Below are 121896 nucleotides of genomic sequence, written 5' to 3'. Positions count from 1 at the left end.
CATCATACGCACAAGAGTTACAAAGTAGGTTCTACCTCACACACAACCCAACAAACATGTAAATAACATAAGTCTTCATATAAGCTCTAGTTGGTTATGCTTAGAGTGTTCCATTTATGTACTTTGGTTAGGACCTTTGCCCAATGCTTCATCATTGTACGTATGCTCATTGCCTCATTAAGACTTGTTTGATCATTCTGTTTTCTTAGGTATTTTCCTGTTTAACATGTATTGAACTTGAATTTATAGATTAGATAATTTGAGGGACACTAATGGGTTGTTATCATCAAAACTTACTAGAATGGGAAACTTTACCCACTAAGACTAACACCTAGCACACCTCACATGCATATCATTGGTTCCAAATGGGTATTTAAGTCAAAACTCAAACTCAATGACACCTTAGATCGAGTGACCATAAGACCAAGAAAACACATTGGCATATTCTCTCAGCAAATTAATAATCTTTTCCTTTTCTTCTTCAGTTAGTAGTGTTCCAATTCTCACTTCTTTTCTCTCATTTTTTTTGTACTCAAATTAATAGTTTTGGTTGATTCTTTGTTTGGATCTATCTTCTTTTCCTCTTTTCCAACATCCTTCTGATTTCTAAAATAAATTATGATTCTTTATCATCATCTAATCCCTCATTTGTCTCACATATTAAACTCCCTATATTAGATCTTGGGTCATCTTCCTAGGCATGTGCAAAGTCATTACCCCTAAACCTGCATAGAAGATCATAGTAATAAAACACAAGCAAGATGATATTAATGTGGTATATGATGCAATGGATATGAAAGTTAATTGAAATGCCTTTTATTTCATTGAATGAAAAGTTCAAATGACAATATTTTTGGAGGGGAAAAGCCCCACTTTACAAGAGTATCACTCAATTAGAACAACCATCCTAAACTTTGCAAGCTATCTTAGCTCACTTTTCAAAGGACCATTGTTCTGATCTCACTCAAGCCTCATTGTTTTACACTCACTTGGTACCAAGCCAAGGTTCACTGAAACAATACTCACGCCAACCCACCCCCCCCCCCCCCCCCTTCCACAAAAAAAAAGGGGAATATACCCCAAACACAATAGAGTAAAGTTACAAACACCCAAGATTCTTTTCTAGCTAACATTTTTCCAAATCAACGAAGCTAGAGAGACTCAAATGTGTCTCAACCTATTTAAAAAGATTGTACAATATAAGCTCTTAAATAAAAAATACAACAAAAATTTTGGACAATTAAATGTCAAATATATCATCATATCATCTTCTTACAAGTACAAATGTATGTATTTGATTAATTCTTCAAGCTAGACAATGCCATGTATAGAGTTCATTATAGGTTCATTCATCCAATAGAGAGCAATAGCACCCAATGGCGCCTCTAATAACCATCAAATGAACAATGGCAATTTTTACATTTGAAGTATGTACCATCCAAACAACCTAATAGGAAAAGCTAAGACTTCCAAAGAAGGATTAATTGATTTCCAAGAAAATTCAAATTCTTGGATTAAACATTTGATGTGACATTTTGATCATTTAAAAAATAATAATTATCACAATTTAAGCTTGATAGTTTGTTAACGATTTAAACAAGGTTAATTACTAGAAATCATTTAAAATGATATTCACATATAATATCCTCATATATCTAAATATCTATAAATGCATCTGTGAATGCATTTAAAGTGTTTTTATACTTACTTCTGTATATGCATATATCATAGCATTTATATATGCATTTGTAATTTCATCTATATGCATCCATCAATGTATGTCTAGTCTTATATTGTAACCAAAATCAATTAACTTTACACTTACTCATATTCATATATCCAACCATATAACTCATAAAAATCCAATCCCAACATATTGGATACCAGAGTGAGAATTTGAATGTTTTCCTTTAAACAAAGATTTTAAGGCCAAAGCGCTCAAATTGACCTGATCATTTTTTTTTTTTTGGACTTTATAAGAAAATTTGAATGAATGATAAAACATAGGAGGGCTTTGGAAACCTTTTTTAACTAAAATAAAATTGACAAATACAATGAAAGAATGAATAAAAATTGAGCTTAAGAAAAAAGGGAAACAAGTTGGAAATGGCCACAGGGCCTTATGTATTGTGATTGATAATATTTTTATTGAATCATTGATAGACAATGTCATCACTCATGCCCACATTAATTGACATAAAAGTTGCAATGAATTGTAATGCATGGTAATAAATCAAGAATTAAATCTTTTGTTCCTTACATATATATATATATATATATATATATATATATATATATATTTACATAGTATTGAGTTGTAATGGTTTAGCAAGGCAATGGAGATTCACGTGTAAATAATATAATTTGTGAGACCCATAGGAAGTGTTCTAATAATTGCTAATGGTTGACATGTAAAATAAAGCATGAGATGTAGGTTAGAAAAGCATATGATTTATAAATTAAGTTGACGATAAAAGTGTCTCCATACAATTTTTCTCATGTTTCACGCAAACAGTTCATATTTTAACATACACAAAGAAAACTCATTAAAACAAGATGGATTACCATGCAATATTTTATAAACTCATGCTCTTAGTTTATGGGTTATAATGCCTCAGATGGTTAGATGCATATATAGACATGAGCATCCATTAGGTCTCAAAAGGGACCGAGGAAAAGGAGAGCCGTAGCTTTAGAATTGCTTAAAAAATGGAATCAATCCTAAAGCAATTTTGTCTCCTTTCATGTGTGTCTTGTACAATAAACTTTCCCCGGTGTGGTAAAAAAAAAACTGTCCAAATGACTTTACTTTTGTCCATAACTCTAGAGTAAATTTTAGCCGACTAAGTGTAGTTTTAATCTATAAATGCACTATTTTAATCTATTGCATAATGCTAACCCACCGAAAAAAAAACAATACAACCAGTATGAAACAAAATAATATTGAAAACAAATTCAAAATGATAAATTAAATTTGGAAGAAAAAAAAAAAATGGAAAGAACCATTCGGAAGCAATGTTCATGGCAAGAAGAACAATTACCCCCCTTCTGTAAATGTTAAAGCCCGCATATTTACCCTCACAATCCAATCCAATACCTCAAGATTTCTAAAAACCCACAAAGAATAAGGTCAAAGTCGAGTGCATATTGTTGACATATACTCCCATGGGCTGGACCTTTTGAAATCAAGGTGAAGCATATGTATAAGGAAAATCCGAGGTTAGTAAATAGAGAAAATAGTTGAAGAGTTTAAAAGAGTGAAAACGAATTAAAGAAATAAAAAGTTAATTGTACATCGGAGAGCTCAAAGCCAAAGTGTTTCATTCTAATAAATTTCAAAAGATTGTACTTGCGAATATATTATTGTCATTAGGAGACTTGTGACAAAAGAACTAGAACTGCCTTGAACATTGGCTTTTAGGAGTGGTATAATTTGAAGGGCCAAAAATAGTTATCTTCCTTCAGATTATGTCAAAGGATACAAATTTCCTAGAAATTTTAAAAACTTTATGACCCTTCGCATTTGATTTTTGGGCCCTTCTAGCCCCTCAATTTACCATCAACTAACCAAATAATTTTTTTAAAAGAAATTGACTATTTTGCCCTCCCCCTTTCTCATATAATTTCATCCCAATAATGCAGAATGCACTTATTTTGGAGGGGGGATTAGTTGGATATTTCAACAATATTTATGTCATTCAGGTGTGTCAACAACAAAAATGAAAAAGTAATCAACTTTAAAAATTTTATTTTGCTATTTGACAACAAATTAAGAGAAAAAATATAAGCGCCAAAAAAAAAACCAATAAATGAACGAATCATACAACCCGTTCATTTTGTGGAATGTTCTGCCAGTCTGTTTTGCGATCTGCCGTCGCATATTTGGTCTCTCAAATGAACCCACTTCATTGGGTTACATAATGTCAACCCAAACAAGCATTAACAATGCCAACCCCGACAGGCATTCTAGCTATAAAATAATTTAGCAATTTTTATCCTACTCCTTTCTGACCCTCCGAAACTTGAGAATAGGCAGCAGCGACATGCTGATCAGAGTATACAAAAAGTACAAAGAAATATCAGCCTTCCTTGCAAACAAATTCATCAGTAGAGAACGAATTATTCAAATAACACCTGCTGCTGTATTAGCTTTCCACCTATGAATAATTGGCCAGGAGTTTATATGAAGCCAATCCATTATAAAATACAAGCGCGTAAATTTAGCTATTAAAACTGGGAGAACCCCAGCATGTGTTAAAACTCATTACAACCACAAGAAGCTCTCGAGCCTCACCTGTCCGATGGAAACAGCCCATTCCACCAGGCACCACCACCACCCCCAAAACCATATCCCACACCTCTTCCCCCCCTCCCAAAAAAAATAATTAATAACAATAGTGAAATTATGGCTTGGAGCGGAGCAGTCCAAGTAACATTTAAACCCCCTCTTTAACATTCCAAAAAAGCTGGTGATGAAAATGCGGCAGTGTTCACATACAAACTATAAAGGTGGTTGTGGTTTGGGGTCCAACTGATTTCATTGATGCTTTGGCAAACAAATTAGTGATCTTCTCGATATTCTGGGTTCTCTTTCAAAATAACGAAACCTTCAAGAATGGGAGAAAGGGGAATATACCTGCACAAACCATTAACTAGTCGTAAAAATCAAGTAAACGGTGCTAATAATAATGATGATGATGATGATACTAATGCTAACAGCAAATGTGAACAAAAAGTTTCCAGTACTTCTCCGTAGCAAGTTCTGCTCTATCACCAGCAGCCAGAAGAACTGGGGTTGAGTGAGTCTGGAAACCAGTGATGGTCTTCGGTCGCCCAGCCTGGCCAACAACATCAACTGCTTGTCCCACCCGAACAGGTACAGAGATAGGTCTTAAGTTCTCATCCACAGTCATCAACATTCTTGGCTGCAACATCAGGAAAATAATTAAAAACAATGATGAGTCAACAATAGCATACACCCACACATCCCACCAAACATAAATGGCAAAGGAAATCACAAACTGAACAAACCTGCATTGCCAAAACAAGGAAGTAAAGAACATAATGATATTTTCCCAATATGATTGTCTTCAAATCCAAGCACGCATGCAGCAGGGTTATTATTCCAGCAAGTGCCATCCTGAAGGGTAAAGAGAGGAGAGATTTGAAATGAGCACGCTACAATGGAAACAAACAAAAAATTACAGCATGCATCATCCTCTCAAACAGGTCTCAAATGAAACACATGAAGGTCCAGGTCAAAATACGCTCCCGCTAAATTTGGGAGCATAGAGGTTCCCTTGCATTTGACATTGTGTGGAACTCAACAAAACTCAATACCCTCCATGCTTCCTGAAAGGAATCTCATGAAAGAATTGAATGAGGAACTGTGTTAGGTGAAAATTTCATGTATTGTTCCTGTAGAGCGGCATTAAGGGTGACTTCCACTATGACCACCATAAACATCCCATGTGTTTTTGAAAATTGTATCAATTTGAACAACATTCAATGAAATTTTGTGCAGAGATCCATTCAATTCCAGATAATTTCAAATCCAAGGCTCCAGATCCATACCCGAAACAAACACATCAGAGACCCAATTTTATGACCCCCTAACATGCACGTCAAATTTTCTACAGTTAATCAGCAGATGAGATGCAAATGTTGTGCAGAAGCCATATTTTTATGCATCCAGCTATGGATAATCCAAGTTATCCAACACCAATGAGTCAAAATATCAAGTATTTGGCCCTATTCTCAGGCTAATACAAAGGGCGAAATCCAAAAGATTTGCGCTAGACTACAAAACATACAAGTGAATGACTTACTTTTTCAAACTAGGCCAAATTTTTAGGGCAAAGATCATAAATGTTTACAATAGAATTAAGTTCAGAGTTTGTGTTGGAGGGCATTTGAACGCCCATTTGATATAACATCAGTTTGCACTGTTTTCCGTAACAGTTCAAGCCCATTGCAAATTTGCAAATATAATGCCAAATAAGCCAACAAATTACAAAAAACAAAACAGAATTCCAATCTAGAGATCCTGAAAAACTTCTTGAAAACCCCACATTCTACACTCCAGAATTTAAGAGAAGTTTCAAACTTCTTTGACAAGTTTCAATCAAGGGATCCAAATGATGCAAAATAAGTCCATCATGAAAAAGAAGTCTAAAATTAGTATCTACATATTGTATAAGAATTTTTTCAGCATACATCAACACATATGAAAACTTCATCCTTTGCAAGCCCTTTTACCAAAAGCCACTCATCTACGACTTGTCTTGCATATATACTCTTAATGCCCTAGGACAAAACAGTAACCCATAGAGGTCCAAATTTTCTTCACATTTTGCATTTGTAAATGTTTTGAAGGGTGTTTTTGAAGCATTAGAAAACCTAAATACATCTTCAAATGGGATCTCCACCCCCCCCCCCCCCGCCCCCCCAACACAAACACACACACACACACACACTCCCCTGATTATTTCAAGTTTTATCACTGGACAGTTTTTCAGATTCAATCTCAATTTCTGAGCTCCTCCTTTTCTTTTTGTGATCCTTCTCTTCCACAAACAACCAAGGAACTACATCTGTTTCTCTTTATTTCATTTGTAATTTCCAATTTTTTTCTTTTTTCAAACCAATACATACAATTTATTTTTATAAATTCTAACTAAAAATTCTGATTCCAAAAATGCTCATGCTTCACCTGTTTTGGAGTAAAGTGCCTGGACTTTAAAAATGGTAATTTTTTGAGGAAAGACTTACGGTGACAATAAAAATCGATCTAAATGATAAGGAGAAAGTGTTAATAAGCCCTTGCCCAAATGTACAAGACCTTGAGCAATTCGCACCTGTACAACAATCAAAATGAAATAAGTACATTGCTACAAAAGCCTGCAAAAAAGCAAGAAGCTGAAAAAACATTCATAAGAAGCCATACACAAAACAGAAGGCTGGCTTCTTTGTAGTAATAGCTCGAAAGATTGCGAAGCATCCCAGCTATTCTAGCATTGTTAGTGCCTGCACCAATCAAACCCAAGGAGATGACAGCAGCCTGCAGAATTCAAACGAACATCTCAGCCCTTTCAGCCTTCAAACGATAACTGATTTAGAAAAACAGCTAAAGATGACTCTAATCCCACATTACCATTGCTACTTCTGTATCGGTATCATGGCTCAGTCTGCTTAATGTGTCCATGACGTTAACCTGGTCAACACACCCAAATAAAAAATAGCTTATTCTATTTTTATTTATTTATTTTTGCACTTCTTTCAATTAATATCTGATCAACAAATTAGCAAGGTATAGTATACAAAGAGGAACAGATAGCTAGTCATGGCAAATGTCAATTGGACATGTAACTCTAGTGCAAATGTTTGGGAGTGACTCAGAAAAATCACAAATATCAGCATGGACAATAAAATTGCAGGGAGCAATGTGGATGAGAACAAAAGAATTAAAATAACTAATTTTAGAAACAAAAGTATTCAACACATTACGTTGTTGTTCCATTGATCAATCTCATCAAGTATCCAGATAAACTGCATCTAAAACTCATTCAAATAACAGCAGTATTGCTCCAGCCAGAACAGACAGCTTGTCAAGCACTTTAATGCTAAACTATCTTTAGTAAGAAAAAGGAATGCACCCTTGAGCATCATATCACAATCAAATTCACCAAAATGGGTGTTAGCTGCACTAATATCACAAGGCTGATTACCTTTGGGTTTGAAATGCAGAGGAGACCAAGAGCTAAAGGAACAGCCCTACGGATATTCTGCTCTCCATACTGCAAAAGATGCTCTAATGAACGAATTGCCATCTCAAGGCCCAGTTCTTCAGCCATTGCCACCATAGCAATTCCAAGTACAGCTGGACCTTGGTGGGTTTCCCCCTTTTCAAGATGTTGCGCACAGTGACCCAGAAGGGTTTGGACCTGCATCAAAAAACAGAATTAGCAAGATCAAGTACACAAGAAGAATCTCCACTAGCAATTGAGAAACACTAGCAAAAAACCTTGAGCACGTTCCCAGTCCCAGCATAAGCACAAGAAAGCAGGGTCATATCACAATATTTTCTGATTTTCTCGTTAAATGTTTTTGAGACTTCTGCTGTGGCCTCCACACTATCCTGTTAGACAAACAAAAATAACTTGAAGATGCAGAACAGTAAAAACCCAAGCTTTCATACCATATAGTTTCAATGAGCACACTTATATTACTGAAACGATGAAAACCCATATAAGATTTGCACAAAATTACAGACCCTAAGTGAAATCAATTACCTGTTTCCCAAGATACAAAAGACCAAGGCCTAGAATCAGAAGTCGAATGAGAGGCTCCCCCAGTTCCGTCTCACTTCGGTCCATTAGTGCAAAGACAATTGCCTGAGCAACATCTTCATTGCAAGAACCCACATATACCAATCCCAATGAGATTGCAGTGAAAGCAATTACATCAAGCGGTGCTTTTGAATCTCCAAGTATAGGAAGCAATTTGCAACGTATCTGACAACAAAGTTACTAAATCAATTTCAAGTGAAAGAAAATATGTGAATACAGAAAATATTATCAGCTTCTTTCATCACTTTTAGACAAACTAACTTCTCATGGGCACGACATACTGACGAGTGTGGGAAAAAGGTTTATGGTAGATAAACAATTTCATAGACGTGATTCCAGGGTGAAGCACAATAAGAGATGGAAGGAGAAAAGATCTTTGTTTTGGTTGCAGGGGACAAATGGAGTGATTCATGTCCAGCATATGTATATATTTGCAATGGCTAGCCAAATCCATTAACACACAAGAAGTAGGGATACTCACCATCTCATTTTGAGAACCTGCATATGCAAGGCCCAAGCCCATTATTGCACCTATTCGGATATATGGATCCTCCCTACTTATGTACTCACTTGAAAGAGCGAGAGCCTGAAAATAAATAAAGAAATAAAGAGGAATGAAAAAAGACTCATGAGAATTCAATACGTAGTTCAGCAGTCACATAGACATTTCACTGCATATAAAGTATGATAACAATTTAGAAACTCACAGGATCACAATCATTCTTAATACCACAGCTGACAATCCCAATTCCTATTAATGCACCAGCAATGACATGGTTGTCATTGCTGTGCAAGTACTTGTCAATTTGCGCAAGTCCAGAATCCACATCCCACAGTAGGATCATACCCTATAATAAGTAAAAACTATGAGAAGCATACATAAAACTAAAGTGAAAACACTTAAACATGGGAAAGGAGTAAAAAAAATACCAGACTTGCTGCAGCACTAGCTTTCCCATGTTCTTTATTCTTGAAAAGCCAGTTTCCTGAGGAACCACCACTCGAAGGTTCTAATGGAACAGTCATCAACTTATCCTGCAACAAAATAAGATGTTAATTTCATGAAAAGCCACATATGTGCATATTGTCTTGGGCATGACATTTGTAGATATTACCTGCCCAAAACCAGCATTCACGAATGCATTGACAAATGTAGCTGCCAAATTCTGTCTAGCTGAATCAACACTTGCACCAGCACTAGCACGGCCATCCAGCAAGTGCGCCTAACAAATCCAACCAAGAAATGATGAGTCCCAGAAGAAAATCAAACAGGAAGGCATAAAACTTTTTCTCATCATAACATGCACTCAGAATGTGAATGAAAGATTCAAGTTTAAGAACACTTTTCAATCAGAATATCCTTAATAGTAAAAGAAACCAACAGGCAATATTAATTAACTTCCTGGGATCCTGTAATCGCTAAGGTGGCCAAGCGTTTGAATGGGTGCATGGGGGTTTTAATCTCTTTAGGTAGTCATGTCACTCTCATTCAGGCTTGTCTTTATACTATTCCTTAGTATTATTTCTTGCCGTTTAGAATTCCTTGTAGGGTGGTTAATAAGATAAAGGATGACGAGGGATTTTCATTGATCAGGGATAGGAGAGAAGAGGGATTATTTGGTTAGGACAGAAGTCATGTGTAGGTTGGGTTCGTGTCTAGGCAATTTGTTTTCCAAAAAAACTGCTATTTTGGCAAATAATTACGATGGTTTTCCTTAGAGGTGGTATATGGCTGGGATGCTAATAAATGCCTTAGATGTTAATCTGAGAGTAATTGAAGATTCATTTCACAAGTTTACCATTTATTTACTTGGTTGACAAGGTTTAAATTGGACGATGACTTTCTTATTCGCTTCTGAGAGGATGTTTGGGTGGGGATTCAGCACTATTGATTACTTTTCCTTCATTTATTTATTGGATAGCTTTGGCCCATAATGCTGTTATTTCTTTTCAATTTCTAGATGGTGATACATTTTTCTTGGAATCTCCATATTAGAAGGGTTTTAATTATATACGGAGCTGGGGGAGCTTTTTTCTTTGCTTTTTTTATTCTTTGGTTGTTGAGGAGGTTGCTATATTTCTAATAGGTGGGGATGTTAGGATCTAGGGCTTGGATTCTTAGAGTGATTACTCTTGTAAATCCTTTTTTCTCACCTTATCAAGTCTACTGTATCTTCTCCACTTCATCACTGCATATTTGGAAGGAGTACCATCTTTCTGGGAGTAAAGAGTTTGTTTGGTTGATGGCCCTTAAAAGAGTTCTTTTACAAGTAAAGGGGGAGCTCATTAATAGGCACCAAAGGGCGGCCACCCATATACAAGTACAGAAAAGAGAAATAAACTTAGTGTTGAACCAACTGGGTCATCAAGACGTCAAGAATTTTGTATATATGTCCAGCATGTAAAGCCCATTAAACCAACGTGTAGGGGTTGCAAACCATCTATCCTTGAAGATCGTGAGGTAAGTAGTTGTTTCTTCAAAAGCTCTCTTGCGTCATAGGGTATCCAAGAAGTCAAGAATTGTGCATATATATCCAGTATGTACAGCCCACCAAACCAATGTGAAAGAGTTGCAAGCCTCTCTCTCTCCACACTTTCCAAAAAAATAACGCATGGGATCAAGGACAAGGGTTTTTTCGCTCCCTCTTCGTAGGTGCATCTTCCATGCCCAGATTTCTTTCCCACATTTTCAGCAGTGACCCAGCGATGTCTCATTAGAGCACCAGACAGATTCCAAAAAGTACTGGTTGAGGTACAGTTGAGCAGTATCGATAGTTTCATCTTCTTCTTTGCATAGAAAGCATCTATTGATCAAAGTGAAATGCCTTTTTTGAGCAATAGTTAACACCATAAAATATGCTGCAGAGTAGCAATGTAACGCCCCAACTTGGGTCTGTCAGGGAGCACTGCATCTTTCCTTCTCCACCTAGACCAGACAACAAGGGGGGCGAGCCTTATCGGACTAATAACTGGCCCCACAGATCAACACGTGTCATTTTCAGTGTATTTTGTCCTCAATCACACACCTCCTGAGAAAACTTCCCAAGAGGTCACCCATCCCAATATTGCTCCAAGGCAAGCACGCTTAACCGTGGAATTCTTATGGGAAAACTCTCGAAAAGAAAGGTGCACCTTATTGATATGGGTAGTAACATCTAATCTTTTTAAGTCTTTTCATCCATGGGGTATCACATTCTCCCCCACTTATAGAACGCAACGTCCTCATTGTGAACCCACATTTCCAAACCCAGGCGATGTGAATCTCATCACACTTCCGGCTGGGTGTTGTCTCTGATACCATTTGTAACGTCCCAACCTGGGTCTGCCAGGGAGCACTTAGATGTTACTATCCATATCAACAAGGTGCACCTTTCTTTTCGGGAGTTTTCCCATAAAAACTCCACAATTAAGCGTGCTTGCCTTGGAGCAATATTGGGATGGGTGACCTCCTGGGAAGTTTTCTCAGAAGGTGTGTGAGTAAGGACAAAACACACTGAAAAGGACACGTGTTGATCTGTGGGGCCAATCATTAGTCCGATAAGGCCTGCCCCCCCTGTTGTCTGGTCTAGGTGGAGGAGGAAAGATGCAGTGCTCCCTGATAGACCCAGGTTGGGGCGTTACAAGCAAACTTTCAAAGGCATTGTCCCCGGATGTGTGTTCTTGGTTTAGTAACAGTTTAGAGACTGCTTCTGATTTATTTCAGCACTGTTCATTTACTATGGGAAATGCGGAATAGACTATTTGACTTAATTGGTGTGGATTGGGAATGTACGAAAACAGTGGAAGAACTATTGGGCATTTCTTTTAGATTCAAAAGCAAGGATTGTTTGTAGTAGGATTATGGTTTGTGGGGGCTTAAATGTAATACTGTTGTGTATTTTACAAGTGTGTCATTTCATATATCTCTAGGGATATATGTGTAATTTCTTGTATTATAGGTTTTCTTATAAATTTTATGTGCAAGCTATGTAGAAGGTTGGTTATTGTTAAATTTAACTAGTGATCTCCCCCCCCCCCCTCCCTCCCAAAGAAAAAATTAAAAAAAAAAAAAAAAAAGTGGATCTCTTTCTTCCACCTCTCTTCTTCTTCTTCACCTTCCTTCCTTTCTTCAATTTCTTATATTTCTATCTTGACAACAGATCCTTGATGTTGTTCAGCATCGCCAACTTTTCGAGATCCAAACTACTATTCAACTAGGACTGGACCTACACAATCTCTCAATTAACCAACTGATCCGCTTCTCACCTACCCCAGAAGGAAATCTCTCATAATTTTAAAAGTTTATTAGTTAACCACACAGGAATTTTAAAGAAATAATAAAGAGGTATGCTAGCAAGGCAAGCCTAAGGGAGAGTAATATGGCCCCCTAGAGAAATTAACACACCTTTCCACCCATCCAAATTCTCAGACACTCTTTTAACACTAGATCCCAAAAATACCCACCAACCTAGTACTACAACCCAAAGGACCCCTTTAAAAGACAAGGGCCAATCCAGAATGCCACAACCCATTAATGATGCAAACTCCCTATATCTATTGGAGCTTAGATTTATAGCAGGAATTTCACTCTCCCAGATTAATTTTTAGCCCCAAAACCCACTCAAATATTTGGAGTAAGAACATTCAGAAGAGAATTTCTATAATCATCTAAGAAAAACATAGTGTCATGAGCAAATTGAAGGTGACAAAACTATGCCCTCTCTACCCACTTCAGGCCCTTCCACAAGACCCTAATCAACTACCCTGTCAACCATTCTCCTCAAAACATCAAGGGCTAGCTTAAATAAGAAAGAGATAGATGGTCCCCTTGCCTAACACCCCTCAGTGCTGTAAGCCATGACTTAGGTTCACCATTTACAATAATAGAAAATAATGCATCAATCAGGCATGCTCAATCATAGGTCTACAAGCATTTTGTCATGAACCGAGCTTGTTAAGGCATTATGCTTGCCTGCAACCGCTTGTCTTGTGTACATGGGATGGGTAGCCATCATGAAAATATTAGTATACATTTTATTCATTGAGTGTGATAATGCCTTGGTGTAAAAATGGGAATTTTATGTTTCCTAGTGCCAAAGTTAGGATCGCATAGAAAGCTTTTCAAAGAAGGTGAGCATCAGTCATTGTAAAACTCACTAGCTTTAGTAAGCGTGTTTAGCCTACTTGCCTTTAAGCAAGAGTGCTAAGATTTGAGAAAAAATCCATAATCAAACCAGGGTCAAAATTAACCTCCCTTACCCCCAAAAAATATTCCAAATCCCTAATTGAGCTTTAGCCATCTTCTTATTAGCCAGACTATGGAAATAATTTGAATTACAATCTCCATCTTTCATGCATCTAAACTTCGTCTTCTACCTCGAACTCCTTACTTCCTTAAAAAGTATCTCCTCCTACTTGTTCTTCAACAAAACCCACCTAGCCTCCACTCTCCAAAAGAGTTCCTGCTTCCCCTCTTCTATTATGATAATCCAACTCACCAAAGTTCTAATATCCCCTAAAACCTCAATATTTCACTTCTTCAAAGTCTTTTTCAAGGCACTTGAGCTTACTCATGATCTTAAACGCTTTCCAACCCTTCTCCACATCCCCACTCCAAAAATCCTCAACCAGAGAAGAAAAAGAATAATGATCAAGTCAAATATTTTCAAACAGAAAATAAGATGAACCCCACTTAACCTTGCTAGACTCTAAAAAACAATAAAATGGGTTTGGAAAAAAAAATCTTGACAATAATTAAAAACACGTCCTCCAATCACTGGAAAACAAAAAACCTGTCTAAACTAGCAACAGTCGTCTCACCACCAACCAAGAGAATTTAGCATTACCCAAATGAAGACCCCTAAAACCACAATCACTAATAACCCTACCAAAATTCTGCTCAATCCCCCCTTTTTCTTCTCAGGAAACCATACTACACTAAGATCACAACCTACAAGCCACCTGGGGAAACAAAAGCAATAAACAGCATATAACTCATCCCAGAAAAAAGACTGAAAAGCGGGTCTATAAGAACCCTAAAAATAAGTGAACCCATCATTCACTCCTACCTTTAACATATCTACCAAGAAAAAAAAAATGCAAAATATATAAAAGAACCCAACATGGCTGCCAATTTTAGAAATCGACCGAGTATTGCAAACAATAAGAATATCCCTAGCTGCCCTCTGTGAAGGGAAAAATTCCCACTCCTTACACCCACATTCCCACATACTCCTTGCTACCTCCGCCCCCAATCTACACTCTCTAGCTTAGTTTCATGAAGCAAAAAAATTTCCTCGAGAATGTCTAACCAAAACTTCCCTAATCATCCCCCTCCCATAGCATCCCCTTAACCCCTTAAATCCAACTAATAATCTTCATGTCTTAACTTCCCCTTTTCTCTTTTTACCTCTACCCTCCCCCTCCCCCCTACTTCATTAAGTTCTTTCCTTCTGGGCCTTCATTTTTCTCATATCATGGGTTTTAGAACTAACCCCCACATTCACCTCTTGCCCTAGAGGACTTGCTAACTTAAAGCACATTAACTTTTATTTTCTCCTTTTTTTTTTTAGAATTTCTTGTTTTCTTTATTGTATATTATCTTCTTCTAATTATGTTCTTCTTCTGTCCTAAGAAAATTAACTGTACAAGAGAAGCATCCAAGAAACAACCTCTCTAGATACTGTTTATCTTAAAGTCCTATATAGTTCTCAAATATCTCAAACATGTTTGACACATAAGGTATAGTGAGCATTAACCACAATCCACAATCCTAAACTCAGAGGCCACAAAAATTGAATAAATAAACAAGAGGAACTCCTGTTGCTGCAACTACCAGACATCCCAGCATCCCAAGTGGGAGAAAATAGCCCATTCTGTAGAGGTCCCAATATATTCTGCAAAGAGAATACATTTTAAAACCAGTAGAGTCCATCATCTATTTTATTAAAAAAAAAAACAAAGAAAAATAGAGAAGACATTTTCTTTTCACAATTATTTTCTAGCAGGGGTTCTATTCCCTGTAAAGGCCGCTTCCAGATAGTTGAATTGTCTATCAAAACCATCCAAAACATTAGCTGAGAGGTACCATTTCTGCTGGAAATCCAACCACACATAACACATGATTTCATATTTACAACAATGTTTGTCAATAATTAATATATAAAATTCAAAATGGCAATGCAGTTCCATTTCATTTTCTCTTTCAAAAGAAAAAAAAAATTAAAAAAAGCACAAATAGAGAAACTATAATAAGTGGTGTAAATGAAATTTCATCATGCCATTTTGGTTATTCTCACAAAGTCTGGAAGTAGATGCACACAACAACCAAGTCTGACATCCCAGTTGGACCAGCTATATGAATCCTCTTCCGCAATTCCACATGATCTAAGGCGAAGTCCACTAACAAATGGAGAACTGTCAAAATACTTGCAAACTTGATCCAAGTTATTCTACGTCTACCCCTCCCCCTCCCATTGCCACTGACATTAATAAGCTCACTCCTTCACCAGAGCATTATTTGGCTACATTTGCAATTGTCAAACCATGTAAACAGCCTTTCCTTTGTCTTCCACAGAACCTACACTAACTTACTACGAATGTGCTCACTCCATAAATTATCTTTTAGAGTTATATCACTCATCCACCTAACCGGTCTTGCCATGGAAACAATTACTTTTTGAATATGATGTTTCTTAGTTGCCCAACATTGATCCACATCGCATGCATGATCTTATAGCTGTCCTACACAACTTGTTTTTAATTTAATGGGTATTCCATGATCACACAACATGCCCAAACCACTTCTCCATTTCACCCAACCTACTTTTTAACTCTTTGTAACTACATCCTCAATTTACATTCAGGTCGCGTAATAAATCCAAGGTATTTTTTGAAATATATTAGTTCTAATAATTTATAGACACCAAGTTTAACCTTTTTCTTAGAATATTCCTCCTAAAATGACTAAAATTTCATTTCACATATTCTATTGTATTTCTACTTATCTTAAATTCTCTAATTTCTACAGCTTCTCTCCAATTCAAACTTAGATAATACACATCCAGTCAATCAAAATGTTATCATCTGCAAACAGCAGACACCATGGACCTCATTTTGAGTATTCCTAATACGTTCATCCATCAATAACACAAAAAGATAGGAATTCAAAGCAAAACCCTCATATGCACCCAATATGACTGGAAATTCCTAGACCCCATCGGTAGTCCTAACACAAGTCATTGCCCTATCACACGCATCTTTTAATGAAAATAGAGGTATCAATAGGGAAAAAAAAAATGAAGGGTAAGTTTTAAACCTATGAATGAAGGCCACATGACGGGGGGCAAAAATTGCATAATGATGTTGCTTAATTAAATGTTAGCATGAGGAGATTAATCCAATTGACACATGGCAATGATCAACTGAGTACAAAAATTCTAATAGTATAGAACCAGAAAAACATGTGGAATTAAGATTTTAGAAATCAAAACGGCTTCCGAATTCGACACATTTCAGCATTATAGAGGAACAAAGTCCAAACCTTGTAGATATCCTCCGGAGACTTGGGCTCCATGACCTCTATATCACGAGCAAGGGTGAGATAGCCTTCACTTAATTTACTGTTGTATATGATCTCTGTTGATGCCTCCCTATCTCCATCATCTGCTATCATGTCATCATCAAGCTCAAAAGCACTACCCTGCACAAAGAAATGACAAAGTAGCAAATAAACACCAATCATTCATCAAAAATAAAAAGTATGATTGATATCTTGAAGACAATTTTAACATCATAATGTAAGACATTAAACTAGAAACCAGCACCACATCCATCAGCTTTGTGGTTCATAAACTAATGCTCTTTTTGATAAATTTCTATGCTTTTTCATTGCAATCACTACCATAAAATAGACACTTGTAAAGCCACCCACACAAAAAATTAAACAAACAAATAAAAAGCAAGAAATCAGACAAACACCAAGTGAGGGCAAGTCTTCACACAAAAATAAACAGTTGATATACGCCAAAACCACCATCAATGTGAAACACAATCAAAGAAGAAAAACATTCCCATCACTGATCATGTCTCAGGTGCTGGATAAAACTGGCTGATCTACCTAAAACTAGTAAGAGGGACTGAAACCATCACTGAAGCTAATGCTCAGATGTGCTTATATATAGCTTAGGGTCTTGTTAGGTATCGTTTCTGCTTTCTGTTTTCATTTTTGGTACAGTAAAGAAACAAATTATGAAAATGCATTCGCTTACATTGTCAGTTTTCTGTTTGTCGGTTTTTAACTGTTTACAAAAAAGAAAAACTGAACACCAGATTTTATGGTTTTCAATTGTTCTAGAAACATGTTGCCAGAATACTTCAAAATCCAATATTAACTTTTGTAGATTAAATCATTCACTTTATAAATAATTTTTAATTAAAGTTTAAAAAAATGATCATATGATTTGAAAATATAATTAAAAATATGCATAAATTTTAAAAATTAAAAAAATAATGTCATCTAAAAAATATCTTTACATTTTTAACTGTCATGTACAATCATATTGCTCTTGTAAAGTGAGTTCTGAAATATATTAATTAAATAAAATAATTATAATATTTTTATTTTTATTATAATATTTTAATTTGTATTATTTTGCACCTTTATTATTTTAACCATATTTTTTAATTGTTATTTGGTTCAAATGAGCATTTGTTCAACCAAATTTTTAATTGTTTTAGTTTTAAAAATATTAGCCTCTTTCAGTTTTAGTTATGTTTCTGATTTTTAGTTTTTGTTTCCGGTTCTCATTTTTATAATTTTTGACAGCGGTACCAAACAGCCCATTAGCAATTGTGCATCAACACTGGGAAAAATGGTGTATAAAGAAATACTAACTGCAGCACAATTTTTCATTTTCAAATGAGAGGAACAAAACAACTCAAAAATAAAAGCGCAAAAATTGTAAAAACTCACATGCCGAGCAAGTATGTAACAAAATTGCTTCTTCTGCAGCAGATCATCACAAGATGTAAATACCTGCTTCACATACTGCCATGAAATAAATGAATTTATTAGGACTAATGCATAAGAAAAGTTAAAAGAGAAATCACCGCTCCTGTTTCTTTTCCAAATGAAAGTGCTTATGCATTAACCATACAGAAGCAATTAAATTTCAGAAAATACTTCACTGATACATTGACAAAACATAAGCAACAGATATTTCTGAACAAACCTAGTGTTTATGTATTACAATTGTAGCAAAGATGATAGGGGAAAAGGGATGAGCAAAAATCATAACAGAGTGCATACCCCTAGGTTATCAAGAAATAATGCAATCTGAAGTGCACTGGGGAATTCTTCAAATTTGAGATAGATCACATAAGCAATATCCAGAACTAACATGTCATCTGGTCCAGGAAGATATCTGCAAGATGTTCAAACATAAACAGTCTAAATAAACAGGAGAGGCAAGGGAAAGAGAGAATTCACCATCAATATAGTTGGCAACCAACATACTATCTGAGCAATATTAAGCAATAAAAGAAGATTGGGATCAGAGCAAGAAATACAGCAGTACATGAATAAATGACAAGCCACAATGCCATGTAGTTGGCGACATTCCAAGAAGAACCATGTCAAGGCATCAAAAGATAAGCTACATAGAATGGAAAAATTAATCCCTGTTGTTCTGTTCACACCATATACAGCTTCTCCCTGCTATCCCTAAAGACTCAGACAAGCATGGGTACGTATTACATATCTACACAATATGTAAAAGTACAAATAGTGTAAAGCATTTTTCAGACAAAAATATCCTCTATATTTTAACAATAAAACAAATTCCTCTCCGAAAAGAACTATGCCAAATCAAAATTGTATAAACTTACATTTTGACTTATTTACTGTAAATTCTAGTACATGACTTCAATTTGCTTCCTATACCAGTGGAGAAGTATTTTTGCTTCTATTGCAAAGAATTAAATAATTTTTTCAGAATGAAATATCAGTAATTTATTATAAATCTTTGAAGTTCAGAAAACATCTAAAATTTCATCATGTATATATTCGAATTACGTAAAGCATCTCGTGAACATAAACATCACTATCTTTTCAAAATAAGACAACATTTTTAAAAAGAATTAAGTTAAATCACAACTATATAAAATTGCATTTAAAGTATTTGTTATAAATAAGTTAAGATTCAAACCTGCAAAATTTTTTGCATAGCTTTGATTTCGTTCCTTTACAAGCTGAGAGTTTGTTTATGATGCAGATCAATAAATGATTTTTCCACATTAAATTTTGAACAATTTATTTAATCTTTGAATTCAAAAAATATCTAATTGTAATAATATCTTATCACTAGTAACCAAAAGGTCAATTAGACAAACAAAAAATGACCATTTGTTGAAAAAATAAAAAAAAAAGGAAACAATCCATGATTGTTAAATAGATAAGATACACTCTAAAAGACGTAGAGTACACTACTTCAGGCAACTACTAAAACTTTTGCAAAATGTGTAATGTCACTCAAATAAAAAATAAACCAAGCTTCTGAAACATAAATTTTAGAATAGAATTGACCTAAAAAAAGCACCTTTCAGAAAACAAATCTCAAACTGCTCACTCACAAGTCACAACCACTCATGCAATGCACATGCAAATAGAACATGCAAAGATACACACATAACATATATGTATATGCATACAAATAGCAGCATAAATTCATTAGTAGGGCATCAAGCAGATGCCAACCCAAGAACAAAATCACATACAGAATTACATTTTTCAAAAAATCTAAAATAGGATGTACATCAATTTTACAGTTACTCTTACACAAAAACATTAGAGTTCTCATCCTCTGCCTTTAAATGATATAGAGAGATTTCCTTTCCTTCAAGGGCTCCTCTACTACTGCCACTCCATGCAATTCAAAAAAAAAAAAGAAAAAAAGAGAGAAATAAATGTCTAGTTTTTTTTCTTTTTGGTACAAGCTCTAACCCCCAATCAAACCTACAACTGGGCAACAAAGGCAGCTCTAACCCAAGAAAACTCACAACCATGTGCTGTTTCCCAAAGCTCCTTAGCCCATGGGCAGTGAAGAGGGAGGTGATGAACAGATTATCCATTATATTAAAATAAAATGCAAATACGAACCAGAACCTCTCCTCTTTGTTCGTAAATTTATAATAGTGAGGATCATCTCCCATGATGTCTGATCATACCTCCCAGCACCAAGTAAAGAATGTCACTTTTGCTTGTCCCCAACTTTGTGAACTGTTTTCCAAGGATAATTGATCTTGGGTGAAACTATATCCCTTCCTGTTTCCAATTTTGCCTTGTCCTCCCCATCATTGTCAATCTTTTTCTCATACAAATGATTAAAGAAGTCACAAATTGCTCTATTTCCAAGCCTAATGGCTGTTTGAAAGTTAATATCCCAAGCTACTATGTCATGCACCCAAACAACACAATGTACTATCAGAGCATTCTTTCCTTTGCCAACAAAGGCAGAGGAAAATGAGCTTTAAGAAGTTGATCATCACACTAATTGTCATGCAAAAAGAGAACTGAATGTCCCTTTCCAACTTTAAAGCTACAGGTTGCCAGAAACACTCCTCAACCCCTCCTAGTTCATCTCCAAACTCCTACAACATATGCCTCCCTAAAGAGAAATTATTACGTACACCAAGCACACCACCAAGCATGCTGATTGATACACTAACGGACCAATAAGATTTCACCATGTGTATGGTTTGTTACCCAAAGAATAATTAGAACTGCCTGATTCAGTGAAAATTCAGAAACATAGGAAAATCACATTGATCCTAGTGTACCAAAAAGCATGTTAGGCGATACTTATACCTAATATTTTCTTCTTCCTAATATCCTCGTGGTCCATAAATTCCCCCAAAAGACCATACGTGGAAGTAACAGTCTTCCTCCAAACCCCCTTTTAAACCATGAAGCACCAAATCTACTTTCGAGGGCTGCTTTACCAAAGTTAGCAAGAGATTTAATCCCAAACCACCTAAATTTTTTTATGAAAAAAATATATTAAAAACTGAAACAAAATAGAAGAGAGGAGAACAAGAAGTCCTCAACAACAGTAACTATAAAACAATCAGTAAAAGATTACAATAGAAGTGCATTCCAATCCCTTTGAAGGGCAGGCAGTGATAAACCTCAGGGAAAAAAACAACCCAAAAGAGTGTACCCAAAACAAAAAGAAAGCCAAAAACACCACTCTATTCAATAAGAAGTTGGTGCAATTTATGCGGCTCTTAAAAATTTTCGCGTTCCTCTCATTCCAAAGACTCCACGAGATAACAATACAGATCCCCTCCAAAGAACACTGCCATTTCAACTAGGGCCTAAACCACCATACTTCACCGGCAAAAGATTGCCCACATCCCATGGCGCCACCCAATCTTCACCAAAATAAGAGACTATTCCATCGACTATTGCCACCTTACAATACACAAGCAGGTGAGCATTCGTTTCGTTAAACTCGAAGCACAGGACACACATATCTGAGAGACTTATTGGGTCTTCTTTCAGGAAGCAACTCATGAATGTGAATCCTATTTAGAATCACAGTCAACAAAGGTATGAATCTTCCAAGGACCCTTGGACTTACAAATGATGAGGCTCCAAGGGAAAAGAATGGGAATAGGAGATTTTGAAACATGGGAGAAGAAGGATTTTGAAGTGAACATCACCCTCCCACACTCTCTCATCCCTCCCTATAATGAACAAAGTGGTCCAAAATAGAAAATAAGATGGTAAATTAATCAACCTCTCTTTTTTTGAGATTTCTTAAAAAATGGAAATCCCATGAACAAGAGCCCCCTCAAAAAGAGATGAATGTGCTGATAAGTGCATTGTGGAAGGAAGCGATATTGAACAACAGAGGCACCTTCAACTCCAAAGAAGTATCTCCACCCAAACATCCTCGAACCCTATTTAAATTTCCCAATAAGAAGCAAGTAACCCCCCCCCCCCCTTTTTGAATTTAAATGATGTGTACTTAATCACTTCCCACTTAACAAAGTGATAATTAAACTCTTCTCCAATGTTATCCCACAAGAATATCTTTTGAATGAGTTCAAGACTCTTCACTCCACTGTTAACAATAGGAAAGAAGGTAAGCCAAGATACCTCCAATGAGCGCCACCACCCCCCCCCCCCCCCAAAAAAAAAAAAAAAAAAAGAATCCCGGATTAAGAGGTTCATCTTCCACCCAACAACTTTTACAGGTTCCCACATTCTTTTTTATTCAAACGTTGTCCTAAGAGACAACCCGAGATACACCATAAAAAATGATCCATGTTTTCCTCCCCATGTATCAGCCAGCAACCTACCCTTAACCTCTTCTCCCGAAGGATTTAGCTAACGTTTGCTCAAACTGACCATTAGGCTTGAAGTTGCTTTGAGGCATAACAATATACACCTTAAACATGAATAATCCCGTGGGATAGCAATTGATGATTAAACACACTTTGTAATCCATTTGCACACAAAACCCACTGTCCATTACATAAATGAGAGGTCCAGCACAGATACAAGTAGTCTATCAATTATGGACAGCTAAGGGTTCTTTCAAAAGTTTGACCAGGTACAGAATCCTCCTGAGGTCGGTCAAAAACAATATTTAGGTTTGAAAACTCCCAGAATGCTATCATGCAAGCAGATTCTGAGCTCCACCCATTCCTTGCCCATGGAAGACCATATTAAAGTTTCCTTCCAACAGTTAAAGGTTATCCCAACTCTGCCTTACATTGGACAGTCCATTCCACAAATATGCCCTTTCCTCACCTTTCCCCACCCCACATAACCAGAAAACGACCAAATAAAATCACCACCCTCCAAAATTCAATAAAACCATTCAAAGAAATCTCACTTGACCAACTTCCAATCACATTCAAAAGATCTGTGACTTTCAAATTAAATCCACTGCTTCCTCAGATGCTCCAAGCCCGCTGATCAGAAAGCAACCATTTATCTTACATCTTTCAGTCCATTTAATATTATTGCAAACGAGAATCTTCAGTGGATTCATAGACAAACAATTGTTGCCTTTCTGTGTTGACTTCCCTTCATCTGACCCATTACACCAAACTCAAATCATAGTTGACCATAAAATCCAAATTTTAATCACCCCCTTTACCTCCCTGTTTCTGTTCCTACTGCTTGCACCCTTTTTCACACTTGTTATCCAACTGTTTGTTCGCTTTATTTTTATTTCTTCAAAAGGGCTAGAATCTGTTCTTCAAAGCCTTCAAAGGGGACCCGCATCAATTTTCTGACAGCTTTGACTTTGCAGAGAAACTGCATAGAACCCCCCTCACCACCTATATATATATATATATATATATATTATAGAGAGAGAGAGATAGGAGGGAGAGAGAGAGAGAGAGAGAGAGAGAGAGAGAGAGAGAGAGAGAGAGAGAGAGAGAGAGTCATGCTGTTCTAATTGCCAAATTTTCCTTACATGGAGACACTTAGTTTCAAAAAGAGTACATGAATGAAATAAAGCTCGACAAACCGACAATCACCATGCTTAGCACGATGATGCACATCTGAAGGCATGTAATACCAAGTAAGGACAAACACCTAACTGCCCCCTGTAATTTTGAGCACATTGTTTTTGGTGCAAGTTAGTTTGCCATAAACTCTCACAAGGAAGCAGCCTGAATCTAAGATTTAAGCTGCAGTCCATGATGGCCACGTCGCGGTTGCGTAACAGGCATACCTACATGGTTTTAAATAGCAGTAGCGAGTAGCGCGTGACAGAAACAAGGGTAGCAGGAAGAGAGAGCATCAGTTGTTAAATAACCAGGAAGCAGGTGTAACGGCCATGAATATTTTTCAAATACACACAATCTTTTGCATATTTGCATGTTTTAAGCTCTTAACTCTTCTTAAAAAGAACTTGTGTACTTTGGATCCTTCAGTTCAACTTACTAATATTTTTTTAATAAAGGCAACAAATTTTACATTTGTTTAAACATCTACTGACAGTTGTATATCTACCTTTTCATTTTTCCATTAATCATATGGTTGTTAAATTAATGAATAAAACAAAATCCATTATGCACTATTGCACTCCACTAATCTACAAGGCACATAAGGTATACAAATAATAAAATAAATTAAACAAGTTTTATTATTTTATTTGTTCAAGTAATTAAAATCTAACAAATTTAGACTAACACATAATCAAAAAAGTTATCATTAAATAAATAAAGTACTAATATATAATCAAAAATGTTATCATTAAATAAATAAAGTACTAACAACTTGAACAAGGAAAAAATTAGAAAAGGAAAGGAAGGCTGAAGCCAAAAAAATAGAGAGAAGAAAAATCAAATTATTAATATTATCAAAATTGATATTTTTTAACAACATAGTTGTGATATCAAATTATTCATTAATGCATCTATTGTGAACATTAAAACAGATAAAGTTTGTATCACTATCATTCTCATTATAATCTTTCCTTCTCTCCTAACATAGCTAATCGAATATAATTTATAAAGAGGAAAAAAAGGAAACAAGAAGAAAATTTAAAATATATTTATATATACATAAACAAGAAGAAACTTTTAAATATATATATATACACACACACACACATATATTTCCCATAATGGTCATGTCACGATTATGTAACGGCCATAGCGGTCCATTACTACTACTATAGCTGTGATTTTTCTTCGCAGCGATTTAGCAATGTGTAACAGTATCAAGGACCCAAAAAGCCGCTACACAACCATCGCAGCCTCTATTTAAAACGATAAAAAAATCAACAGATAAAAAATTGAGGGTTTGACCTTTTCAAGTTCCACTTTTCATCAAAACCACACATTTCCTCATCAGCTCATCTTGTTTCAACCACCATGTAGGCCTTTTTTGTATCTCTTCATTTCTTGACTGATTTCAATGAACATATGTTTATTATTTTGGGTCTGAGGATTTTTTCCCACTCAATTGCTGGAAGATGATACTATTTTGTTTGAATTTGAGGACATGAGGTGATCTGAGGTGTTTTGCTAATGTGCTCAGTCCGAACTTCTTGAAGATTAATCTATGAGTGGGTTGGTTGGTATTGATGTAGGTGAGGGGATTGTGACAGTTCGCCAATATGGAAATTGTGTTAATACTTGTCCCATCTCCTACTTAGGTAATCCTCTAGGAGACAAATGTATGGCCTTGTCTTTTCAGAATCATATTACAAAGAAAATGGCTAGGAGACTAGATGTTAGAAGAGGGGCTCTTTCACCTTTAAGAGATTGCATTATGTTGACTCAAGCTTGTTTATCCCTTTTCCTTCATTATTTTTACCTCTCTTTTAAGTCCTTGCAGGTGTTGCTATTAAGTTGAAGAAATTGATTATAGACTTATTGAGGTCTAGGATGGATGAGCCAGTGGGGATCATGTGTTCGGAGGAATAATATAGGAAGACCTAAGGATAACGTAAGGAAATCTAATGTGACAGGAGGGAACAGTTTTAGGTTTTGGAAGCTTATCGTGCAGGAACATTGCCTTAGCAGGCAGATCGTTGTCAATCTTATTTACAGCTCAAAATGCTTTGGCACAAGGAGTTTTAAGTCTAAGAGAATGGCTCGAATGCTAAGGCAGCTGTTAATGCCACTCATGTGAGCCCTGGAAATCTATTTACCAGATTTTTCCTATTTTCCTTCCCATAATGCAATTCCAAACTCATACCAACAGGAGATTCCATTTGCGCAAGGAGCAATGGATTGTAGATGCTCCATTTTGCATTGCTTTTCCTCAACTCTGTGCCTAATCCAGTTATGACGAACAACTTTGAATGAGAAGCAACCTGATCATGTTCAGTTGCTAGGGGCACTTGATTTTTTTGTCCCTCTTCAAGAAAAATATGAAGGTCAACACTTCGTATAATTCAAGGGAATTCTTTTCTAAACATTTTAAAATCATATTACCCTTGATTCAAATAGCGGCCCTCAGTATCCTTTGCATTCTTTCATTTGGAATGCAAAATAGAACTATAGATCTTTTTTTATCATCTTACTCATGATTCAAGTGGTGATGTTCAGTCTCCTTCACATTTTCTCATTTAGAATGAGAAAATCCCTTTCAAATTAGGGCTTTTACACACATCTCATACCGGATTAATACCACAGAATACTTCAGGCCAGAAGATCCCATAAGCTTTATCCCCGCACGTGCGTCCTTTGTTTCAAGAGTGATGCGTTGATCAAATGCATAATTGCATCTACATCATTCCTTTTTCCTAGTGAATTTGGGGCAGACTCAAGTGTTCTTTGGGAGCATTGGGTACGCCCTTCATCTTCAGAGGTTTAGGGGCTTTAGTGGTGGGAAGGAGAAAAAATACTATTAGTTAGGTGTATTTTGTTGGAACGGAATTCTAGAAGTTTCAAAGGGTGGATGTTGTCTGCTGATGTAGCATGCGTAGAGTAGGACTCCTTTTTTGTCCGCTCTACCTTTGTTTCATTTAAGGGAGTATGTCTGGTTGCTATGCAAAGAGATTGGAGAGCATTGCCATTTTAGTATTTTCTTTTTGCATTTATTCTTGGTTAGGACACTTGCCCTCCATTACATATTATCTTCCTTCTTCGTTAGTAACATTTATTCTTGTATCTTAAAAGGGGAAAAACAAACCACATCAGACCCCTCTTTTTCTTCTCCCACTCTTACAATGACCAATATTCTTTCCTGCATCCTTCTCTGTTCCTCCTTAGTTCTTAACCCATCAAACCTAAAAAAGAAGGAAAGAAATGATACAAACAGGGGAAAAAAAAAAATCAAGAGAAATGGAAAACGCAATCCAATAATTCCCCGCAAATCCTCTCATGCTCCACTTTTCAGCTTGTTTATCCAGTTGCCCTTAATTTGTATATGTAATCTGTCTTTTCATCCTCTCGCATATGTTGCTACAATGAATCTCATTCTGTCAGATATGCTGTTATAACAAAACCTTTATTTTGATTAAAAAAAATACGAGAAGCTATATTAGATAGAAATAAGGGAAGATACAACATGCAGGGACAAGGAGTCCGCCAAATAAAACAAGAAAACCCCCTAAGAAAAATTAAAAAGGAAAAAACAAAAATAAAAAACGCTAGTCAACCCCTTAACAAATTTTACACATTGTACATAATGTTAACCAAGGAAACCCCCTGTTCAACCCCTTTCCATCATAATTTACGAAGCTCTTCAATTCCGCTAATTCCATTTGTCCCTTCAACTTTCAACTTTTTCCATGGCACTTCATTTCCTCCAAAATCAGTCAACTTTAAGTCCATTTTATCCAAAAGATTTTGTGCTTCTAAATCCTTCTTAGGAACCTCCTCCATGGGTGCAGGCAAAATTCCATCCCTTCACTGTAAATTGCTAACCAGACCATTATCAAAGATAGAAACTTCCTCAAGTCCTTCGAACGAGGGTGGACGGACATATGATAAATCCCTAATCTCCTCGTAAGAATCCAAAACACACCCATATTGTTCTCGAATATCATCCAACAACAGAAACCACCACAATCAAACTCACTAATATCATCATTTTCTGAATCGGAGAAGTCCCCCCATTTCTTTCCCTCTTTTCTTTGCTTACCCCATAACTACATCTAGCCTCCTCCACTATTCTAAGCTCTCCTTTAGAATCTCTCGTTAATAACTTTGCCACTGACTCACCAGATCTTCAAACACCATCCTCATTTCAGCACCCATACAAGCCACCCTCCAACAAGAATAAACCTTGTTTCCCTCAAATTTGTTATAATTAAGAAAAAAACCATCAGACTTCCTACCCCCACCCCAAGGGGAAAAAAAGCAACTTATAGTATTTTACTCTTTTCCACATCACTTTCCAATCCCTCTTCACAACTTGTTCCATTTTTATCACAGCAATCTTGTTTCAAATCTTCTCTGCTACTAATCTGTGTTTGTTCCAAAACGCAGATCAACTTAACTCATATCTTGGGAATCTGTAAACGGGGAATGTATAGTACTATCAAAAGGTACAGTGTCCTCCTTCCATCACTATTATCCAAAACATAAGCTTGACTACCACCTTGGCCCATCTGCATGAAGCCCAAAGGATCAGAACCTCCCTTTGAACCCATTTCAGACTTCCAAAAAATGGGCCTGATCAAATAATTGGCCCAGTTTATTAGAAAAAATATTTACCTTCTCTTTATATTATTTGGGCCAGCTCCAAAATGGCCCAACCGATTCCTCTTTGCAGTCTACTCCCTGAATGCAGCCCTAACTGCAACTGAGAAGATCGCTGCTCCTGCAGAAACCCTAGCTTCCTTGCCATAACTGCATCAGTTATAACAAATCTCATTCCATGGGATATGCTTTTATAAAGACTCTCATTCCATGGGGATCGCTCATAACCCCGTTAATTCAAAAAATAAAAATAAAACGTGAGATAATGCATTGTCTTAAGGGTGAATATGCATGCACAGGTGAGAAAAAGAGTTTCTAAAACACAATCAGAAACTAAGAAGATGAGGGCAGTTTTAACTGAACTGAGGACCAATTTGTCCAAAACCATGTTCAATTTTTAAGTAGAACTACAACGCTTTGTTTTTCTTTCCCTAAATACCTTTAATAAACTAACAAAAATAGTAAAACCAGTAAAACAATTGACCCTTATCGCAAGCTCTAAGGATGAAAATTATCATGAAATGTTTTACTAGTGAAACTTCAATGGTGTGCTCCCACAACAATCTGAAAAAACCTATAGAATCAGACAAATAAATTAATACTTTCATCAGCGCATCTCAACGATCACAGATTGTAGTAGGATTCAAGTTTTTGAAAGAAAACTCCCCACAAGGAATTATCATGCAACATATATGCAATTATGCAAGTGACAATATGACAAAACTGACACAAACATTTTAGATAGTAAAGATATCATTTACCTCGCTGAACTAGTAAGGTATAGGCACGTCCTTTTGTAATTTGTACTATCAACATGCTCTACTAAGAGATCAAGATCTTCAACCTGAAGTTTATAATCCAAAGACTTTATACATGTTCTGAAGTTTAAATAAGTTTTAGTAGAAATGATATACTAATAATAACAGCCCAATACCTCCATCAAAAGATCTACAGCTTCAGGTTCAGCATTGTGCTGCAATGGAAAAAAGAAATATTAGGGAAAAAATTAACAACAATTCCCTAGACAAAAATAGACAATAGAGTCATCACCTTGCAAGACACCAAAAGTCATCCTTTTGTAATTGTTCTATTGATGAGTGGTAGTAAACACACACACACACACACACACACACACACATGCATGCACTGCATGCACACACATAAGCTAAGTCATGAACAATTTATAACTGATAGATACCTTCATGTGAAAAGCAACGATCTGTTGAACAAGCTCCATTAAATCATCAATCGGGACCTCTTCACTCTGTAATAGTTAAATACAAACAAAGCACAAAACAAATACAACTACATGAGTTTCAAACAATCAAGAAAACAAATGCCAAAGACATATACTCTTGCTAATTACCTAAATAAACAGTAACGATACATATAGAATATTGCTCCAGTTCATAAACATCAAATTTGTGCAAATCACAATAATAATAACCAAGCCTTTAAAAGTTTCACTAGGTCAATATCCTCAATTCTCTTCTACCATTCCACACAATCAAGGTCAATAAATACTGTCAAATCTTTATGATCTAGGTCCACCTTTTCCCTTCCTATTGCCTCTCAGAACTTAGTCAGTGTTATTCGGCTTATGTCGCAAGTACCCAAAATACTAACCGCCCTTCCCATTTCTTGAACAGGTTCTCTGCCTAGCTTGACACAGGTGTTTCCACTTAAATGTATCTTTTAGGTTTATACCATGCATCCACCTTAGCATGCTCATTTCTGCAAGATTGCAACTTTTATTGATACTTCTTAGCTGCCCAACATTCTAATCGATATAGAATAGCTGATTTTATAGTCATCCTATACAACTTTCCTTGTAATTTTAAGGACATTTTACAATCACACAACAGATCTGAAGCAATTCTCTATTTTACCTTTAACCCTATGTAATACATCTTCAATTCCTCCTGCAGCTTGCATAATAGATCTGGCGAAGAATTTCTTAACCAACAAGTTCAATATTTTATCCAATATTCACCCTGAAATGACAAATTAAATTTCATATGCCGTCTTTCTTCTAATTATCTTAAAATCTCTTATGTATATAATTTATTTCCATAATTCCAACTTAGACTCTACCCCACCCCTAGCTTCATCAATCAATCCAAAATCACACGCAAACAACAAACACCATGGAACCACCTCATTTTTTAACATGACGATTGCAGCTTCACATAGAAGATTAAACAATCATTTTTCCAATATTCAACACAATCTCTTAAAGCTCAAGACTACAGTCACCACGCATTCACATGAAGAGGCATAAACCCTATGAAGCACGGATGCTTGAATATGCATTGCATGCATATTGGATATGGATACGTCAGGATACAGATCAGATACAAATCCATAATTATCAACTCATTTTTTCATTCCCGATGCAACATAAATGCACCAAATATAGATGAGGATAGGTGGAGGAATCACCATACATTTTAAACAAAACACACAAATCCCCAAACCCCGTTGACTTTCACAATCAGCAGAGCAGGAGCAACTCGCTCTTTATCTATCTCTCTCTCTAAGCAGTTGACCCAAACAACATTGAAGACTGAACCTAGTCAAAATTTCGGAAATAGGTACATAATAGCACTGAGTTCATGAATTGCAGCTTCCTTTTCCACCTATCAGCCATAAGAATTTGCAGAATAAATTCTTGGGTTCTCGCATGCTTATATTTTATAGGCCCCTGTAGGTATAAAGTGCTGGATTTTTTACAAAGAAGCTCAAATTTTGCAGCCAATCTCAGCGGGCAATTCAATGGATTTCTTTTTGTTTTGTAATAATATTTTTATTACAATGGAATTCCTAAACTGATTCCATAATTTTTTTTAACTTTGTTCAATGATGTGCACCAGATATTTATGATATTGTGAATTCAAGGGCAATTCTAGTTTTAAAATATCGTGTTCTGAAGGATAATGCCTTCAGCTTCACAATCAGCAACTTAAACTACTATAAAAAGTTTGGTTTCCACTGAAACCCAAAATGATCATCTCATCCAAATTACTAGTATGGCTACCAATATCGTGAACAAAATCATTAAGTTCTGGATCTAAGCAGCAGTATCAGGGCCCTCTCCTCTTTGGGGATATTTGTCTAATTAGAAAGATTAGCAGAGAGGTGGAAACCATATTTCCCACTGTAATTCAGCCAAGATATTTCCAAGAGATCATAATTTAGGATGATCAATAAAAAATTAAGTGGTCGAGGGAATACAGTATGCTCCATGGTCACACTTGTGCATTTAGCATAAATGAAAACCATTGACAGAAGAAGCTGGGAAAAGGTTCAACCAAAGTCATGTTTCACTATACACTTCTTCCAGCCAACGTAGCTCAAACCCTATGATTCCTGCAATTAACATTATTGAGCAAAACGAAAACAAAACCCTTTCAAGCTTCTGAACTGAAAAGATCCAAATTTTGAGCTAAGGAACACGTAAGGCAGAAGTTGCTAGAATGTTTTATACCAATGGTCTGCCTCTGCTTTTTGCTAGAAACCCTTATTGTGATATTTGTTATCCCTATGCTGCAAATAATAATATCCAGGCTTTGCTGTTCCTCGATGCAATGCTTTGGGAACTACCCTATTGCAAAAGGAGAGAGAAAATATTAAAAGATTGCTCAAAAACAATCAAAGGGATATGGGATGAAAAGGGAGTAAGCACAGAATCCGATTGATTGGTGCACAAAGGAGGCCTTTGATCAATTTGATTGCTGCATCTAAAGGGAGCTCTATTTTCTTGAAAGGGCTGGAGTAGTGGGACATGGGAGTACCAGGACAAGCATTATATAGCCAATTTTATAAGTGGTAACATCTTTGAAGTTGGAACCATGGTTGATAAAAATGCGCAAGTCATAATTTCATTCATTTGATCCACTTCAATTCAGAACCACAGCCATTCAAATTGAATGCATGAACCAGATATATAATGAACCATGTGATTCATCTACAATACATTATGATTCGATTTAATTCATTTAGTTGTACAATTCAGCTCACTTGTCTTTTTGGTGAAGTTAAGGGGCATGCAGTGCACTTGAACCTGTAGAGGCCATCTAGTGAACAAACTACTGCTTTTTAGGCAATGAGGAAGTAGCACACATTGAGAACAAATGACACCAGACAAGCCTTTAGCTAGAAGAAACCCAGGTTCCATCATTGAGGCAGCTACTTGGTTCAAAGTCAAGAGACGAGATACAATTGCGTGAGAAATTGAAACCATAGTGATGGCGGATAGCATCAAGGTTCTGCAGCCATGAGAAATAGAAAGGAGGAGGGGGGAAGAAGGAAGAAGGAAGAGAGGAGATATAAGGGCAAAATCACATGTTCACTTTCAAATTCAACAACTTTCTACACGTGATATGAACCCACAAGCTCCGATTGCACACGATGATCTGCACGTGCCAAGCGGACCCATCACAAGAGCTAGAGCCAAGAAGGTCAAGGAGGCTATGCAAGGACTAATTGAGAAGTTGTTTGAGCAAGAGTCAATGAGGGCCATGGACACCAAAGAAAAAGAGTTTCTTGAAGAGCCTAAGATGCTAAATTGTCTAAAGGCGTGTGAAGCTGGAACCTTAAGTCAATAAAGGCTGTTTGGGGAATTTTTATGGATTAAATAGTGGGCCAATTGTGTCGATTAAGCAGGACATGTGACTCGCACATGTTTCATTAAATGACATGACACATGCCATGTGACTTGCACATGTTTCATTAAATGACACATGGCATGTGACTTGCACATGTTTCATTAAATGACATGGCATGCTTAAGGTTATGTGGGATTATTTTATTGGCCAGATTGATGTCATAGCTTATTTTTATTGGCCGAACTGATGTCATGGGTTTCTTTTATTTTCTATAAGTAGTCAACTCTCTATTGTATTAAAGGATGATTATTTTTGCTGAATACAATTACAAGTGAGGTTTATTTCTCTTCAAGTTCTTCATTGAACTTTCACCGAACTTATCAAAGGTGCCACCTTTGTGGCGTTCATCCCATTAATTTGATATTCTTGGTTTGTGCTTCACGTCAAGCAATAGGTCAAGGATCCACTGCCATGTTGAATCTTATTTTGGGTTTGGGGTTTCGATAAATCTGATTTGGGGTCTCTAGACGTTCATTCTTGGGGTTCCGTATCATTTGGTATCAGAGCTTTGGTTCAAATCAGGTTCTATCTATCTTATTTTTGGCTTTCGAAAATTCTTTTATTTTATAATCATTTATCCTTATTTCATATTCTTCTATCCTCCGATCTACCTATCTTGTTTTCTTGTTTTCGAAATTTTCCATCTCTTCTTTAATATCGTCCATCATCAAGATTGAATATTTTGTGGCTGGAAATTGCAAGAAATACAACAAGGCCGATTAGAGCACATTAAAAAAAAAAAAAAAACCATTTTGTGCATTCAAATAAAAAAAAGAAAGAGAAAAGGCAGTATTTTGCATTCATAAAAAAAAAAAAAGAAAAAAAAAGAGGAGGCAGCAACTTATTATTCTAATTTGTGTTTGAATATATCCTTGGTCGAGTTGGTTATTTTGTTCCATTGAATTTCTTTTTATTTCGTTCGCGTCATTATTGTTTTTCTTGACTTCTTTTTGTCTTTTCTTCGTTGTTTCGTGTCTTGATTTAGTTGTTTTCATTGATTTAGTTGCGTTTGATTTGTTTGGGATTAATTCATTAAAGAACTAAAAGAGAAATCCTTAGTGGTAAGAGGCACAAGTGTGTGAGCGTATCAGAGGGAAAAAGTCAAAAAAAAAAAAAAAAATTGTGTCAAAAACACGAGCGTTGAGTGTCATTGTTTGGAGGGTAAACACATAAGGGAGTGAGTGAGAAAATTTTTTTTTTTTCTCTCTAATATCCTTTTTGCAGATTTAAAATTATGAGTAGAAAGGTGGGTGGAGCTGAAACTTCCAGCAAAGGTAGCGAGAATGAGAACCCTCCACAAGACTCATTCTTCACCTTGCAAGCCATTCAACGGCAGTTTGAAAGACTCAATACGGTTTTTGGGGAGTTCAGAGATAGATTGGATAGATAAAACGCTGCAATTGATGGACTGAGAAGAGGGCAATCCAATGAAAGGCGGCAAAGGCCACATACTCCTCCGATTGCTGAATTTAAACAAGATGTAGGTAGCAATGAAGCAAGTGATGATGAACATGGTATGGGCAGATTTGCTTATCGAGGTGCTAGGCAAGAACAACAACCTCGATGGGAGCCAAGGGGTCGAGATAACATCGATAGAAACATCGGAAGCATCAAAATGAAGATTCCTCCTTTTCAAGGGAAAAATAACCCGGATGCATACCTTGAATGGGAGAGGAAGGTTGAGCTCATTTTTGAGTGTCATAACTATTCCGAAGAAAAGAAGGTGAAATTGGCAGCTGTGGAGTTCATTGACTACGCACTGGTATGGTGGGATCAAATTCTTCTTAGTAGGCGTAGAAACATGGAAAGACCTATCCAGATGTGGGCTAAAATGAAGGCGGTAATGAGGAAGCAATTTGTACCAAACCAATACTATCGAGACTTACACCAACATCTTCAAAGCCTTACCCAAGGTATCAAAAGTGTGCAGGACTACCACAAGGAGATGGAGATAGCTATGATTCGGGCAAATATTGAGGAAGATAGAGAAGCTACAATGGCACGATTCATATGTGGGTTGAACCGGGAAATTGCTAACATAGTGGAGCTGCAGCACTATGTGGAGTTAGAGGACATGGTGCATATGGCAATGAAAGTAGAGAGGCAACTCAAACACAAGGGTGGAAACAAGCATGCTACAACAACTTCGGCTTCCCATTGCACATGGAAACCGAATTGGGGGAAATCAAAAGAAGAAATGGTTGTTTCCAAATCCAAGGAAGAGAAGGAGAAAGACAGAGACAAAGTGGGCAGCCATACAAAAGGTATAACTTCTTCTCAATCTAGTAGGTACAGAAATACCAAGTATTTTAGGTGTTTGGAGACTGGCCATATTGCATCACAATGCCCCAATAAAAGAGCAATGATTATGAGAGATGATGGCACTATTGAGACCGATGATGAAGAGAGTGATCATGAGTCCATGCCTTCACTAGAAGATTCTAGTGATGTTGAGTATGTTGTCCATGGCGAGGCATTAGTAACTAGGAGAGCTTTAAACATGCATGTGGTGAAAGATGAAAATGAGGAGCAGCGTGAGAATATATTTCATACTCAATGTTACATCAATGATAAAGTGTGTAGCATGATCATCGATGGAGGGAGCTGCACTAACGTAGCTAGTACGACATTAGTAGAGAAGTTGGGGTTGCAATGCATAAAACATCCTAGGCCTTACAAACTTCAATGGTTGAATGAGTGTGGGGAGGTTAGGGTGAATAAGCAAGTGTTGATTGTATTTTCAATTGGAAAATATTCTGATGAGATTCTATGTGATGTAGTCCCTATGCATGCTAGTCACATCTTATTGGGCAAGCCATGGCAATATGATCGACGTGTCACTCATGATGGGTTCAAGAATAGGTATTCCTTTTTAAAAGATGGGAGGAGTGTGACCCTTGTACCATTGACTCCTAAGCAAGTGTATGAAGATCAAGTGAGATTGAAAAGAGCAAATGATGAGAAAAACAAAAAAAATGCTGAGAATAAAACAAAAGGAGAGGCAGAGAGCATTGAAATTAGAAAAAAAAAAAAAAGAGTGGTAAAAATGAGAGAAAAACAACAAGAGAGGAAAAAGTAAGTTTGTATGCAAAAGAAAAAGAGTGTATGAAAGCTTTTTATGCACAAAGACCTCTAGTTGTACTCATGTACAAGGAGGCATATTTGAGCACTAACGAACTCACCTCTTCCTCGCCTAGTGCTGTTGTTTCTTTGCTGCAGGAATACAAAGATGTCTTTCCTGTGGACGTGCCCAATGGTTTGCCACCAATTAGAGGAATTGAGCATTAGATTGACTTCATCCCCGGGGCTACGATTCCCAACCGTCCAGCCTATAAGAGCAGCCCCGAAGAAACTAAGAAACTTCAAAAACAAGTTGAGGAGCTGCTTGCCAAGGGGCATGTGAGGGAGAGCATGAGTTCGTGTGCGGTACCCGTGCTACTGGTACCGAAGAAAGATGGATCATGGAGGATGTGCATCGACTGTAGAGCCATCAATAAAATCACTGTAAAGTATCGCCATCCTATCCCTATAGACTAGATGACATGTTAGATGAACTGCATGGCTCTTGCATCTTTTCTAAAATTAATTTAAAAAGTGGCTACCATCAAATAAGAATGAAATCGGGTGATGAATGGAAAACTACATTTAAGACAAAGTACGGTTTGTATGAATGGATGGTTATGCCCTTTGGTCTGACCAATGCACCTAGTACTTTCATGCGCTTGATGAATTATGTGTTGCGTGCATTTATAGGCAGATTTGTTGTTGTCTACTTTAACGACATCCTAGTGTATAGCAAGAATCTTGATGATCACTTGGATCATTTGAAAAGTGTACTAGATGTTCTTAAAAAAGAAAAATTGTTTGCTAACCTAAAGAAATGTGATTTCTTCATGGAAAAGGTTATTTTCTTGGGTTATATGGTGAGTGCTAAAGGCGTAGAAGTGGATGAGGGAAAAGTGAAAGCAATAAAAGATTGGCCAACACCTAAATCTGTGACTGATGTACATAGTTTTCATGGGTTGGCTAGTTTTTATAGGCGGTTTGTGAGAGATTTTAGCACCATTGCTGCACCTTTAACTGAAGTAATAAAAAAGAACGTGGGGTTTAAATGGGGTACTGCACAAGAACATTCCTTTAAAATGCTTAAAGATAGGTTATGTTCTGCTCCATTGTTGCTTTTACCTGATTTCACTAAAACTTTTGAGATTAAATGTGATGCCTCCGAGCTTAGTATTGGAGCTGTTTTGATGCAGGATAAGCGTCCCATTGCATATTTTAGTGAAAAGCTCAATGGGGCAGCATTGAACTACTCCACGTATGATAAAGAATTGTATGCCTTGGTGAGGGCATAGGAGACGTGGCAGCACTACTTGTGGCCTAAAGAATTTGTGATCCACTCTGATCATGAATCATTAAAGCATTTGAAGGGGCAAGGTAAGCTAAATCGCCGCCACGCCAAATGGTAGTTCATCGAAACCTTCCCATATGTCATTCAGTACAAGCAGGGGAAAGAAAATGTCGTGGCTGATGCGCTTTCTCGAAGGTATGCCTTAATTACTACACTTAGCACTAAACTATTGGGTTTTGAGTACATAAAGGATTTATATGCTAAAGATTCTGATTTTGCTAATGTGTATGAGGCACGTGATAAAGTTGCGTTTCATAAATTCTATAGGAATGATGGATATTTGTTTAGGGAGAATAGACTTTGTGTGCCTAACTGCTCCCTAAGAGAATTGCTTGTGCGAGAGTCACATAGCAGGGGTTTGATGGGACATTTTGGGGTACAAAAGACTTTAGATATTCTGCATAAACACTTCTTTTGGCCACATATGTGTAGGATGTAGAGAGAGTGTGTTCTAGATGCATTTCATGTAAACAAGCTAAGTTTAAGGTCTTACCTCATTGCCTTTATACTCCTTTGCCTGTACCTAGTGAACCTTGGGTAGACATTTCAATGGATTTCATATTAGGTTTGCCTAGGTCCAAAGGGGGTAGGGACTCTATATTTGTGGTGGTTGATAGATTTTCTAAAATGGCACATTTTATTCCTTGCCATAAAACTGATGATGCCACAAATATAGCCAATTTATTTTTTAGGGACATTGTGCGATTGCATGGCATTCCTAGGACAATTGTGAGTGATAGGGATGTTAAATTCCTTAGCTACTTTTGGAAGGTTTTATGGGGAAAATTAGGAACTGAGCTATTGTTTTCTACTACTTGTCATCCTCAAACCGACGGTCAAACCGAAGTAGTTAATCGAACTTTAGCAACCTTATTGCATGCGGTCATTCAAGGGAATTTAAAATCATGGGAAGAATGCATACCACTTGTTGAGTTTGCTTATAATAGAACTGTGCATGCTTCTACTAATTTTTCTCCATTTGAAATTGTTTATGGTTTTAATCCTTTGACTCCATTGGATTTGATGCCGCTACCTGTGAATGAGATAGCTAGCTTAGACGGACGACACAAGGCTGACTTGGTGAAGAGGATCCATGAACAAGCATGGCAGCACATTGAAAAGAAGAACCGACAATATTCATCTCAAGCTAATAAGGGGCGCAAGTTCGTTACTTTTGAACCGGGAAATTGGGTATGGGTGCATATGAGAAAAGAGAGGTTTCCTACTAAAAGGAAAACAAAGCTACACCCAAGGGGTGATGGACCTTTTCAAGTGGTAGAAAAGATCAACAATAACGCATACAAGTTGGATCTACCAGGTGAGTATAAGGTCAATGCAACTTTCAATGTTTCTGATTTATCCTTTTTTGATGTAGGTGATGATTCGAGGACGAATCTTTTTGAAGAGAGGGGGGAATGATATGAACCCACAAGCTCCGATTGCACACGATGATCTGCACGTGCCAAGCGGACCCATCACAAGAGCTAGAGCCAAGAAGGTCAAGGAGGCTATGCAAGGACTAATCGAGAAGCTGTTTGAACAAGAGTCAATGAGGGCCATGGACACCAAAGAAAAAGAGTTTCTTGAAGAGCCTAAGATGCTAAATTGTCTAAAGGCGTGTGAAGCTGGAACCTTAAGTCAATAAAGGCTGTTTGGGGAATTTTTATGGATTAAATAGTGGGGCCAATTGTGTCGATTAAGCATGACATGTGACTCGCACATGTTTCATTAAATGACATGACACATGCCATGTGACTTGCACATGTTTCATTAAATGACACATGGCATGTAACTTGCACATGTTTCATTAAATGACATGGCATGCTTAAGGTTATGTGGGATTATTTTATTGGCCAGATTGATGTCATAGCTTATTTTTATTGGCCAAACTGATGTCATGGGTTTCTTTTATTTTCTATAAGTAGTCAACTCTCTATTGTATTAAAGGATGATTATTTTTGCTGAATACAATTATAAGTGAGGTTTATTTCTCTTCAAGTTCTTCATTGAACTTTCACCGAACTTATCAAAGGTGCTACCTTTGTGGCGTTCATCCCATTAATTTGATATTCTTGGTTTGTGCTTCACGTCAAGCAATAGGTCAAGGATCCACTGCCATGTTGAATCTTATTTTGGGTTTGGGTTTCGATAAATCTGATTTGGGGTCTCTAAACGTTCATTCTTGGGATTCCGTATCAACACGGCTTTCATACATTATTAGTAAGAAAGCCTCTAACAGATGAAAGTACAGATATACCCCTAGAACTATATTAATAGAAATAGTAGGAGTGAACTAGTTATTGTTAATGGAAGTAGAAGGGATAAGAATAGACCTAAAATTTCATGGAATGAAATAGTGAGAAAGGATTTAATAAATCTTAAGCTAGCCGAGGAGAATGCCCTCAATCATACAAATTAGTGGAAAAAAATTCATGTAGCCAACCCCACCTAGTGGGACTTGGGGCTTGCTGCTGCCTGCTTCTGTAGTTTTTGTAGCCCAAAAACTGCATTAAATCACAACTTCACCCCTAAAAAACAAATATTACAAAAAAGCCCCTAAATAGACATAATCATATAATAGTTAAACTAAACATGCAATAAATTATTACATGAACCCAAAAATCCTTGACCCAATTTTTCTGAATGAGTCTCCAACAAGGTTCTACCCATGGTCTTGCTTCTTGTCCCACATCACATAGTTGTCAACTCAAGATTTGTGCCATGAATCTAAATTCCAATTTTGGGAATCAAGAATCAAGAATTGAATTGAATCGTAAGATTCGGTACAAGTTTCCAAAATCAATTATAAATGACATGCATATATTAAAATATAAGACAAGCAAAAAAATAAAATACAATTAAATTTTGACAAATAAAAAATAAATAAAATTTCATGTGCATGATTTCCTTAACAAAATAAAGAGAATGAATAAGAAATATTAATTAAAAAAATGAACTATCTGCTGTTTAAGGGAATCAAGAAAAAATTAATAAAAAACTAAACCTTTGGTGTTTATCAACAATTTTAATATATATATATATATATTATTTCATGCATATTTAAAGAAAAAATAATTAACCAAAAAAAATGATAATAATGAACAAACTACTAAAAAGACCAATTTGAGAATCTTAACAAAACAACAAAACATGAGTACCAACTTAGTTAACGAGTGTTCTGCCCCTTCTCCTCAATGGTAGAACACTATACCCCTCCAAGAGTGAAGAATGGTTTTATGAAAGCAACATAAGACCTAAATTTCTATTGTTTCCTCTTTTTTAGCATAAAACTACCGAAGACAAGGAATGGAAGATAATCATGTAAAAATAAAAGCAATTATAAGAAGTTGTTTTGGGGGTTTTCAACTAGTCAGGTCTATCAGGATACAATAGGTTCAAAATCGTGTGAATCGCTGGATTCAGATTGATTCCTTGGATTCACAAGGTGAATCAATAAATTTGGCAATACTTCAGCTATTTTTAGATTCACTAGCAAGATTTGAATCAATCCAATATGGAATTGATACAAATCGTATGAAAAGAAATCGCAAATCGTAAGATTCTATCAACTATGATTGTCACTCATCTATTATTGGACCAAGAAACATAAATGCTACATGATTGGCAGATAAAACAACAGATGATGAAGAGATTGAAGTAATTAAAAATGAATGGGAACATCAAATGGAAAATGAAGAGATGAACATTGTAGACGATGAAGGTGACAATGATGGCAAATTGGCATTGAGCAAGAGGATTCTCTTGATCAAGATTTAGACTTATTGAGGCTTTCTGAATCTATTTAGCCCAGACCATATCACTGAACACTTTCATTATCTTTATTTCTTCATTGTAGAAATAGATTACTCATTTTATTATGGTATTTAATTTTTAAAATCTATTCTTGAATTTTGATAATGAATCTTACAATTCATGATTTGACTCCATTCACAATTCGTCAGTTGTGATTGGACTCAAAAATGCAGTCCAAGCAGCTACTGATAATTCTACTGTTTATAAGTCAGCAGGTTCCATTGTTGAAGCCGATCATCCCTATATCTTCTAGACTCCATGTGAGGTGCATACCTTAAATCTTCCTTTGAAGAACATATGTGCAGCCAAGTATGTAAAAAAGAGATGTAGTAGTACAGGTTGAATGTCATTACAGTGGTTACAGAGCATGCTTCTTTCGTAAGAAATTTCTTCTAGAGCACCCTATATGACTGTCAATTTTAAATAAGTTCGTGCTTTCAAAAGCTATTGCAGATACGCTAAAAAATTGAAACTCAAAACAGTCTCAAACCATATTAGTGACCGATGATCATCTTCTAGGGAGTATGAGTAGAAAAAGCTAAAGGTCCAAAACAGATTAAAGTAATTGATGTGCCATGGGACAAGTTTGACTGTATTCTATCATTAGCCAAAATCGGTATATGTGATGCTTTGTCTGGCTGATGCTGATAAACTAACTATTCATTTAGTAAACAAAACGTATAGAAGTGAAGAAAAAATTACACAGGCATGAAGGAAGCAATAGAGTTAGAGATCATCCTATTATGAGGTGAAATATTCTATTTTCATAGGTGAGTAGACTAAGAGCCGCCTATCACTCCATTCCATGGCTCATTCATTGAATCACAGGTAAATCTAACACTATGAACTTTCATATTTCTCCATTTAATTAGTGTAGCATAAAAACTCAAATTGCCTTTCCCATAAGCATGGTAAAAGGAATGACTTACAGAATCTCCAAATCACTTGGTCCACAGAGGGATGTGGAAATTTCTGAGGGAAGAAATAAGTATTAGAGAATATACCTTCTGAAATTCTCAGGGATAAAAAGATGGTTAATTTGCAGCTTGCCAGGCTCTCCAAATCTATGGATGTGTTTGAGGTTTCAACTCGTCCTATGATTTGCAGACTTTGATAAAAGAGGCTTGGTGGTTGGTGCATGGAGCTTCAGCCACTTCAAAGCATAGCCCTGAAAGCTCTGACGCGACCATGTTCCACTTCATGCTATGAGAGGAATTGGAGACAACCACTTTTACCCACTCAATGAACAGGAACAAGATAAACATTAGAGTAGAAAGTTCAGTATATACACACTAATACTCATCTCTTATTAAGGAGAAAAAAAGTAAAATTGACAAGGTTGGAAAGACCAGGATGCAAGGATATCTGCAGAGATGATTGGGATTCATTTGAGGGTGGTGAAGTACATGAAATTGCAATGTATCACTTGATGAACCAGAGTTAGAAGCTGTTCTTTTTCATGACGATGAAGGCAATCGAGATAGTTTGAATCAACTTGATGATGGCTAGCTGCAGATACTTTTTTTTGTCACTAATTTAAGTAGGATCATTTTTAAATTTATGGGGATAATATAAAGCATAGACAGATGAATGTAAATCATCAATTATAGATGACAACCTGTGGAAACAGCTATTCTATACAATGTAAGTGAATGGTATTTCAATTATTTGAAGATGAATGTAAAGCATATCCAACTAGTTTATTTTGGACTTGTTCGAGTTGGAACATACATGAGATATGTCTTGTTTGTGATAGATTGTTCATTCTGCTTTTGTTTTCATATAAAATCAGTATCTCCTATAAATACTCATTAAAATATTTTTTTGTATATATTTTAATTAATGTATTACTATCATACCATATCCTGATTTTTGAAGAGTTGCCATATCAACATATCAATATATCATATCATATATGTAATTAGGTATCAGTTCTTCCTAACATAAACCTATTCAATGTTCAGCCAAGAAGATCAACAGAAAATGAACTCCAAGAACCTAAATCAATCATCTTAATGCAAAATATAATCACAATTGTTGGGAAAGGGCGGTCTGTCTAACCTGCCGCTTTGCATACTCTTGCGAAATTTCTCCAGCCAAGTTTCTGATTACAAGCAAATCAATCATTAGCAAGGACAAGACAATACACATATTACTGCAAAGAAAACCTACACCTAGGAAAACGAATTCACACAGAACAGCACAAGGGTGGTGCAACATGCAAGATAATTCAATGACAATATAGTGATAAGTGCTGCCAGTAAATTTACAAAACAGGGCAGAGCATAACATGCAGCACAACAGTCAAAACTGCAAGTAATGCATGTAGACAGCCAGACAACCAATAAAAGTAACAAAGACGTAAATTTTTAATACAGTTGAAATTACAAATAAGGGCTTCCTCGAGACAAAGAAATAGGACAGTATCAACATGTGACATAGTGTTACTGCAGTTCTGAATTTTGAGGACAATTCATTTTCACTCACTCCTCAATTAAAATAAAATACAAAATGCACCAGACAGTTGTACCAAATAAAGAAACAAAGTTTACTGCTGGGTACAGTCCATCAGTATAGAATATAATAATTAGCAAGTGTCCCACAAAGGAGGCATGTGAAGAAGCAGAAAAAAACAATCATAGTTCTCTGTGGGAATTGTTGAAAATAAGATTAGATAGACCTGCTCCCTGCATAATTATCCTCCCAAACCCCAATCATATTTATCACCCCTTCAAGAAAATCCTATAACTCTATCAAATAAACTCATCAGGCATGAAATTTCTTCCAATCACAAAAAACTTATGTGACACCCTCAATAGCAGGCGAGTTTCCATGTCTTACATGAACTCTGAGCAGAAATTTTAAGATGCCAAGACTTGAGAGTGACTAATCACAAGTCTCAAGGTATGCCTCTGAATTCAAAAAACCCTAAATAGAATATTGTCCTATTCCCTATTCAACTGTTCTAATGAGAGAAAATCCCAAAATCTTAAATTGGCCAAGGAAAACAAATATAAATTTAATTAGAAATTTAAAAAAGAAAAATTATGCTAAAAAAAGATAATAATATGGCTGTAAAACATTTTCTGTACAAATTGTCATTGTTTATATGCAATATATGCAAAGTACAAGTAAATCACCACAGGTCCATTCAAATAGTGCAGAAACTATTAAGCCAGCTGACCCCACGTCAATTTCGCACCCTTTTTCTTAGACTTCTCTTGTTGGAAGAACCTATAGTTTTGAGTCATTTGGATAACAGCATCTGCAGCTTGCCGGCATCCAAAAGAAGCTGGCTTAATTTTTACTGCTTTTAGAATCAGAGAACTCCCCTTAAAAACAAAAGGGGCCACTATGGCTAATGAATTTTTCATTAACTCCCCTAAAAAACAACAGGAGCTTCTAAGTTTGATGCATTTTTCATTCTGCCCGCTTGTTACCATTTTTGCCTTTCATATTAAAAATGTCTCAGTAGATTCATAATTTCCATTTTTGAAACACTCATCATGTGTTTTTTTCTTTTTTAACAGATACTACCTCTTGGGGCCAAAACAGTATTCATAGCCACTTGAGACACCTGCTTTTCGCCAGCGTCCTTTCATCACTCTTTATCAAACAGAAGACTGGCAAATGGTCACAGCATCCATCATTTAGCCTTTCAATTTTGATTGTAAAAAAGTGAGACCTCACCTGCTATAAGCATTCCAAGACAAAGTAGAAGGCCTAAGCTGTGAAAAAGGCTACTGTTTTTGTTAAGATTTGATTAAAATGAATGACCTAACTTGAAGATAGGACTCTCCCTCTATTTATGATACAAATTAAATACATTCTAATGACAATACCCTTACTAACTCTCACTAATTAACATACTAACGCACTCAATAATAATAATAATACTAAAAAAACATATATAACCTCTAACACTCCCCCTCAAGCTGGAGCATAAATGTCATAAGCTCCTAGCTTGTTACAAATGAATTTAACACAAGCACTCCCCAACGCTTTGGTAAACAAATCAGCAAGCTACATGTCCAACTTCACATAAGTGGTTGTAATGAGCTTCTCCACAAGTTTCTCCTGAACAAAGTGGCAATCAACTTCAATGTGCTTCGTCTGCTCATGAAAGACCGGGTTGGAGGCAATATCAAGAGCAACTTGATTATCACACATCAACTTCATAGGCTGAGAATGCAAAAAACCCAATTCTTCCAAACATGTTCTTCAACCTGACAAGTTCACGAGTAGTGTGAGCCATAGCTCTATATTCTTATTCAGCACTTTTTGTTTCTTACTTTTCCAAGAAACCAAATTACCACCATCCAAGATACAGTACCCAATGGTAAATTTCCGATCGGAAGGCGATCCAGCTCAATCTACATTTGTATATCCATGGATATAAGTGTGACCCAAATCACGATATAAAAGACCTCTCCTAAGTGCACCTTTTGAGATATTTTAGGATGCAAATTAATGCGTCCCAATGACTTGTCATCGGAGAATCTAGAAATTGACTCTTAACACTTGCTGCAAAAGATATATCTAGTCAAGTAACTGTGAGATAATTCAACTTTCCAACAAATCTCCAATATTGTCCAGGATTAGGTAGCAAATCACCCATATCCTGCATTAACTTGCTGTTAGGATCCATGGGTGTATCAAATGATATCCCAACAAGCTAGTTTCATCCAACAGATCAAAAACATGCAGTTTAGATCCCAACAAGCTAGCTTCATCCAATTGATCAAGAGCATACTTCCTCTAAAAACAACAATTACGATACGAGATCTAGATACTTCCATACCCAAGAAGTATTTCAACGGTCCCAAATCTTTGGTCTGAAACTTAGTCTTTAGAAAAAGTTTGAGACTCTAAATACCTCTATCATCATCACTTGTAATAACAATATCCTTCACATAAAAAACAAGAAGGATCCTACCCAATGAAGTATGACGATAAAACACGGAATGATACACAACATAGCGTATAAAGGCCAAACTCAAGTACTACAGCACTGAAGAGGCCAAATCATGCTTTGGGAGACTATTTTAAACCATATAAAGGCTTCTTGAGCTGACACACTAAGCTTGACTCCCCTTGAGCAGCAAACCCAAGTGGTTGCTCCATATAAACCTCCTCCTCAAGGTCACCATGCAAGAAGGCAGTTTTCACATCTAATTGATGCAGAGGCCAATGACAAGTAGTAGCCAAGGAGATGAGTCGACGTACTGATGTAAGTTTGACAACCGGAGAAAAAGTATTAAAATAATCCAGACCATACAACTGAGTGTATCCCTTAACAACAAGACAAGCCTATAGATGAGCCACAGAATCATCAAGGTTGACTTTCACAGTAGAAACCCAGCGACAACCAACCACATACTTGTCAGGAGGAAGGGGAACAAAGTACCAAGTACCATTGTCATGTAAAGCATTTATCTCTTCAACCATAGCATCCCCCCACCCTAAATGGGCTAAGGCTTCCGAAACAGATTTAGGAAGGGTAGTGGATGATAGAGCAGTGACAAAACAATAATAGGCAGGTGATAAGGAGTCATAAAAGACATAGTTGGAAATGGGGTGTTGAGTACATGTGTGTCTACCTTTCTAAACAGCAATAAGAGGATCAACATCATGGGAAGTATGACCATCAGATAAGGACACCAAAGGCATGGTAGTATAAGCTAGATGGGACTCTCTTCCTTGGAATCACCGTCGTGAATACGCCTACAAATTAGGATGATCAAAGCGATAAGAACAACTCGAACTACATGGAGACTCAGATGGTTGGTTGGGCAAGGGCAGCAACATAGAATCTAGAAGAATAGGCAAAGGAAGAGACTCATTGAGCTCAAAAGCACTGAGTGATTGGTTGTGGTAAGGTGTAGACTCAAAGAAGGTAACATCAGCAGAAACAAAGAAGTGATACAACACAAGACTACAACAACGATATCCCTTTTAAGTATACGAGTAGCCCAGAAAGGCACATTTTATATCACGAGGATCCAACTTATCCACCCCAGGAGTTAGTTGATGAACAAAGGATACACACACAAATATACAAGAAGGAAGAGAAAATAAAGGTGAATTAGAAAAGAAAATGAAGTGAGGAATTTTACCACTACGAACAGAGGATGGCATTCTATTGACCAGATAATGAGCAGTAAGTATGGCATCACTCCAAAACACTTTAGATACATGCATTTGATAAAGTATAAGTGATTTCAAGGATATCCAATTTTTCGCTCAGCAACCCCATTTCTTTGAGGAGCGTGGGCACGGGATGATTGATGAACAATACCGCACTGAGTCATATAAGTAGTGAATTGTGCATTGAAAAACTCTTTAGCATTATCACTTTTAAGTATTCGAACTAGCAAATCAAATTGAGTCTTTATTTCATAACAAAAGGCACAAAATACATGAAATAATTCAGAATTATCTTTTATTAAATATAACCAAGTCATCCTTGAATAATCATCCACAAAGGTTACAGAGTATTGGAAACCCAACTTGGACACGACCCTACTAGGACACCAGACATTTGAATGAACTAACATAAAAGGACTTACAGTCCGTTTATTGACCTGGAAAGTGAAAGAAGCACAATGGTGCTTTCCCAACAAACAAGACTCACAATCAAGACTAGACACAAAATTCAAACTAGGAACAAGACATTTTAACTTTTCCAATAAAGGATAACCCAGGCGACAATGAATTTGGAAAGGTGTTGCAGCAGTAGTGTAGGCAGCACAAGGAGATAGCGGCTCAAAGTGATAGAGTCCACCAACTTTACGCCCTCAGCCAATTATCTTCCTTGTATTCAAATCCTAAATAACCATATAATAAAGGAAGAATGTCATTGAACAATTCGTGGATTTAGTAATTTTACTAACGAACATAAGACTGTCACCCAATTACCTTGACTGCAACAGTGGATCCATCAGCAGGAGTAACACACGGTAAATTTGCAGGATATTGAAGAAATGGAGAAAAAGCTAGGAATACCTATGATACGATCAGTGGCAGCGGAGTCTATGACCCAAGGACTAAGATGAGAAGTACTGGATGATAGGCATACTGTGTTATTACCTATTTGGGCAAGAGATGCAATGGAAAGAGAGGCTTGTTGTGACCTTAATACTGCTGGAACTTGGAATACTCTTCCTCTTACATAGAGACAATATGTTGCCCCACACTCGACCCCAAAGGTGAGGGGTCAGCGGTGGCTGCATTGGCTGCCCCCAAAGGTGTGAAGTCAGTGGTGGCTGCATTGGTAACACGTGAAGATTTGCCACAAAGATCCCAACACTGCTCAATAGTATGATTATTCCGTCCACAATGAGTGCACTTGCAAGGAGTACCTTTGCTCCGTCCATCTCTACCACTATGACTACTAAAACCACCGTGATAACTTTTGCAGTTGTTTGGTAGGAATCACTCTATCCAGCAAAGGTTGTCGTCCTCTCAAAGCCAAATGCAAGAGCATGAGAATGCGTTCTAAAGGAAGTACGAAGGACACGGGAATAAACATCAGCAAGTGATGACAACTCGACACTACTAAGTATCTGGGACTAAACTATCTCAAGCTCAGGTTTCAAGCTTGCCAGAATACAAAGAACTGTCATCCGCTCCCTCTGTTTCTGCATCTCACGAACCTCGGCAATTATAGGTTGCACAACGTTAAGCTCTTCATGAATACACTTCATTTCTCCAAAGTAATTTGCAATGCTCTTATCTCCTTGTTGTAACTGAAAGTACTCCTAGGATAAATCATACATACATGTAATGTTACTGGAGTATAGAAGTTTTCCATAATCCCAAATCTCCTTACACGTATTTAGAAGCATAAACATCCATGCAATCTATGCCTCCATAGAATTCCATAAAAGAGAAACGATCAAGGCATCTTCAGGAACCCACACGTCTTTTCTCTTCTCATCAAAAGAATCAGATTGGAGCAAGTGGTCAGATTTCTCCAATCCTCCTAAATAAATCCAAACTTTAGACCATTGAGCATAGTTTTTTCATCCCACTTTTGAGTCATTATTTGTGGCAGCGATGTAGGAAACAAATTTTTGGGATTCATAGATTCCATCCCAACACTCATAAATCAGCGATCACACCAAAAACAAGAACAATAGTCAAAACTAATTGAGGCAATCACAAACTACGTGAAGCACCGACACACCAACAGACAAAGTGAACAACTCACCAACTGATATAGAGCTGCCACAGCACTCACAAATCAACAAACACCCCAAAAACAAGAATAAAAATCAATAATCAGAACAATTACAAACCATGTGAAACACCGACGCATTCACGGCCGAGGTGAACAACTCACCGACGGATATAGCACTGCCACAGCGTCACAACTGAACATATGAACACTCCCATGACTCCAAAAAGAAAGGAAAAAAAAATTCTGAGCATAAATTTACGGAATATCGTGAGTGCATGGATCAAAAAAAAGTTGATTTTTTTAGCAAAAACTGGCCTAACAAATTGATAATATAGTCTAAAGAAGGAATCAGAGCATGGCAGAAGAAATGAAAAAAAGAAAAAAGTGGCCGAAACTTCACTCATGCACCAGCGCGTGGGGTCGGCCCTACCGGCATTTGGCTAGCACATGGGGGCATGTAGAGTGCCCTCCGGAGATGGGATTTTGTGGGTTGGGACGTTAGAGGGGGGGGGGGGGGGAGGGGCGATTATGAGTGTATGGTTGGTTTTGTGGTTTAGTATGGGATGGAGGTGGATCTGGGAAGAACAGCCGCGGGAATGGTGTTTTCTGGCAACAGCTGAGAGAAATAGGGTTTAGATGGGATCTTGCTCTAATACCATGTTAAGATTTGATTAAATGAATGACCTAACTTGAAGATAGGTCTCTCCCTCTATTTATAATACAAATTAAATACATTCTAATGACAAAAATACCCTTACTAACTCTTTACTAATTAACATACTAACACACTCAAATACTCAATAATAATACTAAAAGACATATATTAACAGTTTTCACTAAGCAGCAACTTGTTTAATTTTTCTTGTCCTTGATACTTTCCGTGCACAATCAATCCTTCTCTCCTTAATAGAATTTGATTACTTGACAAAAATTTAGGACTTAGAAATGTCCATTTAGCAGACTTAAAGTACAACACTGGCTCATTTAGAAGTTATCACCTACAACATAGGTTTATCCTATATCCTTTCACTTTTTGCAAACTCAGGGAGTGCAGGAGCAGGCAGTAGGTTTCATAACTTTTGTGGGGTATTTGGTTGGAGGGATGATCGTATCTTTTTTATGGCGGAAGGATGCCTTCGTCTTTGCTTCCAGATATAGGATTCAGTATTTGGCTTCGCTTCGGACTTTTGCAAATGGGTGCTTTAAGGGGGTGTGTTTTTCAGATTTACAGCATGATTGAAGTTTTTTTTTTATTTTTTTTTCTTAGGAGCATTACTTAAACTCCTTTGTACATTATTTCTTCTTTAATAATATTTCTTCTTTTTCTACCAGTATGTATATACATTGGAACTATAACAATATATTTCCTATTGCTTCTACATTATATTCCACTCCATTCGTTCTCTAGTAAATTAACATTAGCAACACCTCAACCATATACAACCACAAGTAACAACTGAAAACATGAGTGGTAGGACCTCTCAACAAGCATGTCTATAAATAAATTAAAAAACTAAATCTTCACCAACGAAGTATGAATCATGCAAAATGTTGTCTTATATATTTATAAATATGCATGTATTATGCGTGACAATACAATAGTTGCACACATGACAGCATCAGGGTGCATATGCATGTATGCAGTTAGTACTGGCATGTGTACAGATGAATGTCACAATGCTTATGCACGCACACCGTAACAAGGCCCCTGTCCAGCAAGTCACCGTCTAGGCCAGTTTTAGTGGCTTGAAAAGAACTTTGCAATGACATTAGGATCTGATGTACGTAATTAATCTATATTAAACAGCACATACTAAAACAAGTCCAGATGAACCTCCCAATATGCATGTATGCAGTTAGTACAAACACATGTACACATGAATGGGAGCGTGTTTATGCAGCAACACCAAGCCAAGGCCCCTGGCCAAGTCACCATCTAGGCCAGTTTTAGAGCTTGAAATTAACTTTGCAATGTCATTAGATCCGATCAGATTTAATTAATTTACAGTTGACAGTACATAATAAAACATGTCAAGATGAGCCTCTCAATCTCCGAAAGCCAATGCTATATTCTCAAACAAGTTTATTTTATGTTACTTTTTGTGAATATTTCACGTCTTTCAAGAAACCTTTTTTAAAAAACATCCATTAAAAGAATATGTTTTACAGACTACTAAGTGAACGGAGAATCCAAACAATTTGCAATCAACATATAGAAAAAACAAGGAAAAAAATAATGACTTCTGAATAAATATGATGCATTACACACATGAATTAATAAATTTGCCCGTCTGGCATATTTTGTCAATCCTAAACAAATTCATACTGCTTGTAGTCAGGGCATTCCACAGTTATTTCTAGAAAACCGTTACACTTTGCACTAACTCACCTAACATACTCATGGCCCCAAGAACCAATATCACCTTCTGAACCCAGTAATCTGTACTTCAGGCTTTCCTGACATAGTTAAGAAATGGCAGAGGTTAAGCAACTATAATTTCTTATGAAAATAAATATCACAAGAATAATCCTTCTCTCTTAGAGAAACATGTCACAAGCCTGTAACAATGTTTTTTTTCTTAAATATTTTTATCCAAAAGCTCATAATAGTGCTATGCATAAGGATGCAGACACTAGATGCATACCACAAATACATTGATCAAGAAGACAAAAGATACAGAAATCAGAAAAGAGATGCATGACGTAAACCAAGTACAAAATAATGACAACAATGATACTGCTAATAGTGTAATACTAACATTGAACCAAAATCCTAATTTGACTAACCATACCCGTTCTCCTTCTGCAGACATTGTCAAGGCCAAAACAGAGAGTATATCTGCTAGGAATTTCTGCATTTATTATAAAACATAATGAGATAATGGCACCAGTAAATGATAATATAGTAATGTACAACATTCAAACATGCATTTATACCTTTAGATCTGAATCTCCCATTGTCTCATAATATGCTTTTAAAGTTCCATAATGCGGACGCAAAAATTTTAATGGCTTTGGAACTGAAGTCATAGAGCTTGTTGAGGTACGAATTTCCTGCCTACAAGAAAATTTTTCACAACGGTCAATCCAACAGTAAGAGAGATGTTCCATGCCTGAATTTTGCTGCTGGCAATTCATATTTAACAAGGACTATAAGATGTTTCATTATGCACCGATGCCATGGAAGCATAACAGCAATTTAATATACAAAAGACTATAATTTAATATACACAATAATATAACGGCAATTTTCATTATGCATTGTTGCAGTTCTCACTTGTTCAATTGGAGTAAGTAAAAAAGACTGCAACAGCCCATCTTGACATGGCAATAGCAGCCAAAGGCACCCAAGTTATAAATCAAAACTGCTAAGCATGTGTATTCATGCATATGTTTACATGTATAAACAAACTTGGTTGTTTTGAAACTTCAACATGTTTTCTTATATTAATCAACAGTTGTATGAAATTTCTGGATAGATCTAAACTGGTCACATTCTACCATATCTAGATAGTAGATATATGGAAAGAGGACATGGCCAACCAGACCAGCCCGATAGAGTGCTCTCTGGAATCACATATGCAGATTTTTCTACTCAATATCACTGCAAATGTTTACATGCATAAGCAATAGCATGATCATTGCACTATCAGGTGGACAAAGACTTTCTTCCTTGTGCATGTGAAAGCTTAACCGTTGTTAAATATGACCATCATTAAATACGCATCTTCTCTGACATCAAGATCATTTGTTTCATGACAAAGGACACAGACAGCCAGATAATCGTATGCTACTGCCTACTGCACATTTCTACAGGAGAATGGAGAACCATTGGGAACATGAGTATCCCACACCTGGACAAGCCCACTCCAATATAGCATATTTTATTGCAACCACATTATCAATTTTCACTTAGATATCTTAATCATGTAGCTTGCTTCAAAATATTCATAACACAAATGTTAATGAGAAACCAAACCACATCCGTTTTTTGGTACCTTTGACTTCACACTGATATAATAACTTCATTATGAGATCAAGGGATAACTAAAAAGCTGACAGTGATCTAATCATATTTACCCTTGCTACCAAATATTTATGATCGACCACATTCCTTTATTGATCATTTTTATGCACTTAAGGTCACATTTGTTTCACATAGTGTTTATTCCTAGGGATAGAGGGAAATGAGATGAGAATGTCATAAACATTGTAAAGGGATAAATAATTTAGGGGGGAAAAGTCACTTGTGCAAAAGCTTGTGTTAATTCATCCAACATGAACTAAGACAAGAATAAACATCTGTTGAAATTTGGGAATAGTCACCTTCGTCTATTCCATATTATGGATTCATAAAAATTTTGCACTGTCATTTGCTTTATGATGACAACACTTCTTTTTTCAGCTATCAAATTCTTATATTATGACTGTTTCTATTCCTAAGAGTAGACATTTAGTTGATTAAATGTAACCCAAATGCATAATTTAAGATGACTGGCACTACGAATCCCACTGTCCATCAATACAACCCCAACTTTTGTCAAGGAATTAATCACCCAATACTAGAACCCACAATAATATAAGACAACACCGATATCCTAAATTCCCAGATATTCCCATTACAGCCTCTGCATTTTCTGCAATGTTTCTAGCTCATAAGTAAGACAACTACAGGAAATGGCTTGCAGAGTCTATGAATAGAGTCCAGAATAATGACCCCAATTCCTTGTCACAAGAAAGGCAGGCCATGAGCACTAGAAGCATTACACAACTTGCTTCAACTAAACTCATATTGAATGCTTCTAAACAAACTCAATATTGACTGTCAAATGTCTTAACTGTACAAACTATTCAATTATTTGGGACGCCAGATATATAAAGCTCCTTAACAGAGGTCCCAGAACAATTTCTAATTATTTAGCGCAGTTGAACTGAGTATTCAAAATTTTAGAATTCATTTCATTTTCTTCTCTTTCCCAGATTTATCTTCAGCCAACAGTCATTAAGAGAAAATAAATGAACAAGCAGATAGTACTGACAAAAAGACTTCCAAAACAATGTCATACCTCATACTCTCTAGCGCTAGTTTCTGCAAACCTGGATCCGAATCCTGAACCCTTTCAACATACAACTCCAACTGCTGCTTCAGCGCCAAGTCCTCGTCCGACTACAATTAACAAACAACAAACATTTCATATCAAAACCCACTAAGACCTTTCCTTGAGGAAAACAAAAATAACGAGAATAAAAACTAAAAATCTGCACGGTCGAAGAACTTACGAGATCTTCATCCTTTTTCTCATCCTTCTTCTTCGGGTCCTTTGCGGGAACTTTCACCGACGCCTCCTCTCGGGTGGCGCTGCCGCCCGCACCGCCCCCACCGGCACCATCAAGATCGCGCGCCATCTTGAATACAGAAAGTACCACAAAAGGAAGACCAGACTGACGTGTAATCGGTAGAGAAGCGAGGAAAATCCCTAGGGCTACTCAACGTAGGAGAACTCTCAGAGAAATGGAGGAAGGGGGAGAGAACACTGAGTTAGGGCTATAACCCAATATGAGGTTTCCCAAGCTCCAAGCAAGCTTTCTTCAGCCGTGATTTTGATCGTGAATTTTTGCCTAGCTTTTTCTTGTTTTTTTCTTTTAAAGTGTCATGAGTAGTATTATGAAAACCATAAAGAGATTAATGCCTCTCTTCATTTTCCACTATAATAAATTTTTTATTTGAAGACACATATGAAAGATGATATTTCGTACGAGGACGATTCAAAATATTTTTATTATTCCTCTTAAAACAATAAAATTTTTTATCTCATTCGTTAGAATATGTATAGTCGAATAACGGAAATTTCTATCTCATCTATATTTATATTTTTGCATATTTTATAACACATTATTCAGTACGAAATTCTAACTATCTGATATATTTCTTTAAATCATATTTAATTTATTTCTTATAACCTTTATTCCATAAGAGTATAATATTCTCTAAAAGATAATATGTCTTTTAAAGTTTAAAAAATATCAATTTCTAGAAGATATGGTAAGATAGTCCTCCTGAAAAGAGTATATTTTCAACCTATCAATGAGATGTTAAATTCGACCTCCTAAAGATGTGAAATGTTTATCATCCACATGAGGTAGTATATTTAACCTTTGGAAAAGGTGGTAAATTATTGTCCATTTAATATTATAAATTGGAATCATACATCTAAAGAGTTCAAATTGAGAAAAATAATATTATGTTCCTAAATAAATATATTAAAGTATCTCGGAAGGGTGGAAATAATATTATATTATATTATATTATTGTGAATTTTAGTGTGTATCCCAAGAGGGGGGATGAATTTGGTATTTTAAAAATTAAATCTTTCAAGTTCTAATTTTGAAAACAATCAATTACAAACTTACAATCTACTTACAACTAACTCAATGTTTTTCAATTAATCAACCTAATAAGTTATTTTACTAATCAACCTAATTTACCCAATTACTTTGCAAACCTAATATCTATTTAAAATATTCATAATATTCACACAAATAAGATTACGCGGAAATTAAATAGAGGTAAGGATAAGAGAGATGCAAACTCGATTTTTACGAGGTTCGGCCTACCCTAACTTACATCTTCACCTTGAGCAACCCACTCAAGGATTTCAATAATGATCTGCTCCTTTAATTGGGATGGAACTTCCCTTATAATCAGCTGCTTACAAGTGGCATAATTTCCTCTTCAACCACGATTCACGGCCCAAACCGTGGATACAAAATAATGAATACAATTTCTGCAAAACTTAAAATGTTTCTAACCAAACTAGTGAATACAAGATAAATTCTAGCACATAATCATATGACAAAACATGAAGTTCAATATGTATATAACAATATAATCTTTATATGAAAAATGAGATGTTTCACAAATCTACCATTTAATCAATATCTCTCAAAAATTAATTTTTATAAATAAATATTTTGGAGAACTTAGGGTTTGATTTTAGAGTACTTTATTGCAAAAATATAAAGTAGGACGCCTTGAAAAAAATAGTCTTGTATAACACGTAGATCTAAGTTTTTACTATCAAATAATTTATAAAATTAAATCTTTGAATAAAAATAAGACTTTGAAGATTGCAAAGATTTAAACAATATTTTTTAAGTACCTTTTGCCCAATAATGTAAATCCTTTTGAATAAAAATATAACTTTAAGTATCACAAGGATTCAAGCTTTGGAATACTATTCCCAAAAGATTTTTCAAACAAATAACTTAGGGAAAATAGGTTTCTTGCTCCCAATAAGATTTTTAGATACACAAGTAATGGAGAAAACAATCATTTAATAAAAGATTGAAAACTTCAATAAATTTTTTTTCCAAACCTCAAGATCAAACCAGATTTAGCAAAAGTTGTGCGTGTATTCGCTTGGATCTTAAAGATGCGAATGCCTAGACAAATATGAATTCTTTAGAGTGCAGACAAAAGTTCTTAGCCAAGATTCAAAGCTCTCAAAAGTATGCCAAAGATTGATACAATATGTTCAAATCTCTCAAGAGATAGGCAAAAAGTGTGCTTCTAGGGTTTAGGGTTAGTGTATATAAGCAATCTTGTCATCAAAACAATTTATGGTCGTTAGATCATTTAAAATATCATATTTACGTCCGTGTCCGGGTTGGAATGTCATTCTGCATCGCGACCTTCGTCGGTGAATGGGTACGATCGTCGACAAGTGTACAACACTCGTTCGTCGACAAGGCAATGAATTTGTTGATAAGAGCACTCTCTAAACTTTTTGGGCTCTCAATATATTTTCGTCGACGAGACAAAACTGTTCATTGTTGAGTGGCCTTCATGCGTTCGTCGACGAGGCCATGGGGTTTGTCGACGAGACCTTTAAAATTTGCCTCTAAAAATTAATTCAACCTAGAACTAATTGTTGATTAAGGTGTAATCCCAAGAGGAGGGTGAATTGGATATTAAAAAAATAATCCACTTAATTTCCTTTTAAACACTTCTTATAAGTTTACCAACTACTTCTAGTTGCTCAATTATGTGTGAGTGTGGCAATCCTGTCTATGCATGCAATATACTCAATTTAAATATAACGTGGAAAATAAAGAGTCAAAGGAAGAAAGAGACAAATGCGATTTTATGAGGTTCAGCCGACTTGGCCTACGTCCTCGCCTTAAGCAACCACTCAAGGATTCACTAAAAACCCTACTCTTTAAAGTGGGATGGAGCTTCCCTTACAAACCGCTGCTTACAAGAGGTACAGCTCCCTCCTTATCCGCTGCTCACAAAAGGTACAGCTTCCTCCTTACACCCAATTCACAACCCGAACCGTGTTTACAATGGAATCTGAAAATAACATTCAAAACAATGCTTCTAACAAAAGCTTGTGAGTACAATTCAATTTTCTAGTACATTAACATATGATATAACTTGAAACTCAAGAATGTATGAAAAACGATACAATCGTTTGATGTATGATATATGTCAACACACAAATTCGTATTTAATCAAAACTCCCAAGTGAAAATATATTTGGAATGCTTTGGAGTCCACTAGGGTTCTTGATTCACTTTGTAAAGATGCACAAGTATATTTGAAGTGAGCTATTTAACAAAAATTTGACTTGAATACAACTCAATCAAAAATCAAAAAGTTTTCCTTCAAGTTCTAATATTTTAATCAAAGTAGGTTTTTCAATAAGAAGCCCAATGAACAATATATATGAATATGTGTTTATGTACTTCTTGAATCTCAAATCAATCAACCAAGCTAACAAGTTTTTCTCAAAACATGATCTTTTCGAAAATCAGTTTTTATGTGTGAATACACACTCAAGATCAAAACTTCTTTCTAATGATAAACACGCAAAGAGATGAGAGGCTCTTGAAAAGTAATAACTTGACAGATCAAACCTTAATACTGGATTAAAGTTTAGTTTGATGAATGAATGCCCTTTTGATTTCAGTAGAGATTTTCCCAACGAAGATGAAAGAAGATTGAAGTGCAGAAAATCAGCTCTAGGGTTCAAGTCTTGCAATGAGATGTATATCTTTCTTGTTGTGTCTCTTAGCTTGTGTTCTAGGGTTTAGATATTCATAATATATATTATATTACCCTTAGAATTAATCTCAGCCGTTGGATCAATAAGATACTTCGCGTGTCTTTTTAATAAAGAACTGATTTTTAGGCTTTCCTGCGAATTCAGGCAACCGAACTCGACTTTAGGCTCTTGAAGTGTCAACTTCAGGCGCCTGAGGTTCCAAGGTCAGGCGACCAAAGAGTCTCGGCCAAGTTCTGTCTTCTCCATTTAATTCTTCAAGCGACTGAACTTAACCTTTAGGCAACCGAAGAAATTCTTCAGGCTACTAAGGTTTGAGTTCAGGCGACCGAAGTCCCCATTTTCTCAAATTTTCATTTCTAACTAAAAAATCTGCTTGACTTCTTTTCTTGGGTCTTTCATAAAATATATTTTTCATGATTTTGAAAACATTTCAAGGTCCATGAGAGTTTCCTAATGATGTACATAAAATGCATGAATCCTAAAACCATTCTAAGTTATAATGAGCCTCAAATTAAATCATATGAAAATGTTAATACATGAGTTCTAAATACTGTTTCCCAAGATATTCTTGAACTTTGCCGCTTGCATCTTGATTCTCGTACTCTTTGAGTTCCATGGATCTTGCCAAGATTTGTTAACTTTCCATGCATACTTAGTCTAAGTCCTGTTCACAAACTCAATGCACAGATCAAATATAAAGTGATTTGTCATTATCAAAACAAGATTGGACTCGTAGAGTCAACACTAATGAAAATGAATATTTCATTAAACGCATGAGTCCTAAGGTCAGTCTAGTGAATGTTTGAGCTTCAAATTATATCATATGGCATATGTAAATGCATTCAATTTTGAATACCCATTCCTATTTAAGATCTTGAACTTGAAGCTTACTTCTTCATCCTTTTATTCCTCTAGTTCCATGGATTGAGTCAAGTGATATGTACTTTAGGTTCCTCGTGGCTTCCATATCAAGCTTACTGTTCATGCATTCTAAATCATGATCCTGTTCACAAACTCAATTGCATAGGTCAAATACTAAGTGATTTGTCATTATCAAAATAGGATTGGACTCATGGAGTCAACAATCTCCCCCTTTTGATGATGACAAACACACGAGCAAAAATGGGTTACGCCTAATAAGCCCCCCCTAAGATAATGCATAATTTAGAATTCAGCAATATAGCAATATAGTTTATGCACAATGAAGTTCATATACATTGTAGAATATGCAATATTTTTGCTAGTACAACTTCTCCATATATTTCTCCCCCTTTATTCCGTTCTCCAACTTTATTTCAAAAGATAAAAAAAATATTTCTCTGTACTAACTTCTCCCCCTTTTGACATCAACAAAAAGGTTAAAAAAATGTTATGACATAAATATATCATATCTTCGCAATCAAAATACATTTCAACCTTTATGTTTCAAAATTGTACTACGGAATATATCTCAAATTACTTCTTCCCCTTTCTAAGGTTTATCTATGTTGTTGAATCAAATTTCAATGTGAACATACATAGTATTTCAATTTACATAGACATGGAAAAACAAATCAGTCCATTAATGTCTAAAAGTTTATATGAGCATCAACATGTGTCATGTATCCATAAAAAATTAACATACAATAACCATTCTTTAAGTTTAATACCAAATGTGAAAAAAAGTTGCCAAATGTGAAAATTTATACCAAATGTCAAATGTGAATTCTAATTTACATTGCTCTCCCTAAATTATGTAGTATAATAAAACTCTAGGCAACTTCTCGACAATGCATCAGTCTTAATTCACGTCTAATTTGGATAAACCTATCATCCGGAAGTGGTTTCATGAATATGTCTACCCATTGTTTGTCACGTCCCGAAGCCGCAGGTGGGTCCCAGGTGTGAATTTAAGTAACCTAACCTATCTCTGTATCAATTTAAACATACATGATACAATACAAATAAGAGGGTCCGATCCCTTGGGGTACACGGTTGCCCTATATACATACACATACCAATCCATACTCATCCAAAATACGCAGCGGAAAATAGTCTTTTATACATAAACAGTATCATACCAGAGTCTATACAAACTAGGATATACATTCCCATAATTACAACACATACTCCAGGTGTCCACAACACTATCCCGACAACATGGATACCAAAACTCGTACCTAGTAGGTACTAGCAGTAGCTATGACACCCTTACTCCCAGATGCTAGGATTCTACTTACGGCTACTTGAGGGACTTGAAAAACATTGTACGTACATTTGGGGTGAGACACCTTTCAGTAAGGAAGAAAATAGGTTATATCAGTGTGTGGCATACCAGTTTTATTTTACATACTTCATAACAATATAAAAGATACGATACAATTCAAAACATTTCCATACAGATACATATACATACAGTTCCATACAGTTCCAGTATTTTCACAAAAAACCATTCTAGTACATACGATACCCAAAACATACGGTCAGTGTCGTCACACTAGTTCGCAACTACACAAGGTCGCCTCGTCTCACAGCGATTACATTGCTACATACGCAACTACACTGTGACGACCGAGGCCCAATAGTGATTACATTACTCCATACGTAACTACACAAGGTCACCTAGTCTCACATCGATTACATTTCTACATACGCAACTACAGTGCGACGACTCAGGCCCACAGTGATTACATTGCTACATACAACTACTCAAGGTCACCTAGTCTCACAGCGATTACATTGCTACACACGCAACTACGAAGCGAAACCTCAGGCCCACAGTGATTACATTGCCACATACGCAACTACACAAGGTCACCCAGTCTCACCACGATTACATTGCCACATGCACAACTACGCTGCGACGACTTCAGCCCACAGTGATTACATTGCTACATACGGTGGAGAACACACCCTTTGGTGACCAGCCGGAACATACTGGTGATATTTCACACCCCGGATATAGAGCCGGCCACTCTCGCCCACGGTAGTTAACCGATACATGGCTGTTTTACAAATCCCTGGAATCATTTTGGAACTCACGTTCCTATACATTTCAGCGTACGATAATTAGCCACCACATAATTGTTTTACAAATACCTGGAACAAATATATACATCCATACATACCACACTTATTTGGTTTACGGCAAATCATATCAATTACAATTTCAAGTATACAGTTTATGCAAATATGGATTACGGTCACCTCAATAGTACAATTTTAACATAACCAACAGTTTCCAAAACAAAGTAGAGATGATACCCGAAATCCTCAATTTTTCCCAAAAACTGTAACCCAAAAATCCCGTATTTTTATTCGATAGATTTCCCCAAATAAGTAGCTAAAACATACATACGATTGTAGCCTACAAGCTTACCGATCCTGATTTCGAAAATAAACTAATATAAATAGAATCCCCTTACCTTAACCCGAAATCCAACTACGAACTCTATGGTCCCCAAAACTATGAACTGAGACTCCAAAACCTACAACCTACAATATAGTACATGCTTACAATCCGTACTACTACACATATACCGAATCAGAAATAAAAATTGAGCCTTACCTCGATTTTAGCCCGAAACCCGAAATCCCTCGAAACGAGATTCCGATTTGCTAGAAACGTAGAGAATCCTTCACTGATCCTCACAGTATCGTTGGATTTACAAATCGGCCAACGATCAATAAACAAAACTAGAGAGAGAGAGTGTCAAGAGAGTTCTAGAGAGAGAGAGAGAGTTTGGGGAAACTTAGCCCCAAAGCAACCCAAAATATCCTTTATAGCACCTTTGACCCGAGTGGATTCGTCGACGAATTGGTATCCTCGTCGACAAATTCTTCACTAGCCTCGTCGACGAATCGGTAGCCTCGTTGACGAGCCAGATATTTCAAATTTTCCTGGGCCTCTCGGCATTTACTCGTCGATGAGCTTTTGAATTTCGTCGACGAGAAGCCTTCAGCCTTCGTCAACGAATTATGGCCTCGTCAACGAAGTTTGTGAAATTCCATTCTTTTTCCTCTTTTACATAATTAACCCCTATATCATGGTTCGGGCTCTTACAACCTCTTCTCCTTACAAAAATTTCGTCCTCGAAATTTGCAATCTCTCGTTACAAACACATTCATACTACTACATACATACATACTCTGAGGTGAAACAGCGGCCATTCATACACAGCCCCTCTACGATACATACATGCTCTATAGAAAACGGCGGCCATTTATACGCAGCCCCATTACGATACATACATACATACTCTAGAGAATATGGCGGCCATTTATACGCAGCCCCATTACGATACATACATACATGCCCTCACTTATGGCGGAGGAATACCGTGGTCACATACATACACAGTCTCGGGAGCTTATAATACAACAGGACTCTCCCAGAGACTAACCACCAAATACAATACGATAACAGAGGATTACATACATACATACATACTCATACCACCCTACTATCCAACTACTACTCAGAATAACTGCGGATACTTTCGGCGTATTTCCGTTTCCAGTTCTCAAGAAGCTTCCTCAACCTTGTGCTTTCGCTACAATACCTTCACGAACGGTATTTCTTTGGTATGAAGCTTCTGAACTTTACGGTCCAGAACCTGAATAGTTATTTCCTCATACACTAAAGTATCCTCAATTTCCAACTCATCATAATTGATAACGTGAGATGGATCCAATACGTACCTTCTCAGCATGGATACGTGAAATACATCGTGGACCCTCGAGAGTGCTGGGGGTAGTGCAACTATGTAGGCTACTGGACCCCCTCGCTCAATAACCTCGAATGGTCCGATATACCTCGGGCTCAACTTTCCCTTCCTTTCGAATCTCATCACTCCCTTTATTGAAGCGATTCTAAGGAATACTTTGCCCCCTACCTCGAACTCCAACTCATAGCGGCGAACATTCGCGTAACTCTTCTTCCGACTCTGAGCCGATCTAATCCTCTCCCGGATCAAACCTACCTTCTCAAATGCCTGTTGCCCGAGTTCAGGTCCTAAAACCTAACGTTCACCGACCCCATCCCAATACAAAGGAGATTGACACCTTTGACCATACAAAGCCTCAAACGATGCCATCCCTATACTAGCCTAGAAGCTATTATTATAGGCAAACTCCACCAGTGGCAGAAATTGAATCCAACTACCACCAAAGTCCAATACACAGGCCCGTAACATATCCTCCAAGATCTGTATTGTCCTCTCCGCCTGTCCATCAGTCTGGGGGTGGAACGCTGTACTAAAAGTAAGCTTCGTGCCCAACGCTTCCTGCAAGCTTTTCCAAAATCGAGAAGTAAACCTTGGATCACGATCTGAAACAATGGACACCGGAACTCCGTGCATTCTCACTATCTCATGCACATATAGGTCCGCTAGTCTACTCAAAGGGTAGCTAAACTTTGTCAGTACAAAGTAAGCAGATTTTGTCAATCTGTCCACAATCACCCAAATAGTATTCTGCCCGTGAAGTGCTGTCGATAATCCAGTAACAAAGTTCATGGAAATATCTTCCCACTTTCACACCGGAATAGGCAAGGGTTGCAACGACCTTGCCAGACTCTGATGTTCAGTTTTCACTTACTGACACGTCAGACATTGCTCTACAAACCAGGCAATATCCCTCTTCATACCACACCACCAGAAGGACTCGCGCAAATCCCGATACATCTTCGTACTACCCGGATGTACCATATACAAAGAACGACGCGCTTCCTCTAGAATCGTCCTTCTGATCTCATCGTCATTTGGAACACACAGTCTAGTCCCAAACCTCAACATACTTCTGTCAGATATATTAAAATCCGTAGCCAAACCCTGCTGCACTTTCTTCACAATCTTAGCTAACTTTGTATCATTAGCCTGCGCGACTTTAATACACTCATACAAGGTCGGTTGGATCACCAAGATAGACATGAAAGCCTGATGATCACCAGACACCAACTCTACGCCGAGGCTTTTCAGATCACATCTGATATGATGTTGAGCTACAATTGTAGTTACTGCTGCATGTTCTGACTTCCGACTCAACTCATCTGCTACCACATTAGCCTTTCCCAGGTGATAACTGATCGTGCAATCGTAGTTCTTAATCAACTCTAGCCACCGCCTCTGCCTCATATTCAACTCCTTCTACGTGAAAAAGTACCTGAGGCTTTTGTGGTCAGTAAAAATCTCACACTAAACATTGTACAGGTAGTGTCGCCAGATCTTTAGGGCATATACAATAGAAGCTAACTCTAGGTCATGCGTAGGGTAATTCTTTTCATACTCCTTAAGTTGCCGAGAAGCATAAGCTACCACCTTACCCCGTGGCATAAAGCACACATCCCAAACCCTTCAGGGACGCGACGCTATAAATCACAAAACTCCCACTCCCCGAAGGAATGTTAATACTGGAGCAGTAACCAGCCGGTGCTTCAACTCGAGAAAACACTGCTTGCAATCACTAGTCCAATCAAACTTCACTCCCTTCTTAGTTAATCGTGTCAGAGGTCCAGACAATTTAGAGAATCCCTCGATGAACCGACGATAGTAAGCTGCCAGTCCCAAAAAACTCCAAACCTCCTGCACACTCTTCGGTCAAACTCAGTCAACCACAGCTTCGATCTTGCTAGGATCAACAGAGATACCACCCTCAGACACCACATGGCCTAAGAATGCGACCTGATTCAACCAGAACTCACACTTCTTCAGCTTAGCATACAACTTCTTCTCCCGCAAGATCTGTAGCACCAACCTCAAATGGTTTCCATGCTCTTCCAGACTCTTTGAGTATACTAGAATGTCATCAATGAATACCACTATGAACTGATCCAAGTACTCATGAAACACCCTATTCATCAGATCCATAAACACTGACGGGGTATTGGTCAACCCAAACGGCATAACCAAGAATTCATAGTGGCTGTATCTAGTTCGGAAAGCAGTCTTCGCTACATCCTTAGATCTAACCTTCACCTAATGATACCCTGACCATAGATCAATCTTTGAAAAGACAAGTGTTCCCTCCAACTGGTCAAAGAGATCATCTATACGAGGCAAAGAATAGAAATTCTTCACAGTTACCTTGTTAATCTCACGGTAATCTATGTACATCCGCATCAACCCATCTTTCTTTTTCACAAATAATACTAGAGCTCCCTAGGGCGAAACACTAGGTCGAATGAATCCCCTGTCCAATAATTCCTGCAGCTGCTCCTTCAACTCCCGAAGTTCTGCTAGAGCCATCCGATATGGAGCTTTAGAGATCGGTGCCTTGCCAGGCAGCAACTCAATTGCAAACTCCACCTCCCGATCTGGAGGTAAACCGGGTAGTTCTTCAGGAAACACATTCGAAAACTCGTTGACCACCCGAATGTCCTTGAGTCTTAACTCATCCCGCGGCGGTTCGTTCACGCAAGCTAGGTACCCCGAACAACCATCCAAGAGTAACCTCCTCGCATGTAATGCTAATAGAATCTGTGGCGTCGAATGCACACACGATCCCACGAACTCATACTCCTACTTCCCAGGAGGTCTGAACACTACTACCTTTGTCCGATAGTCAATCACCGCATAACTGAAAAACAACCAATCCCTTCCCAGTATAACGTCGAAACCCAACATGTCGTATACTACAAGATTTGCCGGCAGCAGTCTCTCTTGAATCACAACTGGGAAGTTTCCTAGTATCATATTACACATCGTTTCACTCCCAGTCGGTGTAGCCACAACCAAACATTCACCCAAAAGTTGGGTTTCAACCCCACACAATTTCGCAAATCTAGTAGATATGAACGAATGGGTTGCCCCCGAATCAAATAAAACAACAACTCTATTCGAAAGCAAGAACATGGTACCTGTCACCATGTTCCCAGCGTGTTCCGCATCTGCTGAAGTAAGTGAATATACTCTCACCGGAGCCATGGTTGCCTAGTGGTTCCTTTGAGGCATCTGATTACGATTCTGGCTTTGTGCAGGCATAATCCTCCTCTATTCCTGATAGCTCTTCGCCATGTGGCCCGACTTGCCACAGTTGTAGCAAACACCCCAAAATGGCTGACACTCGCCATCGTGCCATTTACGACACTTGGCGCACAGTGCGAAGGATGGATCCCCCTGAGCACTCGGCCACTCAGTGTTTCACCGATAACCAGAGTTGTAGTTCTTCTTCTTCTTGCACTGACTCTATCGAAGACCACTCTGAGGACCAGAGAATACTAGACTTTTCCCTTGATCCTGTACTACTTCATCTCCCCGAAGGTCGATCTCAACTATGGTGGCTTTATCCACCAGGACAGAGAACTCACGGATCAGCAGCATCCCCACAAGACAGCGAATGTCTTTCCTGAGACCCCTCTCGAACCTCTGAGCCTTCTTGTGCTCATTCGTAACCAAGTACGGTGCAAATCGAGACAACTCGATAAATCTGGCAGCATACTTCTGCACCATCAAAGTTCCCTGCGTCACGCCCGAAAACTTGTCGGCCTTCGCATCCCGAGTGGAGATCGGAAAGTATCTCTCGAAAAATACCTCTTTGAAGTGGCCCCACGTCATACCAGATGGACTAGCTCTCTGCCTCTCAAGCAGATTCACTGCCGTCCACCATCGCTCTGCCTCCCTAGTCAATTGGAAGGTAGCGTACAAGACCTTCTGCTTCTCAGTGCAGTGGAGGACTTCCAAAATCCTCTTGGTCCTCTTGACCCAGTCCTCCGCCACTATCGGATCAGGTCCTCCCGTAAATGTCAAAGGGTGCATGCGTGTGAACCTTTAGATGGTACACCCCGCATCAGTAGGAGAGCTCTCACGTCTCCTAACACTCCGTCCTATCTCTCGGATCACCTGTCTCGCCAAACCACAAGACACAGAAAGAGACTCATCACTTGCCGTCTCCTCGAAGCTACTCTCCAAGTTATTATACTTGGGCTCCATTCGGAAAACAGAATAGGAATCGGTTAGAATTCCTATATCGTACATAGTTAACATAATCATAGACCTAATCATGTCAACTACGACTCTCACAGGTCTAAGCCTGTCCTGACACGAAAGTCGTCAATGGTCTGCCCTGCCTTTACTGGAATCGTCATCCCAGGAAAAACACGGAATACTGCCGACAAATCCTGGTCTAGCAAAAGAACAATCCTCAACCAACACTACCCATTTCCTACATCCTATACTCTGGTATGCACACATCAATACTCCTAACCAAGTCTACAAGACCTAACAACCTAGTTAGCTCTGATACCAAGCTGTCACCCCCCGAACCCGCAGATGGGTCCCAGGTGTGAATTTAAGTAACCTAACTTGTCTCTGTATCAATTTAAACATACATGATACAATACAAATAAGAGGGTCCGACCCCTTGGGGTACACGGTTGCCCTATATACATACACATACCAATCCATACTCATCCAAAATACGCAGCAAGAAATGGTCTTTTATATATAAACAGTATCATACCAAAGTCTATACAAACTAGGATATACATTCCCATAATTACAACACATACTCCAGGTGTCCACAACACTATCCCGACAACCTGGATACCAAAACTCATACCTAGTAGGTACTAGCAGTAGCTACGACACCCTTGCTCTCAGATGCTAGGATGCTACTTACGGCTACTTGAGGGACCTAAAAAACATTGTACGTACATTCGGGGTGAGACACCTCTCAGTAAGGAAGAAAACAAGATATATCAGTGTGTGGTATACCAGTGTTATTTTACATACTTTATAACACTATAAAAGATACGATAAAGTTCGAAACATTTCCATACATTTCCATACATATACATACAGTTCCATAAAGTTCCATACAGTTCCAGTATTTTCACAAAAAACCATTCTAGTACATACGATACCCAAAACATACGATTAGTGTCGTCAAACTAGTTCGCAACTACACAAGGTCACCTCATCTTACAGCGATTACATTGCTACATACGCAACTACGTTGTGACGACCGAGGCCCAATAGTGATTACATTGCTCCATACGTAACTACACAAGGTCACCTAGTCTCACATTGATTACATTGCTACATACGCAACTACAATGCGACAACTTAGGCCCACAGTGATTACATTGCTACATACGCAACTACACAATGTCACTTAGTCTTACAGCGATTACATTGCTACACACGCAACTACGAAGCGAGACCTCAAGCCCACAGTGATTACATTGCCATATACACAACTACACAAGGTCACCCAGTCTCACCACGATTACATTGCCACATGCATAACTATGCTGCAACGACCTATGCCCACAATGATTACATTGCTACATACGATGTAGAACATACCCTTCGGTGACCAGCCGGAACATACTGGTGATATTTCACACCCCGGATATAGAGCCGGCCACTCTCGCCCACGGTAGTTAACCGATACATGACTGTTTTACAAATCCCTGGAATCATTTTGGAACTCACGTTCCTATACATTTCAGCGTACGATAATTAGCCGCCACATATCAATTACAATTTCAAGTATACCGTTTATGCAAATATGGATTATGGTCACCTCAATAGTACAATTTTAACATAACCAACAGTTTCCAAAACAAAGTAGAGATGATACCCAAAATCCTCAATTTTTCCTAAAAATTGTAACCTGAAAATTATGTATTTTTACCCAATAGATTTCCCCAAATAAGTAGCAAAAACATACATACGATCGTAGCCTACAAGCTTACCGATCCTGATTTTGAAAATAAACTGATATAAATAGAATCCCCTTACCTTAACTCGAAATCCAACTACGAACTCTATGGTCCCCAAAACTACGAACCGAGACTCCAAAACCTACAACCCATAGTCCAGTACATGCTTACAATCCGTACTACTACACATATACCGAATTAGAAATGAAAATCGAGCCTTACCTTGATTTTAGCCCAAAACCCAAAACCCTCCGAAACGAGATTCCAATTCGCTAGAAACGTAGAGAATCTTTCACTGATCCTCGCAGTATCGTTGGATTTATGAACTAGCCAACGATCGGAAAATAAAACTAAAGAGAGAGTGTGGGGAGAGTTCTAGAGAGAGAGAGAGAGTGTCTGGGGAAACTTAACCCCAAAGCAACCCAAAATATCCTTTATAGCACCTTTGACCCGAGTGGATTCGTCGACGAATTCTTCACTAGCCTCGTCAACGAATCGGCAGCGTTGTCGACAAGCCAGATATTTCAAATTTTCCTGGGCCTCTTGGCATTTACATGTTGACGAGCTTCTGAATTTCGTTGACAAGAAGCCTTCAGCCTTGGTCGACAAATTATGGCCTCGTCGACGAAGTCTGTGAAATTTCATTTTTTTCCTCTTTTACATAATTAACCCCTATATCATGGTTCGGGTTCTTACATTGTTCATGTGTCCATACAAACTCAAGTGTCACTTCTCCTTTTTGCACATGATCACAAAGAAAATGATGTCTAATTTCTATGTTTTTAGTTCGTGAATGTGATATAGGATTCTTAGAGATGTTTATTGCACTTTTATTGTTGCATTTTATAGGAACCGTGTCGTAGTGTAATCCAGAATCCATAAGTTGTTGTTTCATGTAAAGCATTTGAGCATAACATCTTCCAACCGCTATATATTCTGCCTCGGTTGTGGAAAGAGCAACTGAATTTTGCTTCTTTGAAAATCAAGATACTAAAGAATGTTCTAAGAAATGACATGTGCCGCTCGTACCTTTTTCTATCCACTTTACTACCAGCAAAATCAGCATTTGAATAGCTAGTAATCTCAAAAGAGGTATACTTAGGATACCATAATCCAAGTTCACTATTTTCAATCAAGTATCTAAGTATTCTTTTTACAGCTAATAAATGGGACTCTTTAGGTATAGCCTAAAATCTTGCACATAAACATACGCTAAACATTATGTCAGGCTTGCTGGCAGTTATATATAATAAGCTGTCAATCATCCCACGATAGAGCTTAACATCTACTGGTATACCTTATTCGTCTTTGTCTAATTTTAAAGAGGAGCTCATAGGTGTTCCTAGAGTTTTACCATCTTCCATATTAAACCTTTTGAGCAAGTCTCTAACATACTTCGATTGATTTATAAAGATTCCATGTTTTGTTTGTTTGATCTGAAGTCCTAGGAAGAAGTTAAGCTCTCCCATCATGCTCATCTCAAATTCATTTTGCATACACTTTGCAAACTCATTGCACAACGCTTCATTTGTTGCTCCAAATATGATATCATCTACGTATATTTGTACTAAGAGCAAATTTTCGTCTTTAACTTTTATGAAGAGAATCGTGTCAATCTTTCCTTTAGTAAATCCATTTTTTAGTAGAAAACCGCTTAATCTTTCATACTAAGCCCTAGGAGCTTGCTTTAAACCATACAAGGCTTTAGTTAGTCTATAAATGTAATTTGGATGCTTATGGTTTTCAAAACTTGGGGATTGTTCTGCATATACTTCTTCACTTATGTAGCTATTTAAAAATGTGTTTTTGACATCCATTTGATACAATTTGAAATTCTTAAAAACAGCGTAAGCTAACAACATTTAAATGGCTACCATTCTAGCTGTAGGTGCGAAGGTTTCCTCAAAATCTATTCCTTCCTCCTAGTTATATCCCTGAACTACTAGTCTTGCCTTCTTTCGAACAACTATTCCATTTTCATCTTTCTTGTTCTTATATATCCATTTGGTTCCAATAACTGTTTTATCCTTAGGTTTAGGAACTAATGTCTAGACTTTATTTCTCTTAAACTGGTTTAATTCTTTTTGCATAGATATTACCCATGATTCATCCTCGATTGCTTCGCTCAAATTCTTAGGTTCTTTTTATGATAAGAAAGCAAAATGACTAATCATATTTCTAAGTAAGGATCATGTAGTCACTCCACTTGATGGTTCTACTATAATTTGATCTATCAAATGATTATTTATGTACTTCCATTCTCTAGGTATTTCATTAGCCTCTTTTTCTACTTGATTATCTTCAGAAAATGTGTCTTTAACTTCATTTCTCTTGTATGAATTATCTTTAATAGATAATTTTTCAAATTCCTTATTAATCTCAATTTTATCCCCATTAGTCTTTTGAGTAAATGGATTGGATTCATCGAATACAATGTGAATAGATTCTACAACAGTTAATGTTTGTTTATTATATACCATTTAGCTTTTACTATCTAAGGCATATCCTAAAAAAATTCCTTCATCAGATTTCACATCAAACTTTCCTAAATGTTCATTGTCTCTAAGTACAAAGCATTTGCAGCCAAAAATATGGAAATATAAGATGTATGGTTTATGGTTATTCCATAATTCATATGGAATCTTAATTAGAGATGGTCTAATCAGGACTCTATTTAGAACATAACAGGTGGTGTTTACTGCCTCAGCCCAGAAGTACTTAGGTAGTTTATGTTCGATAAACATAGTTCTGGTCATTTCTTGTATAGACCTATTCTTTCTTTTAATTAAACCGTTCTGTTGTGGTGTTCTAGGAGCTGAAAAGTTATGATATATTCCTAATGAATCACAGTATTCTTCCATGCCATGATTTTTAAATTCTCTACCCCTATCACTTCAGATTTTAATGATAGTATATCCCTTTTCATTTTGAATTTTATTGCACAGTTTAATAAATTGTTCGCACGCTTCATCTTTGTGACCTAAAAATACTACCTATGTAAATCTAGAATAATTATCAACGATAACAAATGCATATGATTTTCTTCCTAAACTCTGAATTGGGTTTGGACCAAATAAATTTAAGCATAGCATTTGAAGTGGTCTAATAGTAGAGATTACTTTCTTCTTCTTAAAACTAGATCTTGCTTGTTTTCTTAATTGACGTGCATCACATATTTTGTCTTTCATGAATTTCGTCTTAGGTAATCCCTTAACTAGTTTAGATATTAAGTCCATGTTTGCGTATTCTAGTATCCTATGCCAAATCCATCTAATTTCATTTATAGTAAAGAAACATGTCACACGTTGAGAAGTTAAGTTATCAAAGTTGGTGGTATATACATTTTCATGACGCTCAGCAGTGAATAGAGTTTTGTTGTCAGTTTTATATTCAACAATGCACTTGTCATGTTCAAAACATACTTTATAACCTCTATCACGCAGTTGACTTATACTTAATAAGTTATGTTTTAAACCCTCAACCAGTAAAACATCATCTATAATAAGTGATGGATCGTTATCAACTTTACCTACACCTATGATCCTTCCTATTGCATTATCCCCAAATGTGACAAATCCTTCGTCCTTTAGTGTGATGGATGCAAATTTAGCTTTATCCCCAATCATATGACGTGAACATCCGCTGTCCATATACCATCTATCTTTTGAGGAGGATGATCTCAAGCACACCTGCAATAGACATTTAAGTAATTGTTTTTGGTACCCATTTTTTCTTGGTTCTATGGGGGTTAGTGCTTGAATCTCCTTTAACTCTGCATACCTTTTTCATTTTAACGTCTTTGTTCTTAAAAGGACAATCAAATTTTATATGACCCATCCTCTTACATTTAAAGCATGTAGTATATTTATAAGAGTCTTTTGATGGAGCATAAGCTTTTGATTCTCTTACAAAATAACCCATGTAAAGATGTTTTTGTTTCAAATTTTCCTTTCCATTAAAACCAAGTCCTTCTTGATCTAGGGAATTTCTTTGTGCCCCAAGAAGTCTTTCAAAGTCACTCTGGCCCTCTATGAATTTATGAATAATTTTAGAATTGTCTTTCAAATTTCTTTCCAATTCCTCAATTTCTAAATCCTTTTCTTTTGTCTCAAATTCTTGAGACTCATTCTATTTTTCAATAAACTATGAGAGTTCTTTAACTTTACATTTCAAATCAGAAATTTTCTTAGTTTTCTTCTCAAGCATTTTAAACGTGTTCAAGTATTCTTGTTGCAATTCATTATAAGAAAGCATGTTATTTTCATTATTAGAATCAATAGAATAATAAGAAGATGCTGAGAAAGACGATTGTACCTCAAGGTTATCATATGCCATTAGACACAGATTGGCTACCAGATCATCATTGGACTCAATGTCTGAACTACTTGTGTTGTGCGTGTCCCAACCGACTTTTAGAGCTTTTTTCTTTTTCTTGGAGGCTTTCATTAGTTTAGGACATTCAGGCTTGGTATGTCCAACCTCTCTGCAATTGTAGCAAGTTGGCGGATCTTCCTTCTGCCTCCTCTTGCTAGACTCTCCTCTTTCTGGTTTCGAGTTTCAAAATTTTTTGTTAAACTTCTTATCCTTCTTTAGGAACTTTCTGAACTTCTTTGTTAGTAAGGTCATGTCATCTTCTTATTCCGGGTCACTTCCTTCACTAGATGATGCCTTAAATGTTGTAATTCTCTTTGCTTTATTCTGCTCATTTTTCCTCTCATTTATTACTAGCTCATAAGTGATGAGTGATCCGATCAGTTCATCAACTGACATCTCTTTCAAATTCCTTCCTTAATTTATAGCAGTAGCTCCCAAATTGGCGGTAGTCCCCTTAAAATTTTCTTGATCAACTCACAAGTAGGGTAAGATTTACCAAGAGCATTTAATGAATTCGTGATGTGTGTGAATCTAGTGTACATGGATTGAATAGACTCATCATCAGTCATTTTAAATGCTTCATATTCACTAGTGAGTATATCTATCCTACTATCTTTTACTCCCTTAGTGCCTTCATATGTTACTTCTAATTTTTCCTATATCTCTTTTGCAGTTTCACAAGCTATTACCTTATTAAACTCATTAACGTCTAGTGCACAGTATAGAAGGTTTATAACAGTAGCATTTATTTGTACATATTTCTAATCATCATTAGTATGCTCATCTTTAGTCTTAGGTACATTTACTTTATCAACTACTTTCATAGTGTTGACTCTATGAGTCCAATCCTGTTTTGATAATGACAAATCACTTGGTATTTGATCTGTGCATTAAGATTGTGAATATGAACAATATTTAGCATGCACGGAAGGCTAGCAAGTCATGGAAGTCATGAAGATTAAAGAATATACATCTTAGAAAAATCCATGAAACTAAAACAGTAGAAGAATGAAGATGTAAGCGGCAAGTTCAAGACTGTCATGGGAATGGGTATTTAGAACTGAATGTATTTAAATATTTCATATGATTTAATTAGAGGTTCAAAATAGACTGACCTTAGGACTCATGCATCTCATGAACATTTTTAGGGGATATTTATGGACTTAGAGATTGTTTTTGAAACCCCGAAAAATATTTTATAAAAGAGCAAAGAAAGAGAGTAGAACAAATTTTTGAAACTAAAAAGAAAAATTCAGAAAATGCACTGTTCAGAAGACCGAACTCCTTGTTCAGTTGTCTGAAGTGTCAACTTCAAAAGACCGAAGTTAAGCTCAGTCGTCTGAAGAATTTCTTCAGAAGACCGAAGATTAAGTTCAATCATCTGAAAAATTATTGGAGAAACACAGAAATAGGTAGAAGCATACCAGAAGACTGAACCCTGACTTCAGTCGTCTGAACTCGCAACTTCAGAAGACTGAACCCCAACTTCAGTCGTCTGATCCTATGTCTAGGTTTTATTTTTCGAAGCTCTAAGGAACTTCAGTAGTATGAACTTATGGGAAGATTAAAAATCTGATTTTTTAATGTAAGAACACGCGAGTTATTTCTTCATCAAGCTGATCCAACGGTTAGAAATCATCCTAAGGGTAAGGTTACCTATATAATCAACATCTAAACCCTTGTGCCCCCAACAAGTGAAAAGAAAAACAACCTTTGGCATACGATTGAGCATATTGTAAGATTAGCACAACTTTGGGAAACACACTGCTGAAACTTTTGCTTGGGATTTCAAAGTTTATACGTCGAATCTGAGCTAAGGCTATCTTGATCTTCAAAAGGCACTCTAGCAATCATTGTGCTTTCATTTTGGTATTAAGGTTTGGTAAATTGATCTGCTTGTTAATATTTATTCTCATAGAGTTCTTTCATCTAAACTGATTTTCTTGTTGATATTTATTTTTCAAAGAGTTTTTCATCTCAAAATCCATCATTGAATATTAGTTGAGAGATTGATCTTGAGTGTGCTTATATTAAATTGTTTTTGACAAGATCACTATTTGAGAAAGGTTTTCTCCATTGGTTAAACGTCTTTGATTCAAGTGTGTATTCATTTAAAGATTCGATATTTTTGATAGTACAAAACCACTTGATTAAATATCCACAGAATTCATAACTATATATATATATTATCGTGGGATATTTTCTGAAGAATATTATATTGGGTTTTGATCTTTGGAACACATATCATATATATATATATATACATATTCATATATAAAGATCATATTGTGTTTTTAATATTTGGAATAAAGCTTATTGATCTTGATCTTGATCTTTATATTACTTAAGACAAATTTTTTAATAAAATCATATTTGGTATTCGTGCATCTAGTAAGTTGAACTAGAACCCTAATTTCTCCAAAGCATTTACTTATATCATTATTTTGGGAGATTTGATAAAAGGGAAAGCATATCATTCATATAACGATTGTATCGTTACATACATATTGAGCTTCAAGTTTCATTATATGGGTATGTGTTAGGTTTCAAGTGTACTCACTAGCTTTGTTAAAAGCGAATCTTGAGTTGTTTTGCAGATTGAAATTATATATTGTAATCACGGTTCGGGTTGTGAACTAGGTGAGGAGGAAGCTGTGCCTCTTGTAAGCAGTGGATGTAAGGGAAGCTCTATCCCGGTTAAAGGAGTAGGGATACAGTGGAATCCTTGAGTGGGTTGCTCAAGGCGAGGATGTAGGCTGGGTTGGCTAAACCTTATAAAACTGTGTTTGTCTTCTCTCTTCCTTAACTCCTTTTATATTCTACAATGCATTTCAATTTCCATTTTGCATGTGTATGTTGAAGAACCCCACACGCACTTGACAACTAGTTGGGTGAAAAGAATTCGTTGGTATAATAGTGTAAATAAGTCTTAAACCCCTGCAATCAATTTATTAAGTTTAGAAATAGGGATTAAGTGGTAAATAATCTGAAAGATTTTGAAAATACCCAATTCACCCCCCTCTTGGGATTACACCTAAATTAACACATAGGAACAAGGTTTCCTTTAAAAACTGTTCTCCACACTTTCCAATAAGCATTTAAAAGATATATACTCATCCTTCGTTTTCGGTAAGTGTAATTTACATCGCAAAAAATTAGTGGTCTAGTGGACGAGTGTCCCTCTCCGAATGGGGTTACACCGATTTGTGTCATTGTGATCTTTTACAAAAATAACGGTTAAGTCTATGTAAACCCTTTCTCATACCAAATGTAAATTCCAGTGTTATCCCAAGAGGGGGGGGGGTAAATTGGGTATTTTATAAATTAAGTCTTTCAAGTTCTAATTTTGAAAACAATCAATTACAAACTTGCAAGCTACTTACAACTACCTTAATGTTTTTCAATTAATCAACCTAATAAGTGATTTTATTAATCAACCTAATTTACCCAATTACTTTGCAAACCTACTATCTATTTAAAATATTCACAATATTCACACGAACAAGATTACACAGAAATTAAATAGAGGTATGGGTAAGAGAGATGCAAACTCGATTTTTACGAGATTTGACCTATCCTAGCCTACGTCCTCGTCTTAAACAACCCACTTAAGGATTCCACTAATAATCTGCTTCTTTAACTAGGACGGAGCTTCCCTTACAATCAGCTACTTACAAGAGGCGTAGCTTCCTCCTCAACCCCGGTTCACAGCCCGAACCGTGAATACAAAATAATGAATACAATTTATGCAAAACTCAAAATACTTCTAACCAAGCTAGTGAGTACAAGATAAATTCTAGCACATAATCATATGATAAAATATGAAGTTCAATATGTACGTAACAATATGATCTTTATATGGAAAATGAGATGCTTCACAAATCTACCCTTTAATCAAAATCTCCCAAAAAATAATTTTTATAAATAAATACTTTGGAAAACTTAGAGTTTGATTTTAGAGTACTTTATTGCAAGAATATAAAATAGGATCCCTTGAAAAAAATAGTTTTGTATAATACGTAGATCTAAGTTCTTACTATCAAATAATTTATAAAATTAAATCTTTGAATAAAAATGAATATTGCAAAGATTTAAACAATATTTTACAAGTACCTTTTTGCCCAATAATGTAACTCCTTTTGAATAAAAATATAACTTTTAAGTATCACAAGGATTCAAGCTTTAGAATACTATTCCCAAAAGATTTTTCAAACAAATAACTTAGGAAAAATAGGTTTCTTGCTTCCAATAAGATTTTTAGATACACAAGTAATGGAGAAAACAACCCTTTAATGAAAGATTGAAAACTTCAATAAATTTTTTTTCCAAACCTCAAGATCGAACCAGATTTAGCAGAAGTTATGCGTTTATTTGCTTGGATCATGAAGATGCGAATGCCCAGACAAATATGAATTCTTTGGAGTGTAGGCAAAAGTTCTTTACCAAGGTTCAAAGCTCTCAAAAGTATGTCAAAGATTGATGCAGTATGTTCAAAGCTCTCAAGAAATGGGCAAAAAGTGTGCTTCTAAGGTTTAGGGTTAGTGTATATAAGCAATCTCACCATCTAAACAATTTCTGGTCGTTAGATCATTTAAAATATCATATTTACATCCATGTTCGTGCTGGAACGTTGTTCTGTGCCACGACCTTCGTCGACGAGGCAATGAGTTCGTTGACGAGAGCACTATTTGAACTTTTTGGGCTCTCGATATATTTTCATCAACGAGACTAAACTGTTCATCGCCGAGTGGCCTTCATGTGTTCATCGACGAGGCCATGGGGTTTGTCAACGAGGCCTCTAAAATTTGCCTTTAAAAATTAATTCAACTTAGAACTAATGCAAATGAATATTTCATGAAATGCATGAGTCCTAAGGTCAGTCTAGTGAATGTTTTAGCTTCGAATTATATCATATGACATATGTAAATACATTCAATTCTAAATACCCATTCCCATTGAAGATCTTGAACTTGAAGCTTTCTTCTTCATCCTTTTATTCCTTTAGTTCCATGGATTGAGCCAAGTGATATGTACTTTAGGTTCCTTGTGGCTTCCATATCAAGCTTACTATTCGTGCATTCTAAATCATGATCCTGTTCACAAACTCAATTGCACAGGTCAAATACTAAGTGATTTGTCATTATCAAAACAGGATTGGACTCATAGAGTCAACAATTATTAACTTAGTTTTATTCCAGTTTTTATATTTTGTTTTCTAAATTTCCATATTACTATTAATTTATTTTGATGTCAACCTAAGTAAAGTTGAATTTGTTCCTCTTAACATCAAAGACAACAATTATTTATCATGGATTCTTGATGTTGATATCCATCTAAATGCAATGAACTTGGGAAACATTATTTTAGATGAAAATAATGCATCCTTGTAGGATCTCACAAAAGCATTTAGATGAAGAATTAAAGACTAAATATCTTATTGTTAAAGACCCACTTATCCTATTGAAAAATTTAAAGGATAGATTTGACCACCAAAAAACTGTGATTTTACCGAAAGCTCAATATGAAAGGTTGCACCTAAGATTGAAAAAATTTAAAACAATAGGTGAATATAACTCAACTTTGCATAACATTACCTCGAAACTAAAATTATGTGGCAAAAATATTGCTTGAAAAGACATTTACTACTTTCCATCCCACTAATGTTCTCCTGTAGCAGCAATATAGGGTGAGGAAATTTACTAAAATTTCTGAATTTATATCATGTCTTCTTGTTGTTGAGCAAAATAATAAGTTTTTGATGAAAATTCACAAAAACTTGTCCAACTGGTTTGACCCTATTCTTTGAAAAGGGGAGAGCGTGAACTTCATACTCTTTGTTTGCAAACTCATTGCAACTTGAAGAAGAGTGTTTGAATGCCATTCTTGTGGGCTTTTCATTATATTATTCTAAAAACTAATGCTCTCTCATTCGTTTGATTTTAAATATCTTTTTGAGAGTTAACTTTAAGTTCTTCCCATTATATTTTGTTGATAAATATTTGATTGGGAAAACTCTTCTTAGCTTGTGAGTCTTTGTGCATTTTCATTGCAAGACTCAAAGGCTCTTTTTGTGTTTATCGCTAAAAGCATTTTTGTGAGCTATATCCATCATCTCTGATACTTCATTTTGAAAATATTTTTGGAGACATTGTTGTTTAAGCTTTAGATCTTTGAAGAGCTCTTAACATAAATTTCTTTTAAATCAAATATCATTATCTCTCACTTTATTTGATAAATACTCTCTTGAGAGATATTTCACATAAACTTTATTTAGTATTAATTCTTATCACAAGAGTGCATTGTGCTTCATTGTTGTACACATATGCTTGTATTAGAAGCATTCTCTTTGTATGTAAATTTTTATTATTATTGTATTTTTGGCGTGTGATCTTTAGAAGAGGATTGCACTGGTCTGTAACATGCACCAGATTGGTTCAGACCCGGTTAGGAGAACTAGGAATACTGTCCTGTAAGGTGTAGTTATAGTTTGGGCTTAGCCCTATGAATGTGAGCTGGGGTATTCCTCGCCCAGTAAGGAGAGGAGGTTGTAACCGGTGTCGCTCCACCCCTAAGTGAGCATTAGTGGAGTCCTCTAAGCTAGTTTGGTTTGAGGCGGGGACGTAGACACTGTTCGCCAAACCTCGATAACATATCTTGTGTCATTTTCTCCCTATCTTTTTGACATTCTGCACTTGCATGTTTACATTTATCTTTTGATATTATTGCTTTAGTGCTTGGATATTATATTGTAGTTTATTGGGTATCGACGATACTTGTATAATTTATTTAAATGTCCATACATCTGTTAGATTAATATTTGTTTAGTTTGACCCTAGGTTGTGATATAGTCCACTTGACCTAGAATTTTTTTTTAAATATCCAATTTACCCCTTCCCCCTCTTGGGATCACACAAAAATCATAACATTGAATGATGTAATTGCAAAAACACCGGGCACAACATGGTAAATTGCCCTCTAAATCAAAACGAAGGGAATTTTCTAAATGGGGATCATAATGCCATGAATGTTGCTACTTGGGATGAAATTAATGGATTATCCACCAAATATGAAATAGAGAAAGAAACACATTCTTGCTTCATGGCAGACGAACAAAAAGAGGAAGTAAGTTCTAATGAGGATGATTATGCACCCACTTATGATGAATTAAGGATCTCATGCACTAAAATATATGGTGAATTAGTTGTGATAAAAAAAAAAGGAACAAAAATCTAAAGGAACAATTATCAAAATACAAACTAAAGGAACCTTGTCTTTGTTCCCCCCCTAAAAGAAGAAAATATCTCCTTGAAAATGAAATTTGAGGAGCTCACCTCAAATGCTAAAAAAGAACATGAAATTTTTCAAGAAGAAATAGGAAATTTGAAAAATCAAATTGAAAATGTTCTAAAAGAAAATATTCTTTTGAAAAGGAAAGATGAAGATCATGCTAAAACTATTAACAAATTCACAAAAGGAAAAGAAAAATCTAATAAATTCTTAGGAGTAAAAAGAAATCATCTTTACAAAAAGAATTTAAGTTATGGTTCCTTTTATAAATCACATGGTTATGCCTTATCAAGTAAAAATAGGGTTAATGAGACAAAACTTTCACATGCAAGTAAAACTTGCTTGTATTGTGAAAGAAAGGGGCACAATCGTAATTCTTATCCTTTTAGAGGCGCCAGAGGCAAAGTAAGGAAGGTAGAATGGGTAGTTAAGAAAACCAACCCCTTAGGACCCAAGGAAGAATTGGTACCTAAACAAATTACCTAATCTTGTTAAACTATTGCTTCCTTAGAACCTAGGATTAGAAAATAAGATTTAGGTAGAGTTAACCATACCTAGGTAAAAAAGGATTGTGATGAGTAAGTTTGTATAGTGCAAAATTGGAAACATTTGTCACAATAGCGCTCAAAGTATAAAATCCCAGTTTACGCATAATAACTGTTTGATTACTATGCTAGGGACTTTAGAAAACTAAGCTAATATAATGAGCTCAAACAATAAAATCCAATATGATATTTTAACTGTGTTTATCATTGCTGATTGGTTAATTTCTGTTTAAAGTATTGGTTATAACTTATGGGATAAAGTATAATGCATACCCTCATAAGCTTTACTTAGGCTTGTTCTTTTGGACTAGTAAGGAATGTAACAATATTTGCTTTCGTGAGACATTAGTCTTCATAAGATATCATTCTTCCAAAATATACCAGGTAAAAGGACTCAATTACCCTATTTTTGGATGAAAATAGAAACCTCGTATTTCTAATATGAATAACTTAGGTTTTGAATAAAGGATTCAAAAGCATGCTTTAGTAAATAAATACATCTCTTATGGACAAGAGATGTCTTCCTTTGTTATATAATTTTTTATGATATATGCTTAAATTTGGACACATTGTAAGTATATCTAAACTATAGCATATTTTATCCCTTAACATATGAATTGAGTTTTAGGGGAATTATTCATGACAACAGAAGTAGTATGTACCATCTAACCGTAAACTCATCTTGGAACATTATCATTGAATACTTGATTAAAATTCAAAGGCATTCAAAAATGAAAAATCAGTCATCACAAATAATGTGGTAAAAACCTACTAATGAAAACTTTCTAGCAATAATCTACTACTTACCAAAAGATATCCCATCATGATCAATTAGAGGCATCTACTAGGAATTCTTAGTTTCATCTATAGTGACTCAAGATAGAGTATTCCCTTTATGCTTGACCTACAAGAAAATTCCTTAAACATTGTTAATACAAGAAGTAGTCTCTTCTATAAGCTAAGATTTACCAAAACAAGATCAATTTGGTAAAGAAATTAGTAATGTCAAATTCTTTCTCATCTTGTAAAGCATTTTCTTAGGTACTTTCCCATTAGTGGCTAATTGAGAGAATATATCTCCTATCACCAAGAGCATTGTTCAAAAAGGCCTCGTATACTTCTAAATGCTTATTACCAAATAGTAAGGACATATTTATCATGCTTAATGCACAAGCATGAAAATATTATACTTATTTTGAAAATGTCCACTTGTAATTACTTTGGAATCAAGTATTGGATTGAAAAACAGCTCTCGAGCTATACTTAACCCAATGAGCATCCCCTGCCAAGGAATTAATGACTCATCATTTGGATGCTAATCAGGAAAGCAATACCAAAGTAATTAAAGAAGAGGTTATATTCACTAATTTGCCTCTTATCTAAGCATCTAGTGCTCAGCAAAATGTTTAATGTACAATCAATTCAGTTGTGCTTTCTTAGACACGTCCTAGAACCGTTATCTTGCCACATAAATAGACGTCCTTTTCCTTTAGAGTAAAATTGGTCCTCTATAGTGTCAATGATGGAAGGCTTTGATTGCCAAGTGATGAATTGGTTGGATCTTATCCTTCACTCACTTGAATCAGGTTAAGTGTCACTTTAAGAATTATAAATTGAATGTCATGAGTCGAACTGACAAAAGATTGAGAAAATTTTCTAAGGAATGGTCTATATGATTTGTATCAAAGGAAGCCTACACACAATTCAAAAAGGACATATCCAAGAGGAATGTTATAAGTAGCAAAATCATACCAATAAAATTCCTTGAGGATAACTTTCTAGTGTTCATAGACAAATTTAGGGCTATAGACTAGGAGTTCCTAATGACTAATGATAATCCTGCTTATCCTAAATTAGTCAAAGGAATTCTATGCAAACTTCATACCTACTACTCCTCAAGAACCTGCATATTCCATGATTAGGAGTAAGGTTATATATCTAGATGCCAACACATTAAATGCAGTTATGATATGTACAATATAACAAGACTACCTAGCAAGGTTTGGCCCGTACATAGGGATTGGGCTAATCCCCATGAAGCGCTCCAACTAATAAAGAGAAACCCAAAAGATAGGGATCTCAATGTAAAATTCAGGGTTTTGCACCACATAATTACCTATAATTTCTCATCGAAACATGGTAGACGTGATATGGTAACGCACAGAGACATTTTCGCTATATACTGCATATGACATAAGGCATAGGGCCTAGCAGACGAAGTCAAGGAAACTTTGGAAGAAGAAGACCTAGGAACAGGACATTTTGGTAATGTAGATGAGGAAATGGTAGAACCTAATGCTGGTGGTCCGCCTAATGGCTATGTTAGGCAACATATTGATGGGATAGATGAACACATCAGCTCACTAGAACATGAAATTACCACATCTCTAGAAAACTTAGAACATGAGATTACCACACAACTAGACAACTTAGAACAAAGGGTTAATGCTCGTTCGATAGCAAGGAGAATAGTCTTAATAGGATTTTAGAGTATTTTAAGATAAATGAATAGTACCTCTCTTTTTGATGATGATCAAAGGGGGAGAAGTTATGAGGTGTTATGTATATGGGAGAGAAATTAATTTAATATAGATTGGTGTATTAGGTACAAATATGATGAAAGTTCAATTTGCTTACTATTTTATCTTAAGAGAACTTTCTGAAAGTACATTGAATGTTATAGCTCCAATGAATTTGAAATATCGAATTAAATGATTCAATTGTGCCTTATATGCATATAGTAAGGGGGAGTAATATTTTCATCTTATTCAACATTATGCATAAATTAAAGGGGAGCTTAAAATTATATCTCGTAAGAATACCAATGGTTTGCTATCACCAAAAAGAAGGAGATTGTTAGCCTTGATGGCTACATGTTCCTAATTGTCATATTTTGATGATAACAACCCATCAATGGCTCTAGGTAAACTAATCTTTGCATATCAAGCTATAACAGGTACAAGTTCAAATGCAAAGATCAAATAAATTTTTAACAGGTTAGATATCATCAAAAAGGGGAGATTGTTAGCCTTAGTGGCTATATAATTATATGTAATGTATTTTGATGATATTAACCTATTTCTAGTTCCAAATCTAACCTATCTTTAGAGATCAAGTTAGTACAGGTACAAGTGACAAATATATGAAGTTACTGGATCAAATGCAAAGATTAGATCGAGTGGACGTTCGAGCAGGAAAGATCAAGATGGACACTCACTCAAAAGAACTTAAGCACATTCAACAAAGTCATAGAGTAATAGGGAGTGTTTGAGGTAGGAACTATTGTAACTCTTGTAGTTTTGCTTCATGCATGATTACTGAGCAAGAGTTGATCAAATTGCATGCGCATACTAGGACATAAGAGTATATAAGATATCACCAAATCATAAGTTTCATACTTATGAGTAGTTAAAGACAAAATAAAAAGTTTTACATAAAATATCCTATACTCAATTTTGTTTCAAATGGGACAAGTATTAAATGATCTAAATGTTGTATATCATTATTTGGGCCAAATATTAATTTTCTAATGCCCTCGGTCGATCGAAAATCTCGTGCTTTAATCAATTCAGTCGACCGAAGCATTGTGCCCAAAGTCAAACTTTTGACCGGCTTGGTTGACTGGCCGAGTTTGAAATGAGTTTCCTTGGTCGACCGTCGCATAAAGTTTTTGACTTTCCAATACTCTCAGTCAACCGACCACTATTGTGTTATAACCCAACGGTTGATCGAACCACTGTTCGCCCCAGAGTCAAAATGTAGACCATGTCTTGGTAGACCGAAATGTTTTTGAACTAATCTTCCTCAGTCGACCGACCTATACAAATACACTTTTTCCATCTACTTGGCCGACCAAACTTATAGTTCAAAAAGAGCTTGGTTGACTGAATCTATATGAACGGTCAACTGACCTTTGTTTTGGTCGACCGAACCCACGAAGGGTTTAGAATCGTCCTTAGACAGTCAACCATATCCTTAGTTCAAATTTGCCCTGGTCGACCGAACTTACAAAAGTGGTCAATCGAACCTTGACCTGGGTTGACCGAACCTCTCGGGTTGGAAATTTTTTTAGGGCTAAGACGTCATTAATTTTTTAATTAAACTTTTCCAAAATACCGAGCATGTCCCCCAATGGTCAAATTTCTTAAAAATCTATAAATACCCCTTCCATAACTCAGATTAGCAACTTTGACTAGCCCAAATTTTCTCTCTAATCCATTGTTAATCAAAGTTCCCCCAAAACATTTTTTATTGTTAAAATCATTCTTTTGGGGCAAAATTTTTTATACAGATCTCTCCAACTCTCTTTCATGCTTTTATTTCAAAATCATTTTTTAGGAGAGTATTTTATTTAGGGAATTTTGTTTGCATATATACTCTTACTTAGCACTTAATCTTTGAAAAACATTTTTGAGAGTATTGCTTAGGTTTTCTCCCAGTTATTTCTTTAATAAATATTTTTGGGAGAAAATTATTTATAACACAAATATTTTCTTGAGCTTAAATTCCTAGATTTTCCAAACATTCTTTATTTGCAAAAATATTTATAGTAGAACACAATACTCATTTTTCATATATATTTTATTTGTACAAAAAGTATTTGAAAAGCAAACCCTAGGTTCTCCTATATTGAAGTATATTTTTGGGAGAAAATTTTATTAGGTTTAAATCTTTGAGTATTTCATCATACACATCATTTCTCAAAGATTGAAAATATTGTTTTGAGAAAACATCCTTTCTCTACTAAGCATAACTTATATAATAAGAGAGTGCATATATTTGAACTTTAATGTGTACATCTTTGCTTGTATTTTTAGAAGCATTTTATTTGTACGAAAAATATTTTCATGTATCGGTTGGGTTCAGCCCGTAAATTGAACTATAGAGTCTCAGCCCGCTAAGTGAGACTGGTTTGGTTCAGCCTGATAAATTGAATTGAGGAGTCTCCGCCCCATAAGGGATACAAATTGGGCTCAGCCTTGTAATTGAGTTAGGGTTTACCTCGCCCCATAAGGAGAGGTTGTAATGGCTTCCGCTCTGCCTGTTTAAGTGAGTAGAGATAGTGTAATCCTTAGGGGGTATGCCCAAGGCGGGGACGTTGGCTGGTTTGGCCGAACCTCGATAACAAATATCGTGTGTGTGTGTGTGTGTGTGTCTCCCTTATCTTATTTATTTTGTGCACTTTAATTTCCATATGTGTATGTCTGTTCATTTATAGTTATAACTATTTGCATGCTCACATTAAATTAAATAAGATTTACTGCACACGTGTATGCCTATACTCATAGTTTAGTTATTTTACATACACATTTGTATTATGAATGAAATATGATTTGTGATGAATCAACGAATTGGTTAAAGTAGCCAAAAAGTTTTTAAACCCAATTCACCCCCCTCTTGGGATCACACCAATTCCAACAAAGCTTTTCTTCCCTTCTCTTTTATTTATGTCTTGTGCATGATTTATATTCTACATATTGTGATATAATCATTTATATCTTGCAAATATTTTACATTTTGCAGAGAAGTAAAAATACGCAAAAAAGTGCATTCACCCCCTCTAGATTTGACTCTAGGGCAAAAAAAAAAATGCTTTAACAATTATAACCACAATTTAAGCACATGATCTAAATGAGCAAATGCGATCAATATTCACAACAAGTATGAACAAATATAAATATGCTTAATTTAAAAAGATTAGGTAAGAGAGAATAAAACTCGTATTTTTACAAGGTTCGGCAATCCTTGCCTACGTCCTTACCTCAAGCAACTCACTTGAGGTTTCCACTATGCACTCCTTCAATAAGCGGAGAAACCTCTCTCTTTTAGTAGGCGGAGATGCCTTTTACAATCTCTCCTTCACTAGGCAGAGATGCCTTTCTTCTTTACATAGGTGAAGTTACCTCTCTCCTTTGCTTGGACGGAGCACCCCACTCCTTCATTAGGCCGAGTCACCTCTCTCATTTCAATAAGTAGAGTTACCTCTCTCCTTCAATTGGTGGAGACGCCTTTACAAGTGAAATCAACGAAAATAGATGTACAAAGAATGCTCCTCAAATGTGCGAATAAGTACAATGAGAAAACCACACTAATACACTCTCAAAAGATTATGAATGAAGCTCAAGGAGAATCTAGAAGGTGAGCACTTGAAAGATGACTAAAGAAACAAAAGATCAGAAACTTGGATTTGTATGATGGATGTATATATATCTCTTTTTCTATACACCCTAAAACAAGTTAGAAACTTTGTATTTATAGGCAAGATTGTCTACTAGACGTTTTATGGCCGTTGGGCTTTTAAAAATAATTTGTCTTTTGAAATCTAGCCGTTTTATGGCTGTTGCGGCAATCCACTGCATTTTTTGGTCTACCAAATTGAGAATTCGGTCACCCAAATTCTTGGAGATTTTAGTTACGAACACCTTTAGGTATTTAGAGCATAACTTTTACTAGAGAACCCCAAATAGGGCGATCTTGGTATCAAACGAAAGTTAAGAAAAAATCCCACAACCTTCATGTTGAACAGTTTTGAAGATGAAAAGTTATTGATTAAGAAAATTGCTCATCAATGTAGCGGCAGAAAAAAGAAGGGGATTTGGAGAATTTTGTTTTGAGGTTTTTCATTCCAAAAATGATTTTAACCTTTTGAAATAACTTTTGCACAAGTAAAAATATTTTCCAAGAATTGAAAAGGTATCTAGGGTCCCATTAAGTAACCTAAGAACTTCTTCACATAGCCAATGATAGTGTACTTATATAGGTCTTATACATGAAATAAATTCTTTTAATTTCTTCAAGCTTGGATTTCATATGCTTCATAATCATAGCCATAGTCTTCAAGCTTGGTCTTTATAAGCTCCATCTTCATAGCCAAATATCATCATCTTGTATGCTTTCATGGCTTTCCAATTTGCATATGTTATTGTGCTTAATACCTTAATCCATGTAAACATACTCAGTAGCACAATTAGATGCCTTGGTTTGTCATTATCAAAATGGGATGAAACCTAGAAAAGCCAACAATCTTCCCTTTTTTGATGATGACAAATAAGGAGCAAAATGAGGCAGCCTTTACAAGGCTCCCCCTCACAATATGCTTAAATAAAAATAAGCAATGTAAAGCATCTTAGGTGTATTGAGATTAAGACTTAGAATTTTTCAATTTATAGTCGTTTAAGCTCAATTTTGATTAGCTTCCCAAAATATATTTTGCTCATAATTCTCCCAAAAATTTAACCATAAAAAATTTAACCATATACCATAATTCTCCCCGTTTTGATTTAGAATTCAAAAGTATTTTGCTCATGGTTCTTCCAAATTTAATCATATAATCATTTTACTCATAATTCCCCCTTTTGACGTCAGCAAAAGGTTTCATCTAAACATGATATCTTCAAAAATTATAGTATAACTTTATAATAATTTTCAACTATTTCTTGTATGCTTAGTCTTTTAAACATCATGACATAAATTTAAATTTCATAAATTTCTAATACTAAATGTCATGAATGCTTTTAATTCTCCATCTTGTTGTTAGAATTTTCTTCCCTTTGATATTATCTGTGACAACCCTCAAAATAAATAATAATAATAAATGTAAACTCTAATACCACAACTGTGGTGACCCGGACCCAGTGGGGTCCAGGGTACACCTTTCCATAACTTAATTTAAAACCAGTAACGAAAAATAATCTAAACCTCAAATACCATACCAGAGTACTAAATTCCCACAAAATACATAGGTAACTCCTAGTATCAATATTACATCACATAAAACATAGAACATACATCATTGGTTTTATACAAACACTTACTTTCAACTATATAATCTAAGTCCTGCCCTGAAGCTCGCTAGGCTTAGCTCCTTGAATGTCCTGAAATGTGAAAATATTTATTGGGGTGAGACATCTCCCAGTAAGACATAATAGATTATCATCAGTGTGTGGCTAACATGAGTTTTAGTGTAAGCAAAATATAGCCATTAATTTAACTTTAAATGAAATAACATTTGTAAACTGTACTCACACCTATATAATTGGAAATACATATTTTCTTCTCAAAACATACTTCGGCTCAATAAATAACCCTGTTTACATAAATCTACATATATGCATAGAAGAACCTCCTTGATTGGACTAACATCATGTATAACCCCCATGATCGGGTTGTGCGGTTCGAAGACTGGACTTAGCCTTGGCTGACCTACTACCTAGTTAAGTCAAAAGTAATATGTTTATAATACGATTTGCTTGCCGCAACCTGGTTTAGATTTTGATTTCAAAGCATAAGATTTCCATTTTTGATTTATGTTTTTTCAAATTTTCCTTTTAAGTTCTCCCATTTTTTTTTTTTTTTATCTAAGTTGAACCATTTTGCATTTTTCTTTACATTCTCCCCTTTTTTGATTTAAGATTATTTTTGTTCAAAATTTTCTCTTTTTGATAAAAAAATAAGATTTAAAATTTAACTACATTAATTTCCAAAGATTATAATATTTTTCTAACTTAATTTTCAATCATGCTTTGGAGTAATGAAGTCATTTTAGATGCATTTTTATTTAAGAAATTATTCTAGCATTCATCAAGTCATAGGCATGATCCAACTAATATAACAAGCCAAATGTATTCATAAATCCATAAAAGTTCAATCCATATATAAGATATTCTATTAAGTTTCTTGCCCCTAAGATTAACCATTGTGCATTGTTGCTATATATTCTCCCAAAAAAATTTATACATTTTTAATCAAGCATATATCCAACCAGCATTTCGTCACCAATATAGAAGCATAACTCAACCAGCGTGATTTTGCTAATAGAAACACACAACACCCAACATAATTTTGCCAATACATAGATATCAATCAGCATAACACTCCCAGTGTACAAACATCGACTATCATAATTTTTCCAATATAAACATCAACCAGCATCACATTCCCAATATGCATTTATCAACACAACCATTCACATGATTATAATAAACCATATATATTAGAAACTGAAGTCATACATGATTAAACACAATGTTTTCAAAACAAAATATATTCATAAGTTCTCTTAAACTTAAGCTATCCCTCAATCTAGTCTTCATCGATTGCATCTTCTCCTTCTTTTTGCATTTTGTTTTACTTTGTCCCCTTTTTGATCTAAGATCATTTATTTTACATTTTTATTCAACATTCTCCCCTTTTTTATCTCAAAATAAGATCTCTATTTTTCAGAACTCCATATTTCAGGACTCCAATTTTTTTGTTTAAGTTCTCCCCTATCATTTAAAGGAGTCTAATTCTCCCAGCTCATTTGTTTTCTTTGCCTAATTTCCTCAACTAAAAATTTGAATGTTCATGTGAGGAGTAGGGGATTTTAAAACCTGAGTAGCATCCATTTTAAAAAAAACTTGCAAAGGTAATATAATATGCAAATGGCTTTTCAATTTAACTATTGGTGTGTAGGTTTCTTTGAAATTGACAACTTCTTCTTGGTCGAAACCTATTGCAATCAACCTAACTTAGTTGCGGACAACATTGGCATTGCAATGAAGTTCTAATTTATTAATTAAGGAATGAGAGCTTATAAGGGAGTATGGATAAATACTCTTAAAGAATAACTTAATGATGAATTCAAAAGAGTATTCAGAGGAGATTTTTCTCTTAACTCAATCATATGTTGTGAATGCTAAAAACCAAATTGCATTGTATAAATACTTTGAAGTTCATAGTTGAGTGTGGGTTTCTTAGATAATCATGAATGTTTATTTAGAGAACCCAACATTGCATCTTTATAAAAAATATAATAAGATTCTTCCTTTGATAAGAGTGTAGAATGATTACATGTTTTTATAGTGAAAATCGAGGAGTTACCCTGTGTAAATATTTATTAAGAATTTGATAAAGGGTTGAGAGCTGATTAGGGAGTATGGATTTTTTTTAAAAATAAGCATAATATTTTTATGCTTATGGATTAAGCATGATGAGTATGTCCTAACTATTTTGAGCATTTAAGAGTATATGAATTTTTTTTTTTATGATCAATGCTCTTGTATTAACAATGACTAAGGTATTTTTCACAAATTAAGCATAAAGGGAATATTTTATTACAACTTGAATTCCTTAGAAGATGTCTCTAATTTGATAATGGTAGAATTTCTTTTAGGAAGCATTAGCAGATTTTTGCTTAAGAATCGATCATGATAATCAGTGCTTATAATCAGGTTTGGGAAGGTTTTACTAGTAGAGTTTGACATGCTAAATTATAAGTGATGACTGAATTTTCTTTTTTGGATTTTGATCTATCCTTAATGTTCCAAGATAAGTTTAGGGTTAGATGGTACACATTACTTACGTTGTTTGATTAATTCCCTAAAACTCAAATCTGTACAATGGACAATATATGCTATACTTTAGATATTCATATTTAAGCATAAAGCACTAAGAATTATATTAACTAAGGAAGACACCTTTGTCCATCAAAAGTGGATTTACTAGAGCATGCTTCTGAGATTTTATTTAAGAGTAGATGATCTATGTTATTCATCTCAGAAATACAAGGTTCCAAAAAAATATTTCTATTGTAACCTTCAAATAGGCTAGTTAAGCCCTTAACCTTTACTTTGGGCATTTTGGAGGAATAATATAGATTTATGTGGAGACAAATGTCCTATTAAAGCAGATGCTTTTTCATTCCATTATAGTCCTAGGCTAGCATGTTATCTTATCCCTTGAGCTAAAGCCAATACTTTCATATATTAACCAATTAACAATGATATATATAGTTAAAAGATCATATTGGATTTATCATTTGAATTTTTCATATTGGCTTAATTTTCTAAAGTCCTCAGTACAGTAAATGTGTAGGCTGGGATTTGACATTTTGAGCACTATCCATTATCCAAGTACTTAGTCATCACTATCCCCTTTTCATTTATGTATGATTAAATCTACTAAATTCTTAATAACTAATCCTAAGATCTAAGGAAGCAATATTTTGAAAATTATGTAATTCTTTTTGGTACCCATTCTTCCTTGGGTCCAAAGGGCTTGGTTTTCTTGACTACCCATACCATCTTCCTTTCTTTGCCTCGAGCCCCTCTAAATGGGAAAGTGTAACAAATGTGCCCTTTCCTTTCATAGTACAAGCATGTTTTCTTTGAGGGATTTGGCTTGTTAATCCGATTTTTATAAAAATAGTTATGACCATAGGATTTATAAGATGAACTCGAGTCCTTTTTGAGAAGTTATTTCTTTTAACTTCTAAGGATTTATTGGAGTTATCCTTTTCACTAGTAAATTTGGAAATTATTTTAGAATAATCTTCTACCTTTCTTTCTAAGCTAGTGATTTTCACATCCTTTTCCTTTTCAGGAGTGACATGAGATTCTTTTAAACTTTTTAATTCCTTTTCCAAGCTTTCATTTTGGGTTTTCAAAATTGTGTTCTTTTTAGACATTTTAACTAGAATCTTGTGAACCTTAAATAATTCTTTTTGTAGTTCTTCATAGAAAGGCATGCTTTCATCACAATAATTATCATATGATTCATCACATGATTCATTACAATAATCAAAAGTGGTAAAGGGAGAGATGTGAACCTCTTCATCGTTTAGTGCCATCAAACGACAAGTTGCTTTTTCTTGATCACTTGAGTCCGAATCATCCCATGTGGTGACCTTCTCCTCTTCGGTTCCTTCATATGTATTTTCTAGTTTTTCCCAAATTTCCTTAGCACTTTGACAAGTCATGATCCTATTAAATTCAATAGTATCTAAAACACAATACAAAATGTTCATAGCACTAAAATTGATTTGCATTAATGTAATATCATTATCATCCAATTCATTTTCTAGTTTGGAAAACTCTTTATTATTAACAATTTTCATAGGAACATAGTTTCCTTGAACAATCACTTTCCAAGCCCTCCAATCCATTGTCTGGATAAAAATGCTCTTTCTTTGTTTCCACGAGGTATAATTTATGCCACAAAACATTGGAGGCTTTGTAAATGATTGACCCTCTCAAACGGGGATACACTAATATATGTCATATGATCTTTGTACAAAAATGGTTAAGCTTATTGTAACCGAACTCTGTTACTAATTGTTAGAAAAGGTGTAGTCCCAAGACGTGGGGGGGGGGGGGGGATGAATTGGGTATTTGAAAAATTTATGCAAATGCTTTAACAATTATAACCACAATTTAAGCACGTGATCAAAATGAGCAAATGCAATTAATATTCACAACAAGTATGAACAAATATAAATGTGCTTAATTTAAAGAGATTAGGAAAGAGAGAATAAAACCCGTATTTTTACAAGGGTCGGCAATCCCTGCCTACTTCCTTGCCTTAAGCAACTCACTTGAGGATTCTACTATGCACTTCTTCAATAGGAAGAGAAACCTCTCTCTTTTAGTAGGTGGAGATGCCTTTTACAGTCACTCCTTCACTAGGTGGAGATGCCTCTCTTCTTTATGTAGGTGAAGTCACCTCTCTTCTTTTTTTGGGCGTAGCACCCCCTTCCTTCACTAGGCCAAGTCGCTTCTCTCCTTTTAGCAGGTGGAGTTACCTCTCTCCTTCAATTGGCGAAGAGACCTTTACAAGTGGAATTAATGAAAATAGATGTGCAAAGAATGCTCCTCAAATGAACGAATAAGTACAATGAGAATACCACACTAATGCACTGTCAAAAGATTATGAATGAAGCTCAAGGAGTATCTAGAAGGTGAGAACTTGAAAGATAAACAAAGAAACAAAAGATCAAAAACTTGGATTTGTTTGATGGATGTATATCTTTCTATTTCTCTACACCCTAAAACAAGTTAGAAACCTTGTATTTATAGGCAAGATGGTCTACTAGTCATTTTATGGCCGTTCAACTTTTAAAAATGATTTATCTTTTGAAAACTAACCGTGTTATGGTTGTTGCGGCAATCTGCTGCAATTTTTGGTCGACGGAATTAAGAATTCGGTTGCCCGAATTCTTGGAGATTTCAACCGCGAACACCATTCAGTATTTAGAGCATAACTTTTTCTAGAGAACTTCAAATTGGACAATCTTGGTATCAAAAGAAATCTAAGAAATAGTCCCACAATATTTGTGTTGAACATTTTTGAAAATGAAAAGTTATTGATCGAGAAAATTGCTCATCAATGCAGCAAGAGAAAAAAGAAGGGGATTTGGAGAATCTTGTTCTGGGGGTTTTCATTTCAAAAATGATTTTAACCTTTCGAAATAACTTTTGGACTTGTAAAAATATTTTCCAAGAATTTAAAAGATATCTATGGTCCCATTAAGTAACCTAAGAGCTTATTCCTAAATATGAAATAAATTCTTCTAATTTCTTCAAACTAGGACTTCATGTGCTCCATAACCATAGCCATTTTCAAGCTTGGTCTTTATAAGCTCTATGTCAATAGCCAAATATCATCATCTTGTATGCTTTTATGGCTTTCCAATTTGCATCTGTTATTGTGCTTAATACCTTAATCCCTGTAAACATACTTAGTAATACAATTAGATGCCTTGGTTTGTCATTAACATAATGGGATGAAACCTAGAAAAGCCAACAGTTGTTACTACGTCCATAAGACGGATGCTCAGTTGTTCAACGACTGCTAATCCAATTAAGAATCTGAAAGTAATTCCATCCATTATGAGAGAATACGTCTCCTTATAATCAATTTCGGGTTCATGTGAGAAACCTTGTGGCACAAGCCTTACTTTATATCAAGTAATTTTATTATTTTTATTTCACTTGCACACAAATACTCATTTGTACCCAACAGGTTTGTCATCTTCTGGTGTTTGGACTACAGGTTCAAAAACTGCTCTTTTAAATAGAGATTTTAGTTCTGATGTGATAAATTCTTTCCATTTTGGTCAATCACTTCTATACCGACATTCATTAACAGATTTAGGTTCAGGATCCTCATTACTCCTAGTAATGTTAGTAGCTACTGCATATGCAAATATGTTATTGACAACAACTTTATTTCTATCCCACATTCATTCCGTATAATGAATTGAGATCTTATTATTATTTCTAGGTACTTGTCACTTTTTAAGGGGTGTCGCTTCAGGAGTTTTCTCTTCAAGAGATTCCTCTTTTGGAGGTTCCTCTTCAAGAGGTTCCATAATAGGGTTTCATTTCCAAGGGAAATGGGTTTGTGAATATCGAATGAATTATCCACCTTTATAACCTCTTCTAGAGTGTTTAAAAATTTCAATTTTCTCTTTCTAGGAGTTTTATCTTTTGCACCAATAGGCCTTCCACGCTTAACTTGCGGTTTAAGTTTATTAGCTGGTTGTTGTCCTTCAAGGGCATCAATATGTGCTGGAATATTTGTAGTAGTTATATGAGATTTTAATATGGGCTTGGTACTTGTAAAAGAATCTGGTAACTGATTTGCAATCCTTTGCAAATGCATAATCTTTTGAACTTCAAGTTCATTTTGATTTGTGCGAGAGTCTAAATAAGATAAACTCATGACATTCTATGTGATTTCATGTTGTATTTTAGGCACTGATTATGCTCCCCCTGATGTAGGGAATACTGCTTGATCAAAATGACATTCTTGAAACCGTGCTTTAAACAAATCACCTCTTAAAGGTTCAAGATATCTAATAATAGAAGGGGAATCAAAACCAACATAGATACCAAGCTTACGTTGAGGACCCACTTTAGTTCTTTGAGGAGGGGTAATAGGAACATAAACTGTGTAACGCCCTGACCCTCTACATGGGCCTGGAGTGCTACTAAACCATTCATTTACTTGATAATTTATATTCTAATATCATGTACACAGTGGAAAACATAATTATAATCCTTAATCATATAATACCAGAGTTTACCATTCCTATCCATAATTCGAATTAACTATTCACCACCTATAATCACATATATACATGTCTCCAAAACATAAACCATAAATACCATTATTCACAACTATTCATCTATCTGAAGACTTCAATACATAAAACATAAAACATAAAATATACATCTCAAAATTTACATATACCCTTTTCTCTTTCTATTTCCTAAAAATGCTATAAAACCTCGAGCTCTCTAAGGTCGATTTCGAGGAAATCCTGAAAAAGATAAATTCATATTCGGGTGAGACACATCTCAGTAAGGGAAGAAACAATATATTAAAACAGCGTATGGCTAACATGAGTTTATATAATAACATAATATTTAACATTTGAAAATCATTAACATAATTTTTGAAATCATTCTTTGAACCTAATCAATCACATGTAAAAGATTTAACCCATGAGATTACCCAAGGATAGGGGTGATTACCCACCCATACAAGTAGCACTCCTTTGCTCTGATACTTAGGCAACCCTAGGGTCGTTGCTGAAGCATACCAGGGCACTCACCTTATTCAGTAAGCCCTCAAGTATTAGATTGATCTCGTACTCATATAGTTCAAACAAAGGTTTACCAGCGAAGGCCCTAAGGATAGGGAAATCTACCCGCTCATACAAGTGGGTTCCCTCTGCCCTAGTTCGTTATGTAGCCTAGTGTTACATCTGATACTACTAGCACACTTGCCTTCCTCAGCAAGCCCTCGGACGAAGAGTATGCTTGGCCCCAGTTGTAACATATTCTATTAACATAAATACTTCTATTATAATAATATATTATTCTTTCTGTCATTATTCAACCATTCACATTTGTTCATGTTTATAGCTTTAACATTTTATTTCATTTCACTTTAAGTGACTCTTTCCCATTTACATTGTTCACATTTTACATTTCATTCCATTGTCATTTCATTGCCATTGTATTCCATTTTCACTTCATTCACTTGTACTAAAGCTGCTCTTTAACCGTCATTAGTTAGTCCACATAAAAATGTGCTAGAATCTGCTAACACAATCCCTTTTAGCTGTCATCAGTTAGTCCACATAGAAAGGTGCTAGAATCTGCTAACACGACTCTTTTCAGCTGTCTTACATTTACATGGTTGCATTAACATACACAAGCAGCATAATTCATATCGTACTACATTCTCAATGCATTACTTAGCCTGCATCTCATACATTTAACATATATGTGCACAGAACTTACATTTACTCATGCCACACAATTTAGCAATAAAATTCATACATTACCTATAAAATAAGCCAACAAACATTTAACGTTTATATACTGAAAATACCTTTCATTTCTTACATAATTATCTTGAAAATATTTTTCACTTTCATCAATTCATTTTCGCATATACATATCTAATAAAGAGCCCTAAACTTGGAAAAAAATAATTTAAATGGTTGACATTTTAAATCCATACCAAAACATATACACGTATATATAACAAAATTCATTTTCCATTAAATTCATAAAAATTCTGGTTTAATATATGTTTTCCCCCTTACTTGGTTTCTTGAACTACGCCAACAAGGATCCCGAAAAATACCTGCAGCGCTCACCCGGACCCTAAATCAAAAATCCTAATTCTATTAAATCAACCTTAAATAAAATACTATTTTAATATTTTTTAAGCCCTTAAATTCCAAATAAACAATTATACCCTCAAATATAACCAATTTACCTAATTTCCCAAATCCTACTCTCGTTTTGGAGTGGGGCTTAGAAAACCTTAATTGAAAATTTATTTCGAACAAAATGATGACGATCGCGACTAGGACCCCTTGGTAGTGCCCGATCGTCGATTTGACTGAAAATCTAAGGAAAAATTGAGTAAATTGGGAAAAGTTGCTTTACCTCAGGAATGGTGCCTACGCCGCTCCTACGACAAATCTACTCTAGTAGGAATGTCGGTGGCGGAGTTAGGAACCCAACGGTACCTTCCGTTTCTCGATCGGCCAAATATCCACTGAGAAATGAGAGAGAGAGAGAGACGGAGACGAAGAGAGTGACACACGAGAAGAAGACTGATGTCTCCAAGGGGGCGCTGTTCAAATGAAATTCTCCAATTTAATTCCTGAGGAAGACTTCCTCAGGAAGTCACTCTATGCATATATTTTATATATTATAACTTTACTTTTAAATATTATATTTGTTGGCCTAACTGGGTTTTTCAATCTTATTTTGATGATAACAAAATGAAGGATGCTTTAACATGTGATTTTGAGTGATTTGATTTCAGATCTAGGTAAAATGACACTCATGGTTGATAAGTTGAAGATCAATGTCAATCTAGTGGAAGCTCCTCAGATTATTGAAGCAATGAACGACAAATGAAGACGTTAAAGGCAAAACAAATCTTAAAGTCAAAAGTGAACCTCGAGAGGCTGAAGGACTTAGTGATTAAGGAGACCATGATTAGAAGGATTGTTGTAAGTACTTCAAAGTCAATGCTATTTAGGTATGTGAAGCTCCTTAAGAATCAAAGATCCAAAGATCATTATTTGAAAAACTCTTAAAAATGTTTTTAAAGTATTCCAATTAAGTTTTTTCAAGTAAACTAGAGTTTTAAAGATTGTCAAAATTAAGAATGTTTAAGTTTTAAACCTGTGGGGAGATTGTCAAAATTAAGAATTTTAGATTTGCGGGAAAATTGTCAAAATTAAAAATCTTTTTATTTCAAACTTGTGAGGAGATTGTCAAAATTGAGAATTTTTGACTTGCGGGAAGATTGTCAAAATTAAAAATCTTTGAATTTCAAACTTGCGAGAAAATTTTCAAAATTAATTTTATAATTGAATATTTTTTTTTGAAGAGTTACCTAAATGGAAGATTTTCAAAATTAATTATATAATTTAATAATTTTTGAAAAGTTACCTAAATGCTTCATATTAAATGAGGAAACTTTTCTTTGAAAAAGTCTATAAATACTTCCTTTGAGCAATGAAAAAATACATAAGAAAAAGTTGCAAAAAGATCAAACGAGTAATACGCCGAAGTTATATACGATCCCTGCGCTGAAATTCTCCTAAAAGTTTTTGTGTGCTCACATCATTTTGTTGGAGAAAAACTATACGATATTGGTGGATTGACAAACAAGAGATTGGTTCTGAGTTGCATTCAAATTTTTTTTAAGAACCATTGGTGACTTCTAAACCTTTAAAGCTTCACATTTTCTATTTAGGTTTGGTTTTTGAAGTACGATTTAGAATTAAATTTGTACAACCTACTCTGAATTGTGAGAGTGTTTTTGTACGCAGATCTATTTCTTTCATTTTGATCTTTGACGGCTCAAAGGTTTGTTGGATCGTTGGACCAAGTACAAGTTGTTGCTTGGAGAGGTTTCTCTTCCTAAAAAAGAGGGTAATTTTTGTAAGGTTTTTGTTCCACCCAGAAGGAACAAGGTATAGTGAATTCCTTAGGTGGTTGACCTAAGGCGAGGACGTAGGCTGGGGTAAACTGAATCTCGTAAAAGTGGTGGTGTCACTCTCTTTTCCTTACTCTCTTTTACATTTCAGCAACGATATAACCTGCATGGATGTTTTAATATTTTTAATCATAAAGTAACGCATATTGGAAATTAAGTAAACCCAAAGTCTAATTTGTTCTAGGGCTTGCGGAAACCGAAAGGGAGTACGTTGGTTAATCGATATTTTGTGGAAACTGAAAGGAAGTATGTTGATTGGTTAACATCCCAAAACCTATTAGCTGAAGGTTTATTTAAATTCTGATATTAAAAAGGTGCTTGGATGTCATTTTAATATTTGAACTCAAAAGCCAACTATAGGAACTTCACATTCATATACAAGGTCGCTACATATTCCAAATTGATTTCTTGGTGTATGGTTGTTTTGCTTGAATAGTTGATTGATTGATTGTGGTTTTTGTGATTGTGGGTTAATTAGAGGAAATAGGAGTTTGTGTGGATTCCCCGGTTAACAAGAATACAAGAAAGCCTTAAAAAATTGTAAAAAGGAACAAAAAAGATCTAAGAAATATTTAAAAGACCCAATTCACCCCACTCTTGGGACTACACCTTAGGTTTCAATTAGTATCAGAGCTCGGTTATAGCAAAACCTAACAAGTAGCTATATACATATCAAAATGGCACAAATAGGAGTAGCTCCCTTAGGTGAGGGTCAATCCTCAACTAGGCCACCCATTTTTTTGTGGATTAAATTACACCTTTTGGAAGCAACAAATGAGAATCTACCTTTAAACAATGGACTGGAAGGCATGGAATGTTGTCACAAATGGAAATTTAATCCCCACTAAACCAGTTGATGGAAAAGAAGTACCTAAAGAAGATAAAGAACTAAATGACTCATATTACAAAATGTTGTAAATTAACTCAAATGCAATAAACGCCTTATACTGTGCACTTGATGCAAACGAATTCAATAGAGTAATGGCGTGTAAAACAGCCACAGAGATTTGGGATATATTGGAAGTAACCTATGAAGGCATTGTAAATGTTAGGGAAAGTAGAATCGATATGTTAACCAGTGAATATGAAGCTTTTAGGATGAACTCCGATGAAAGTATAACAAACATGTACACTAGGTTCACACATATCATAAACTCTCTAAGTGCCTTAGGAAAAAAATTATTCTACCCATGAGATGATCCGCAAAATTCTAAAAGCACTTCCACCTATTTGGGAACCAAAAGCCACAGCCATTACAAAAGGGAGAAATCTTAAAACAACTTCCTTAGATGAACTCATAGGATCTCTTCTAACCTATGAAATGATGTTGAAAGAAAGAAGCACTGAAAACAAAAATAAGAAGTCTATAGCTCTAAAAACTTTGAAAGAATATTCAAATGAGGAAGATAATGAATCTAGTGAATTAGAAGATGAGGACTTAGCTCTCATAACTAAAAGACTTGGAAAATTCTTAAGAAGGAACAAAAAATTCACTAGAAAATTTAATGGATCAAAAGCTAAAAAAGGAGAAAGTAATAAAAAAGAATACAAAAACAAAAATGATCCTCCCACTTGCTATCATTGTAAAAAGGCTAGGCACATCAAGTCGGAATGCCCACAACTCAAGAAGGAAAAGAAGAAAACAAGCCTGCAATGAAGGCAACTTGGGATGACACTAGTTCGAGTGAATCGGAAAGTGAGTCAAGTGATCGAGAAGTAACAAACATGTGCTTCATGGCGCATAACGAAGAGGTAAACTCTTATTATTCTCTCTCCGAAGATTTGTGTAATGAATCTTGTAGTAATTCATGTGAAAGTATGCCCTCTTACAAAGAACTTCAAGCTGAATTACTTTTTCTACATAACAAGTTTATTAAAGTCTCAAAGAGGAACACAAGCTTGAAACAACAAAACGAAGCACTAAGAAATCAACTTGAATCCGCAAAACTTGTTGAAGAAGAAAAAGACTTAAAGATTGAAGAACTTGAGAAGAAAGTAGATAACTTGTCTAAAAAATTAGCTAAGTCTTAAGTAAATGAAGATTGTAAAAAAGTGCAAGAAATAAATGATCTCAAAAACCAAGTTCAAGAGAAAGAAAAAGTCATCTACAACTTTACCAAAGGTAAAGATAACTTCGAAAAGATGGTAGGACAACAAAGGATGGAAAACAACAAAGAAGGAATTGGTTATAATGGAGCACCAAACAAAAGAAAGAAAAACCTGTTTATGAGATATTTTGTAAATCAATCTAAATATTATGCAAGCACTTCATCAACGAATATTTATGAGCACACCACTTGCTACATGTGCAAAAATAAAGGTCTCATAATGTTTAACTGTTCACTTAAGTAAAAGTTTATTAAAGTAAAGACTGAGTGGAAGATAAATGCTAAAACTAGGCAAAATTTAAAGAAAGTTAAGAAGATTTGGGTTCCAAAAGTAACAACTTAAATCTTTTCTTGTAGGTTTACTTTAGGACCACTCTATCTAAGGATAAATGGTACTTGAACAACGGATGTTCAAGGAATATGATGGGAGATAAATCTAAGTTCACCTCTCTCACTCAAAAGGATAGAGGATTTGTAACCTTCGGTGACAATGCAAAAGGCAAGATCATCGGAATTGGTAAAATAGGTAAAGACTCTTCACTTACTATAGATGATGTCTAGTTAGTAGATGGTGTAAAGCATAATTTACTAAGCATTAGTCAACTTAGCGACAAAGGATTTGAAAGAATTTTTAAGAGAGACAAATGCATAATTCAAGATTCTAAGGATCAAAAGACATTATTCACTGCACTTAGAATGAACAATGTATATTGCATAAACCTTGATAGCTTGATCTCTCAAGACATAACTTGCTTAGCAGACATGAGCGAGAATAGTTGGCTTTGGCATAGGAAGTTAGGACATGCAAGCATGGATCTTATATCCAAGCTCTCTAAAAAGAATTTAGTTAAAGGCTTGCATAACACCAAATTTGTCAAAGACAAAGTGTGTGATGCTTGTTAATTAGAAAAAACAAATCAAGAAAAGTTTCAAAAAGAAGAAACATATATCAACTAGTAGACCCCTAGAACTCATACACTTAGACTTGTTTGGTCCTACAAGAACCCAAAGTTTAGGAGGAAAATAATACACTTTCGTAATCATTGATGATTACTCAAGATACACATGGGTGTTGTTCCTCACGAACAAAGAAGAAGCTTGCAACTCATTAATCACTTTATGTAAGAAGCTTCAAAATGAGAAAGGGTATACTGTCTCAAATATTAGAAGTGACCAAGGAAGAGCATTTAAGAATCAAGATGTTGAAAAATTTTGTAATGAAATGGCATAAATCACAACAAAATGGAGTTGTGGAAAGGAAAAATAGAACCCTCCAAGAAATGGCAAGGACTATGCTTAATGAAAATAACCTACCCAAATATTTTTGGGCCGAAGCTGTAAATACAACTAGCTATATAATTAATAGGGTTTCCATTAGATCAAACCTAAACAAGACACCCTATGAATTGTGGAAAGGAAGAAGGCCTAACATAAATTACTTTCATGTCTTTGGAAGTAAGTGTTTTGTCCTAAATAACAAAGACAACTTAGGAAAATTTGATGCTAAATCGGATGAAGGCATTTTCCTAGGATACTCCACAAATTGTAAAGCCTATAGAGTCTACAACAAAAGAACACTCACCATAGTTGAATCAATTCACGTAGACTTTGATGAATCTTACGCTTTTTCAAGAGAAGTCAAAAATGAAGAAAAAGATGATATGTTCAAAAAGGAGGATGAGATATAAATCAAGGAAGAAAAGGAAATAAACGAAGAAAAACCCAAAAGATGAACTCATAGAAAATATGGAATTACCAAGAGAATGGAAGTATAAGAAAGATCACCCTCAAAAACAAATTATAGGTGAACCATCTAGAGGTGTGACTACTAGATCTTCACTAAAGAACCTTTGCAATCATTATGCATTCCTATCCCAAAATGAACCTAAAGATGTTGAAGAAGCCCTTAAGGATGAATCTTGGATAGTTGCAATGCAAGAAGAATTAAACCAATTTGAAAAAGCCAAGTATGGAAAGTATGGAAATTAGTACCCAAACCGGAAAATCATTCGATCATAGGAACTAAATGGGTATTTAGAAATAAAAAGGATGAAAATGGTATAATCACTAGACTTGTAGCAAAGGGGTACAATCAAGAAGAAGGAATAGACTATGATGAAACCTTTGCCCTTGTAGCTAGAATGGAAGCTATTAGAATGTTGTTAGCCTATGCTTCCTACAAAGAATTTAAGTTATACCAAATGGATGTCAAAAGTGCATTCTTGAATCGGTATATTAATGAAGAGGTATATGTTGAACAACCCCCTGGTTTTGAGGATAGTGAAAATCCTAGCCATGTATTTAGACTAACTAAGGCTTTGTATGGACTAAAACAGGCCCCTAGCGCTTGGTATGAAAGACTTAGTGGATTTCTAATTGAGAAGAGATTTTCAATAGGAAAAATTGATAGTACCTTGTTCATTAAAAATAAGGAAGATGATATACTTTTAGTTCAAATCTACGTAGATGATATAATATTTGGTGCTACAAATGAACATCTATGTAAAGAATTTGCAAAATGTATGCAAGAAGAATTTGAAATGAGCATGATGGGGGAATTAAACTATTTTCTTGGATTGCAAATTAAACTAGTAAAGAATGAGACTTTTATAAGTCAATCCAAATACATAAAAGAAATGATACAAAAATTTGGTATGGAAAATAGTAAACCCATAAGCACACCTATGAGTACCACCATCAGCCTAGACAAAGATGAAAAGGAAAAATCCATAGACACAAAACACTATAAAGGTATGATTGGAAGTCTATTATATCTAACAGCCAGTAGACCCGATATAATGTTTAGTGTGTGTATGTGTGCACGTTTTCAATCAGCACTTAAGGAATCACACCAAATAGTTGTTAAAAGAATCCTAAGATACTTAATAGGCACTATGGACTTAGGACTATGGTACTTTAAAGACACCGGTTTTGAAATGATTAGTTATTCAGATGCGGACTATGCCGGTTGTAAGATAGATAGAAAAAGCACAAGTGACACATGCCACTTCTTAGGAAAATCTTTAGTTTCTTGGTTTTCTAAGAAACAAAATTCCGTGGCTTTGTCAACTGTTGAGGCCGAATATGTAGCAGCTGGTAGTTGTTGTGCACAAACTCTTTGCATGAAACAACAATTAAGAGATTTCAATTTGAAATACACAACTGTACCAATTAAGTGTGATAATATGAGTGCGATTAACATAACTAAAAATCCTATTTCACACTCAAGAATAGAGCACATTGACATAAGACACCACTTCCTAAGAGATCATGTTTAAAAAGAAGACATCATTCTAGAATTCATCAATACAAATGATTAAGGGGCTGATATTTTACTAAACCACTCTCAGAAGATAGATTTATAACCATTAGAAGAGAGCTTGATTTACTACATAGTAGAGAAACAAACTAAAAGGACAAGGCTTAAAGAAAAATCTACAGTCAGCCAACTGACTCTAAGGTCAGCCAACTAACTGAAGTTTTTTTCTTTTGGAATAGAGGCCAGTCAGCCAATTGACCCTGAGGTCAGCCAACTAACCCTGAGGTCAGCCAACTGACTGAGGTAAATTGCCTTGAACCTAAAAGCAGTTAGTCAACTGACATTGAGGTCAACCTACTGACTGATATAACATCCCTAGACTTGTTTGTGAAACTTAAAAGTGTAAGTTAACTGACCTAGGGTTTGTCTCTTTGTGTGATCTAAGTTTGTTTTGGCATGTACTTTGATGCGTTGTATAATACAACACTTAGCTTGGATTGCTTTCCTTGTTGCTTGAAAAATAGGCTTATGATATGTGATATGCAGCATGCTACATGTGGATGTTTGAAAAATTGGTATCTTGAAATTAGTATTTTGAAAATCTGAGCATAAAGTTATTAAGTATGAAACATGATTTTTGAAATGTCTTGACCATGAATGCTTATGATCACATGAATAAATGAACAATTGGCATCTATGAGAAGTGCATGATAAAATTTCAACATGAATATCTAAGATGTATATTGGTATCCATGAATATATCACTTGATTTTTGAGCAATGGTAATATTGTCATGATCTTGGTATTTGAATGATGCATTATGCATGACAAATGTAATTTTTTTAAGTATTTTTTTTTTTTTACAAATATGAATGTTGGGCACTATATGCATGATTAAAAATTCAAAGATGTCACAACACATATGAAATAAGAATGCCCAATATGAAATATGATATTAAATTTTGGCATGATTGAGAAGTGTGTGATCATATGTTCATTTGAATTTTTACCCTTTTTTATTGATGTCAAAAAGGGGAGTAGTATTTGAGTAAAAATTTTGGCATGATTAAGATCATGATATTGAATTTTAAGTATGTTGAGCATGATAGTGAAAAATCATATTTGAACATGTTGAGCATGATAAGAATGAAAAATTGAGCAATGAGCATGATTGATCTTGAATCTACAAATTATTAAAATAATGCTTATTGTAAGGGGGAATAGAATAATGCTAGTTGTAAGGGGGAGATTTTTTAATGCTTATTCATATTTTTTGCTCCTCATTTGTCATCATAAAAAAAGGGGATATTGTTAGCCTAACTGAGTTTTTCAATTTTGTTTTGATGATAACAAAATAAAGGATGCTTTAACATATGGTGTTGAGTGATTTGATTTTAGATCTAGGTAAAATGACACTCACGGTTGATAAGCTAAAGATCAATGTCAATCTAGTGGAAGCTCCTCAGAATATTGAAGTAATGAATGACAGATGAAGACGTTAAAAGCCAAGCAAATCTTAAAGTCAAAAGTCAACCTCGAGAGGCTGAAGGAGGCTGAAGGACTTAGTGATTAAGGAGATCATGATTAGAATGATTGTTGTAAGTACTTCAAAGTAAATGCTATTTAGATATGTGAAGCTCCTTAAGAATCAAAGACCCAGAGATTATTATTTGAAAAACACTTAAAAAATGTTTTTAAAGTGTTCCAATTAAGTTTTTCAAGTAAGCTAGAGTTTTAAAGATTGTCAAAATTAAGAATGTTTGAGTTTCAAACCTACGGGGAGATTATCAAAATTAAGAATTTTTGACTTGTGGGAAGATTGTCAAAATTAAAAATCTTTGAATTTCAAACTTGCGGGGAGATTGTCAAAATTGAGAATTTTTGACTAGCGAGAAGATTGTCAAAATTAAAAATCTTTGAATTTCAAACTTGTGGGAAAATTTTCAAAATTAATTTTATAATTTAATATATTTTTTTGAAAAGTTACCTAAATGGAAGATTTTCAAAATTAATTCTATAATTTACTACTTTTTGAAAAAGTTACTTAAATGCTTCATGTTAAATGAGGAAACTTTTCTTTGAAAAAGTCTATAAATACTTCCTTTGAGTAATGAAAAAAAACACAAGAAAAAGAAGCAAAAAGATCAAACGAGCAATATGCCGAAGTTATATACGATCCCTGCACTAAAATCTCCTAAAAGTTTTTGTGTGCTCACATCATTTTGCTGGAGAAAAACTATACGATATTGGTGGATTGACAAACAAGAGATTGGTTCTGAGTTGCATTCAAATTTTTTTTAAGAACCATTGGTGACTTCTAAACCTTTAAAGCTTCACATTTTCTATTTAGGTTTGGTTTTTGAAGTACGATTTAGAATTAAATTTGTACAACCTACTCTGAATTGTGAGAGTGTTTTTGTACGCAGATCTATTTCTTTCATTTTGATCTTTGACGGCTCAAAGGTTTGTTGGATCGTTGGACCAAGTACAAGTTGTTGCTTGGAGAGGTTTCTCTTCCTAAAAAAGGGGGTAATTGTTGTAAGGTTTTTGTTCTACCCGGAAGGAACAAGGTATAGTGATTTCCTTAGGTGGTTGACCTAAGGCGAGGACGTAGGCTGGGGTAAACTGAATCTCGTAAAAGTGGTGGTGTCACTCTCTTTTCCTTACTCTCTTTTACATTTCAGCAACGATATAACCTGCATGGATGTTTTAATATTTTTAATCATAAAGTAACGCATATTGGAAATTAAGTAAACCCAAAGTCTAATTTGTTCTCGGGCTTACAGAAACTGAAAGGGAGTACGTTGGTTAATCGATCTTTTGCAGAAATCGAAAGGAAGTATGTTGATTGATTAACATCCCAAAACCTATTAGTTGAAGGTTTATTTAAATTCTGATATTAAAAAGGTGCTTGAATGTCATTTTAATATTCAAATTCAAAAGCCAACTATAGGAACTTCACATTCATATACAGGGTCGCTAAATATTCCAAATTAATTTCTTGGTGTATGGTTGTTTTGCTTGAATAGTTGATTGATTGATTATGATTATGGATTAATTAGAGGAAATAGGAGTTTGTGTGGATTGTTCGATTAACAAAAATACAAGAAAGCCTTAAAAGATTGTAAAAATGAACAAAAAAGATTTAAGAAATTTTTAAAAGACCCAATTCACCCCCCTCTCGGGACTACACCTTAGGTTTCAATATTATATATATATGTACATTTACATATTACTTTATCCATATATATATATATATATATATATATTTCTATATATCCATTACATTTTTTATCTAATAAATCCAATTTAATAATGTTTAATTATTATTATTATTATTTATTTACTTTTTTCAGGATCACTACATACTGCATGGCCAAAAGTTATTAAATAAGAAATATCAGGTTGTTGCCTAAAAACTAATTACATGGGTGAAAGATTATTGTAAGAATTTGGCCTTATACGAACTAAACATGTAGCTTGAAGAATAGCATGTCCCTAAACAGATAAAGGCAATTTAGTTCTCTTAATCATAGGTGTAGCAATGAGATGAAGTTTCTTAATAAAAGATTCAGTTAAACCATTTTGTGTATGGGTGTGAGCAACGAGATGTTCAACATCTATTCCAAGTGACATACAATAATTATAAAAAGTTTGAGATATAAATTCACTAGCACTATCCAAATGAATTGATTTAATTGGATAATCAGGAAAATGTGCTCGTAATCTAATCAGTTGATAAGGAAGTCTCAAAAATGCAATATTACGAGTAGAAAGCAGAGAAATATGTGACCATCTAGTAGATACATCAATTAAGACCATGAAATATCTAAATGGTCCAAATGGTGGATGTATTGGTCCGCATATATCACCATGAATTCTTTGTAAGAAACTAGGAGACTTGAGACTTATTTTTGAAATAGACGATTTGACAATTAATTTCCCTTGAGAGCAAGCAGTATATATTAAATCACTTGATAAAAGAATCTTATGTTTCTTTAGTGGATGGCTATGTGAATTCTCAATGATTCTTTGCATCATTACATCTCTAGGATGTTCAAGAAGATCATGCCAAAGTGTAAATAACTTTGGGTCATTGCACTTCGTGTGCAAGATGTTATATGGTTCAACTACTTTAATCTTTGTATAATACAATCCAGAAGATAAAGTTGGCAGTTTTTCTACAATTTGTTTCTTCCCAAAAACAATAGAAGTAATATAAAGGAATTCTTTACTGCCTTCATTTGTAGTTTCAATGTGATATCCATTAAGTTTTAAATCTTTAAAGCTCGACATATTTCTTCTGAATTTGCTAGAATATAAAGTTTCATCAATTTGTAATAAAGTACCATTGGGTAACTTTATATTAGCTCTTCCGAAACCTTCAATCAAATTTGTGGAATCAGATATTGTATTAACATTTATTGAAGATATATTCGAGAAATGAAAATATTCTTATCTCTAAGAATTGTGTGTTATAGAACTATCAGTTAAACAAACTTCTTCCATAGACATTTTATGATCGATCAAAGCTTTAGGACAATCCTCGCTACAATACATATTTTAAAAAAAACCCATTATTATAATTGATTATAACAACAATGAATTTAAAACCAAATATAATATGTTGGCTTTTCTAGAATTTATCTCGTTTTGATAATGACAAACCAAAACATCTAATTGTGCTAGTAAGTGTGTACACTGGTATTAAGGTATTAAGCACAATACAAGATGCAAATTGGAAAGCTATGAAGCGTATAAGACAATGTTATTTGGCTATGAACATGGAGCATATAAAGACCAAGCTTGAAGACTATGACAATGATTATGGAGCGTATGAATTCCAAGCTTGAAGAATTAAAAGAATTTATTTCATGATTTTACAAATAGGACTTATGTGAGTACACTATCATTAGATATGCGAAGAAGCTCAGAGGTGACCTTAGTTGGACACTAGACATTCTATATTTCATTGAAAATCATTTTATAAATGTACAAAAATTATTTCAAAGTGTTAAAATTATTTTTGAAATGAAAAACCAAGGGTCTTGAGGCTTTAGGAAGTTCAGGTGACTGAAGCAGGGTACTCAGTCGATCCCTTCTTACCTCCCCAAAACATGATTCTCCAAATTCCCTTCTTTTTTCTACCACCGCCTTGATGTGCAATTATCTTTATTGATATCTTCTCATATTAAAAAATCTTCAACACGAAAGTTGTGGGATTTTTTCTTAACTTTCTATAGATACCCAGATCACCCTTTTTGGAGTTCTCTAGCAAAAGTTATGCTCCAAAAATCCTGAAGGGTGTTCTAGAAAAATTGCAGCTAAAATTTCCTACAAACTTGGGTGACCGAACTAGTAGTTCAGGCGACTGAACCAAGCAAGTTAGGCGACCGAGTCCCAATTTGGTCGACCGAACACTGTGGTAGAATGCTGCAACGGCTAGAAAATGACTAGTTTTCAAAGTGATTAATTATTTATGAATCCAAATGGCCATAAAATGACTAGTAAATTATCTTGCCTATAAATACAAGGTTTTTAACTTGTTTTAGCAAGAGAAGGAAAGAGGAATACACATCTATAATACACATCCAAGTTTTTTATCTTTGTTGAAAAATATTTTCAAACACTTTACTAATTCTTTGTTCATATTTCAAGTGCTGACCTCATAGATACTCCTTGAGCTTCATTCATAATATGTTGAGAGTGTATTAGAGTGATATTTTTTATTGTACTTATTCGCTCAATTAAGGAGCACTCTTTCTACATCATCTTCGTTGATTCCACATTGTAAAGGTATCTCTGCCTTTGGAAGAAGAGAGGCGACTCGACCTAGTGATGGAGAAAGACGACTTTGCCTATTGAAGGAGAGAAACAACTCCGCCTAAGTAAAGGAGAGAGACATCTTCACTTATTGAATGAGAAAGGAGAGAGACATCTCCACTTATTGAAGGAGAGAGGTAACTCCACCTATTGAAGGAGGGATTATAAAGGCTTCTCCGCCTACTGAAAAAGAGAGGTTTCTCTACCTATTGAAGGAGTGCATAATGGACTCCTCAAATGAGTTACTTAAGGTAAGGACATGGGCAAGGATTGTCGAACCTTGTAAAAACACAGGTTTTATTCTATTTTCCCTAATCTCTTTAATTTGAGCATATTTATATTTGTTCATATTGATTGTGAATATTGATTGCTTTTACATACTTAGAACACGAGCATAAACTAAGTTGAAAATTTTTAAGTATTTGCTTAATTTTTAAATGCCCAACTCTTTCACATACATACAAAAATTCGCTCACTTAGATAACGTGTTTAAATTGTGGTTAAAAATGTTAAGGATTTGCTTAAATGTAAGCACCCAATTCACCCCCCTCTTGGGACTACACCTCTACTAGCATTTGCTATAAATCTACTAGCAAGATATAGCTCTGCTCCTACTTGGCGACACTAGAATGGAATTAAACACATTTTACGCTATTTGAGAGGTACATATGATTTGGGTCTATTCTACTCATTTGATTCCAAATCTCAACTAGTAGGATATGCAGATGTTAGATATCTATCTGATTCTTACAATGATAAATCTCATACTGGATATGTATTTCTTTACGAAAAAACTGCTATATCTTGTAGTAAAGTAGACGATTAGAACAACATCCTCCAATCATTCTTAAATATTAGCTATCCATGAAGCTAGTAGAGAATGCGCGTGGTTCAAATAAATGATTTCTCATATTTAAGTAAATTGTGGTCTTAAATCAATCAAGGATATTTCAACAGTTTTATATGAAGACAACGCTGCATGTATAGTTAAACTAAGAGGATGATACATAAAGGGTGACAGAACGAAGCATATCTCTCCAAAATTCTTCTATACACATGAACTTCAGAAGAATGGTGATATAGATGTTCAACAGATTAGATTAAGTGACAATCTAACATATTTGTTCACCAAAGTTTTGCCTACTACAACATTCAAGAAATTGGTTCATCTTATTGGAATGAGACATCTTAAAGATCTTAATAAAAGGAGTTGATATATGGGTGACATCCAAGGGAGAGTGTTACGAAAATTATAAGAGATTAATGGTTGTCACCCCTTCATTTTTCCACCACATTAAATTCTTTGCTATCCTTATTATCCTATAAAAGGGCACCCTCTCCCTCTCATCTTGGCACACACACATTGCATACTTGAAGACACATTGAATGCTTGAAGTAAGTAGGCATGTAAAAAGAAGAGGAGAGATAAAGAGGAGAGAGATATTTTGTACAAGGTCGGTTCTAAATTATCTTGTAATTCCTCTCGAGATAGTGAAGTTTTTGATCCCATCCGCTCGTTGAGTAGTCATAACCAAACCACGTAAATTTCTGTCTCATCTCTATTTATTTTTCTGCATATTTTATAATAAGTACATATATATATATATATATATATATATATGTGCTCCACTCTCTAATTTTTAAAATTTTTAAATAATTATAAAAAATAATAAAAAATAAATAATAGAAAACATTTTAGGATAATTATAAATAATTATAGGGATATTTTTGAATAATTATAAGTAGTTGTAGGAATAAATTTTAGATAATTATAAAAATATTTTAAAATAGTTATGAGTAGTTAAATGAGTATTTTAAAATAATTATTGGTAGTTATAAGATTAAATTTGACATTTTTGAAATATGACACCAAAGGGAGAATCTCCTTTATAATATTAGAAAAAAATAAAAAATAAAAAATTATAATAACAACTTATAAACAAATTACAATCTGTGCGATGTGTGGCATGTAATGAACATAATTTATAATCTTTGACATAAAATTTAATTAAACAATTCTAGCAATAATTTTAATATTTGATCATATTATTCATAAAATAATTAAAATTATATGTCTTGAATTAAAAAATAATTTGAAAGAGATATACATTTTAAAAAATCTATTAATTGCAATAACATTTATCAAATATTAAACATACATTTGTTATTTGATGTGGTAAAAATAATTTATTTAAATCAATTAAGTTCTTGTTTATTAACTCTAAAAGCAAGACATTATTAATTTATTCAAGATCTTGTGTTCAAGTTCTATAACTTGACTCGAAAGTGAAAATTAAAATAATTTTATCTTTGGTTGCGAAACCACAAGACCATTCCTTTTGATAACTTCAAGAAAAATGTTAAGGTGTTTGAAATGCTATTCAATTGACTCAAAGTATGCAAGGACGTCGTCAATGTATACTATAGTAAATTTTGTATAAGGATTGAATATTTCATTCATAATGTTTTGAAATTCCGAAGGTGCATTTTTAAGCCCAAAGGGCATTGTATTCCTTTCGTAATATCCAAATGGTACTGTAAATGCAGTTTTATACTTATCTTCTTCAGCAATATGAATTTGTCAAAATCACGATTTCATATCAAATTTTGAGAACATTACAGCATTACATGACCTATTTAATAAATCCTTCTTATTAGGTATTGGATATCTAATCCATTGTAAAGCTTTGTTTAAAAGTTTGTAATTTATGATGAGTCTTGGAGCTCCACATTCTATATCAGCTTGATTCTTAACATAGAATGCCGAGCAACTCCAAGGAGACTTACTTTTCTTATTGGCTATTTTTCCAATAAATTTTTAATCTCTTTTTTACAGTATTCTAGTAACTCTTGATTCATTTGAATAGGAATTTTACTTTTGATTTCTAAATTTTGAATTCTTTCTTCAATCTTTTTATGATAAATTTCTTTTGATAATTGCTTTATACGTTTCCTTTTTTGTCTTAGTAAATTAATTCTTTTAACTGCTAAATCTTTTAATGTATTGGCTTCCTTTTCTTTCATTTTATCAATGAATTCAAACAATACTTCTTGACCACCTATTTGCGTATGAATACCATCCTCATTAACTTGAAATGGATAAATTAGTGTGAAGAATGGTGTTCCTAAAATGATTTCCTGTTGCATATCTTTGACGAGTTTAAAGGTAGTTTTTAAACATATCTCTTGATTTCAAATATATACGTCTGAAATTTTGTATTGAATTTGTAGTCTTGCATTATTTGCTCCATACAATTGGGTTGTAGTTTTTTCATAATATTGGATTGGAATTAATCCTTCTTGTACACAGTTCATGTCAGCACCTGTGTCTAGCAAAGCACGGGCAACAAGAACAAATGTCTTATTAATCACTATTTTAACTTCTGTATACCATTTGTGTATATTAACTTTTGACAAATATCCTAAAAATGCTTCTCTTTCAAAATCAACTTGAAAATCATTTGCTTCATCTTCCTGTTCTTCTTCAGATTCAATTTTGGCTTTTCCTTTATAAAATGAATTAACTTTGACTTGTAAATTATTCATTTCTATCTTTATTTTACTTATTTCTTCCTTTGTATTATTAATTTCTCGTTGTAAGTCTTGTATAGTGGGTTGACTGTTTACATTGTTGACTAAAGTTTCTTTCTCTTTGTTTCTATTAATAATTTCTGTAATATTATAACCCTTTTGAAATTTTGGTTTTTCATCTTTTGTTAGTTGTTCTTTTAATTTTGTTAAATATCTATTTTTAACTTTTAGATCATCAATATGTTCTATCATTTCTATCAAGACTTTACTTTCTTTTGATATAACATTAACTGACTTTGAACATTTGTTACAAAAGCAAAATCCAACGTCTTCTTTACATGACTCTTCTGCAATGATGATTCACCTTTTGAATAATCTAATGAACTTTCTTGAAACTTATTAATAAATTCTTCCCCTGATTCAGAAGATATTTCTGATTCAGATGATTCCGATTCATTATTTGTAATTAATGAAAGCATTTGTCTTTTAAGAGTATTACTACAGTTTAATTCTTTGATTTCTTTCTTAACTCTACAATCTTTACTATGATGTCCCTTCTTTCCACATTTGAAACAAGTTATTTCTCTTTTATCTTTATATCTTGACTTATACTTATCCTTTGATGGTTGGAGTAATTTTTCTTGTTTCATCTATAATAGTTTTTATCATAATTTTTATAATATCTTTGGGAAGGTTTTTTATAAGACTTATGATGCTTATGCTTTTTTGACGGTGCTTGGATTTTTTCATATCCGTTTGAGTACACAAATCTCCTAATTCACTTTTATTTCTTTTAAATTCACTTTTCATTTGAGAATGTATTTTAAGTTCATTGCACAATTTTAAACCCTCATGATTAATAACATTGATTATTTGACCATAAGTGATCATCGCATAGTTTGTTCCTAAAGTATCTTTAATTCTATCTCTAACTCTTTGAGCAAATAATTTTGGTAATCCTCCCATAAACTTTTCTTTCAAAAAACCACTTCTACCATCTGGTCTTAATAAAACTTTTGCAAGAAAGATATCTTTATACTATGAAAAATCAGATAATTTTGGACAAGTTAGGTTGACTAATATGACACTATTTTTTTCTATAACATTATTAGGTTCTCTTGTAAAGGCTTTAAATATGGACCAAAGCAATGTTGAAATAGCATCACTTAATTGAGTTGGTCGACCATTAATTTCTTCAATCTTTACTACAATATAAATTTCATCTCTTTCATTTGGAGGGAGATAATTATCCCACCAAGCCTTAAGTGATTCATTAAATCCTTGAACAAGTATACTTGCTATTGTTGGTTCCTCAGCTCTTGGATTATTTAATTTAAAGGCAATGGCTGCCAAAGTCATCTATTGAACTAATGTAACTATTTGATATTCTGTAAAACCATCAAGATTCCACTCATGTAAGGCATTTCCACTAAAACTTCTTTCTAATTTCAAAGGTTCATCTTTAAATAATAAGCTTGAAGGTGTTGGTTTCTTGTAATAAGTTCTGATACATTTGTTTTTCCACGAATTATTAATTTTGTTTATGTCTAAATCACTTTCTCCTTTAAAATCCATCTCTAAATTATGAATAGCTTCTTCTTTTGTTAAAGTATTAATGTCTTTATGTTTATGTCTTTTTAGAATTTCTTCTATCTTTCTTGTGATTTGGTCGTTTTGAGTTTCAAAGCTAAAGTTAATTTCTTTGATTGAAAAAGGTTTAAAAATAGGTTCTTGCTTCAACTTGTTTATTTGATTCTCCTTTTTCAAAAGTAGAATTAAACTTGATATCTATTGATTCTTTCAAGAGATTCTCAATTCTTGTGGATTGATTTGCAATTGTTTGTAGCATTTGATTTGTGTAATTATTTTGAATTATTATTTGATCGATTTCATTGTTTGTGTCCTTGACTTCTTTGTATGGTGAGGCTATAACCTTGGTTCCTTTGTAATCTATGCTAATTGAGTGTATAGGCGGATGTATTGAGGATATATAATTATTATCTAAAAGTTTCCAATTCTTTTTGTTATTATGAATAACATTGATTGCTTGTCTGTCCTTTAAATATTTGAAAAATAAAATATTCTTTTGGGTTTTTTTTTTTGCATTTCTTCTAACCAATCCGTTTTTATTTTTTCTCTTTCTTCTTTATCATATTTTTTGAAAAATTGATCTCTATTATTTTGATTTAATTTATGCTTATAGTCTTCTCCAAGGATTTCCATATTTGGTTCAAACTTTTTACTTGTGGTTAATAAATTCTTTCTGTGGCCTTCTTCTAAAACCTTTTTTTGATCTTCATCTGATGCTTGAGACATCGTTGGAGAAATTGATTCTTTAGAATCCTCTTGATAATATCCTTGTGGGATTTCTAGTTCAAATTTTATTCCTTTAAGTTTGTAAAATTTATTTGGTTTTGTGTAAACACTTGAAATACTTTTTCTACCTAAATCTTCTAATTGTCTTGAACTTGATTGTCCTAGACTTTTACTTTGGTCAATAGAGATCGAAAATTTATCTTTATATTTCCACTTGGATCTTGAATAATACTTGTAGCCATTGTCTTTTGAATTGTTTGAATTTTTTCATCATCATTGTTCTCATTTAACTCATTAAATTCCCATTCTCCCCTAGTTTGAATCTCATGCCAAAGAAGTTTTTTCGGTTGAGATACCAACGAGGTATGTTCATTATTAGCTTGTAATAATAATGTTGAACCTTTCGGACTTTCTTTGATAGCATTTGGAAATACTGTTGAAGTTGTTAATTTGTAATGAACTCTGTAGATCATTTCAAGATTTGAAGACCTACTGTCCATATTATAATTTTTTGTTTGAATTTCTAATGTTAAAATTTTATATATTGATTCATCATGTAGGTTTGCTTTAATATTTGGATAACATTCAAAATATATTGGACCTTCAGCTATATTTGATTTTAACATTCCTAACAAGGAATCGTTAAACTCATGATGTCTAGCGTCTCTAAGTAAGACACATACTGGTTTATTAAGACCGGCAAGACACAAATTGGCTTATTAAGACCGACTCTTGTAAGAGGAAATAATCCTACTTAGACCATTCCAATATGATTTCTATCATAGTTTGACCTCTGGGCTGCTAGATCTTCTAGACTTAAAAGTCTCTTTTGTTGTCTGGCTTTATTTGTTACTAATGAGATAGACTTATTAACAACTTTGACAAGATATTCTTCATGAATTTCTATTGAACCCTTTTGTTTAATGATTTGAGATTCTGTTTTGGACATTTTTCAGATTTCTTTTGGATCTTGTTTAGGTAAATCTTTGTCGTTCCAATTTGCTAGTCTTTTTTCAATCTTTCCTAATTCTCTTTGATCTATTTTAATTTCTTTTAAAAACTTTCCTGTTCGTTTAATATTTTGAACCAATTTATCCATTATCTTTCTTAATTTTTCTTAGTTTTACAAATTTTGATATCCTAATTGGGACCACTTACCGGGACCACCCTAGACACTCTCCTGGCTTAACGGGCTGACTATCGGATTTCCATAGGCTAACCAACGCTTAGAGAAATCAAAACATGCAATTTTTCAGAAAAATGAAGAAGATAAATGAATAGTATTGGCTCTAATACCAAATTGGGGTAGGATTGCTTTTAACAAGAAAGTATAAAATAGAGATTTATATCTATCAAGCAATAAATTAACAATGAACAGATTTCTGTTGCAAAGGATCAGCTATAAGCCGTAGTCGCAAAGCATACTTATGAAAAAAAAATTCATTTAAACAATTGAAAGCTCAAATGAATACATTAATTAAAAAACTTACTTAAATTTTATTGAAATCATGTTTTTACATGACAAAAACCTAAGGACGAAGAGAGAGAGAGAGAGAGAGAGAGAGAGAGAGAGAGAGAGAGAGAGAGAGAGAGAGAGAGAGAGAGAGAGAGAGAGAGAGAGAGAGAGAGAGAGAAAGTTTGGTGAAGCTCGAGGGTTAGGATACTATGAGAGAATCCCTAAACTTGGTGCGAGATACAACTGAGAATGAAAACCTTATTTATAGGCTTGAGTTCGGACTTCAAACATTTGGAATCCGTAAAGAAAAATGAGTGCGGGTACACTTTGGGCCCCATCGACCACTCAAGACTACTTTAATAATTCCATACAGGACTTTGGCTGACACTAAAAACAAAAGACTTTTAATAAAGTAAAGGTGATAACAACACATGGACGGTCGCCTTTGGGTGGAAAGTCCATTATCACATAGTACTTTCTAGATAGATTCAAATAAAATAAAATAAAAAATAAGAAAACTGGCCAAAAGGTGGACAGCTATAAAACACCCTACTAACAATCACTCTAAATTACAAAGCTGGAGTAAAAACAACCAGCTGTAAAATGAAGACTTTTGAACAAATGCTTTTGATGGCGATAAAGACATCTTGACAAAAGGTTTTGTCTTCTTTTGATAATGGCAGGCAATGAGTTGATGAGTCACTGTCTTCTTTTTGAAAAGTAAAGCTTGAACATCAGCCTCTTACTGTTGAAAAGGACGCCTAAATTATTTCTTCTTTGATGACTTGAGATCTTTTGATTTCAAAGCCTTCTCAGCCGTTGGATTATCTTTATGAATAAAGTCAGACCAGTTCTCGATGTCTGATCCCAAGAGATTAAGATCAACGGTTTTAGGAGAATCATGATATAATGAATCTAAATTAGACGATTCAAGTTGAGCAATTATTTTGATTAATTTGGACTTCATACTACTGGACTTTGATTTTCTTGAGCATAATGAAATAGTATCTTCATCTTCAAAGACCCTTTTTTTTATTTGGATTTTGGATAAGATCCTTTAGGTAGAGTAGGAGAATTCTGACTAGAAACTTGAGCTAGCCATGCTCGAACATTGCCTTCTGGCATGGTGAATTTGTCCCACCATCTAACCTTATAAATTCTTCGAACAACTTTTGAGAAATAGATTGAGTTTTCTTCTAGAGGAACTATAATATAGTCCAAGCAAAAAGTCTAAGTTATCATGAAATATGAACAAAAGAATAGAAGTTTGAAAGACGGGTCAGACTGGTCCTGAGGAGGATGAAAATTATTTTGAAATAATTCGAAGTAATTTTGAATTGAATCTGGAAAAATATAGTTTTCAGGACCAAAGAACTTGAACAATGATAAAAACCATATGGGAAAGCTTTTTAAAATTTTTTGATCAAAATGAATAAACCATGAATGACTATAATTGTGAACGAACATTGTATTGAACCAGACATCAATATAATCTTTGTAGTCTTCTGAGGACAAAAAATTCCTCTAAATCTTCTTGAGACGCGCAGGTGCTGACCTCACTCAGAAGGAGTAATAATTTTCAAAATTTTTATTTTTGAAAAATTGACTTTTGAAACATCTTGAAGATCATAGTTATGATATATGAAAATAGAGTTTGTTTCAATCAGGATTAATTCGTAAAACATCCTATCCTTTAGAGGATCAAGAGTGTCAAAGTGACATCCTCTAAAGAAATAATTTTTGATAACATTAAAAGGGGAAGACGAATCCCATTCGGGCTCGATGGGAAATAGATCTTCAATGATATCTTTCATAATGTAACCTTTTGCAGTCTTCTTTTGAGAGGAAGAAGAAGAACTCTATTGTGTGTCCATAATTTCCTAGAATGAAGGGGTTTGAACTGTTGAAGTTTTGATAAGGGGTGAAAACCTGTCTTGAGTTGGGACACCTTTTAAGGTGGTGGCTTTTGAATAGTAATCACTAGTTGTTTGTCGAGGCATTTTTCCCATGTAAAAAATTTCTTGTAAGAAAATCTGGTATTGAATTTGAAGTCCCCTTGATAAATTCAATTTGAAAATCAAAAACTTAAAGAATGGCTAGCCATCTAGCAAAGATTTGCTTTGAAACAAGATTTTTGACATCTTTTTCTAAAATATCTTTAGCACTTTTACAATCAACTCTAAAAAAATTCTTTATTGGATAAATCATCCTGAAATTTTTGAATGCATAAGACTATTGATAAAATTTCTTTTTTAACTGTGGAATAGTTGAGTTGAGGTCCTGACTAAGGCATCTTTTGATCCTAACCATTGTTTAAGAATACCTCCAAATCCAACATCAGAGGCATCTGTTTCTACTATCGTAAAAGCTTTTGGATCAGGAAGACTAAGGCAAGGTAGGGTTTTGACTAAAACTTTAACCTTAATAATTATTTGAGTATGTTCATCCGACCATGCTGGTGGATTCTTTTTTAATATTTTGAATAGTGGCTTGAGTATTATTCTAATATTTGGAATAAAACCTGCCATGTAATTGAGACATCCTAATATTTGTGAAAATTATAAAAGTTGAAAAAATAATAAGATAAGAGTTGAACTCTAATAGTAATCAATATAATAGCTATAATAATAATAATTAAATGAAAAAGGAGACTTGGTAGAATACTAGATAGAAAGCAAAAAAAAAAAAAAAAAAAAAAAAATTAATTTGGGCATTTTGTCAAATACTAATCATACACTTGTTCAAAAAAAGAGAAGTAATGGACAATCTTGAATCAACTTTTTTGCAGGCTTTAATCAGCTTGAACAACCTATTGAAAATGGAAAAATGCAAGGGTGAGTATTGGTGAAACATAAGATCTTGAGAACTCCTTAAATTTATTTAGAAGGGTTGGCCATTTGCATGGTCCATGAATTGGAGCAGGGATCTCAAAAGTCCCATCCTTTATCAATATAATAATGTGCTAACATCATGCAATTATAATGATAAGATTTGATAAAGTGTTCAGGAAACCATGAAGGTTTTTCTATTCCCTCATTTCTTCATCCTTGTTCTAAAAACCTAGAATGGTTTTCTCACTAATGACATAGTGATTTGCTGCCTATGTTAGAGGTTTATCTCTATTGAAAACCTAGATTGGTTTTCATACCAATGACATAGAGGTTTGTCGCCCATGTTGAAGGTTTATCCTTTCTAAAAACCTATATTGGTTTTCTTTCTAATAGCATAGTGGTTTTGTTGTCCATGTCAGGCATTTATCTCCCAAAAACCTAGATTGGTTTTCGCCAATGACACAATGCTTTAGTTCTCTTTTCTTCTTAGAATTTTGATTTACCATTGCCTCCATCCCAAATTAGGGTTTTAATATTTATATGTTCGTTACTATAGAATGTCATCCTAACCTTCTATGGCCAGAAAACATATAAAGAGGGGTAGTTGTATACACTTAATTTTGTCCGAATTGAAATTAATTGAAGAATAGGAGAGGATAATTGGAGGCTTCATCTTCTTGCCTTAACCTTTCTTCATGTGATTTCAGTTTGGGTGTTTAATTACATTTTTTAACACTTAATTCAGACTTGATTAGGTTGATTAAGGAGTTATCCT

General features: G+C 35.0%; 1 protein-coding gene across 1 annotated transcript; it reads right to left on the bottom strand.

The window, feature by feature from the left end:
- Positions 1–4119: 4119 nt before the first annotated feature.
- LOC131147949 (26S proteasome non-ATPase regulatory subunit 2 homolog A-like) lies at positions 4120–55281 on the bottom strand. Its single transcript, XM_058097626.1, has 25 exons — positions 54865–55281; positions 54651–54751; positions 52522–52642; positions 52377–52436; positions 51974–52041; positions 43464–43506; positions 29710–29775; positions 29446–29484; positions 29273–29355; positions 18637–18751; positions 18301–18375; positions 16870–17028; positions 9464–9571; positions 9279–9383; positions 9056–9196; positions 8830–8934; positions 8292–8513; positions 8024–8137; positions 7728–7943; positions 7154–7213; positions 6947–7060; positions 6772–6857; positions 5032–5140; positions 4747–4925; positions 4120–4636 (listed from the first exon to the last, which is right to left on the bottom strand). Exons 1-25 carry the CDS (start codon positions 54988–54990, stop codon positions 4561–4563), a joined length of 2691 nt encoding a protein of 896 aa, XP_057953609.1. The 5' UTR covers positions 54991–55281; the 3' UTR covers positions 4120–4560.
- Positions 55282–121896: the final 66615 nt, after the last annotated feature.

The sequence above is a fragment of the Malania oleifera genome, chromosome 2 (assembly GCF_029873635.1).
Source record: "Malania oleifera isolate guangnan ecotype guangnan chromosome 2, ASM2987363v1, whole genome shotgun sequence".
Classification (NCBI taxonomy): Eukaryota; Viridiplantae; Streptophyta; class Magnoliopsida; order Santalales; family Ximeniaceae; genus Malania; species Malania oleifera.
The sequence above is the reverse complement of the archived record's forward strand: the minus strand, read 5'-3'. Positions and strand labels throughout refer to the sequence as shown.

Excerpts from the sequence above, each read along its gene's own strand:
- LOC131147949 (XM_058097626.1), bottom strand. The coding sequence starts at position 54,990 with ATGGCGCGCGATCTTGATGGTGCCGGTGGGGGCGGTGCGGGCGGCAGC. Across the intron at positions 7,944-8,023 it reads GGACTGGGAACGTGCTCAAG|GTCCAAACCCTTCTGGGTCA; the intron begins GTTTTTTGCTAG and ends TTTTTGATGCAG. Across the intron at positions 4,926-5,031 it reads TCCTTGTTTTGGCAATGCAG|CCAAGAATGTTGATGACTGT; the intron begins GTTTGTTCAGTT and ends CTGATGTTGCAG.